Source organism: Hypanus sabinus, chromosome 5 (genome assembly GCF_030144855.1).
Source record: "Hypanus sabinus isolate sHypSab1 chromosome 5, sHypSab1.hap1, whole genome shotgun sequence".
Taxonomy (NCBI): Eukaryota; Metazoa; Chordata; class Chondrichthyes; order Myliobatiformes; family Dasyatidae; genus Hypanus; species Hypanus sabinus.
The window spans coordinates 164,035,084-164,179,262 of NC_082710.1; the positions used below are offsets into that span (position 1 = coordinate 164,035,084).

The window sequence follows — 144,179 nt, forward strand, 5'->3', positions numbered from 1 at the left end:
CCACCTCATACCCTCACTTTGCCATCCTTAATCTTTGCCTTCCTAATTCTTAAACTTTTTTTATAGACATCAAAGGTCTCACATTTCCTCAACTTCCTAAGCACAGTGTATGCTTCTTTCATTAACTTGACCATAAACTCAGTTTCTCTTGTTAGTTAGTGTTCCTTAAATTTACCTGGTTTACACCACCCTAACAGGAACATGGACTCCTAATAACACACTCTCAAAATCTCCCCACGTGCTTCCTGTCCTTCAAACAATCTCTTCCAATCAACAACTGTTGGATCCTGCCTAATTACCTCAAAATTAGCCCTGTTCCAGTTTTGGATCCTAACCTGTTCTCCTATGTTATCCTTTTCCATCACTACCTTAAAATTAAAAGAATTACGGTCATCAGAGCCAATGAGGTTTGGCAAGCCTGCCTACAATTCCCTTTCTTTTGCCTTTCTCCCTTCTTAAAGGACAGAGTGACTTTTGCAATCTTCTGGTCCTCTGGGACCATGTCTGAGTCAAGTGATTCTCAAAAGATCATGACCAATGCATCTGTTACCTCTTCAGCAACATCTCTCAGGACTCTGGGATATGGTCCATCTGGTCCAGGTGACTTATCACATTAAGACTTTTCAGTTTGCCTAGCACGCTTTTCTTTGTAATAGCAATGGTACTCACTCCTGCTCCCTGACACTCACGGACCTGACAGTGAAGACACTTGCAAAGTACCCAATAGATTCGTCTGCCAATTCATTCTCCCACATTACTACCTTCTCCTTTATCTACTGATATCTTTCATAATCCTACTGACTCCCTTGGCTATTTTGACTGCAGCTCCTCCCACCCAGTCTCCTGTAAAAATGCCACCACATCTACTCCCAGGATGAGGTTTTCCTTTCCAGGACATCAGAGAAGTCCTACTTCAAGGAACAGGGTTTTCCTTCCCCTACAATTGATGCTACCCTCACCTGCATCCTCTCCATTCCTGGACATCCACCCTCACCACATCATCTCAGCCCCTTAACAGGGGGAAAGTTCTCCTTGTCCTCACCTACCACTCACGAACATCCAGCAGATCATTCTCTGCAACCTCTGCCATCTTCAATGGGACCCAACCACCAAATGACATTTTTACCTCCCCCTCACCTTTCTACTTTCTGTGATTCCCTTGTTCATTCATCCCTCCCCATTAATCTCCCTCCTGGCACATCCCTGCAAGTGAAAGAGGTGCTAAACCTGCCCACTCACCTCATCACTCAGCTCGGTCCAAGGCACTAATGTATTGCCCCCAGGTGAGGCAACACTTCATCTCCAATCTATTGGGCTTGTCTACTGTAACTGGTGCTCCTGATGCAGCCTCCTCTACATTACTGAGACACGATGCAGATCGGGAAACATTTTGTTGAGAACCTTCCCTCCATCTGCAAACAAGCAGAGTTTTCCAGTGGCCAACCATTTAAATTCTATTCCCCAGTCTGACATGTCGGTCCAAGGCCTCCTCCACTGTAATGTGAGGCCAGTCTCAGGCTGGAGGAGCAAAACCCATTATTCCATCTGGTAGCCTCCAACCTGATGGCATGAATAACGATTTCTCCAACTTTCAGTACTTTTCCCCTCCTCTTCCCTCTTCTACTATACCCACTCTGGCACCACCCTCTGCTCCCCCCTTCTTTTCTCCTCACCTATCACCTTCCCTGGTGCCCCTCCTACTTCCCTTTTTCCCCATGGTGCACTCTCCTCTCCTGTCAGATTCCTCTCCAGCCCTTTGCCTTTTCCAACTATCACCTCCCAGTTTCTTACTTCATCCCACTCCCCCACCCAGCTGTTTTCTCATATCACATTGTAGCTTGTACTCCTTCCCCTTCCCCAGAACATTGTTCTGGCTTCCTCTCCTTCCTTTCCAGTCCTGAAGAAGTGTCTCAGCCTGAGACGTCAACTATTTATTCATTTCCGTAGATGCTGCCTGACTTGCTGAGTTCCTACAGCATTTTGTGTGTGTTGCTATGAACTTGGAATCCTCAGTCTCTCTGTTCAACATTTCTACCAGGTACTGCAGTTGTCCAAGCCCTGTTTTGATTTGACAAAATGCATGACCTTGTACTTGTCAGGATTAAGTTCCAGTTGCTAATGCTCTACCCAATTTTCCATCTGCTCCATATCCTATTGCAGACCTGGACAGTTTTCCTCCCCACCCACAACACCCCCAATTCTCATGTCATCTGCAAACTTACTAATCATAATACTACACTCACAACTAAGTCATTAATATAGAACCATAGAACACTACAGCACAGTACAGGCCCTTCACCCCTCCATGTTGTGCCAACCCGTATAATCCTTAAAAAAAGTACTAAACCCACACTACCCCATAATCCTCCATTTTTCTTTCATCCATGTGCTCTTAAATACCCCTAATGTTTTAGCCTCCACCACCATCCCTGGTAAGTCATTCCAGGCACTCACAAACCTCTGTGTAAAAAACTTACCCCTGATGTCTCCCCTAAACTTCCCTCCCTTAATTTTGTACATATGCCCTCTGGTGTTCGCTACTGGTGCCCTGGGAAACAGGTACTGACTATCCACCCTATCTATGCCTCTCATAATCTTGTAGACCTCTATCAAGTCCTCTCTCATTCTTCTACGCTCCAAAGAGAAAAGTCCCAGCTCTGCTAACCTTGCTTCATATGACTTGTTCTCCAATCCAGGCAACATCCTGGTAAATCTCCTCTGCACCCTCTCCATAGATTCCACATCCTTCCTATAATGAGGTGACCAGAATTGAACACAATACTCCAAGTGCAGTCTGACCAGAGATTTGTAGAGTTGCAACATGACCTCTCTACTCTTGAACTCAGTCCCCCTGTTAATGAAGCTGAGCAACCCATAGGCTTTCTTAACTACCCTATCAACCTGTGCAGCGACCTTGAGGGATGTATGGATTTGAACCCCAATGTCCCTTTCTTCATACACACTCTTAAGTAATTGACCATTAATCCTGTACTCAGTCTTCTGCTTAATCCTTCCAAAATGCATCACCTCACACTTGTCTGGATTGAACTCCATCTGCCATTTTTCTGCCCAACTCTGCAGCCTGTCTATATCCTCTTGTAACCTTCAACCACCTACAGTTCCATCTACAACTCCTCTAATCTTCGTGTCATCCGCAAACTTGCTCACCCACCCTTCCGCCTCTACATCCAGGTCATTTATAAAAATCACAAATAGCAGGGGTCCCAGGACAGATCCCTGCGGCACTCCACTAGTCACTGACCTCCAGGCAGAATACTTTCCTTCTGCAACTACGCTCTGCTTTCTTCCTTTAAGCCAATTTCTTATCCCAACAGCCAAGGTTCCACTTATCCCATAACTCATGACTTTCTGGATGAGTCTCTCATGAGGGACCTTGTCAAATGCTTTGCGAAATTCCATGTAGATCACATCCACTGCTCTACCCTCATCAATTTATTTTGTTACCTCTTTAAAAAACTGAATCGTGCTCGTGCGGCATGATCTTCCCTTCACAAACCCATGTTGACTATCCATGGGTAGACTGTACTTCTCCAAATGCTCGTAGATCCTATCCTTAAGAATCCTTTCCAGTAGTTTGCAGACCACCAACATAAGACTCACCGGTCTATAGTTCCCAGGTTTCTCCCTATTACCTTTTTCAAACAAGGGAACTACATTTGCCATTCTCCAGTCCTCCGGCCCTTCCCCTGCAGCCAAAGAGGATTCAAAGATCATAGCTAATGCTCCAGCGATCTCTTCTCTCAATTCCCACAACAACCTAGGGTGTATCATATTTGGCCTTGGGGATTTATTAATCTTAATGTTTTTAAGAAGATCCAACACTTCTTCTTCCTTAATCTCCACAATGTCCAGCACACAGGCCCGCTCTACCTCGACCTCATCCTGATCAAGATCCTTTTCACTTGTGAATACTGAGGCAAAGTATTAATTTAGGACCTCCCCAACCTCCTCCGCCTCCAGGCACATGTTGCCCTCTTTATCCTTTAGCGGTTCCACCTTCGTTCTTGTCATCCTCCTATTCTTCACATACGCATAGAACGCCTTGTGGTTCTCCTTAATCCTACATGCCAAGGCCTTCTCATGCCCCCTTCAAGCTCTCCTAAGTCCTTTCTTTAGCTCCTTCCTGGCTACCCTATATTTCTCATAAGCCCCTCCTACCTTGTGCTTCTTATATCTAACATATGCTTCCTTTTTCCTCTTGACGAGTTGCCTCACATGTTTCGTCAGCCACTGTTCCATTTTCCTACCATTTTTTCCTTGCCTCAGTGGGACAAACCTATCCTGAACCCAGCTCAAGTGGTCGCTAAACTTCTCCCACATTACTTCTGTGCTTCCCCCTTTGAACATCTGTTTACAATTTACTCTCGCTAGCTCCTGCCTCATCTCTTCAAAGTTAGCCCTTCCCCAGTTAAGCACTTTACCATTTTGTCTGATTTTATCCCTTTCCATAGCTATGCTGAAGCTAAGGGAGTTGTGATCACTCTCATCAAAATGCTTCCCACCAAGAGGTCTGACACCTGACCAGGTTCATTACCCAGAACTAGATCCAGTAATGTATATCACAAAGTGCAGAAGCCCTCGAACCATTCACTACTGTACACAACTAGGTGCAGACTTCAAATCAGAAATAAACTTTCTTCCAACACGACCTCTGCCTTCTGTCACCTTGGATCCTGGGTGTGTTAGGCTTCTGGATCAGTCTCTCATGTGGGACCATGTCAAATGACTTACTGAAGTCCACATGGAGAACATCTTTCACATTGCCTTCATCAATTTTCTTTGCTGTCTCCTCAGATTAGAGAGATTGGGTTTCCCTGACTCTGGGCCTTACTGACAAATCCATAATCAGATCCCGACCTTTTCAATTGTACACAACTTCAATGCCTTAGAATTGCCTCCAATAATTTCCCGGCAGGCACAGAAGGAATTCACCTGAACTCAGCCCAAAAGTTCCAGACTTCCACTCTCCAGCAGGAGACCTAAACCCCATCAGCTCACCGACTGTGAGATTCCAGCGTCTCTGAGCAGAACTTCCAACAAAAGCAGTAAAATTCGGGCCAGACCTGTTCCCGAGTGACAGCAGCCAGTTGGGACAGAGTTGATAATGTGCTGGAGATTTCCCCACAAAGGCTCCCTTTAGAAGCTGAAGTGATGGTGAGACCAGGGGAAAGTTTTCACAGTGATTGAGATCTTTAGAAAATGCTTTGATTTTGATACTTACCGCAAACTGGAAAGAATCTGGACAACGCTATCACAACTGTGACCCCGAATAGAGCGAACAGGATCCAGATTGGAATGTTGGTCGTGCAGCTTTGATCTGAAATGTACAGAAGTGAACCCACTGAGTAAATTCACACTGATTCTCCACACCAACTCCCAGTTTAAAAGTACATTTAACATAGTCATATGTCCAACGGCATTTATGAGACAAAGCAACAAGTTAATCATAGTTCAAAGTAAATTTATTACCCAAGTGTGTATACATCACTGTTTACTAATTTAAGATTCACTTTCTTGCAGGCATTCACAGTAGAACAGGGAAGTTCAATAGAATCAGTGAATAACTACACACAAACACAGACAGACGAACAGCCAGTTCAACAGAAAACAAACTGTGCAGCTAAAAGAAACACGAGTTGTGGAGTCCTTGAAAATGTGTCCATAGTTTGTGGCATCAGTTTGGTATTGAGGTGCGTGAAGTTCTGCACACTGGTTCAGGAGCCTGATAGTTGAGGGTAATAACTGTTCCTGAAGAGGGAGACACCCCGCGAGTGCAGAGGCCTCCCCGCCTGCCACTGCGAGCCACACCGTGATAGGCCGCTCACAGACTCCTTCCCGACTACGATCAAAAGGAAGGTAGTCGGCACTGAGCTCTCGCGCTCCTTCGGCATTCATCTCCATGTCTCAAACTTCCTCGCGCTTTCATCAACAATTAGTGGACGCTTTAATCGGTGAAATGGAGTCGAACATTGGCTCACATCCCATCTCAAAGGTTCTTCACCTTGAGGCCTTCCGAGTACATGCTTGCTTCCTGGAATCTTCTTGAAGAGAGTGAAGTGCCGGATCACACAAACGATCTCCAGACTAAATCACTGGCTCTAACAGGTCCAGAAACACATTAAATATGAAAAACAGACGTAAAAGACATTTTTGTGGGCTTACTGGAAGATGTTGACTGAGGGAGCATTGGACACTGTGCCAATCTGACCACTTTAAACTTTAAAATGCCATTGGATCTCTGCTTAGCCTCACAGTCACAAGTGAGTGGTGCGGACAATCCAGCGCATCTGTAGGTGTAAACTTCCCACAATTCAGGATATTTACAAGGACAGGAGTGTAGAAAAGGCCCGAAGGATCACTGGGGACCCAAGCCATCCCAACCACAATCTATTCCAGCTGCTACCATCCGGGAAGCGGTACCGCAGCATAAAAGCCAGAATCAACAGACTCCAGGACAGCTTCTTCCACCAGGCCATCAGACTGATGAACTCACATTGAATTGAGTGTACTCTATATTCCATTGACTGTTCTATTTATTATCAATTATATTAAGTTTACTATGATTGCACATTGGACATTTAGATGGAGACATAAAGATTTTTACTCCTCATGTATGTGAAGGATGTAAGAAATAAAGTCAATTCAATTCAACATGCAGACCCCTGACCTCTCTCTACAACAACCTGTCTCAGTTGTAGAAGAAGTATTAAGGCCTAGGTCTTGGAACTTAGTGATTATCTTCGAGAGGATGATAGTGATGAATGCTGAGTTGTGGTCAATGAAGAGCATCCTGATGTTTGCATCTTCACTGTCCAGATGTTCCAGGGCTGAGTGGAAAACCAATGAAACGGCATCCGCTGTTGACCGGTTGTGACTGTAGGCAAATTGAAGTCAATTCAAGTCACTTCTTAGGCAGGGGTTTATATGCTTCATAACCAACTCTCAAAGCACTCCATCACTGTGGACAGAAATGCAACTGGATGATAGTCACTGAGGCAGGTCACCACGTTCTCGTTGGGCATCGGTGTGATTGAAGTTCTGCTTGAGGCAGTATCTCAGACTGCTGAAGTAAGAGGTTAAATATGTCAGAAACACTCCTGCCAGTTGATCAGAACAGGTCTTCTCTACTTGACCTGGTACATTGTCTGGCCAGATACTAACACCGGTTTCACCCGTCTGAAGGATGCTCTGACATCAGCCACAGACACTAAAATCACAGGGTCGGCAGAGGCTGAGGGAGCTCATGAATGTGCCCACATGTCCTGTTGGTCAAAGTGAGCTTCCTCAATGTCCACATGTTCCAGGGCTGAGTGAAGAGCCAGTGAAGTGGCATCTGCTGTTGATCTGTTGTGACTGTCGGCAAGTTGAAGTGAATCCAAGTCACTTCCCAGGCAGGAGTTGATATGGTTCATAACCAACCTCTCACGGCACTTCATCACAATGGATATCTGTGCTACTGGATGTTTATCATTGAGGCAGGTCTCCATTTTCTTGTTGGGTGCCAGCGTGAACACAGAGGACATTGAACTCATCAACAACCTTGTGGTCATTTCTGTTGCTTGGTTTAGCTTTGTGGGAGGTGATGGCATTCAAGCCCAGTCACAGCTGTCGAGCATCCTGACCAGGCAGCATCTGTGGAAAAGAGTAAACGGTCAACGAGATCTGATGAAGGATCTCGGTCCAAAATGTCGACTGTTTACTTTTTTCTATAGATGCTGCCTGACCTTCTGAGCTCCTCCAGCATTTTGTCTGCATTGATTTGGATTTCCCACATCTGCAGATTTTCTCCTATTTGTCAAGCATCCTTCTACAATTCAAGTTTGGTCCGGAATTCCCACTTTCAATGTGAGAAAACACTTCAGGCTCTCAATTTATTACCAATAAAACCATGTGATTAATTGCAGAGCCAATTAACATAAACCTTAGAAGTTCAATAACCTTGTCTGGCCACATCCAACCTGACACAATATGACGATGTGACGGCAGGTGCTGGTGTTCCATATAAAGCAGTTCACAATGTACTGACTGAGATACTCATTCCACTCCTGCACTGAGTAACACAGAGACCATTTTAATGTAATTTAAGAATATTTGTGCACATACCTTTAGTCACAATCCAGCAAATGAGGGCAATGAGGATGAAGACAAGAGCCACAATGTTACAAATATTCAGGCACCTCCACCACTGCTTGTCGTCTAGAGTCCACAGGGAGAAATGAACAACAACATTAGAACTGTTTCAAACTGTTTCAAAACCGATCAACACAAACAGTTCTACATATGTTTCAGTGGACAAGTGTTCCAGATAACAGACACGGACTGGGATTGGTCAGGTCGGCTGTGATAATGAACGTCCTAAACATGAGACAATCCCACCAGGTTGGAAAAGGACCAGGTGTCAGAGCAATGCAGTGAGGGAGGGTCAGAGAGTTCACTCCACTGTCAGTGTGTGGAGATCCCCGGAGAGACTAAAGACCTTGTCGTTAGTTCTGGAAATATATTGTAAAACCTGGGTATCCATTATCCTCAGGCCGTGAAGATGGAAATGGCAGGAAGACTGCAGTCTCTCTGTGTACACACTGAGCCAATGAGACAAGACCCCTCTGTAAATAAGTTCAGTCGTATTATCCCAGTGATCCAGTGCTGCAATTGACATGGTCTTGCCAGTGGTGATAATAACCAGTCCCAGCTTCAGCAATGGAGTTACACTGTTTGACTGGGAACCCTGTCCCCATGGTGAATATTGGAACATTACGGCACCTCAATGCTCAAAGGTGTCGGTGGTGACAGGAGATGCTCTAATCCAAGGTGAAAACGTGACAATACGGGGACAGGCAGGTCAGCATGAAAGATTGGGCATTTAACGGTAAATGAAGGTCGAGGCTGATCTGAGTGCAGACCATGCAGCTGCCGGCTACCTGGAATTGGTGTTTTCGAGTTGGCGTGATGGCAGCGTGTAGTGAAACCTTGGACATTTCTTTTGTGATCGCAAGACCCTGTTGGACATTGATTGCCACAGGGCTGCTTCCCAGGCAGCGAGGCAGCAGTGTCGCCTCAGTTGTAGTGATGTCTATGCCCCCGTCCTTGGGCTTGTGTTACAGTGTGGGGTCCGGGCTAGGTGAGGGGGTGGCCTCTCCCATTGCTGCTGCCCCACCCCGGTGTTGGCTTGATGGAATTATAGGCTGGACTGCTGGGAACCGTCATTTATGGACTTGTCATGCAGGGTCTTGAAAAATGTGTTTTCCAACGTGGTTATGTACTTGTTTTTACTTTTTTGTTATTTTGAATGCACGGACATGATTTTGCACCTTGGCCCAAGGGGAACACTGTCTCATTCAGCTGTATGGTTTGAATGAAAATTAAACCTGATTTCATTTGATTTGATCCTCACCTCAAAGCGAACTTGGTGTTATATTATGATTTGACAGCACGATGTGTCAATCATTAATGAATTGACCCTCCCTCCTCACGGTCACCTCTCCCAAAACCCCCTCTGCAGTTGGGTCAGAGTTGACTCCCGAACAACTCCAGACATTCTGTCACCACTTCATATCTCAACCTGTCAATCATGCTGGACAATTACATTCTGGGTACCACAGGAATCCGGAGACTCTGTGGGGATGGGGGGGGGTGGGGGTGGGAGGAGTTCATTTTGTCAACATGAGTCACTCGGTATTTCTGCTGAAATGCAAATTAGACAATAACAGGTACCTGGAGATCCTTTCCATGACCAGCACGTGAATATAATAGCATATGCTGTAGAAAACACCAGTCCCACCATCGATGTAATGGCAACTCCTACATCCTCTGGTCTGAGGCCTGCAATTAAAAACAGTTGAATAACTGTATCTGTAACCAAATCAAGGTGATAAGAGGAGAGAATGCTGCCTCTTGAACAGAAGGCTGATGCCCACATGAACTGAAAAACTCAGCTAATTTCCTGTGAAGAGGGACAGCAGTGACCTTCTCCAATTTCACACACCTTTCATCACACTCTGTTCAAGAGCAGATCTCTGCCAATGATCCCGTGCAGTCAGTGTGGGAGGGGATGTGGAACGTGGTTTATACTGAGCAAGGCTGAACAAAAAGCAGTGTGACAGAAACCGACAAGCTGATGAGTGATGCTGGTTTCATATTTCCTCATGATACAGAGGGACGTCACTGACACTTTGTCAGTTCTCAGAGCAAATCTCATCAACCCCATTCCCAACCACCCCCCTATTTCTCTGCAACCTATTTCTTGTCCGTGCTTCACCTGCTACTTGCTGAGGATTCCCAGCAGATTCAGTTTTTAATTCCAGGAGCAGGTGATTTAGTCCCTCGAACTGTTCATGGCTGACAAATGACCCAGCTCCACACGGCCAGTGTTACGGAGGCTTTGTGGGGACGGGGATTGAGACCAGAACCCCCGGGATCCAGATACAGATCTGGGAAATCTACACCACGCTCACTCAAATGGCAAAACTAAAACAGAGAATCAGCAGAGTCATGGGAAGGAATGAAGGGAGGGGGAAAGAAAATCAGCAGCGGCAGAGTAAATGGTTGTTGTTGGGGTGTTTGGGAGCCCTGAGGGATGAAGGTCAGTAATTAATAGCTGCAGGTGTCCCAGTTCAGAGCTGCCATAGTGAATCCAATTGTTACAGGGGTGGCCAGAAACACATGATGCAGTTACCCTGCGGTTCCACTAGAGGGGAGTGTTGTACAGGGAATGCCAACACCACCGTCGTCATCAGCCCATTCCACGCACTCACCAGTCTCTGTGTAAAAAACTTACCCCTGACATCTCCTCTGTATCTACTTCCAAGCACCTTAAAACTATGTCTTCTCGTGCTAGCCATTTCAGCCCTGGGAAAAAGCCTTTGACTATCTGCACGATCAATGCCTCTCATCAGCTTATATATCTCAAATAGATCCCCCTCATCCTCTGTTGCTCCAAGGAGAAAAGGCCCAGTTCACTCAACCTATTCTCACAAGACATGCTTCCCAATCCAGGCAACATCCTTGTAAATCTCCTCTGCACCCTTTCCATAGTTTCCACATCCTTCCTGCAGTGAGGCAACCAGAACTGAGCACAGTACTCCAACTGGAGTCTGACCAGTCCTATATAGCCATAACATTAACTCTCGGCTCCTAAACTCAAGCCCATGATTGATGAAGGGCAATGTACTGTATGCCTTCTTAACCACAGAGTCAACCTGCACAGCAGCTTTGAGTGTCCTATGGACTCGGAAACCACAATCCCTCTGATCCTCCACACTGCCAAGAGTCTTAACGTTAATACTATATTCTGCCAAAATGAATCACCTCAGACAGTTCTCCACACTATCCACAACACCCCCAACCTTTGTATCATCAGCATATTTACTAACCCATCCCTCCACTTCCTCAGTCAGGTCATTGATAACAATCATGAGGAGTAAAGGTCCCAGAACAGATCCCTCAGGCACACCACATGGTCACTGACCTCCATGCAGAATATGCCCCATTTGCAACCTCGTTTTACCCTCTGTGGGCAAGCCAATTCTGGATCGACAAAGCAACATCCCCTTGGATCCCGTGCCTCCTTACTTTCTCAATAAGCCTTGCATGGGGTACTTCATCAAATGCCTTGCTGAAATCCATATACACTACATCAACTGCTCTTCCCTCATCAATGTGTTTAGTCACATCCTCGAGAAATTCAATCAGGCTCATAAGACACAACCTGCTTTTGACAAAGCCATGCTGACTATTCCTAATCATATTATGCCTCTCCAAATGTTCATAAATCCTGCCTCAGGATCTTCTCCATCAACTCACCAACCACTGAAGTAAGACTCACTGATCTATAATTTCCTGGGCTATCTCTACTCCCTTTCTTGAATAAGGGAACAATATCTGCAACCCTCCAATCCTCCGGAACCTCTCACTGATGATGCAAAGATCATTGCCAGAGGCTCAGCAATCTCCTCCCTCACCTCCCATAGTACTCTGGGGTATCTTTTCCGGTCCTGGTGACTTATCCAACTTGATCAAGTCACTGTTATTGTCATTTTGACCATAACTGCTGGTACAGTACAAAGTAAAAATGAGACAATGTTTTTGAGGACCATGGTGCTACATGAAACAGTACAAAAACTAGACTGAACTACGTAAAAACAACACAGAAAAAAAACTACACTAGTCTACAGACCTACACAGGACTGCATAAAGTGCACAAAAACAGTGCAGGCATTACAATAAATAATAAACAGGACAGTAGGGCAAGGTGTCAGTCCAGGCTCTGGGTATTGAGGAGTCTGATAGCTTGGGGGAAGAAACTGTTACATAGTCTGGTCGTGAGAGCCCGAATGCTTCGCTGCCTTTTTCCAGACAGCAGGAGGAAGAAAGGTTTGTATGAGGGGTGCGTGGGCTCTTTCATAATGCTCTTTCCTTTGCAGATGCAGCGTGTAGTGTAAATATACATAATGGTGGGAAGAGAGACCCTGATGATCTTCTCAGCTGACCTCACCATCCGCTGCAGGGTCTTGCGATCCGAGATGGTGCAATTTCCGAACCAGGCAGTGATGCAGCTGTTTAGGATGCTCTCAATACAACCTCTGTAGAACTTGATGATGTGGTTCGAGCTGTGTGTTGCAGCACAGTCGTGGGTCAGCAGAGTGAACAGCAGTGGACTGAGCATGCAACCCTGGGGGGCCCCCGTGCTCAGTGCGATGGTGTTGGAGATGCTGCTCCCGATCCGGACTGACTGAGGTCTCCCAGTCTGGAAGTCTAGGATCCAGTTGCAGAGGGAAGTGTTCAGACCCAGGAGGCTCAGCTTTCCGATCAGTTTCTGAGGGGTGTTTGTGTTGAATGCTGAACTGAAGACTATGAACAGCATTCCAACGTACATGTCTTTTTGTCCAGGTGGCGTCGTCTATTGAGCCGTTGGGACAGTACGCAAACCGCAGGGGGTCCAGTGAGGGGGGCAGCAGGGTCTTGATATGCCTCATGACGAGCCTCTCGAAACACTTCATGATGATGGATGTGAGTGCAACGGGACGGTAGTCATTTAGGCAGGACACTGAACACACGGCACGGGGACGATGGTGGCGGCCTTGAAGCACGTTGGAATGGTGGCGCTGCTCAGGGAGATGTTGAAGATGTCAGTGAGAACATCTGCTAGCTGGTCTGCACATCCTCTGAGCACTCTACCAGGGGTGTTGTCTGGTCCAGCAGCCTTCCGTGGGTTGACCCTGTACAGGGTTCTTCTCACATCGGCCACGGTGACACAGCACCTGGTCACTTGTTGGAGGGGTGGACTTCCTCGCCGCCATGTCATTTTCCGAGTAAGAGAATCTCTTACTATCTTTTCTTTCAGTTAATCCTGATGAAGGTTCTCGGCCTGAAACGTCGACAGTGCTTCTCCCTCTAGATGCTGCCTGGCCTGCTGTGTTCCACCAGCATTTTGTGTGTGTTGCTTCCAATTCCTAACTTCCACCCATAGAGACTCTGCAGACAACCCCTCCATGACTTCCTCCTTTTCTACAGCCGTGACCCTATCTCTGATCAGCAGTGCCACTCCGCCACCTCTTTTGCCTCCCTGTCTTTTCCAAAACATCTATAGCTTGGCACTCCAAGTAAGCATTCTTGCCCCTGAGTCATCCACGTCTCTGTAATGGCCACAACATTAGATCTCCAAGTACTTATCTACGCTCTAAGCTCATCTTCTTTGTTCATAATACTCCTTGCATTAAAATAGACCCATCTCAAATCATCAGTCTGAGCGCATCCCTTCTCCATCACCTGCCTATCCTCCCTCTCGCACTGTCTACAAGCTTTCTCTGTATGTGAGACAACCGGCCCTTCCTCCGTCTCTTCAGTTTGGTTCCCGCCCCCCCAGCAATTCTAGTCTAAACTCTCCACAACAGCCTTAGCAAAGCTGACCACCAGGACATTGGTGCCCCTCGGATTCAAGAGCAACCCGTCCTTTTTGTACAGGTCACACCTGCCCCAAAAGAGGTCCCAATGATCCAGAAATCTGAATCCCTGCCCCCTGTTCCAATCCCTCAGCCATGCATTCATCCTCCACCTCATTCTATTCCTATACTCACTATCACATAACACGGGCAGTAATCCCGAGATCACTACCTTCGAGGTCCTGCTTCTCAGCTTCCTTCCTAACTCCCTGTAGTCCGATTTCAGGACCTCCTCCCTTTTCCTACCTATGTCATTGTTCCCAATATGTACCAGGACCATAACAAATGGTTGTCGTCAGGGTGTTCAGGAGCCCTGAGGGATGAAGGTCTTGTTATAGGGAGGCCAAAAACACATGATGCAGCTACCCTGCGGGTCCACTAGAGGGGAGTGTTGCACAGGGAATGACATCACGTGTCCCTGACATGGAAATGATGGGGCATGAGGGTGACCGGCACCCACAGTGTCCGGTTACATTTGTACAGTGTGTGTTACTCCTTTTTCACTCCAGGAAAAGAGATTCCCAGTTGGAAAACACGAACAAACCAATAATCTGCAATTAAATTTCCTGCCATAAGTTTCCCAGTCCAGATGCCCTCAAGCAGCAGCAGGACTCCCTATCTCCCCATGACTTTTATTAAGACCATAAGATATAGGAGCAGAATTAGGCATTTGGCCCATCGAGACTGCTCTGCCATTTCATCATGGCTGATCCAATTTTCCTCTCAACCCCAATCTCTGCCTTCTCCCAGTTTCCTTCATGCTCTGACCAATCAAGAATCTATGAACCTCTTCCTTAATTACACCATACACAAAGACTTGGCCTCCACAGCTGCATGTGGCAAAGAATTCCACAGATCCTCCACTGTCTGTCTGAAGAAATTCCTCCTCATCTCCGTTCTAAAAGGACACCCCTCTATTCTGAGACTGTGTCCTCTGGACTTCAACTCTCCCACCATAGGAAACATCCTCCCCACATCCACTACATCAAGGCCTTTCACCATTCGATAGGTTTCAATGAGGTCACCCCTCATTCTTCAGAATTCCAGTGAATACAGACCTGGAGCCATCAAACACTCTTCATATGAAAAGCTATTCAATCCTGGAATCATTTTCCTGAATCTCCATTGAACCCTCTCCAGTTTCAGCACATCCTGTCTAAGATGACGGGCCAAACCTGCTCACAGTACTCACCAGTGCTTCAGAAAGTTTCAACATTACATCCTTGTTTTTCTATTCTCGTCCTCCTGAAATGAATGCTAACATTGCATTTGTCTTCCTCATCACAGACTCCACCTGCAAATTAACCTTTAGGGAATCCTGCACAAGGACTCCCAAGCCCCATTGCACCTCATTGTTTTGTATTTTCTCTCCATTTAGAAAATAGTCAACCCTTTCTCTTCTTCCAGCAAAGAGCATGACGATACAGTTCCCGACACTGTATTCCATCTGTCATTTCTTTCCCATTCTCTTAATCTCACAGTCCTTCTGTAGTCTCTCTACTTCCTTAAAACAACCTGCCAATCTATTTATCATCATTTTGTCTACAAACTTTGCAACAAAGCCATCAATTCCATCATCCAAATTATTGACATATAACGTAAAAAGAATCGGTCCCAACACAGATCCCTGGAACACCACTAGTCACCACTGTTATCTGCTTTTCCTACAATACTTTTTGCATTGTGTAACGAACCCAGTAAATGGGTGTCTTACCAGCAAAGAGAGAAGTGTCCGTTGGAGTCTGGTACTATTTTCAAAACAGTGCTTATTAGTAAAATATACAAATCAATATCAACAATGCAAATATACAGATAATACATGTTAGCAATACTAAACCTAAAAGTGTGGGTATAATAATAATCAATAACAAACAAGCTCTATCGATGTCTAGGGGATAATGAATTGTCAGATGTGAATATAAAGTTTAGTTCAGTTCATACAGGCTGAGGTAGTTGTTGGTCGATGTGTTGTAATTGTTGGGGAGAGAGAGAGAGAGAGAGCAAGCAAACAGTGACAGCCAGTCAAACTTCCCTTTACGTTCTTGATCCGTCGATGCGTTGTTGTTGTGGCCATTCAGATATGACCCCTCTGTCCTTTAGCTAGACCGTTCTTCTGTGGTGGACTCGTCACCCAGGCAAGGGTGGACACACTCACAAGCCCCCACCGGTCTCGCTGTAAACACTGTGAGTTAAAATTGACCGATCCTTCGTTCGGTCTCCGATGCCCCCACACCTTCTCGTGGGTTCCAACACTTAAGCAGTGCTCACTAGTGTGTCTCCTGGTGCATCTCTTGGTGTGTCTGAGGGGTGTCTCCCCAGACCTCACTTTTATCTCTACTCACGGGGTCTCAGGTGTCAATCAGTTTTGAATGGCTTAGTCCATCAAACCAGACCACTCCAGCTGTCCACCGAGGAATTTTAATGAACAGAATAGTACCAAGTAAACAGCCCTCTCCAGAGCCGTGAGTCTTACAGGAGTCATAATATGGTGGGTCAACAAGTCTCTCTCTCCCGGTGTTATCTCTCCCTTGTCTGAAGCAAATGTTCCAGTCCCAGTATGTTTTTGTTCCATCTCTTTCTCTCTCATTAGCAGCCTGGAACAGTAATGGTTTGTAATTCTCCCAGCTGAGGGGGGACATGGGCAACCCTGCACCCCTCTGCCCATCAGAGCTGTTCATCCTTTGTAACAATTGAAATATATGCAGCTCAGGACACAAGTCGCACCATGCACAATCTTTTGATCTTCATCTGTGGTCTTACCAACATCTGCCTCCACAACCTCTCCACTGATTGTTCTGACACTCTGGTTCCCATCTCCCTGCAACTCCAGTTTAAATCCCACCATGAAGCATCAACAAACCTTCCCTCTCCAGTTCAGGGGTAAATCATCCCTTCTGTACCAGTCTCACCAAAGTGATATACCTGTTGTTGAAGGGGATGGCCACAGGGGTTCTCTACACTGGTTCCTTAACCGCTTTCTCCTTCCTGACTGTCACCCAGTTTCCTGTGTCCTGCACCTTGGGTGTAACTACCACTTGATATGTCTGCTCTATCACCCCCTCAGCATCAAAAAAAGATCTGGAATTCATCCAGTTCCAGCTTCAGTTCCTTAACGCTGTTTGTTAGAAGCTGCAGCTGGATGCACTTCTCTCAGTTGTAGTTGTCAGAGACACTGGAGGTCTCCCTGACTTCCCACATCACACAAGGGGAGCAGTTCACTATCCTGCCTGACATCTCTACTGTTCTAACTGGGCAAATATAAAGAAGAGAAAGGAAAAAAACTTAAAATTGTCTTTCCATTGCTTTCTCTGAGTGAAGCCTCTCTTTGAAGAGCTAAGGTCTCAAGATCACCACTCTGACGATGCCCACTGAGACGATGGACACTGTGCTTGTCCCTGCCTTCCTTTAACTTGCTCTCACTAATCAATCCCAAACACCGATTGGTGACTGGTCACTAAACCGTGACCCATTCCTGCCTTTTATCCTCGAGAAATAAATCTGATTTATCCCCCCTCTTCTCCAAACTTCTGATGCCTGGATTGGCTGCTTGTCAAAGCTCTTTTTCTTGTAAAGTTTAACTACTTCACCCTTTAACTGTCTCAGATCCATTCAGCACAGCCCTAGTTTCTGCAAATTCTGCTCAGTGAATGTACACCAGAATCCTTACAGACCAATCTCTCCTTCCTGTGATTTGGGACACAAAGTTCTTGTCCGTCTCCAAGACCTATTAAGGACTTGTCAGAATTCTGATGCCCAGATGAATTTGTCTGGCTGTAGAGTGGCATTTATCCCTGGTTTTGCTCATTCCCATCTATTAATCCCTGTTGACCACAAAACTGTTCCCACTTCCTGCTTCATTGGGAAATGTGGTCAAGCATTCTGTCACCCGTCTGTCAATCTGAGACAAGTTGTAATCCAAACACAAATCCTAGCAGGACACCATTAGTCACATTCTCCTAACATGGGCCACGTAATCTGCTGCAAATTATCCCCACACTCTGCCTTGTCCCATTGAGGCAACTGTCTGCTCAGGTCAACATTTTGCCTTCAGTTCCATGAGCATCAGTGAAATGCCATTAAAGTCTAAACCTCCAGCAGATCCCTCTATGGGAAAGGACTTCAGCTGTGGGACTGAGGACTTCAGGTGCTGGTGGTCCTGGTAAAGCAGTTCACAACATCCTGACTGAGATACTCTCTTCATTCCAAACAAACTCCAGAGAACCGAGTTCATCATTTACATGGAAATACAGAATAATATTTCAGCACATACCTTTAAACGCCATCCAGGAAATAGTAGCAATGACGATGACAATGAGAAAACCAACATTATAGACCGACATCCATCTTCCAATCACGTCTTTGGATAAATGAAAACTAATCAGTTTGAAAGCCATAGTAACAGATCTGCACAAATTATTTCACATAAGCATCAATTTACAATGTGTTCTTGGTAATGAAGATGGACCCTGAGTCAGACAGGCTTCTTAAACACAGGGAAACCCAACCAGTTCAGAAATGGAGCAGAAATCTGAACACCGGACTGAAGAAAGTCCAGGGATCTCTCTCACACTGGCAGCAAGCAGAGAATCCAGGAAACAACAGAAAAACACAAACACATATTTGATAACTTCTGTAATCCCTTATCGAGTGTCTGCACATGCAGAATTGTCAGATACACTGCAGTCTCCCTGTGTACATATCCAGCAGATGAGGTAACAATCCACTGCAAATCAGCTTTGTATTATTCTAGAGATGGTGAAGGTTTCAGTTGATGTGGTGACAATACCCAGCCCCAGCTACAGCACTGAAGTTCCACTGTGAAGCCTGATCTGTTGTTGAGGACTGAACCATCACCACACCCAGATGCTCAAGGCTTTAAACAGTGTTCTGGTCCAAGAAAAAACTGAACTCATTGTGAGTGCAGACTAAACTGTCCAGATGCTGGGACATTTAACATGGATAAGGATAGTGGTTGTCCAGGAAGTCCATCCGTAACCAGTGATACACGTCTGAGGGATTGTCCACCACAAGATCAAAGGAACATTTTTCTTTCACCCAGGTTTTTTGATTCATTCACTCTGATGGGTTCAGTAATTATTGTTTAGAAGGCTACAAGACCATAAGACATAGGAACAGTATTAGGCCATTTGGCCCATCGAGTCTGCTCTGCCATTCAATCATGGCTAATCTCTTTTTATCCCTCCTCAGTCCCACTCCCTGCCCTTCTCCCCATAACATTTAATGCCTTGGCCAATCAACAACCTATCAATTTCTACCTCAAATACAACCAATGACCTGGCCTCCACAGCTGACTGTGTTAACAACTTCCACAAATTTACCATCTTCTGGCCAAAGAAATTTCTCCTCATCGTTGTTTCAAATGGATGTCCCTCTATCCTGGGGTTGTTCTCTTGTTCTACACTTCCCCAACATGGGAATCATCCTTTCCACATCTACTCTGTCTAGGCCTTTCAAAATTCAAAATCCTTCTGAATTCTAGCGAGTACAGGCTCGGAGCTATCAAAAGTTTCTCATATTATACCCCTTTCATTCCTGGAATCATCCTTGTGAACCTCCTCTGAACCCTCTCCAATGCCAGCACCTTTTCTTAGAGGAGGAGCCCAAAACTGTTCACAATACTCAAGGTGAGGCCTCACCAGTGCCTTATAAAGCCTCAGCATCACATCCCTGCTCTTGTATTCTAGACCTCTTGAAATAAATGTTAACATTGCATTTGTCTTCCTCACCACTGACTCAACCTGCAAGATAAACTTTAGGGTGTTCTGCACAAGGATTCCTAAGTGCCTTTGCATCTCAGATTTTTGGATTTCCTCCCTGTTTAGAAAATAGTCTGCATATTTATTTCTACTATCAAAGTGCTTGACCATGCATTTTCCAACATTGTATTTCATTTGCCACTCTCTTGCCCATTCTCCTCATCTGTCTAAATCCTCCTGCAGCCTTCCTTTTTCCACAACACTACCAGCCCCTCCACCAATCTTTGTATCATCTGCAAACTTGGCAGCAAAGCCATCTATTCCAGGCTTTCTCAACCGGGGTTCCCTGAGAGTTTGTGTTTGAAAATAAACTCTGATTTTTGAACTCTGTGCAACGTGTGATGCCAGCACTCACAGTGGTTGGCAGTGACCGAGCAGACCCGTTAGCAATCTCATTAGAGGTCTCTCAGCCGAGTGTGGCAGTGCAGAGTAGGGCCGTGTTTATTTGGCCATACACAGATGTTGAGAACTGTATTACATGGAGGGGAGGATAGTAGGCTGATAAATGGTGAGTGTTGTACTGTACATAGGGGTGGAACATAGGCTGATAAATGGTGAGTGTTGTACTGTACAGAGGGGTGGAACATAGGCTGATAAATGGTGAGTGTTGTACTGTACAGAGGGGTGGAACATAGGCTGATAAATGGTGAGTGTTGTACTGTACAGAGGGGTGGAACATAGGCTGATAAATGGTGAGTGTTGTACTGTACAGAGGGGTGGAACATAGGCTGATAAATGGTGAGTGTTGTACTGTACAGAGGGGTGGAACATAGGCTGATAAATGGTGAGTGTTGTACTGTACAGAGGGGTGGAACATAGGCTGATAATTGGTGAGTGCTGTATTACACAGAGGTCTTTGTGCCTCTTGTGCAGGACACGGTGATCTCTCTTTCCCTGAGAGAGTTCTCTGTAGAGTACAGCTTTCGGTAACCTGGAGTTGTCCATGTGAGACGTGTCCTGGCCAGCAGAGCTGCCTGAGCAGCAAAGTGGCTTCAATGCTTGGACGTTGAGCTTCTCCGGGACCTCATTGTTGGAGACACGATCCGGTCAGCTGATACACACGATGGAGCAGAGGCAGCACTGATGGACGTACTTGAGCAACTGGATTTGCTTGTGGTACAAGACCCAGGCTTCGGAGCCGTGTAGCAGTGTTGTGATGACGGCAGCCCTGTACACCTGGATTTTTGTGGACAGACTCAGCTGGTGTTCTTCCACATGTTTCTGGAGGCATCTGAAGGCACTGCTACCTCTGGCAAGTCGATTGTCAACGTCCCTCACTACCGTAGCGTCATTGGATCTGACACTGCTCAGGTAGGTGAACGTGGTGAGAGGGTGGTCATCAGTGATGATCCGAGATGGGTTGTAAACCCCACGAGGGGGCTTCTGACGGAGGATCATTGTCTTTGTCAGACTGACCGTTAACCCCAAAGCCCTCGCAGCCTTGGTGAACTGAGTGACTGCAGCCTGTAGCATGTCCTCTGTGTGCGTGAGACAAGCACAGTTATCCATAAATAGTAGCTCGAGAATGGGCTCCAACATGGATTTTGTTCGGGTGAGAAAGCAGCCACCCTCAAACAGTTTGATAAGTCGACGTGTTGATGACAGGTCACATGATGCTGAAGAGGTTTTGTGTGACAAAGTGTAAAACAACAGCTTCTCTATCCAGGGTGATGAGTCAACAGATTTGACTGATAAATGTCATGTTGTAGCATTTGTAAAATTTGCAAATGATGGTGAAATTCAAGAAAACTTTTTCTGTTGCAAAGAGCTGCCCGAAACAAGCAAAAGCCATGATATATTTAATGTTTTGTCGTCATATCTGGGAACAAAAGATCTGTCTTGGAGGAACCGTGTTGGCATCTGTACTGATGGTGCCCCTCGATGGCTCCATGAGAGGTTTCATTTCTCTTGTGAAAAAGAAAATCCTGACGTTGTCACAACACACTGCTTTCTTCACAGAGAGGTGCTGATGTCAAAAACTCTTGGAGATGAAATGAAAAAGTTCTGGATGATGCTTCAGAAATGGTTGACCTTATTAAACAAAGACCAGTTTACTTGAGAATGTTTAAAAAAGTGTGAAAGCCTGGACAAGGAGCACACCGATCTCCACTACATACAGAAATCCGGGGGCTGAGCAGGGGAAGAGTTCTCAACAGGGTGTCTGAGCTGGAAGGTGAATTGCAGGAGTACTTGCAAGAAAATAGTAGGCCAGGTTTTGCTGAGTGCTTTGACGATGAAGAATGTCTGCAGAAACTAGCCTACTTAGCAGACATCATATGAACCAGCTGAACAAGTCTCGGCAAGGTGCTGGAGAAAATGTTTTGACTTAAACTGAAAACAATGTTGGATTTAAAAGGAACAGAATCTTTGCAAAAATCATGTTGCAAAAGGAAATCTTGAAATGTTTCCAGTGCTGCTTGGGCTTGAGAGTGAGCAAGGATCAGAAAGTCTCGAGTCTTATTGACAATAACTGCAGAACAAAACTGAACAGTATTTTTCCTCCCTGGATGAGGGACCCTTTCTCTGAATCTCCTGCTCAGCCTGAGAACTTGACTTTGAGAGAAGAGGAGGATCTTTGTGAGATGCCGTCTGATCGGGCACTCAAGATGGGATTTACTGACCTGCCCCTGGACAAGTTCCGGATTTCTGTGAAAGAAGAGTATCCTGCCATTCATTGGAAAGCAATGAACATTTTGCTGCAGTTTTCAACTTCTTACATGTGTCAGCAAGCTTTCTTTTGTTTAACAAGCAACACAAGCAAGAATAGAGATCGTTTCATTTCTGCTGAAGGTGAAATCTGTGTGCGCTTATCTCAAATTTTTTTTGTGTATTTGTGCAGCAAAAAACAAGCACAGGTTTCACGTGCTAGGCCTATATTTGAGCCTGATCATGTCACTTAGTAAGAAAATGTTTTTTCAAAGTCTTGTATAAAATTGTGTCTTAGGCTGTATTTTTATTCATATTGCATTGGCGTACAGTTTTTAGTAACTTTACTATTCAATGTAGTCAATAAATTTTCATGTTGTAAGTAGCATTAATTAAAATCAATTTACAACCTTTATTTCAATTAAATTTACTGAGCATTAAGTCAGTTTACTAACTTAAGTCAGTTATTTAACAGAAATTTGTTATGTTTGCATTATAATTTTTAAATTCATATGAAAGGGAAAGAAAGAGATTAATTTGAAGAATGGTAAGCTAAGACTCCGGTGAGTCACGAGGCAAGATGGCAGCACAGCACTGAGCACTGACGTATAACCCTCCTTTTTCACGTTCTTTAGGGCTCATAGACGGTCCTATTACAAGGTTGAGTTGGAGAGAGATCTAACTAAAGACATGACCTCAAAAAGAGATCCAAATTCAACCAAGAAACGAGATTCCGCAGATGACAGCAAGCTAGTGATTCATCCGAGGAAATAGCTTTGCCAATTAAGCAAACAATGGCAACGGAGATGGAATTGCTGCAAGAAACGGAAGCCCACCTGCTAAAGGAGTCTATGGAAAAGGCTCTCGACCCCATACAGCAGCATATGGCAGAGAATGGCAACGTTCTCCAGTCGTTAAAGGAGCAAGTGGACATTCATGCTAAAATATTTAGCACATTTCCAACAAATTAGACAACATTCAGATTAGCTTACGCAAGAATAAGAAAGTTACTAACTCCTGTCTCGCAGAGGTGACTAAGATATGAAAGAAGCTAAACGACTTGGTGGATAGAACCAGAAGAAACAATGTGCGGCTGGTTAACTTACTGACAGGCTCTGAGGGTGACGATCCAAGAGGCTACCTCCAGAAGATGCTGCCTAATTGGATTCCAGCGCTCAAGAATTCCCATAGCACTCCATCGGAGATCGATAGAGCACAAAGTATCTTTTCCGACAACACCTCAAGACCGCGGACCATAGTCTTTAGATTCTACGGTACACCGACCGGCAGGCTATCCTGGAGGGCACGAGGAAAACCAAACCTACTCTCCCCGATGGCACCCAGCTGCAGTTCTTCACCAACTACAGCCCCGGCACGATGCAGGAATGGCAAGGATACAGGGAGATCCGCACCAGGCTTCGACAGAAGGGGATTGACTCATTCCTCATGTACCCGGCGATTTTGAGAGTGAATATCAAGGGCATGTAGATGTCATTTAACTTGGCAGAGGAAGTGAAAGAAGCTCTGAAATCATCGGTGCTGGGAGATATGGAAGACCCTGGGCAAAGTCCACAGGCCCCTCAGGAGGAGATGGAACTGCATTAAGAGCTCGGACCAGCCTGTGTGCACAATCTAACAGGCACGGGCATCCTAGGTGTGAAGTTTTCTGGTTATTCTTTTATTGGAAAGTCATTCGATGCACTTTTGTATTTCGTTAATTCGGGGACCGGTTTGTTTCTGAGTATTGCAGGTAAGAGTTTTAATGTAATGACTCAGTTAACTTGTTAGTACAAGGATAACATGGTAAGGTGATATAAATCTGCCTAGAATGTACATTTTATCTTTTACTTCCTAAGGTGATATTCAACACACCCAACTGTCATACCTCATCAAGAGTGAAGCTGAAAACAGCAGTGTGTTCTGAATAACTTCAGTTGTACAAGTTCATTTTGGGTTATGTCTCTAGTAGAGTTGTTTATGTTCCTGGACGTCACTGGCATCATCGCTAAGCGACGGTCTCCCGCAAGAGAGCCGTTGGGGTTTTGACTGTGTGTTGTACTATATTTGAGACGGGAATGGTTTTAATTATATACGTTAACGGATTTGACCAGGTATTTTTTTTGTTTCTTTTATATGATTGTCTATGAGAACCGCTTTGCCTTTCTAATGTGTTGGTGCTCGAGGGGGGCGGTTAATGTTCAGTGTCTGACATTGCTGAGTGACACTCACAGATGTTACAAAGTAAAGGGTTGCATGGGAAGGGGAAGGGGGGTGGGAAGGGGCAACTCAAGGGCTCCACCACCAACTTACAACAACAGATCCAGGGGCAGATGAGCAACACAGATAAATTAGAAAATCTTACTATTGTGTCATTTAATGTTAGGGGATTAAACTCTCCCTACAAGCCTTCAAAGGTTTTAGATTTCTTACGCAGAAAGAAAATAGATATCGTGATGTTACAGGAAACACATCTTAAACCTAATGACATTCCCAGGGTTCAAAACCGCTTTTATAAACCCGTTGTGGCATCAGCTGTTGGTACTCGTACGAAGGGAGTCATGATATTAATGAGACGTCGTGTTAATGTGTCAATTGAAAGGACTGGCGCCGACAGTGAAGGACGTCTAGCTTTTCGCTGTACATCCATTCAGGGTAAAAAAGTTTCATTCATTAGCCTATATGCCCAACTATATTCGAGGCTGAATTTTTTCCCTCAATTACCTCACAATTACTGAAGTTAAGTGACTACCAACTATATGCTGGTTCGGACATGAATGCTTTGGTCAACAATAACTTCAATAACTCTTCAACTATATCAAGCTCTCAAGAATCTGCTTCTAAAGCACTTAACCTTTTTCTAATGGATTTAAATCTAACTGATGTGTGGAGAGTGCATAATCCATCTGCTAAAGACTGTACCTTCTTCTCCACAAGACATAAAACTTTCTCTCGGATAGATTACATTCTTATATCCTCCGGTTTGCTGACTTTGGTACACTCAATAGAATTTTCACCCAGACATCAATCTGATCACAACCCAGTCATATCTACTTTAATTATGGCAGAATTAAAAATAAGCTTACAAGGTAGAAGTTTAACTCCAAGCTTCTAAAATATGACAAATTTCTAACTCAACTGAGAACAAAACTGACGGAATATATAAATTTAAATAAAAAGCGTCTCGGATATGACAGTGATTTGGGCCTCCATCAAGGGTTTCTTACGAAATAACGCAATATGGTCCAGTTCGCACCTACATAAAAGCCAGCTTCAAAAGATTTCCACCCCAGAAGAACAATGTACCGTTTTGGAGAATGATCTCAAAAGGAGATATGCCATAATGAAAGAAAACAAGCTCAAAACAAAACAAGCAGAATTAAAAGATTTATTAAGAATCAGGGCAGAATATATGAACCATATAACCAAACGTAATTATTATGCAGAAGGCAGCAGACCGAGCCATCTTCTGGCACTAACGCTCAAACAACAGGAAGCTGAAAGGTCTGTACCAGCAATTAGATGAGCTAAACGTGGAGTAGTACCTTCAACAGAGGAAATAGACGAGATATTCAAGAATTACTTTGAAAAATTGTATACAAGTGGCTCAGTTCCTTCTGAGAATGACTTCACAGATTTATTTAGTGGATTAGACCCCCTACGTTTTCATTAGAGGACACCAAAACTCTAGACTCTCCTATGACACTGGATGAGCTACTTAAAGCAGTCAAAGCTGCAAATAGAGGCCGTATGCCAGGTATAGACGGCATACCTGTGGAACTTTACCGAGCACTTTGGGATATTCTTGGACCAGTATGGTTAGAAACATTAAATTATGCTATTGGAAATGGCACTTTCCATAGAGATCTAAACACAGCCCTGATCACAGTTATAACTAAGGACCCCTTGGAGTGTGCCAGTTACCATCCAATCTCCTTGATAAATGCCGACCTCAAGATATTTCCCAAAATCTTAGCCAGTAGACTTGAGGCAGTAGTTGGGAAAATAATTAGCCCAGATCAAACAGGCTTTATCAGGGGATATCTGATAATATTCGCCGGCTCTTACACAAACTGAGTGCAACACGTAAAATCCCGCCTGCCTGGGGCCTGCTGTTTCTAGATGCTGAAAAAGCGTTCCATCGCCTTGAATGGCCGTATCTTTGGAGAGTTCTAAAAGAATTTAAGTTTGGCAATAAATTTATCAATAGATTCAAACACTGTATGCTAATCCTTCAGCCTGTGTGTATGTGGGAGGAAGTTTCTCAGAGTTATTGACATAGGATGAGGCACACGACAAGGGCACCCTCTGTCTCCTTTAATTTTTACTATATCTATTGAATCACTTGCACATTTAATTAGAAACTCTCCTGAGATCTCTCCTATTATAATAGGTACAACATCACATTCGATATCACTTTACACAGATAACACACTGGTTTATATGGCAAATGTTCAACAAACTCTCCCCTATGTCTGAAAAACACGGAGCAATTTGGATTTCTTTCAGGATACAAAGTTAATTTGTCAAAATCAGCACTGATGCTGATTAATACAGATAAAAGTAAGGTGTCCCTCCCTCCCCAGATTAAGGTTACAAAAGAGGTCCCCTACTTGGGTATTAAAGATAATACTTCCCTATCGTCTGTGGCTAAAACAAATTACTCTTTAATTTTGAAAAAATATAAGATATTAATAGATGGAGACACCTGCCAGCATCAGTCCCAGCCCGTATATCGGTCATTAAAATGAACATCTTAACCCGCATTAATTTTATCAGCTCACTGATCCCACTTGTGCCTCCAGCAGGATATTGGCAAAAACTGGACTCCTTACTACGATGCTATGTTTGGAATGGTAAATGACCCAATATAAAGTTGTCAGCTCTACAATTCAAAAAGTCCGATGGGGGATTGGCATGTCCAAATTTTAAACTGTATCACTGGGCATTTATACTAAAAAGTCTTAGCTATTGGATGGAGGAGGATTAAGTTTCGTCATGGAGAAATATAGAGCAAGAGCTAATAGCACCAATAAGGTTGAAGGACTTTCTCCTTATAGGTATGTCTACTGAAAAATGTGATTTGTATTATGGTCCAATTTTAATCCATATGCTACAAGTGTTTAGAGCAGCAGAAAAGTTACTAAAATTTAAAAGCGTATAGTGCAAATCATCTCCATTATGGAACAATAATCATTTTCTATCTGAGGGGAAACCATTCACTGACAGAACTTGGGAGGATAAAGGTATTACTACTCTTCAAGATATTAATGGGGCAAGTACTATCCTTAGCTTTCAAGAAATGGAATCTCGATATAATTTTGATAAACACTCTCTTTTCTTCTACTTCAGAGTAAGAGCAGCTTGTAAAGCCTACGGGGTTCCCTGGAGTCAGATTTAAAGGAACAACATTGTTGGATACAGAGTGCTCCAAGACAGACAGTGTCATATATCTACGATAGATTAAACTCCCAGAATTATATGTCCACATCAGGAATGAAAGCCTGGGATAGGGATATATCTGAATTGGGACAAGACTTAGACTGGGATGCAATTTGGGATAATGCTGCCAGTGCTTCGAAAAACCCAAATCATCGGTATATACACTTGAAATTTTGTCACAGAGCATATCTAACACCGAGAATTAGACATCAAATGGGACTGGTTCCTGACCCATGTTGCTCATTTTGCCCCCCACGGAACCTTTAGCTCTTTTGTACATGTTGTATGGGAATATCCAGGGGGTTTTGGTTTGTGAGGGAAGGTTATCGGTACTCTTACAGAACTAACGGGGGTACAATTACCAATGGACCCCACTATACCTCTTCTAAATGATGACTCCCATCTTTCCCTTATGGAAAAATCACGCAAAATCTGGCTGGCAGGCCTGACTGCAGCTAAGAAGATTGTAGTCCAGCGTTGGAAACCTCCTCATGATATTTCATATACTCATTGGCTTCGGAGCTTTTTGGACATTTTGTACCTGGAATTATCATCAGCGAGAGTAAATGATGCACGACCAAACACAATCTTAATGTGGACAAATTTGATAGCTAACTTAAAAGATCTTCTGTTAAAATAGGAATGCTCTGTCTGTGTATGCACAGCTATTCAGTTGGTTGGTGGAGGGCAGAGGGGTGTGGGGGACAGAGAGGCGTGGAGGGGGGTGAGAATGAAGGTTGGGGGTGGCATGGTTATACAGTCAAAACGTAATCGGCAACTGTTTGTATTGAATGTAATTTGTTGGTGTTGCAATAACTATCAGTGATAAAAAAGAATGGTAAGCTAAGCTTAACTGCCTGTTTTTTTCAAGAACATTTAGCTAAGAATTCATTCTCTACTCAAAAGAGCATTGGCAATGATTTTGGATTATTATATCTACTACTTACTGATCACAGATATAATAATTTTTATCAGGAGATCCCTGAGACCTGAAAATTAATTCAGGGATTCCTTCAGAGCAACAAGTTTGAGAAAGGCTGGTCTAGTCTGTGTGTGTTTGTAAGTTAAGCACTTGTGTGCCAAAGTGACCTCTTAGTGAAGATAAGATGTATTTATTGATATTTTTGATGTTGTGTACAAGGTACAGGTTGGTGGAATTCAAATATTGTTTGTATTGTTTTTTAGAATTGCCACTACCGTATTGGTTTTGTATATTTTATTTTATTTATTTTCACACTGCATACGTAACTAGTTGATACACAAGTGTGTGGACCGAAGTTAAGCTTTTGGTAGTTCCTTTCTGCATTAAAGTATCTCAAACAGATGAAGGAATTAAAGACTTTAAAAAGTATTTGTTGTTTTTGGTGTGTATTCTTCCCAGGCTACAAAACTTGGTAGCAGCAGTGGGGTAATTCCAAGCCAGTTTAGAGGGTTTTTGATGTTTCTATGCAGTACAATATACAATACATAACAGGGTAGTGGTGAGGGACAGGACAGTCGTTCCCGTGAGACAGTGTCACGTGGAGACCATGGTAGAGTCTTGAAGCTGGGTTGGGACATCAGGGACTGAAGCCAGGATGTAGAACTGTGACGGTGATCCAGAGCAACTGCGACCGTGAAGTCATCGTGTTTTCTGCAGGAGATGTCAGCAACCCCTTTTCCAGGCTTGTCACAGAGACTTTTTAAGGACTTGAGTTTTCACAATGTTACAGAGGATGAGCAAACTGAACCTGATTTCAATGAACAAATTAGAGTGATGCGTGGTTGGCACGAGGAAGCCATGGCAACTGTTGATAAATTAAGCGAGAGGTCCTATGTATATACTCCAAGGGAAAGACACATCGCTCCATTTATGGGGGATGCTGAGAAAGATGGGAGGTCTGTTGATGACTTTATTGAAGAAGTCGATCGTGTACTTCATGCTGGAAATTAGACTGACCGGGATCAGTATGATTTTGTTATGTCACTGCTCAGGGGTGCAGCTCTAGAAGAAGCACTGATGTGCAGTGATGACCAGGCTGATGACTTGTTCACCTGTCTCAGGGAGGCTTTCAGAGACAAGCATAGTGCACCCCAGCTGTTGCATAGCTTCTATAGTCACAAACAGTGTGAGGGTGAAGACACAGAGAGTTTTCACATTCCCCAGCCTAAGCTCTTAACTTTCAACTGAACTGTTCCCCTGATGCTCTGGCCAATGAAAGGGTGGTGCTCGGAGATCAATTTACAGAAGGGATCAGAGATCCTTCCCCTGGAAGGGAGCTCCACTGATCTGTGCGGAATAACCCTGGGTCCTCGAAGTTAGAAGTGTGAGAGGAGGCTCATCTGTGGTTTTTAAGAGTCGTCAGGAAATGCAAAGACCTTAAAGTCAAAGTGAGTCAGTAGCCAGGCACAGTGCTCACCTCCGAAAGCTCAGGAATCCAAGTCTGTCACTCTAGACAATGTCCATAAAGTAGTCACAGAGCAGGGCAAAGCCACTAGTGAGTTGACTCAAGCAGTGAAAGAACTTACTGTACAGAGAGGTGTTGCATATGCTATTAGCAGTCGACCCAAGTTGCAGCCTAGATTCACAGAGGATGGGCAACCAGTATGTTTCAAGTGTCAGGTGGGGGGATGTGGTCAAGAATTGCCCACAGAAGTGAAGTACAAGGGATGTAGAGCCAGCATCTTCCAGCCCTCAGGTTGTTGTGAGTCGGCAATTCGGGGCAACCTCATAGATAATGTACAGCCATCCCGTGACCAGTTGCTGCAATTTGCCATGGGACCATGTACTGTCATTGAGCTTAAGATATCAGGTGTCGCTGTCCGTTGTCTGTTGGACACAGGTAGTCAAGTGAGCACCGTGACTGAGCAGTTCCTTCGAGAACACTTGAATGGAGAGGATGAGGATATGTTGTCCACTGCTGGCTGGCTTAGGTTAAAAGCCACTGACAGTCTTGATATTCCTTACCTTGGGCATCTAGAGCTGGAGGTTCAAGTGATGGGTGTGAAAATATCTAATTGTGGCTATGTAGAATTCAGGGATCCTGTTAAACTGAACAACCCGTCCCGTGCATTGTAGCCATGAACATTATAAGCCAATGTAGACAACTTGTCTACTTGTCAACTTGTCAACACAGGATTTGACACGACTCTAGAAGGAAAGTTGGATTCTGGCTGGAGAGATGATTTCCAGAAAGTGCAGATGTGAACTACTGAAAAGAAAGCCGTCGTCCGAGTATCAGGAAAAGATACTGAGCACATACCTGCTGAATCTGTAGTTACCATTGTGGCTAGGAAGGCCACTGGAGATGCTGGTACTGACCATAAGATGTTACCTGAGCCACTTAATACCCCCCTACCAGGTGGTCTAGTAGTTATTCCCATGTTCGTTGACTCTCGTAGTCGTACAGTACCAGTACAGGTTTTAAACCTTTCTCAAGCGGATATATGGCTCTCACAAAGACCCGACTGGGTATACTGTCAAAGTTAGAGTGCGTAGATAGTGATCAGCAATGTGCTGTAAGATTTCAGTGGATCTCAGCTGGCATTGAACAAGTGACTGTTGGTGTAAAGGAGGAGGGTAGTAACCACAAGTTAAAGTCAATTCTAGACAAGCTCGACATTGGGTAGTGAAGAACAAGAAGCTCAGCTAACAGCTTTACTGGCTAAGTACCTGGATATCTTTGCAATTGAAGATGAAGACCTTGGGTACACTGACAAGGTCAAGCATGAAATTCAGTTAATTGATGACGACCCTGTTTCACAGCCACACAGTCACGTTCTGCCCAATCAGTACAGCGAAGTGAAAGAGCAAAGCTCAAAGAAGGGTGTGATTCAGGAGAGCAATAGTGTGTATGCCTCGCCTGTAGTGTTGCTACAGAAGGAGCAATAGTGTGTATGTCTCACCTGTAGTGTTGCTACAGAAGGAGCAATAGTGTGTATGCCTCGCCTGTAGTGTTGCTACAGAAGGAGCAATAGTGTGTATGTCTCACCTGTAGTGTTGCTACAGAAGGAGCAATAGTGCGTATCCCTCACCTGTAGTGTTGCTACAGAAGGAGCAATAGTGTGTATGCCTCACCTGTAGTGTTGGTACAGAAGGCTGATGGCAGCATAAGACTGTGTGTAGATTATCGGAGACTGAATCTCAAGACCAAATAGGACACGTTCCCGGGTCCCCTGTATTGATGAGAGTCTTGATGCTCTGTGGAGAGCGCGATTTTTCTCGACAATAGACCTCACGAGTGGTTACCACCAAGTAGTGGTAGAGGAGTGTGATAGGCATCAGACTGCTTTTCGTCCCCGTTTGCTCTATATGAATATCTTCACATGTCATTTGGGTCTGCAATGGGCCAGTGACTTTTCAAGGACTCGTGCAGGCAACCATGAATCACTAAGATTTCCAAAGTATGCTTGTGTACCTGGATGATATTCTGACACATTCACAGACTTTCCAGGGACACTTGGAGAGGCTTGACACGGAGCTTCAGCACCTCAAGGAAACTGTTCTGAAGGTGAAATTGGAAAAATGTCATTTCCTGCAGTGAGAGGTTAAGATCTTTGGACACCAGATATCAACCAAAGGAATAGGCACAGATCCCGAGAAGGTCTCAGCTGTTCCACAATGGCCAGTACCATCTACAGACAAAGACTTAAGATCATTTATCAGCGTTTGCAGTTCTTATCGACGGCTCATTCAGGGATTCTCAGATTGCAGGTCCGCTGCATGATGTAGTGAATTTGTGTTTTAATGCAGGGAGTCCAAGTAAAACAAACAGTTAAAACAGTCTTGGACAGAAGAATGTCAAACTGCCTTTGACTTGCTCAAAGAAAAACTAGCCATTTCACCCATCCTCAGCTCTGCCAATTTCACACACCCTTTCATAGTGGAGACTGATCGCTGCATTAGACTGTGTAGATTATCGGAGACTAAATCTTAAGACCAAAAATGTTGCGTTCCCGCTCCCAGGTATTGATGAGAGTTCCCACTCCTGTGTATTGATCAGGGAGCATAAGGAGTTACTGTATCGTGTATTTGAGGATGAGAAGCACGGGGAGTGTTATCAGCTTCTGCTATCTACCAGCCTGAGGAGTAAAGTGTTTGGGTATGTACATGACTCTATGGGGCATCAAGGCATAGAGCCTATTCCACACTTGTTGAGAAGCAGATGTTTCTGGGTGGACATGCACGAGGATGTGGCATGGTGGATCAAAAATTGTCCGAATTGTGTGTTAACTAAGAGCCTCACCTTAAGATCCGTCCCCCCATGAAATCATTCCTTGCTTCTCGGCTGCTCGAAGTTGTTGTAGATTTCATTGTGCCTGAACCGACAGCTGATGGACGAGAGAATGTCTGAGTAGTCACAGACATTGTTACAAAATTCACCCAAGCATTCCCAGCTCGGGATGAAAAGGCGGATACCACAGCAAAGGTGCTCTCGAGCGAATGGTTTATGAGGTACGGTGTTCCTGGGAGGTTACATTCTGACCAGGCCGTGACTTCGAAAGTGAGGTCACAGCCGAGCTCTGCAAACTGTACGGGGTAAAGAAAAGCCGTACTACACCCATCGTCCTACGCTCAGTGTGAGCGTTTCAACAGGACGATGTGTGATTTGTTGTGTACGTTATCTCCAGAAAAGAAACGCAGGTGGCCAGAGCATCTACCCGAGTTAGTGTTTGAGTATAATGTGAAGCCTCACGCCACTACCGGATATTCCCCTTATTACTGACTGTTCGGTGTTGATCCCCACTTGCCAGAGGATGCCCTGCTGGGGTGAGAACAGGCTGTGGACAGGAAATATGACTGGTTAGCCACACACCAGAAACAACTGAGTGATGCTCATGCCAGAGTGAAGGAATACTCTGAACAGAAGGCATTGCCTTGCAGGCAGATAAAATCCATTGTCATAAGATTGACGTAAATGCACTGGTTTACCTCGGGAACAGGCCATTTGGCCATAATAAGGTCCAGGATGCTTGGAAATCAATTGTCTACAGGCTGGTGTAGGTACTAGACAACACATACACTGTGGAACCTTTGGAGGGAGGGCCTATTAAGAAGGTGAACAGGGTGGACATCAGGCCCTGAGAGAACCTTCCCACCCCAGTTCCTCAAAGGAGACTATAAACTCCTGTCCCTGGGACATGAATCAGATTGAGGATTTAGAGAATGATGTGATATTGGTAGAAGATGTGTCAGAACAGGGTGTACAGAATCTTGACTCCAGCCTTGACAGCATATCTTCTGGAACTGTAAGAATGTCTGGAACTGAGACTGTAGCACCTGTCACTGATGATACAGGGTCAGATGTTGGTGGCCTTCCTGTTGTAGTACCCCGTAGGAGTAAAAGAGTAAATGCTGGACAGCACTCTAACCCACATCACGAACCAAGGTCAGTCCGAGATGTGGCCTCCATAAGTCCTGCAGCAGTGTCACAGATACTGGCCGGTCAAGGTTCAGTTCTATTCAGAGAAGCAGTTAAAGAGGTTAAAAATACCTTTGCAGTGAACGAGTAACCGAGGATGATTACCTGTTTGCAGGGGAGAATGTAACCAGGTGACTGTTGAATATTATTTTTTATTGTTAAAAGTGAACTTGTGCATTCACCCTGGTAACGCTAAAATAGCTGCCTGTGCTTTTAAGAGAAAACAGTGACATCATTATGCACACATGGAGTCGAAAGAAGAGTTACAATGTTCTGCAAAGACAAACATTGAAAGCTGGGAGCTGTTTTTCCCAGATTTTCGCAAGTAAGGTATCGGCACAGGATGGTCTGGTTGCGTGAAGTTCCGTATCGGCTGGGTACCGTGAGTGAGGAGAATTCATTTCAGGGTCCAGCCTGTACGTGTTTGGAAGTTAAGCAGGTGTGTGTCAAAGTGAGTAAGATCAGATGTATTTATTGATATTTTGGATGTTGTGTACAAGGAACAGCATTGGTGGGATGCCGATGTTGTTTGTATTGTTTTTTTTAGAATTGCCACTACCATAGGTTTTGTATATTTTGTTTAATTTATTTTCGTACTGCATATGTAACTTGCTGACTCACAAGTGTATGGACCGAAGTTAAGATGAGATTGTAACAGCAGGAACTGTGCATTTCTTTAAATTCATTTTGTTGTTTTTATTCCGATGCCTCTTTCTGCATTAAAGTATCTGAAACAGATGAAGGAATTAAAGACCCAAAAAGGTATTTGTTGTCCTGAGTGTGTATTTTTCCCAGGCTACAAAATAAATCACACTTGGGTTCCTGTTGACCTACATTCCACCTCGTTTGTTTCTGTCCGCCCTGATGCAAACCAACGTCCCCTTAGGCCCCCTTACGATGGCCCATTCTGTGTTTTGGAATGGAGGGAAAAGACTTTTATCATAGAAAAGAGGGATAAACCTGAACATATTTCAGAAGATCACCTTAAACCAGCCCACCGAGATTTGGAGTATTCCAGTGCCATGCCCCTGCCATCACCTCTGGATGAGCACAGGACCCGAGCCGGGCTGCTGATCCGAGCTTCAGACAGGCTCACAATGCTGGTTTTAGTTAATCCCAGAGGGGCCTGTGTAGGGTAACGTGATTGGCAGAAATGTACATAATTCAGAACCATCGACATTAAGTTGGGGTTTCACTTTACGAGACTGGTCTGATGAGATGACATTATTATGTAAAGAGTTTTAGCACGTTTTTGTGTGTTGGTTTGGGAGTTCAATAAAATGTGTTACGGGTTTCATTAAACATAAAATGACTCACTTCATTTTATTTGTGAAAACCTACATTAATCCCTCATCTGAGTGTCTGCTGTGGTGGAGCCTCCATCTGCACTCCCTCAAATCAGAGATGCAAGTGTGGGTGTGTCCTCAGTGAAAAATGGCTTTAAACGCCCATCGTCAGATCTGGCTGCATCCTATTCAGCATCATCAGGTCCTGCTCTCCTTCACCAACTGTTTATTCAAAGACTATGCAGAAATGCAAACAGAACCCCTAATTCACCACTGTTTCCACAATTCACCATGCTGAAATATTCTAACAATGTGCACTGAACCCATGAATGTCTGGGATTCAAACTGTGCATCTGCCCCTGTTGTTTCCCTACTTCCCTTTGCCACTGGACCAACCCTCCCAAATGTCCCTCGATACCCTGGTGTTGAAATTGCATTGAGTCTGGATTCTACCCATTTCTTTTTCATGCTCAACACTCTTTCTGTTAGATCCTGTTCATCACCAACCTCCTCTCCTGGTTCCAATGTTAATGCCATTGCTAATAGTTCCCTCTCCTCAGGTATTGTCCCTCACCCTTTCACATCTCCCATCACCAGCTCTGTGCACAAAACAAAATGCAAGACCCCACTTTTCTTACCACATGGAAGGAGGCCATTCAGCCCATTTATGCCAGTTCACTCAGCTGTCCATTCCTGATTACTTCCCCTTGAAACCATTTCTCTCCACATCCACATCAAGTCTACCACACTTATGCTACTGTGATTGACAGAAACCAGGTAACCTAGCAACCCATCTTTCTGGGATCTGTGCACGTGAACATTGAGAGTTGTCAGTTCCTCTCCATGCCTTAGTCTTCTGATTACTGTTTGTTCCTTTGCCTAGTTTGCCCTCTCCAAAATCACTGCTGTAAACATTTCCAGACTGAATACCATTTCCTCTTTCGTGTATCCAAGGAGACCGGTGATATCTTCCTGTGACCCAGACCTTTCTTCTTCACTGTCAACCAAACTGCTGATATTGTGATCAACAGGAAACTTCCTGATCCTGTTCCTCAATTCAAGTTCAAATCATTGACATGAACCTTAAACAACAAGGGACGCATTACTGAGCCCTGCTTAACTCACCACACATGGCCCTCCAGACACTGAAACCCATTGATCGTCAGTTTGCTTCCTCCCTCTGAACCAATTTTTATTCCAACACCATCTTTTCTTGTATCCCGTGGACATTTAGTTTCTTGAGTACGCCATGAGGAACTTTAACAAAACTTTGCTGAAATCCATGTCATGAGGAGGGGCTTTACCACTCTCTCACCTCCCCTTCATCAGGATTAATGAGCAACTTTCAAGTTATTGTCATTCAACCGTATACATGTATACCATCAAATGAGACCACTTTCCTCTGGATTAATGTTCACAACACAGTACATGTAACTCACATGCATAATACAAAGTAATATCACCACAAATAAATTAACCAATAACAAGGTGCAAATATAATACAACTGAAAAGTAAACAGTATAACACTACTGGTGCTCCATACACGATGAGACCTGGGTGGTGGCACTAAGTTCAATAGTTTTACAGCCCGGGGGAAAGAAATTGTTTCTCATCCTAACAGTTCTTGTCCTAATGCTACGGTACCTCCTGCCTGATGGTAGGGGATCAAAAAGATTACTGGATGGATGGGAGGAATCACGGACAATGCTAAGTGCCCTGTGTATGTAACACTCCTGATAAATATATCTACTGGGTGAGAGAGACCCCAGTGATCCTCTCAGCAACACTTGTGATCCTTTGTTGGGTTTGTGGTCAGATGCCTTGCAATTCCCGTACCAGACAGAGATGCAGCCGGTCAGGACCTTCTCGACTGGGGTCCTGTAACAACTGGTTATCATGGGGGATGGGGGTGGGGGTTAGCCACAATCTCCTCAAGGAATGGAGATGCTGCTCTGCTTTCTTATCCAAAGAGGTGGTGATGAGGGACAATGTGAGATCATCTGTTATGTGCACTCTCAGAAACTTGGTGCTCTTAACTCTCTCCCTGGAGGAGCCACGTGTGTGCAGTGAGGAGTGGTCCCTCACTCCTCACCTCTACATCACGAGTCACAGCACCTTTGACAGCATAATGTGTGGAACACAATTGAGATGAGACATTTTACCCTCAAACACCCTCTCTGACACCAGGTCAGAGGTGACTCTGCAATCGTTCCAGCAGTGGTGTCACTGTGAAACACCACTCCACAACTGGACAAAAATACAGGGTAATTTCATCCCTCCTGTCTCAGGGACCCAGACTGCGGGGGGTGATTTTTCTTTTAAAATGAACTGCAATTTCCTTGGAGAGATGCCTGAAGTTTAAACACATGTGTAAACAATAACACTTACCAAATGTTTTCCACCAAAGAATCGCAAATGAAATCAAAGCCACTACAAGCAACACCACCATTGTGATTGATGCAGCAAATGTGACAGTGTCCTTGCTGTAAAAACCTGCAATTACAAATACATTCAAATCAGCAAACGTGCAACAACACACCAGAAAAATGAGCAGGAGAGCTGCCAATTGTTGCCACAACCAGTTTGTTGCCCTTATCTCCTGCAGGGAAGAGATGTGCTCATCACTGCCCAGTCTTGTCAACCTTGACTTCTGGTCTGCACCGACTGACTCTACCTGTTGTGCTGGGTGAACAAGCCACTGATTTGTTACACTGGCCAAGAATAGACTGACTCACTCTCTCTTCCTCAGTCTGTATTTCCCGGTTACCTGCTGCCAATATTCTGCACTGGGTGCTCCTTCTGGTGTTGAGACGGCCAAATTTTGATGCGTTCACTATCAGAAGCCCCTGCCCCTCCTCCATCCCTTCCTCTCATCGACCACTCTCCTGTCCGATTGGATTCATTTGACAGCCATTTGCCTTTTGCACCTATTTCCTTCCAGCTTCTCACTTCACCCCTCCCCCACCCACCTACCTCCCCCTCCACAAGTATTCACCTTTCACCTTGTATTCCCCCTCCCCCCACATTCCTATTCTGGCTCTTTCCCCTTTCTTTCTGGTCCTGATGAAGGGTAGCACAAAACATCAACTCTATTCCTTTCCATAGATATTGTCAGACCTCCTGAGTTCCTCATGCATTTTGTGTGAGTTTCTCTGGATTTCCAGCGTCTGCAGAATCTCTTGTGTTAAGGACCACAATACATTGTTCTTTTGCAAGAAGATAATAAACACAAGAAAATAAGAGGGGAGTCGGTCACTCAGCTCCTTAAACCTGCCCCACCATTCAATACAATTGGAGCTGATCTGCCCCAGGCCCCATCTCCTCTTCTGTCCCAGTCCCATACAATCCCGAATTCCCCAATCTTTCAAATATTTATCCATCTCCTCTTCTGTCCCAGTCCCATACAATCCCGAATTCCCCAATCTTTCAAATATTTATCCATCTCCTCTTCTGTCCCAGTCCCACACAATCCTGAATTCCCCAATCTGTCAAATATTTATCCATCTCCTCTTCTGTCCCAGTCCCACACAATCCCGAATTCCCCAATCCTTCAAATATTTATCCATCTCCTCTTCTGTCCCAGTCCCACACAATCCCGAATTCCCCAATCTTTCAAATATTTATCCATCTCCTCTTCTGTCCCAGTCCCACACAATCCCGAATTCCCCAATCTTTCAAATATTTATCCATCTCCTCTTCTGTCCCAGTCCCACACAATCCCAAATTCCCCAATCTTTCAAACATTTATCCATCTCTTTAAATGCCTCCCAACAGCTTGTGTTGGGAAAAGCCACTCATCCTAGGAATGACCCTTATGGATCACTTTTGGACTGCCTGCAGTGTCGGTGCAATTGTGTTTAAACAAGGGGACCAGAACTGTGCACAGTATCAAGCAGGTCTCCCACACTCTGCACAACTGTAACAGTACTTCCTTATTTCTAAACTCCAAATCCTTACACGTCACCCCTGTTCCTAATTACTTCCTGCACCAGATCTTTTGTGATTCCTTTACAAGAACATCTTGATCCCTCTGCAACTCACTCATTTACAATACCTCTCCATTGACATTACAGTCTGATTCCTCTTACTCGAGGACCCCACCTCACACTTTCCTGTATTGAACTCCATGTGCTGAGTTATCACCCACTCATTGACAGACAGACAGACATACTTTATTGATCCCGAGGGAAATGGGGTTTCATTACAATCACATCAATCAAGAATAGTGTAGAAATATAGCAATATATAACCATAAATAATTAAATAATAATAGGTAAATTATGCCAAGTGGAAATAAGTCCAGGACCAGCCTATTGGCTCAGGGTGTCTGACACTCCAAGGGAGGAGTTGTAAAGTTTGATGGCCACAGGCAGGAATGACTTCCTATGACGCTCAGTGTTGCATCTCGGTGGAATGAGTCTCTGGCTGAATGTACTCCTACGCCTAACCAGTACATTATGGAATGGATGGGAGACATTGTCCAAGATGGCATGCAACTTGGACAGCATCCTCTTTTCAGACACCACCGTCAGAGAGTCCAGTTCCACCACCACAACATCACGAATGAGTTTGTAATGATAGGATATCTATCATTATATCTATCTATCTTTGTGGATATCTATCTTTCGATATCCTATTGTACAGTCCGAATTTCCTCATTGGAACTTGCTTTTCCTCCAGTTTTGAAGAATTTCAATATCCGTTTATTACATTATAATACTCAATAATTAGAAACTCTGCTCTCCCGTGGGTACTGGATTACTGGTGCTTTTAGATATTGTTATGTACCCCTAGGGTTCATTTTTTTGTCTCTGGTCTGTCACTTTAAAACGCCAAAAGAATTGAGACTAACTTTTGTTTTTTTTGTATTTCTACTGACTGCAGAAATGCTGGGTTGCTATGGTGAGCAGTGATTGTTCATACAAGTGGCAGCTTGTTTTGCATAAGCAGGGTCAGGTGATTCCTCTTATAGACACAGACACATACAGTTAGAGTCAAGATGGATTCAGACAATGAAAGACACCAGTGAGTCGGTCGCTGGTTTAAACTTTCAGTGGCGCAAAAGGGGTGAGTTAAGATCGATCCTGAGTATTTGATATACGACTCTCACAAGTTTTCTGCAACTAGAACAAGTTTGCAGGAAGAGAAGAGAGGAGAAGGAGGTTTGGAACAGAAGAAGCCCAGTGACAAAGACATCGCTGTTTGGACTCTCTCTCTAAGTAGCCCCGAAGGGTGAGTTTGTTTCCATTCAGCTATGGAAGTGTGATTGTCACTTAGTTAATCTACAGGAGTGGGTTCTCTGGTGAGGGGAAAACCTTTGTGAGTACCACGTGTGTGTTTACCCTTTGTCTGCATGTGGTATTTCACTGAAGAAAGGCACCCCTGTGGCAAATCACTGTTGGAGTTATTTCGTATGTCGTGGAACTGGATAAGTGGCGATCACGTTGTGTGTTTGGGGTGACCCTGTGGAATCTGCCGGTGTGTCGACCCTTGCCTGGGTGGTGGTTCCCTTGAAAATGGTCCCGTTTGCGATAAGCTACTGTTGGTGATAATCCACACGTGGATTCTGTTTGAGTATCCTGTGGCCACCACTTTGAGATGTTCCGTAGCTGAATTCAGGTGTGGTACATTTCTTTTGAAAGGATATTCGTTGAAGATAACTGCCGGTGATACTTCGTGTGTGGAGTGGAACAACTTTGTAGATAAAACCTACTGCTATTGTTATTTTGTATTGCTGTCGTGGAATCTCGACGTAATTGCCTTCTCACAACATTCACCTTTGGATTACAAATCTCTTTCTCTTCCCAACAACAGTAATCTCGTGCATTGAACTGAACTTTCTTTACACACCATCATAAAACTGTAAAACTTACCACCTAAGCTTAAAGAAGTTTGGGGTTTTATATTTCCACACTTATATATGCATAAACTTTGCTAACCTGTTTAACTTATCTGGTTTTGTAATACTATACTAGGCAGATAGTGTTGGCGTGTGGCCAAGTGGTTACGGAGTTCGTCTAGTTATCTGAAGGCCGCTAGTTCGAGCCTTGGCTGAGGCTGCGTGTGTGTCCTTGAGCAAGGCACTTAACCACACATTGCTCTGCGATGACACCGGTGCCAAGCTGCATGGGACCTAATGCGCTTCCCTTGGACAACATCGGTGGCGTGGAGAGGGGAGACTTGCAGTTTGGTCAACTGCCCGTCTTCCATGAAGAAACCTTGCCCAGGCTTGCGCCCTGGAAACTTTCCAAGCTGTAAATCCACGGTCTATCGAGACTAACGGAGGCCTACACACTACGTAGATACTAATAAATAGTGTTTTGTTTCTAGTAAAACCAGACTCCAGGTGTGTTCCATTTCTGCTGGTTCTTTTGATTCATTACGGGTACGTAACAATATTTACTACTTAGAATCTATCAGCTCCGTGTTTAATAAAAAAATGAAAATGTTGGAAACACACAGCAGTTTGTGTAGCATCTGTGGAAGGTGAAACAGAAGTCGTGGTCCATGTAGGTAGGAAGAGTGAAAAGGTTCTGCAAAGAGAGTTCAGGAGTTCGGTGCTAAGTTGAGGACAGAACTTCCAGGTTGTGATCTCAGGATTGCTACTCAGGCCACGTGTGAGTGAGGCCAGAAATAGGAAGATTATACAGTTTAACACATGGCTAGGGAGTTGGTGTAGGAGGGAGGGCGTCAGATTCTTGGACCATTGGGCTCTCTTCCAGGGAAAATGAGATCCGTACAGAAGTCACAGTTTGCACCTGAACTGGAGGGCGACTAATATCCGAGTGGGAAAGTTTTTGAGTGCTGCACGGGGTTGAGGAGGAGTTGTTAAACTGGAGTTGCATCTGGATGGGAACCAGAGTGTCAGGACAGATAGTGGAGACGTTGTGCGGACAGACGGGAATCGAAAGTTTGAACATGAAGCGACTGATGTCCTGAACTGTGTATACTTCAATGTAAGAAGTATCACAGGAAAGGCAGATGAGCTCACAGCATGGATCAACACCTGGGAATATGCTATTGCAGCCATTAGGGAGACTTGGTTGCAGGAGGGGCAGAACTGGCAGCTCAATATTCTGGGGTTCCATTGTTTTAGACACAACAGAGTGGGAGGGATTAAAGGAGGAGGGGATATTTTACTATTGAAGGATAATATCCTGGCACTGTTCAGCCAGGCCTAACTGGAGAACTCATCTAGTGAGGCATTATGGTGGAACTGAGGAATAAGTAAAGTGTGAACACGTTAATGGGGCACATTACAGATTATACGAAAGTCTGTGGGGTTTAGAGGAACAAATTTATGGAGAGATCGCAGACTGTTGCAAGAAATATAAGGTTGTTATAGTTGCTGATTTTAACTTTCAATATATTGACTTGGACTCCCATAGTGTCAAAGGACCAGACTGGATAGAGTTTGTCAGATGTGTTCAGGAAATTTTCTTAATCAGTATTAGAAGTTCCAACGAAAGAATGTGTGATACATGATCTGCTGTTAGGGAATGAGATAGAAAAGGTGACAGAAGGGTGTGTAGGAGAACACTTTGCATCTCGTAATCACAATGTCATTAGCTTTGAAGAAAATATGCAGAAAGATAGGTCTGGTCTGCAGGTTAAGTTTCTAAATTGGAAAAAGGCCAGTTTTGATGGTTAGGAGAGGATCTAGTAAGTGTGGATTCAGACAGGAATTTTTCTGGCAAATGTGCACTTGGTAAGTGGGAGGTCTTCAAAAATAAAGTTTTGAGAATACAGAGCCTGTCTGAATAAAAGGTAAAGACAAGAGGTGTGGGGAACTTTGGTTCTCAAGAGATATTGAGGCCTTGTTTAAGAAAAAGAAAGAGGAACATTGCAGGTATAGGCAGGTAAGAACAAATGAGGGGCTGATGGAGTATAAGAAATGAGAGAAGAGTTAAGAAAGAAATCAGGAGAGTGAAAAGAAGGCTTGAGGTTGCTTTAGCAGACGAGGAGAAGGAGAATCCTGAGGGACTCTACAGATATGTTCAGAGCAAAAGGATTTCAAGTGACAAAATTGGTCCTCTGGAAGATCAGAATGGTAATACATGCATGGAGCCAAAAGTGATCGAGGAGATCTTAAATGCATATTTTACATCTGTATTTACTCAGCAGACAGACACAGAGGCTAGAGAAGCAAGGCAAAATGGCATCAACTTCATGGACTCTATACAGACTACAGGTCATAGATCATTGCCTGACTGAACTATTGTGCGGCCAGTTTTTCTGAACAGAGATTTAAACTAAAATGGACATTCAGATATTTTAAACCTCCAGCAGGTTTCCCCATCCTCAGCTGTGGGGCCAAGAACTGTATGTGTTTGCGGTCCTGATGAAGCAGCTCACAATGTTCTGACAGAGACACTTCATTCTATCCCTCTGCTCAGTACCAAGTACATCATTTCATGTAAATACAGAATTATGTTTGAGCACTTACCTGGAATCAAATTGCTGACAGAAATGCCAAGTAAGAATACCAGGTTAAAGAAAGTTTGGAAGAATGTCCCACCTAAAAGAAAGAAATTAAAACCATTTGAAATTCTCAGAATCAAAATTCAGACTCAGCTTAATCATTACTGATATACATCATGAAATTTGTATTTTTGTGGCAACAGTACACAGCAATAAATAAAATAGACTATAAATTACAATGAGATATATAGTTGTGAAAGAGAGAGCAAAAATAGTGAGGTTGTCTTCATGGGTTCACGGACCGTTCAGAAATCTGATGGCAGAGGGGAAGAAGCTGTTCCTAAATCATTGAATGTGTGTCTTCAGGCTCATGTGCCTCCTCCCTGATAGTAGTAATCCCCCTGAGTTACAATCTACACAACTTATTCAAAACTTGTATCAATGAAGTGCTGCAGTGAACTGAGATGAACCCGGGCTTGGTCAGGTTCATTGTGATATTCAGTGTCCTAACATGAGACAATCAACCAGCTCAGAACTGGACCAGACATTCAAGCATTGGACTGAAGGAGGTTCAGAGAGCTCTCACACACTGGCAACAAGTGGAGAGACCAGGGAGGGACCAAAAGCATCTTCTGGTTCCCTCTGGAAACACTACATATGATAACTTACTGACCCACAGGCATCACATGTGGAAATGACAGTTACTCTGTAGTTTGTCCGTGGGTACATCCAGTGGATGGGATGTCAGGCCATTGTAAATCAGTTCTGCTGAATTATCCCAGTGACCTGGAGGACAGCAATTAAACATTTTGCCAGTGACTGAGTTCCATGTCTGACAGTACAGCCTGTTCTGATGCAGAGAATCACAACATCACTGTTTCCAGCTGTTCAATGGCATCGGACAGTGTTCTGGTTCAAATTGAAAACTGAACTCCACGAGGGTGCAGGCTGAACAGTCCACATGCTGGAACACTTTATGTAGACGTGTTGAAAGATTATCCTGAATATAAACATAATGCCTCAGTTCCATCCTTCAGCTTTTGCAGCAACTTATCAGGATGCCATGATGGTTGTGATCGAGATCATACATCTGTCTCTGCTCCTTCAATCTGCCCACAGGAACAACCCTTCGAAATGTTACACATCACTCCAGTACTGACAATTGTATCTGTCTGCAGATTCACCTGTCTCTATATTCTACCCCATCTCCTTGCCAAGTTTCACGTCCACACATCCCCCTCACCCATACTCTCCTGTCATTTCTTGGTATCTTTGTATAAAGCAATCACATTTGCTGTTGTCCAATTTAATGGAAACTTTTCAGAACAGGGAGAACATTTAAATTGCTGCATGAAGTATGTCATTAGCTGCCTCTTTTAGACCCCAGGATGAAGTCCATCTGGATATCCAACTTGTCAGATGGCAGCTCCAACAACTGACTCAGTGTTTCTTCCCTGGTGATTGTCATTTTCTCAGATTTGTTGTCCTACACTGGTTCTCACTCAGATTACAGCTCAATGCTCATCAATACTTTCAGAAACCGCTTTGACTTTCCAACTCGCTTCCCCTTCCTCTCTGCAGTCTATAAACCTTTATATTTCTGTTCTAATCCCCTCTTTCTCAGCAAGCTTGATCTTTGTGCTTTCAGCAAATTGTTATTTACCTCTGAATTTACCCCACTAAAGCTCACCACCTTTCCTTAATCCTTCAAGCTTTTCTCTGATACCCCACTGTCTGACCGAGCCTGGGGTCATCTGCCCTCATCTTGCTTTACTTGGCTTGGTGACAGACTTCATTTGGTCATTTGCCTGTGAAACAGCCGGGGGTGTTTACTGTACAAACATTGATTCTACTCTTGGACAACTTTAGCCTGTATGGTGAAGTAGATCTCAAAGTGAACTTAGCCAGGACTTGCTTGAATTCGGCCATGAGGAAGGAATGTCAATATTTTAAACCCTGGATAGTTTACAACTTGGAGAGGAAGAGGGGGAACGTGTTCCTCGTGCTGACTTACTGGAAACTGCTGTTGAATACAAAGTGTTTGCAAATATCTTTTACAAATTAGTCACAGATTACTTGGAGAGGTGATCAGAGTTCATACACAAAGTCAGTTACCTTTATCAGAATCATCAGGATCAGCCACACAGATGATGCACAACATTGTCACCACATTTATGAATGGCAACATCAGGAAGAACAAACCCAAGGCAGCAATTACAACTTGGAGAGGAAGAGGGGGAATGTGTTCCCTTGTGCTGACTGTCTGGAAGATGCTGTTGAAAACAAAACTATTGCAAATATCCAGGAAAGATCGGAGAGAGGCCTCCCAACACTGAATTCTATCGAAGATCAGAGGGATACCTATCATGCAAACACCTCACCATCACTGGGATAAAGGGGATTCTGTCCCTCATTCCTCAGCTGATTTCATTTTGAAGTTGAACAAGACCACGTGTCAAACACCAGACAGCTGAGATAGCTTCCTCTCAACCCGATGTCTTCTAAAGATCCCTCTGGAGTCAGGTAAGAGATGGTATCACTGTGACCAACACTTCACAACTGGGTGAAAAATGATGCAGTTTCATCCCACAGGTCATAGTGTGTCGGGGGTGGGGGGGGTCTGTGGGGGAAGGGGGATGATTTTTCAAGTTTTCATTTCATTAATGTCTTTGTTAAAATTAGTCAGAAATTACTTGGAGAGATAACTGGAGCTCATAGACGAAGGTAAAGTCACATACCATAAAACTTCTTCTTGTAGATCAAGTAAACCAGAATCATAACATTCACCAATGGCAACATCAGGCCAACATCCCACAAGGCATCCTTGATGGAATCACCTGCAAGTGAAAATAAATTCAAATAAGAAAACATGTAACAATTCACCAGAGAAATGACCACAACAGCTGCACAATGTTGGAAACAACCAAACTGTTCCACTTTCACCCTGCGGGGACGGGCATGTGCCAACCTCTGCCCAGTCTTATCGACTGCATGTCCTGTACGGTGGGAAACCTGGAACAGACAATTCATGACCCTGATCAGTTGTCCTCAGAGGTCTCCAGTCCAATCTTTCCAGGTCACCTCCTGCCAATATTCTGCACCAGCTGCTCCTCCTGGTGTTGCAATGGCCACTCCTCTGGGAGTGCACTACACTGACCCACATGATCCAGGGTTTGATTTTCCCAACTTCCACAACAATTGGTTATGGAGTTACCCCACAATTTCACTGGAAAGTCACTGAAACTCTCAACCTCTGGCTTGATTCCACATTTTGTCACAAAAGTTCTCCCACTCATTTATCCAGGGGAGCTCAGGCTGATATCCACAATCTGGTCAGGGGCACATTCGAGGAGAGAAAGTCTCCTTGTGAAGGGCAGGTTGATGCCCAGACAGCTGACTGACACCTGCACATCAGACTTATTGTCACCAGCGACTTTATTTCAGATATCAGGGTCTGATGTTGCATCGTGCCAGGAACAGGAGTGTGTCTGACAGCTCTTTACATTCTTCATATCGTTTCAATGACGTCACACAGGAACTGAAAAATTCAGCCAACTCCTGTGAGCAGGGGCAGAGTGAACTTCTCCACGTGAGAAACAGAACCTGTAATCTCACAGCATCTTTTACCAGTCTCTGGTCCAGACAGTGAAGTACTTTAAGTGCAGTCACTGTTGGAGGGAATGAGACTCAGTTTGTACTGAGTAAGGCTGAACAAACAGTCATGTCAAAGCTGCCTTTGTCAAGTCAAGTCAACTTTTATTGTCATTTCGACCATAACTGCTGGTACAGTGCATTGTAAAAATGAGACAACGTTTTTCAGGACCATGGTTTACATGACACAGTACAACAAACTAGACTGAACTACGTAATAAAAAAAACACAGGGAAAGCTACACTAGACTACAGACCTACACTGGACTGCATAAAGTGCACAAAAACAGTACCGGCATTACAATAAATAATAAACAGGACAGTAGGGCAAGGTGTCAGTCCAGGCTTCGGGTATTGAGGAGTCTGATAGCTTGGGGGAAGAAACAAACAGTTACATAAAAGATGGCTTTGTTATGTTGGTTAACAGAATTATTTTTCCAATACTGGGGAGAAATCCTTTGTTCATTTGGGAATGTTACGAACCCCGTAACTGGGTGTCTTACCAGCAAAGATAGAAGTGTCCGTTGGAGTCTGGTGGTACTATTTTCAACAGCGTTTATTAGTAAAAATATACAAATCAATATCAATGCAAATATACAGATAATACATGTTAGCAATACTAAACCTAAAAGTGCGGGTATAATAATAATCAATAATAAAACAAGCTCTATCGTTGCCTAGGGGATAATGAATTGTCAGATGGAAATATAAAGTTCAGTTCTGTTCATGCAGGCTGCGGTAGTTGTTGGTCGCTGTGTTGCAATTGTTGGAGAGAGAGAGACTAGAGCAAGAGAGCACGCAAACAGTAACAGCTATGGTCTTTGCCAACCTTCCTTTATGATTTTGATCCGTCGATGTGTTGTTGTGGCCATTCAAGTGTGACCCCTCCGTCCTTTAGCTAGACCGTTCTTCAGTGGTGGACTCGTCACCCAGGCAAGGGTGGACACACATACACCCCCACCAGTCTCGCTATAAACACTGAGAGTTAAAATTTACCGACCCTTCGTTCAGTCTCCGATGTCCCACACTGTCTCGTGGGTTTCTGCTGCTCACTAGCATTTCTCCTGGTGCGTCTGAGGGGTGTTACCCCAGACCTCACTTTTATCCCCACTCACGGGGTCTCAGCTGTCAATCAGGTTGGGATGATGTAACCCATTAAACCAGCCCACTCTGGTTGTCCCGAGGGGTTTCAATGAATCGAACAGGACCAAGTAAACAATCCTTCTCCAAAAGACAATAGCAGTAAATCTCCTCTTTTGTCACTAGGAGACGATCCACCCTGGGTAACTCTCAGCTGTGTCTCTCTCTCTCATTCTCTTTCATAAGCTGCTATCAGTAACAACTGCCCTGGCAGATTTCCTTTTGTCTCTCTTACTTCCTTGTTAGCAGCATCGAAATAGTAGCGATTTGCGATTCTCCAAAAAAGGGGGGCATGGGCCACTCTGCCCATTAGAGTTGTTCATCCTTCGTAACAGAAGTAACACCAAAGGATCATTTCCACCTTCCCGAAGAAGGCAGATGGGACTCTGGCTTAATATCTCATCCAAAAGTGGAGATCTCTCAATGTGCAACACTTCCTCCACACTGGTTCTGAGAATGAACAGCATCGTTACATATGTGCTCCTGTTGTCCAGATGGTCTAAAGCCGTGTGGAGAGCCATTGAGATTGCATCTGCCCTTGACCTATTGTGGCAAAAGGAAAATTCCAATGGGTCCAGGTCCTTGCTGAGGCAGGAGTTCAGTCTCGTCATGACCAACTGCTCAAAGCATTTCATCACTGTTGATGTGAATGCTACCGGGTGATCGTCATTAAGGCAGTTCACGTTATTCTTCTAAGGCTCTGGTATAATTGTTGCCTTTTTGAAGCAAGTGGGAACTTCTGCCCGTAGCAGTGAGAGATTGAAAATGTCCTTGAATGCACGCCAGTGGGTGGGAACAGGTTTACAGAGACTTACCAGGTACTCCATCGGGACCTTCCAACTTGCGAGGGTTCACTCTCTTTAAAGACAGCCTAACGTCAGCCTCTGAGACAGAGATCACAGGGTCACCAGGTGCAGCAGGGATCTTCACAGCTGTAGTTGTGTTCTCCCTTTCAAATCGGGCATAGAAGGAATTGAGATCATCGGGTAATGAAGCATCGCTGCCATTCATGCTATTGGGTTTTACTTTGCAGGAGTAATGTCTTGCAAACATCCGATGTCGCTTTCAACCTCGTTAGAAATTATCTCTTTACCCTTCAAATAACTCTGCAAATCATACCTGGTTTTCTGGTACAAGTCTGGATCACCAGTCTTGAATACCACAGATCTTCAGCAGACGACGTACCTCCTGGTTCATCCACGGCTTTTTGTTTGAGAATGTGCAGTAAGTCTTTGTAGGCACACACTCATCCACACAGGGTTTGATTAAGCAGGATTCCATGAAACAAAGGACACTCACGGTCCTAATGTCCCTCTGATTCAGCACCCTGGCTCTGAGATCATCGATTTTGTTCACCAGAGACTTAATGTTTGCCAGCAAGATAGTCGGTATTGGGAGTTTAAATCCCCGTTTCCTTAAACGCACTTTGTAACCCCGATCTACAGCCACACTTACTCCGTGGGCACTTCCATCCACAATCAGAGTTGTTTCCGTCAGTTTTAAACAGCGATAGTTAGTTTAAATGCATTAAGACATCTTTGTTGACTGTACTGACCTTGGAAGTAGTTGTGCTTTTTAGCTGTTTCAGTCTGAAACAAGAATATTTAATCAAATATCTAATTAAGATGACTAACAGCTTGAAGGAGAGGCCTTCCCACACCCAACTGTATCGAGGATGAGAAAAGCCCCCAAACACTCACTCACTCACCTCACCATCATTGGGATCCTTTACACCAACCTGATATGATGCTGAAATTTGACAACACCATGATCAAACACCAGTGAGCTGAGACACGTTCCTCTCCAGACTACTTTTTCTAAAGACCCTCTGGAGTCAGATCAGAGGTGACTCCAGAATCATTCCAGTGTGGTGACACTGTAAATCAGAATTTCATAACTGGGAAAGATGTCAGACAATTTCATCCCACAGATCACAGGAATCCAGAGGGTTCGGTGGGGTTGAGGATTATTTTTTTCTTTTCTATCTTTTTATTAAAATGAGTCTAAAGTTACTTGGAGATGTGACTGGAGTTGATACACAAGTGTGAAAATACAATGACAGATACCTGCGTCCAAATACTCTTTTATGCGCCAGCACGTCAGAATTAAAATGAACACAAGTGGCAGTATGATTGATAAGACGATAGTGACGATTCCCATGGTGGAAAGGCCTGCAATTAAAAACAGATTCAAATGAATAAACCTGTAACAATTCATCAGGTAAATGACCATAACAGCTGCCTATTGCTGCAAAGAACCAAACTATTCCACTTATCTCCACAGGACAGGAAATGTAGCAACCTCTGCCCAGACTTGCTAACTTTGTCTACATGACTGAACCAACTGACTCTGCATGGCCTCCGATGTGGGATAACAACACGCTGACCTGTTATTCCAGACCTGAATTATTCCCTGCAATCTAATCTATCCTGGTCACTTGCTGTCAATATTCTGCACTGGCTGCATCTTCTGGTGTTCCAATGGCCGCACCTTGAGGAGTGCACGACACTGCAGCCAGACATCCCACATGGTCCATGGTTTGAGTCACCTGACATCCACAATGATTGGTTATGGAGTTGTCCGAAAATTTCACTGGAAACTCACTGAATCACCCAAGTTCCATCACTCAGTCCAGTTTACCTATGTGCCCTCCAGTGATTTATCTGACCTGTAAATGTTCAACTGACCTGTGCAGTGTTTCTGGTGGTTCTGAACTGTTGATGTTTGGCTATCACTGTCTGAACCTCCAGCAGATTTCCCTGCACCCAGTTGTGGGGCTGAGGACTGCAGATGCTGGTGGTCCTGATAAAGCATCTTACAATGTACTGACTGAGATACTCAATGCATTCCAACCACCCTGCAGAGAACTGAGTTCATCACTTTCATACAGGTTCATTTGACCACATACCTAAGGTCGTAGCGCTGACGATCCAGGCAATGACGAAACAATTGATGAGAACAATATCACAGACGCCTTTCAACTTCCACCAAATTGTGGTCATCTGAGAATCTTTTCAAAAATAAAAGGAAATTTACAACATTTGATAACCACACAATATAAATGATTTAACACATGCATCAATGGACAAATGTCCCGGTAACAGAGCTTGACTCAGGTTTGTTTCGATTGGTGACGATATTGCATGTCCTAAACATCAAGCAACCCAAACAACTCTGAAATGGATCAGATGTCAGAGCTTTGGATTGAAGGAGGTTCAGGAGTTCACTCACCACTGCAGCAAATGGGGAGCTCAGAGAGTCACAAAACACAGTTTGTGGCTGCTACCAGGATTTGTTTTACATTTGATAACTTAGATAAACCCTCAGCCAGTGACTGTGCATGTGGAAACAGATAGACTGCTGCTTCCCTCTGGACATGTCCAGCAGATAAGGCAACAGCCACTGTCGATATTCTCTGCTGTATTCCCTCATGATCTCAAGGGCTGAGACTGACATCAAGTTGCCAGTGTTAACAAAAACCAACCCCAGCTGTAACACTGAGGTTCCACTGTTTGACTGTGAATCCTGTTCTGATGCCGAGGACTGGAACAGCTGCTCACAGCATCAGGCAGTGGCTTATTCCAACATTGAAACTAAACAGCTCAAGGGTACAGGCTGAACTGTCCAAATGCTGGGATATTTCATACAGATAAGGGGAGAGGTTGTCCAGGACATCCAGTGGTGAGCAGTGCACACGATCCAAGGACACCTCTCTTGTAGTGGCTTTTGTTCATTTCCAATTGCTCTCAAGAAAGGGGGGGGATGGAAGAGCTAGTTTCTTATTTTGCACCCACCACCTAAATTCCCACCCTCTTCACACACCACATTACTGAAAAAGAATTTCTCTCAATTCCCTCACAAATGCTCTTTCACATTCTCAACCTTATAGTCAACATTGCAGGAGTTACTGAGGTGTTGAATCAAACCCTCTTCATATCACCAAATCCCTTTCCCCATTATAACTATAACTCATTCACCTGAGACTCTGCCCATTGGCACAACTTCCATCACTATACACTCAAGATTAACAGGCCTGAACACCCTGTCTGATAAACTGGTTTAACTAATCACAAATAGATTCAGCTCTTCCCCACTGAACTGTTTGAAGATGAACTGGAATCCAAAGTTATCCCCCAGGTCATCACCTTGATGTTTTTCAACGATATGAACCAAACCGTGAATGTTTGTGTAAAAATAAAACAAGCTGCATCAGGTCTCAACCTGAAATGTTCGCAACCCCTTTACCTCAGACAAGAGAAAATCTGCAGATGCTGGAAATCTGAGGAATACACACAAAATGCTGGAGGAACTCGGCAGGCCAGGCAGAACAAAGCAGGGTCGATGTTTGGGGCCGAAACCCTTCAGCAGGACCAGTTTGTGTGTGAAACCCCTTTACCTTCACAGATGCTGCTGACCCACCGAGTTCCTCCAGCAACTTGTTCTCTGTTCTTGGTCCCAGTGTCATCTGTCTCCCGTCTCCATGGAGACTTGTGGGTCAGACTATTCATCAGCCTCTCCTTTCTCTTTGTCCTTGTTGCCCCATCATGGAATTTTATCTCAGTCTAGATTTTATCCCACTATCTCCCCACATTAAACTTACCCATGAAGCATACCTTCCATTCATTACCAATTTCCCTTCCAGCTCTGAATGATCAGTCCTGTCAAATTTGTTAACATTCGGAGCTGGAAGGGAAGGGAAGGTCTTCTTTGTACGTTAATTTATTCTTTTACTTTCTCCTGGACATGTTTCTTGTAATTCTCTGCACATTTGGCGTTAGAGAGACTTTTTTCAGATATATGGGGTTAGTGTTTGTGTTTCGTTGTTTGACGGCTTTCTGTTAGGAAATGAATCTCAAGGTTGTATAATGTATACATAATTTGATAATAAAATGTACTTTGAACTTTGAATTTAAACACCAGCTCAGATAGTCTGGGGGTTTCTCTCTCTGTGACGCTAAGGCTGTGAGACTGCCCCTGGTTGCTGTGCTTCATGTCTGTGCACTTTGCAGCTGTTTACTCCGTTAAAACGATGAAGTAAATACCGAGGCTTTGGGCCTACTGCAGGCTGCTCCAGGGATTTGGATCTAAAGACTCAGTTTGGTTTGGAATGCTGTTGTGGTTGCTCGCTTCTATTGTTTATATGATTTGTTTCGGTGTTTCTGTTTCTCTTGCTCTCTGGGCACTGGGGAGTTGGTCTCATTTTCTTCAAATGAGTTCTTTCGAGTTCCTTGCTTTGTGACTGCCTGTAAGCAAACAAATCTCAACCTTGTATAATTTCTACATTCTTTGATAATAAATGCACTTTGAAACTTAACCCATGACCTCTATTTGTAGATCCACCCAGCCTCAGTGGAAAAATCCTGCTTGCATTTACCCTATCTGTACCCTTCAAGATCTCTGTCAAATCTCTCCCCATGCTTCTACTTTCCAAGGAATGAAGTCCTAACTTATTCAATCTTTCTCTGTATCTCAGGTCCTCCAACATCCTTGCCAATTTTCTCTGCATTCTTTCAACCTTATTTACATCTTTCCTGTTGGTAGGTGATCAAAACTGCACACAGCACTCCAAACTGGGCCTCACCAATTTCATATCCAACTTCACCATAACATTCCACTCCTGTACTCAGTATATTGATTTAAGAGGACCAATGTGCCAAAAGGTGCCAAAAATAAATACACGAATACTGTTGAGAGATTGTTTCCAGGTTGGGGGGTTTTAGTTCCGTTCTTTCTGCCCAGTGCGCTTGCTCCCCCGCACTCACAGTGTACTTCAGTGGTCCCCAACCACCGGTCCACGAGGAAACGATGAGTCAGCTGCACCTTTCCTCATTCCCTGTCACGCCCACTGTTGAACTTGAATACATGTGAGGTCATCAGTCACCTAAACGCAGTGATACCCTTGCGCCAGGGATCACTGGTTGGCCTCGGGTAACTGGCCGCCACATGCGGCCGGCGGGAAGTGCCGTTGCTACTGGCCAGGAGAACGGACAGATGGGCGCTGCCTCTAAACCTGCTTACCACACCAAGTATTCATGAACCTGGTGCTAAAATATTTGCAGACGACCTAATTCGGGCTCAGGGTTTCGTAAGTAGCAGAGCCGCTACCTCGCTGTGATCGACTGAAAGTCATCCCTCGAGCCAAACTTTTGTCGGCCGATAGATCCTACGGGGGGGGGGGGGGGGGGGCGGACGCACATCCTGTCACACTCCCCGTTCGGTTAGTCACTGTCTCCAGACTGCGACCACCGCGGCCCCGGTACGGGAACAGCTGCACCTGGCCAAGGCACCTGGCAGCAGACGGGTGAGCGGTTGTGTAATGAGGCAATGAATCCCTCAAAACTGCTTTTGCACCTTGAGTCCAAGCTCCCTGCACTTAAAGACAAACCCTCTGAGTTTTTTCAGTGGCTAAAACATGAACAGTGGGACAGAAGCTAAGTGCTGAGAGCCACGAAAACTAAATTGTGGAGTAGACTGGACATAAGGAACCTGCTTCGAGTATCGCTGTATTCCAGCCGTGGTTTAACCACTCCCACCCTCCCCCCCCCCCCCCCCCGCGTCGGCCGGTCCGCAAGAATGTAGTCAATATTAAACCGGTCCGCGGTGCAAAAAAATGAAGTGACCGCTGGTGTTTATACATTATTTCTACTTCCAGGTTGCAGGGTTTTACTTCCGGTCTTTTCTGCCCCGGTGCGCATGCATGTAACTAATCGATCTGGGGTCGATCTTGCCTTTCACTAAGGCCGAGGTAGAGGATCTTGGGCTTAAAAATGTTGGTGACCACTACTCTTCAGCATGGTTGTTATTCTGGGTGGGGGTCTGTGACTCGTGGTGTTTTGTAGGTATCTGTGCTGGGACCTCTGTTGCTTGTAATGCGGAAGTGACTTGGATGGAAATTTAGATGGAAACTTTTCTGATGACAAAAAGAATATTGGCAGAATTGCAGACATTGTAGAGATATTGTGTGCTGTTAGTTTGAAGGATGTGGAGGCTTTGGAGAGGGTGCAGAAAAGCTTTACCAAGATGCTGCCTGGATTAGAGGGTATGAGCTACAACGAGAGATTGGGCAAATTCTGATAGTTTTATCTGGAGTGTCAGAGGCTGAGGGGTGAGGCAGAATACCTGACAGAAGTTTATAAGAGTATGAGAGGAATAGATAGGGTAGACAGTCGGTCTTTTACCCAGGGTGGAAATGTCGAAAACTAGAGGCTGTAGCTTGAAGGTCAATGGTAAAAAGTTTAAAGGAGATGTGCAGGGCAAATTATTTTACAGAGTGTCAAGTGGGCTGGAGTGGGCTGCCAGGGGTGGGGGAGGCATTTAAAAGGCATTCAGCCAGGCAGAAGAATCTGCAGGGGATGGAGGGATATGGATTGTGTTCAGACAGAAGAATCTTCAGGGGATGGAGGGATATGGATCGTGTTCAGGCAGAAGAATCTGGAGGGGATGGAGGGATATGGATCATGTTCAGGCAGAAGAATCTGCAGGGGATGGAGGGATATGGATCGTGTTCAGGCAGAAGAATCTGGAGGGGATGGAGGGATATGGATCGTGTTCAGGCAGAAGAATCTGCAGGGGATGGAGGGATATGGATCGTGTTCAGGCAGAAGAATCTGGAGGGGATGGAGGGATATGGATCGTGTTCAGGCAGAAGAATCTGCAGGGGATGGAGGGATATGGATCGTGTTCAGGCAGAAGAATCTGCAGGGGATGGAGGGATATGGATCATGTTCAGGCAGAAGAATCTGCAGGGGATGGAGGGATATGGATCGTGTTCAGGCAGAAGAAACTGCAGGGGATGGAGGGATATGGATCGTGTTCAGACAGAAGAATCTGCAGGGGATGGAGGGATATGGATCGTGTTCAGGCAGAAGAGTCTGCAGGGGATGGAGGGATATGGATCGTGTTCAGACAGAAGAATCTGCAGGGGATGGAGGGATATGGATCGTGTTCAGACAGAAGAATCTGCAGGGGATGGAGGGATATGGATCGTGTTCAGGCAGAAGAGTCTGCAGAGGATGGAGGGATATGGATCGTGTTCAGACAGAAGAATCGGTAGTGGATGGAGGGATATGGATCGTGTTCAGACAGAAGAATCTGCAGGGGATGCAGGGATAGGGATCGTGTTCAGGCAGAAGAATCTGCAGGGGATGGAGGGATATGGGTCATGTTCAGACAGAAGAATCTGCAGGGGATGGAGGGATATGGATCGTGTTCAGACAGAAGAATCTGCAGGGGATGGAGGGATATGGATCGTGTTCAGACAGAAGAGTCTGCAGGGGATGGAGGGATATGGATCGTGTTCAGACAGAAGAATCTGCAGGGGATGGAGGGATATGGATCGTGTTCAGACAGAAGAGTCTGCAGGGGATGGAGGGAAATAGATCGTGTTCAAACAGAAGGGATGAGTTTGATTTGGTATCATGTAGGGGTAGTAACTGTTCTTGAACCTGGTGGTGCGAGTCCTGAGGCTCTTCTACCTTCTACCTGATGGCCACAGTGAGAAGAGAGCATGACCTGGTTGGTGGGAATCCGTGATGATGGGTGCTGCTTTCCTACGACAGTGTTTCATGTAGATGTGCTCAGTGGTTCAGAGGGCTTCACCCGTGATGTACTGGGATGAATCCGTTATTTTGTGTCAATTTTTCCATTCAAAGTCATTAGTATTTTCATACCAGGCTATGATGCAGCCAGTCAATATAGTGTCCACTAAAAATCGATAGAAGTGTAGATGTTAGAAAGTTTGTCAAAGTTTTAGATGTCGTGCCGAATCTCTGCCAACTGCTAAGGAAATGGTGCAGGCACTGCCATGCTTTCTTCGGAATTGCATTTACAGGTAGTCCCCGAGTTACAAACGTCCGACTTACGGACAACTCGTACATACGAACCGAGGAAGGAGAACACCATCTGCCATTGTAAGTCATTGCCACAGTGATCAGTGTTTAACATTGTATTTGGGTTAAATTTTTCTATGTAAGATTCACCCTGACCCCCCCAACCTCCCCCACCCCCCCACCCCCCCCCCATCCGGTCAGCTGATCACGCAGTGAGATCAGCACGGGGCTCAAGAACCGAGGTTCGATCCAGTGACAGATCGCTCCCGTGCCGGGTCGACGTGGATCCTGTGACTCCCGTACCGTCCGTGCCGGGTCGACGTGGATCCGGTGACTCCCGTACCGTCCGTGCCGGCTTGATGTCGATCCGGTGACTCCCGTACCGTCCGTGCCGGGTCGACGTGGATCCGGTGACTCCCGTACTGTCCGTGCCGGGTTGATGTGGATCCGGTGACTCCCGTACCGTCCGTGCCGGGTTGACGTCGATCCAGTGACTCCCGTACCGTCCGTGCTGGGTTGATGTGGATCCCGTGACTCACGTACCGTCCGTGCAGGGTTGATGTGGATCCGGTGACTCCCGTACCGTCCGTGCCAGGTTGATGTGGATCCGGTGACTCCCGTACCGTCCGTGCCGGGTTGATGTCGATCCGGTGACTCCCGTACAGTCCGTGCCGGGTTGACGTGGATCCAGTGACTCCCGCACCATCCGTGCCGGGTTGATGTGAATCCGGTGACTCCCGTACCGTCCGTGCCGGGTTGATGTCGATCCAGTGACTCCCGTACCGTCCGTGCCGGGTTGACGTGGATCCAGTGACTCCCGCACCATCCGTGCCGGGTTGATGTGAATCCGGTGACTCCCGTACCGTCCGTGCCGGGTTGATGTGGATCCAGTGACTCCCGTACCGTCCGTGCCGGGTTGATGTGGATCCAGTGACTCCCGTACCGTCCGTGCCGGGTTGATGTGGATCCAGTGACTCCCGTACCATCCGTGCTGGGTTGATGTCGATCCGGTGACTCCCGTACCGTCCGTGCCGGGTTGATGTGGATCCGGTGACTCCCGTACCGTCCGTGCCGGGTTGCCAGTGACTCCCGTACCGTCCGTGCAGGGTTGATGTCGATCCAGTGACTCCCGTACCGTCCGTTCCGGGTTGATGTTGATCCGGTGACTCCCGTACCATCCGTGCCGGGTCGATGTAGATCCAGTGACTCCCGTACCGTCCGTGCCGGGTTGATGTGGATCCAGTGACTCCCGTACCGTCCGTGCCGGGTTGATGTCGATCCAGTGACTCCCGTACCGTCCGTGCCGGGTTGATGTCGATCCAGTGACTCCCGTACCATCCGTGCCGGGTTGATGTCGATCCAGTGACTCCCGTACCGTCCGTGCCAGGTTGATGTCGATCCAGTGACTCCCGTACCGTCCGCGCCGGGTTGACGTCGTTGGAGTGGATCCAAGTCACCTCTCAGGCAGGAGCTGATATGTTTGAGAATAAGGGGTAGGTCATTTAGGACAGAGTTAACGAAAAACTCCTTCTCCCAGAGAGTTGTGGGGGTCTGGAATGCACTGCCTTGGAAGGCAGTGGAGGCCAATTCTCTGGATGGTTTCAAGAAGGAGCTAGGTGGTTATCTTATGGATAGGGGAATCAAGGGATATGAGGACAAGGCAGGAACCGGGTATTTATAGTTGAGATCCGGTTGAGATCAGCCATGATCTCAGAATAGCGGTGCAGGCTCGAAGGGCCAAATGGTCTACTTCTGCACCTATTGTCAAATTGGAGTGGATCCAAGTCGCCTCTCAGTCAGGAGTTGATATGTTTCATCACAAACCTGTCAAAACATGTCATCACTGTCGATGTACCTCAGTGTAACTGGGCGATAGTCATTGAAGCAGGTCACCACGCTCTTCCTGAACACCAATATGAATGAAGCCTGCTTAATGCAGGTGGTACCACACTCTGCCGAAGGAAGAGGTTACAGATCTCAGTGAACACACCAGACAGTTGATCAGCATTTTAGTATGTGGCCGGTTACCCAGTCCGGACCAGATGCTTTCCTGGGATTCACCCTCCTGAAGACAACCGACACATTAGATCATCGGGGAATGTGGGAGTTTGCGATGGTTCCTCCATGTTCTGATAGTCAACATGAGCAGAGAAAACATTGAGCTCATCTGGAAGTGAAGCTCTGCTGTCTCCCATGTCACTTGATTTAACTTTGTAAGAGGTGATAGCATTCAAACCCTGTCACAGCTGTCGAGGATCCCATCGTTGATTCAGGTTTGGTTTGAAACTTCACGTCAGTGTCTTCAGATCTTCTAACTCCTCCTTGATCTAAGCAATGAGAAGATGGCATATCCTGGGTGATGGGGGGCCTGACGGGTCAATGCCACCTTCTTGAGGCATCGCCTTTAAAGGCTGTCCTGGATGCTGGGGAGGCTGGTGCCCATGATGGAGCTGACTGTGTTTACAACTTTCTGCAGCTTATTCCGATCCTGTACAGTGACCCTCACACCAGACGGTGATGCAACCAGTTAGAAAGCTCTTCACAGTGCATCGGCAGAAAGTTGTGAGTGTCTGTGGTGACATCCCAGTTGTCCTCAAGTTCCTCAGGAAATATAGCCGCTGTCGTGCCGCTGCCACTGTAATTGTATCAAGATGCTGGGCCAGGATAGATCCTCAGAGATGTTGACACCCAGCAACTTGATACTGCTCCCCCTCAGCAAGCTGTTTACTGTTTACCTGTGCTGCACACTACATGCACTCTGAATTATGTTTTATTAATGTATTTGTGGTGATATTTTGATTTCTGTGCTGTGAGTGATCTGTGTTTTGTGGGTGCACCGTGGTCTGGAGGAATGTTGTTTCATTTGGTTGTATTATGTACAGTCAGATGACAATAAACTTGAACGTGTCCTATTTAACTGAAGATAATTTTAACTCTTGTATAGTCAGTTCACTCTACAATAAATGTGACATTCTGATACCTTCTCTGATTACTTGCTGAAGCTGAAATTGTCCCAGTTGCTAATGATACCCAGTGAACCCAGCTCCCTCTGCATCGGCAGCCTCTCCCCATTTCAATAATACGCTCCTTCATTTTCCCCGACAAAATGAACAATTCCACATTCTGCCACCTTACACTCCATTTGTCAGATGATTTGCCCATTCTCATCACTTTGGACCCTCCATACGTCCTGATCACAATTTACTTTCCTCCTTAAGCTGGTGTCAAATTTAACCACCATATCATTGGTACCTTCATCTCCCACAGCAAAAACATAACAGAAAATTATGAAAATCTCTGTTTCCAGAACCAAACACAGCGGCATCCACTTTTACATCCTGACAACCAGAAAAGACCCATTTATGCCGACTGTCATCTTCCTGTTTTACATTCTCCACAATAACCTTTGATATGACACCATAGTAAATGTTCACTGGAAATCTACACACAGCAGATCCACCTTTTCCCACAGCACGTTATCACTGTAAAAAGAGACCAATAAATAAATCAAACATGATATCCCTCTCACAAAACCATGTTGATGTTTACTGATTCAGGGATGGTTGTTTTAGGTGTCCTGTTATTATGCCTATTGATTAAAATCTCATTGATACAGTTTAAAGTTGTGCACAGGGCTCATATGTCCATGGATATATTGGCTCGTTTTTATTCCCATATAAATCCTTTATGTGACAGATGTCATTCTGAGATAGCTTCTTTAACTCATATGTTTTGGTCATGTCCATTTTTGAAAAAATATTGGAAAGACATTTTCGATATTATTTCCATGGTATTGAACATTGATTTACAACATCATCCTATTACTGCAATCTTTGGTTTACCAATGATGGAGTCAATTCATTTATCTTCTTCTGCTTGTCCGATGATTGAATTTCTTACAATAACGGCTAGAAGATCTATTGTGTTGAATTGGAAAGGAATTAATCCCGCTACCATATTTCATTGGTTTTCTCAAACCATGTTATGTCTAAATTTGGAAAAAATTAGAAGCGTCGTATATGACACTTCTATTAAATTTGAAAAGATTTGGAGGCCATTTATTCAATATTTTCACATGATGTCATTTGATTCTGTTCCAATCCTATTTGTTTTTCCGGTTTTGATTATATATATATATATGTTGAGAGGATCGGAGTTGGGGACACTGATGATTTTTTATCTTTTTATAGATACTATAAACAGCCCTTTTTTTCTTTATTAGTTAGTGGTTAGTTTGTTAGATTAGTTTTTCTTAGGGTAATAATATTTTTTCTTTTTCTCTTTTCTGCTTTTTTTCAACATGATATACCTAGTTTTTTTTTGTGTTTCATTTATATGATATTTGTATCATTCATGATTTGGGAAGACTTAAATATATTGTACATATTGCTTGTGTATCCTTTTATGTTCATTTCAATTTTGTAAGTTTGTAATCCCAATATCTATGTATTAATCTTATCATGTTGATATTAATAAAAATATTGAAAAAATCTCATCTGTGCTCTCAGAACCTGCTGAATCTGTATACCTCACATTCCCTGACCCAGTTCTACAACAGTTTAGTCCACATGCATTTGAAATTTCTTCACTTCTCTAACTCTCTTCTCCTGTGAACTCCTGATCTTCATCTCTCCACCACTGGTGTGTGTGTTTTGATTTACCACAAAGACCAAACTCTGACTTTCCCTGTCTGAAACTCTGCACTTGTGCTCCTCCTTTCAAACCAAACTCTATGTTCAGTCCAGGGTCACCGGCATCATTATTGTTCCCTGTGACTTGCTGACATATTATTGTGCAATTTGCCTCTGAAGCTTCACAGAACTTTTCATAGAAACATAGAAAACCTACAGCACAATACAGGCCCCTCGGCCCACAAAGTTGTGTCGAACATGTCCCTACCATAGAAATTACTAGGCTTACCTATAGCCCTCTATTTTTCTAAGCTCCATGTAGCTATCCAGAAGTCTCTTGAAAGACGCTATTGTATCCGCCTCCAGCACTGTTGCCGGCAGCCCATTCCACGCACTCACCACTCTCTGCGTAAAAAACGTACCCCTGACATCTCCTCTGTACCTACTCCCCAGAACCTTAAACCTGTGCCCTCTTGTGGCAACCATTTCAGCACTGGGAAAAAGCCTCTGACTATCCACACGATCAATACTTATCATCATCTTATATACCTCTATCAGGTCACTTCTCATCCTCTGTTGCTCCAAGGAGAAAAGGCTGAGTTCAACCAACCTATTCTCACAAGGCATGCTCCTCAATCCAGGCAACATCTTTGTAAATCTCCTCTGCACCCTTTCTATGGCTTCTACATCCTTCCTGTAGTGAGGCGACTAGAACTGAGCACAGTACTTCAAGTGTGGTCTGACCAGGGTCCTATATAGCTACAACATTACTTCTCAGCTCCTAAATTCAATTCTACGATTGATGAAGGCCAATACACCGTATGGCTTCTTAACCACAGAGTCAACCTGCGCAGCTGCTTTGAGCGTCTTATGGACTCGGACCCCAAGATCCCTCTGATCCTCCACACTGCCAAGAGTCTTACCATTAATCCTATATTCTGACATCATATTTGACCTACCAAAAGGAACCACTTCACACTTACCTGGGTTAAACTTCATCTGCCACTTCTCAGCCCAGTTCTGCATTCTATCAATGTCCCGCTGTAACCTCTGACAGCCCTCCACACTATCCACAACACCTCCAACCTTTGTGTCATCAGCAAACTTACTAACCCATCCCTCCACTTCCTCATCCAGGTCATTTATAAAAAATTACAAAGAGTAAGGGTCCCAGAACAGATCCCTGAGGCACTCCACTGGTCACTGGCCTCCATGCAGACTATGACTCATCTACAACCATTCTTTGCCTTCTGTGGTATGGGCAAGCCAGTTCTGGATCCACAAAGCAGTGTCCACTTGGATCCCATGCCTCCTTACGTTCTGAATAAGCCTTGCATGGGGTACCTTATCAAATGCCTTGCTGAAGTCCATATACACTACATCTACTGCTCTTCCTTCATCAATGTGTTTAGTCACATCTTCAAAAAATTCCAATCAGACTCGTAAGGCACAACCTTACGAATTAATACAATTCATTATATTAATGCCAGGAACTGGAGGTTTTGCTACTACTCTTGAACTATAATCTGTGTTGAAAGTTTATTTGTGAAGTGGACTTGGCCAGGAAGTTCCTGAATGAGGACTTGAGGAAGGAATAACAATATTTTGAACTTTGATGTTTTATAAGCTGGAAAGGAACTTGGGGGTAAAAGCCACAGAGCTGAAAGCTGCTGTTGAATGAAAATGTTGTTGTAAGTATCCAAGAGAGACACAAGGGAGACAGTCCTACTCCTTCCCAACTTTGCCACTGTCAGGATCATGGGGGGATCCTTTTCCTTGATCCTCAGCTCCAAACTGATTTTGTGTTACATTGAAGTTCAACATAATGTGAAACACAAATGAATTGAGTCAGCCCCTCTCAGGGCCCCTTCTGTTAAAGGCCCCTCCGGAGTCAGTTCAGAGACAATTCCCAAATATTTCCAGGCATTCTCTGTCCCTGCAAAACATCAGCTCATAACTGGAATGAACAGGACAACTTCACCCAACTGTAGAGGACTGGAAGAATTGGGATAAGGTGTTGTTAATTCAGACAAGATTTAATTTGATATCCTTTTCTTTTTGAAGATATGTCACATTTTACTTGCTTGCAAATTTATATCCAAGTGTGTATTAAACAATGACAGATACCTTCCAGTAATTCCCAGATCTCGGTCACATACTGAAGTTCATTGATATAAAATGAGGAAAGCTGCAATCCTACGATCAACACACAAATCACAACAAAGTCCAACGGTGAAAGGCCTGCAATTAAAAATAAATCAAATAAGCAAACATGTAACAAAGCTCCAGAGAAATGTCAATGAAAACTTCCAGTGGTTGCAACAACTAAACTCTTACACTGATGTCCCAGTGAAGGGAAGATGCCAATTCCCATCCAGAGTGCCAACCTGTGACCCAGACCTGCACCAGCAGACCCTGTATAGATTAACAAGACACTGAACTGCAGTGTCAGGCAAGAATGAATAATTCACGGTGCCCATTCTATTTTCCACGTGGGTCTCCAGACCAGTCTTTACATGCCACCTGCTGCCAATTTCTGCGCTGGCTGCTCCTTCTGGTTCCAATGGCCAGACCTTAAGGAGCTCATTAAGGTCAATAGTTTCTTTCTCCCAACATCCACAACAACTGATTATGGAGAAAACATAAATTTCACAGAAAGTTGCTGAAATTTCCATTCTAATTCTGACCAGTTTCCACAGTGTCTGCTATTCATAACTGGAGCTTGATGCCAGTTCTTCACTGGTGGAAATTCCTCACTGGCTGCATTCAGTGTGATTGCAACCTAATTTCCCTCATTTCATGATGTGGTAACAGTCCATCGGAGAAGAGAAAGCTGTACACGGCATTCATCGATCACTCAGACATGTCAGTCACTGTCACCAGCTCCGTCACTCCAGATGTTTGTGTTGGAATGTCAGATGGTGAACAGAGGAAGGAAACAGGAGTGTTTCTGACAGCTGCTTTGACTCTGCGTATCTATTCACTGATGTACATAGATTGAAAAATTCAGACAAATTCTGTGAATGGGAGCCACAGTGAAAATCTACTTTAACTCTGCCCACCATCTTGGTGAATCTTTTCTGCACTCTTTCTATTCTAATCACATTCTGACAGGCTGCCTCACTGTCTGGTGTGGGGGGTGGGGGTCGGATACTGCACAGGACCGAAAGAAACCTCAGAGGGTTGTAAGTTTAGTCGGCTCCATCCTGGGTACTAGCCTACAAAGTACCAAGGAAATCTTTAAGAAGCAGTGTCTCAGAAAGGCAGCGTCCATTATTAAGGAACCCCAGCACCCAGGCCATGTCCTTTTCTCACCGTTACAATCAGATAGGAAGTACAGAAGCCTGAATGCACACACTCAGCGATTCAGGAAAAGCTTCTTCCTCTCTGCCACCTGATTCCTAAATGGACATTGAGCCCTTGAACACAACCTCACTGTCATATTTTTTTACATAATATTTAATCTATTCAATATACATATGCTGTAATTGATTTACTTAATTATTTACTAGTATTATTTTCTTCTATATTATCTATTGCATTGAACTACCACTGCGAAGTTAACAAATTTCACGACACACGCTGGTGCAAATAAACCTAATTCTAATTATATAATATTCATTTATGATTACATTTATGTACTATTTATCTATGTCTGCAAGATTGAAAAAGTATGCTCCAGGTGTGGCCTGACTAAAGATAGTACAGTTGTAACGTGACGTCCCAACCTTGTACTCGATGCCCTACCGATGAAGGCAAGCACACCACGCACCTTCTTTACAATCCTGTCTGTCTGTGTCACCACTTCCAGGGAACTATGTACTTGTCCTAAGTTAATTACCATCTCCATTCCTATGCCCACTGACACAGATGATCTTGGTCTTGTTGTACACTGAGACAACTTTCTTCACTGTCTACTATCACACCAATTTTGCCGTTGTCCATGGATTTACTGATCATGTCACCTACATTTTTGTCCAAATCGTTAACGTCGCATTAGGGGACAACAGGGGACCGAGCACCAATCACTGCAGTACACTATTTGTCATCCATTGCCACCTCTGCCTCTGACAACCAAGCTAAATCTGCTTTAGTGATGCTGGTTGGGAGAATTATTTTCTTGGATACTGGTGAGAACTTTGGTTCTCTTTAGGAAATAGCACCAGGTGATCCGTTACATTCTCCCAGGGAACATAAATGGTTACTTGGTTTCATGTCTCATCCGAAGGCAGAGGTGTACTGGAGTGTTAAATTATCAGAGATTACACAGACCAGGACTGCATTCCCTGCAGTTTACTCAGGTGTAATTGGAGTTTTCAAGATATTAATGGTAGATGGAAGCTATTTCCACACGTTGGGACTGTGAAATGTTACCACAGAAATTCCCTTACAAAGCACCGTTTTGATTCAGTGTTTTACAGTTGGGATTTACTTTTTCCAGAGTGGAAATGCCCTCCACAGAAATTCAATAGTGTGCTGTGTACAGTGGTCATCCTCACACCCTAATGGGGTTTCCACATCCGGAACACTGGTGATGTCATTTCCTGTGCAACATCCTCCTGTCGGGAAACTGCAGTGTCATTAGACTGGAACTTGGAGATGCTCCCGACTACCTGCCATGGTCTCCTCTCAGTGAGTAAATGTAGCCTCAGTAACACCGTCTGAAGTCCCCGTCACTTGTTTAAATGGCCAAGACCAGACTTCTGAAAATGCAACACTTCCCTCGCACTGGTTTGGGGGATGTGGGTCCTGTAGTTACTCCCCTCAGCTTGTCCTGAGAGGCTGATATTGAGCATCCCACTGGAATCTCTCATGATGGGAACTGGGTAGAGACTCCAGGAAACTAACCCAGAGACAATAAACTACTGGTCTCTGTGTGCTGACACTGTGATATCATTGTATGAACACAATTAAACCTCAATCAAATCTGGTACATCAGCAGCCCCTCAGGATTAGGGTTGATCTGTTTCCACCTCAGTACCATGGGTTCTGAAGTGAATATTATTATTATTATTTAAATATTATGATTTAGCTGCATCATTCCAGAATAATAATTATTTTGCTCTCCTTAACATTTGTGTACAAGGAAACAACATTAAAAAATTCTGAATTAAACAATAGTGAATGAGAAGAGTATTGGTCACGTACCTCCAACCACAGACCAATACACGAACACAATGTACATGGCGATAAGTGACAAAGTATTACAGATCCACAGGCTTAGAAAATAAAATCGGTATCCCAGACATCCTGTGGAGAAATAAAAAAAGCATGTGAAAGCCGTTAACAATCTATGCAGACTGATTATGACACTGGAGGCCATTCTGGACATCAATCAATGCTAGCTCCCCAGGAAGCAATCAAAATCCCACCATTGACCCCACTTTAACTGTTACTCTCTCACCCTAGTTGTTACCAATGGCAAACCCTCCATCTCATCTGCCCCAAATGTAAAAGACATAACAGTAAATGTCCTTGGTGAGAACTGTTTTAAACCATCAGATCCAGCTGCACCTGATTCAGCATCATCGGTCTTCCTCCCTATCACTAAATTATTTGTTCAAAGATTAACCTGAAGTGCAAGAATAATCCCTGATTAGCTCTTGTCTCTGTAATTTTGCTCCAACAACATGTTAGATGCCCATCGAGGGGTGTGACTGAGACTGTCCACCTGTCTCTGTGGTTCCCTCCCATCCCTTTGCCCCCTGGATCAATGTTCCCAAATGTTCCTGTTGCCCTGGTTTTGAAATTGCATCTCTCTCTCACTGGATTCTATCCCATCTCAGTTCTAATTTCAGTTTATCTACAAAGCCACCGTGTGTCTGTGTCAGGCTTCGTGTCTGTGGACTCACTTTCATCAACTTCAGTTCTGAATGTTATCTGTTTAATTTTATTGTTTGTATTTTTTTCTACACATCGGGTGTTTGATGATCTTCTTTTTAATGGGTTCTATTGTGTTTCTTTGTTTTGTGGCTACCTGTAAGGAGACGGATCTCAACGTTGTATATCGTACATATACTTTGATAATAAATGTACTTTGAACTTTGATGTACCATCCCCGTTCTAATCCTGCCCCTTCTTGTTCAATTGATCCTCTTCACTGCCAACTTCTCTCCCAGGGCAAATGTTAACTGACATTGTTAATGGTTCCTTCTCTTCAGATATTGGTCCTCCTACTTTGAAATCTCCCATCGTCACTTCTTTGTATTTAAATAAAAGCAAAATCCTGCAGCTCAGCCATGGCAACATCACTGTCTGGTCATTGAAATCCATCCAGTTGTCTGGTGACTGGAACTGAACACAATGTGTCCAAAACAATACAGTGACTGGAAAACCCCACGTGTTGAGAATCTGAAATACACTCAGTGGCCACTTTATTAGGTACACCTGTACACCTGTTCGTTAATGTGAATATCCAATCAGCCAATCATGTGGCAGCAACTCAATGCCTCATAGCATTCAAACATTGTCATGAGGTTCAATTGTTGTTCAGATCAAACACTAGAATGGGGCAGAAATGTGATCTCAGTGACTTCGACTGTGGAATGATTGTTGGTGCCAGATGTGGTGGTTTGAGGATCTCAGAAACTGCTGATCTACTGAGATTGTCATGAACAACAGTCTCTAGAGTTCACAGAGAATGGTCCAAAAAGCAAAATAAAACATCCAGTGAGTGACAGTTCTGTGGCTGAAAATGTTTTGTCAAGCTGACAGGAAGGTGACAGTAATTCAAATAACCACGTGTTACAACAGTGGTGTGCAGCAGAACATCTTTGACAGACAACATGTCGAACCTTGAAGTGGATGGGCTACAGCAGCAGAAGACCATGAACACGCACTCAGTGGCCACTTTATTAGGTACAGGCGGGAGCTGATAAAGTGGTCACTGAGTGTATCAGAGAAAATGCTGGAGGGACACTGCAGTAGAAGCAGCATTTGTGCAGAGACTTGATGTTTCTAGTCACAGAGAAGAGTGAGAGAAATCCTGAGAAATACAAGAGAAAGAAAAACAATGGTGTACAATACACTGCAGTTGCTGGAAATTTGGAATAAAAAAGAATTCCGGATTTCCATTTCTGCATCTGTGGAGAGTGAAAACAGAGTTTTGGTCACACACTCTGATCTTGTATCAGAAGTGGTCAGTTCTAACATAAACTGTAATGGCTGGTTATCTGAAATTGATGAATTCATTATTGCAGCTCTTGGGACTCAATGTGGAATAAGGGATGCTGCTCCTCAATGGGCTTTGCTGGAACTGGGGAAGAGGTTAAAGATGGGAAATCAGAGAGAAAACTAAAGTGATGGGCAACTGGAAGCTCACTGTTACCCTCGGTGTTCTGCAAAGTGGTCACACAACCTGTAATGGTTTCTCTGATGTGCAGGAAACTGCTGTGAGGACACAGAATTGGAAGTACAAGTCACTCACTGCTTTACCCGGAGGGGTTATATGTGTGCCAGGAATGGGGAAAGGGAAGAGGTAATAAAGCAGGTGTTGCATCTTCTTTGGTTCTGGGAGACAGAGGTGTCCCATGTGGAAAACTGCATTGGAAAGAGAGGTTCTTTCAAAACAAACTTTTGCAAACACCCAAGAGAAATTGCCACCAAGTCTGAAAGAAAGAGCCACATGTACTGTACGCTCACCAGCAGGTCTGAGAGACAACTGCTCAAACCTCCTGACACTAGATGGGGAGTAGAACTCCCTTCACAACTCTGCCCTCTGTGTGAATGAGGCCCCTGTTTCCAAAGGCACGGCCACCATCAGGATGAAAGGGCATCTTTCCCTCAGTCCCACCTCTAAACAGACTTGGTGACACAGTGAGACGAGACAACACAACGCAGCAAACACGAGTGAATGAAGACGGCTCCTCTCATGGCCACTTCTCCCAAATATCTTCTGCAGTTTGGTCAGAGGTGACTCCAGGACTGTTTCAGGTATTCCGTGTCACTGCAAAGCACCTCAAAACTGGGAAAAAATGGGCAATTGCATCCCACAGGTCACAGGTCAGAGGGGAAGTGGAGGAGGGGTCAAAGGTGTAATTGACTACCCACATTTTCCCTTGTTTTTGTTAAAGTTCATTCAGGTTTACTGGGTGGTGTCTGAAAGTTCATGCAGAAGCAAATTAATCAATGACAGATACCTCCGAGGGTTTTCCACCTCCACTGGTCCGGTAACACGGCTGAATGAAGAGATTGTCCTGTAATCGCCTGTCCTGCAGTCAATACAGCAATCAGTATAACATCCTTGAGGGAAAGCCCTGAAAATAAAATTAAATTCAAATCATTAAACATCTCACGGGCAGCGGATGACAAATGATGCAACAACCATAATGTTCCGTAATTTCCTGCTGAGAAGGGAATGTTCCAACCCCGGTCTAATCTCACCGATCTATGACCCAGGCCGACACCAACTGACTCTACTCTGAGAATCATTAATCACAATGCATCGTTATACCCGTCAAGAATGGATTATTCAGATTCATTTATTTATCAGATGTACATCACAACATACAATGAAATGTAAAGGCAACACGAGTGAATCTGCGGATGCTGGAAATACATTTAAAAAACACAAAATGCTGGCAGAACTCAGCAGGCCAGACAGCATCTATGGGAGGAGGTAATAATGACGTTTCCGGCCGAAACCCTTCATCAGGAGTGAAGTAACATGGGATGGTCAAGGGGGGATAAGAAGTGGGGGGAGGGATAAAGTAGAGAGCTGGGAAGTGATAGGCTGGAGGGAAATGGGCTAGGGGGAAGGTGGCGAATTATGGGAAATAAAAAAGAAAGAAAGGTAGGGCTGGGGGGAGATAATAGTGATGGGCGGGGGGAAGAGAGAGAAAGAGAACCAGACTAAAATAATAGATAAGGATGGGGGTAAGGGTGGGGGACAGGAGTATCAACGGAGGTCAGTGAGTTGGATGTTCATGCCGGCAGGAAGGAGGCTACCTAGGCGGGAGATAAGGTATTGCTCCATCAACCTGCGTGTGGCCTCATCTTGACGGTAGAGGAGGCCATGGACAGACATATTGGAGTGGGAGTGGTCTGTGGAATTGAAGTGTGTGGCCACAGGGAGATCCCGCCACTGCTGGAGGACTGAGCGCCGGTGTTCGGTGAAATGGTCTCCCAGTCTGCGGCGTGTCTCCCCAATGTATAAATGGCCACATCGGGAGCACCGGATACAGTACATCACCCCAGTTGACTCGCAGGTGAAGTGGTGCCTAAAAGGGCTGTCGGGGGCCTGGGATGGTGGTGAGGGAAGAAGTGTGGGGGCAGGTGTAGCACTTCTTCCGGTTGCAGGGATGAGTGCCCGGAGGGAGGTCCGTGGGGAGGGATGGGGGGGATGAATGGACAAGGGAGTCACGTAGGGAGCGAACCCTGCAGAAAGCCGAGAGTGGGGGGGGGGGGTTGGGGAGGATAAGATGTGTCTGGTGGTGGGATCACGTAGGAGGTGGCGGAAGTCACGGAGGATTATATGTTGGATCTGTAGGCTGGTAGGGTGATAGATGCGGACCAGGGGGACTCTATCCCTGGTGGGCTGGCGGGGGATGGGTGAGGGCAGAGGTGCATGAAATACGGAAGACACGATGGAGAGCAGAGTTGATAATGGATGAAGGGAAGCCCCTTTCTTTAAAAAAGGAAGACATCTCCTTTGTCCTAGAATGAAAGGCCTCATCCTGAGAGCAGATGCAGCGGAGGCTGAGGAATTGAGAGAAAGGGATAGCATTTTTGCAGGAGACATTTTGGAGGAGGAATAATCTAGGATCGCTCCCTACTCGACTCCCTTGTCCATTCATCCCCCCCATCCCTCCCCACAAACCTCCCTCCGGGCACTCATCCCTGCAACCGGAAGAAGTGCTACACCTGCCCCCACACTTCTTCCCTCACCACCATCCCAGGCCCCCGACAGTCCTTTCAGGTGAGGCACCACTTCACCTGCGAGTCAACTGGGGTGATGTACTGTATCCGGTGCTCCCGATGTGGCCATTTATACATTGGGGAGACCTGCCGCAGACTGGGAGACCATTTCGCCGAACACTGGCGCTCAGTCCTCCAGCAGTAGCGGGATCTCCCTATGGCCACACACTTCAATTCCACAGACCACTCCCACTCCGACATGTCTGTCCATGGCCTCCTCTACCGTCAAGAGGAGGCCACACGCAGGTCGATGGAGCAATACCTCATCTCCCTCCTAGGTAGCCTCCGTCCTGCTGGCATGAACATCCAACTCACTGATCTCCATTGATATCCCTGCCCCCCACCCTTACCCCCATCCCTATCTATTATTTTAGTCTGGTTCTCTTTCTCTCTCTTCCCCCCGCCCATCACTATAATCTCTCCCCCCAGCCCTACCTTTCTTTCTCTTTTATTTCCCATAACTCTCCACCTTCCCCCCAGCCCATTTCCCTCCAGCCTATCACTTCCCAGCTCTCTACTTTATCCCTCCCCCCACTTCTTATCCCCCCTCGACCATCCCATGTTACTTCACTCCTGATGAAGGGTTTCGGCCCGAAATGTCGTTATTACCTCCTCCCATAGATGCTGTCTGGCCTGCTGAGTTCTGCCAGCATTTCGTATTTTTTTTTACACAATGAAATATATTGTTTGCATTAACAACCAACACAACCTGAGGATGTGCTGAGGGCAGGGCAGCCTGCAAGTGTCACCACACACTCTGGTGCTACTTTCTACCTGATGTTAGGGGCTGCTACACAAATGCACATGTGGGCAGTTTGTTCTCATTGATCGGTGAAGTGCATTATCTGCCAATTGATCCATCCCAAGAGTAGGAAGAATGAGAAGAGCAGACAAACTCAAGGAGCCAATTCTAAAAGGGTTACACCAACAAGACATTTGTTGAAAGGGTTAAGAAAGTAGCTTAACAAAGTTAGGATCTTTGCCTTCATGAATAGAGGCATAAAGTGGAAGAAGATCATAGTGAAACTTTCTAAAACCAGTCATGAGTGGGAATGAAGGTGATTGGGAGAAGAACAGAAAATATCTTGGGGATTCTCGTTATACACAGTAGTGGACAGGGTCTAGGATTTATCATCAGGAATAGTGAAGGGATATTCAACTGTAATTTCATATGAGGGCTGGATAATTATCTGAAAAAAAGAAATTACAGAGCTGTGGGGAGAGGACAGAACAATAGGATTCAGTTGTTTGTTCAGTGATAGAACCAATCTATTCTTAAAGGGCTGAATGGTTTCCTTCTCTGCGATAACTGTTCTGGGATTCTGTGAACCCAATTAATTCAGTTTTTGCCTCTCTCTGCTGCAGCACTGATTTGCATCAACTGCATTCAATAGCCCACCAATATGGTCTAAATGTTAACTGCAAAATGTCATTCATAAATGAAGCTCACCTTGCAACATTAAGGTGTAGTTTGTCTGGATGGAGCTGACAGGATTGGTTGTGATGCAGGTGTACACTCCACAGTCTTCAGATGAAGCGCTTGGGATAACAAGTGTTCTGTTTTCATCTGTTAGTTGGTGATGCTGGGAGATTTCCCCTCCATTCTTTTGCCACTGATACACATTCGGATCTCCAGAGACATCACAGGTGAGCTCAACCGTGAAACCAAGTGATTCGGTGTTGGTAAATATGGAAGCTTCTGACAGCTCATCTAAAGAGAGAATATGAAACCATGATATTTCTATCTTGATGTAGAATGCAATCTTACCATGTGACATTGCACCAGATATGTACAAAGGAACGAAAGCACAGTCGGTTCTGCACACCAAATATATACACAACAATGGAAATAAAAGCCATTTCACCCCGCAACACTGCTCTGTCATTGCACAAGATCACAGCTAACCTGATGGTAGATATTCCCATCTCCCATGATAACAGTTCACCTCTCTGCTTATCCAGGATCTATCTACCTCTGCCTCAAAAATATTCAGATTCCAAACTATCTTCTTCAGAGCTGTGGAAGCAAAAACTCAAAACTGTTTCATCTCTGTTTTAGACGGTCATTTGCAAGTTCATGGAAGTGCCAGTCAGAGCAGGAATAGGATGATGGTACAGATGAATGAGTGGCTCAGGAAGTGATGTTTGAACCTTTTCCTCGTTCAGATAATAGTCCGCACTATTGTTCCTTTTACCAAAATGCATTATCTTATATTTCCCAACACTATTCCATCTGCCACTTTTTTGCCCATTCTTCCAATTTGTCAAAGTCCTGCTGCAATCACATTGCTTCTTCAGCACTACCTACCCCTTCAACTAACTTCATATCATCTGCAGACTTTGTCACAAAGCCATCAATTCCATTATCTAAATCACTGACAAACAATATGAAAAGTAGCAGTCCCAATACCAACCTCCCCCCCCCCCAAGAACACCACTCACCACCGGCAACCAACCAGAAAAGGCCCCTTTTTCCCCCACTCACTGCCTCCTGCCTGCCGGCCGTTCTGCTATCCATTGCTGAATCTTTCCTGTAGCACCATAGGATTTTATTGTGTTAAACAGCCTCATTTCTGGTATCTTATCAAATACCTTCTGAGAATCCAAGCAAATGACATCCACTGCCTCTCATTTGCCCACGTTGCTTGTTACTTCCTTGAAGAAGTCTAACAAAATTGTCAGGGAAAATTTCCCTTCACAGAAACCATGCTGACTTTGACTTATTTTACTATTAGTCTCCAAATACCTTGAAACCTCATCCTTAATAATAGACTCCAACACGTCCCCAACCACTGGGGTTAGGCAAACTGGACTACAATATCCTTTCTTTTGCCTTCTTCCTCCCTTCTTAGGGGGAACTGGCCAAAGTTGACTGGAAAGGGACACCAGCACGAAGGACAGCAGAGCAGCAATGGCTGGAGTTTCTGTGAAAAATGAGGGAAGTTCAAGGCAGAGACATTCCAAATCAGAATGGATGACAAGAATCCACTGGAGGCACATGACAAGATGGGCAAAAGCCAGCATGGTTTTCTGAAAGGAAAATCCTGTCTGACAAACCTACTTCAATTTTTTGAGGAAATTACAAGCAGGGTAGACAAAAGAGATGAAGTGGACGTGGTGTACTTGCATTTTCCGAAAGCCTTTGACAAGGTGCTGCACAAAAGGCTGCTTAGCAAGATAAGAGCCCATGGAATTACTGGGAAGTTACTAGCATGGGTGGAGCATTGGCTATCAGCAGAAAACAGAGAGTGGGAATAAAGGGATCCTATTCTGATTGGCTGCCAGTTACCAGTGGAGTTTCACAGGGGTCGGTGTTGGGACCGCTGATTTTTACGATGGATTTGTGGTTAAATTTGCCGATGATACAAAGATAGGTGGAGGAGCGGGTAGTGTTGAGGAAACAGAGAGCCTGCAGAGAAACTTAGATAGTTTAGGGGAATGGGCAAATGAAATACAATGTTGGAAAGTGTATGATCATCAATTTTGGTGGAAGAAATAAACGGGCAGACTATTATTTAGATGGGGAGAGAACTCAAAATGCAGAGATACAAAGAGACTTGGGAGTTCTTGTGCAGGATACCCTAAAGGTTAACCTCCAGGTTGAGTCGGTGGTGAAGAAAACAATTGCAATATTGGCATTGATTTCTGGAGGTAGAGAATATTACAGCAGGGATTTGATGTTGAGGCTCTATAAGGCATTCAGGATTTGACACTTGGGAGCATCCAGTGCAGTTTTGGGCTCCTTATTTTAGAAAGGATATACTGACATTGGAGAAGGTTCAGAGAAGATTCACACGAATGATTCCAGGAATGAAAGGTTTACCATATGAGAAATGTCTGGCAGCTCTTGAGCTGTATTCCCTGGAGTTCAGGAGAATGAAGGGGGATCTCATAGAAACATTCCAAACGTTAAAAGGCCTGAACAGATTAGATATGGCATAGTTATTTCCCATGGTAGGGGAGTCTAGGACGAAGGGCAGGAATTCAGGTTTGAAGGACATCCATTTATAAGAGAGATGTGGAGAAATTACTTGAGTCAGAGGGTGGTAAACCTATGGAATTTTGTGCCACGAGCAACTGTGGAGGCCAAGTCACTGGGTGTATTTAAGGCAGAGATAGATAGGTTCTTTATTAGTCAGGGCATCAAAGGGATGGGGAGAAGATGGGGAATGGGGATGACTGGACAAATTGTATCAGCACATAATTGAATGTTAGAGCAGACTCAAGGGGCCAAATGGCCTACTTCTGCTCCTATATCTTATGGTCTTAGAGAGTGGAGTGACATTTGAAATCTTCTAGGCCTCCAGGACCATGCCAGAATCAAGTGATTCTTGAACGATCATGACCAAAGCATCCGTTATCTCTTCAGCAACCTCTCTCAGGGCGCTGGGATGTAGTCCATCTGTTCCAGGTGACTTATCCACCTTAAGACCTTTCACATTGCTGCGCACTTTTTCCTTTGTAATAGCAGTGACACTCACAGACCTCTGGCACACTGCTAGTGTCTTTCACACTGAAGACACATGCAAAGTACCGATTAAGTTCATCTGCCATTTCTTTGTCTCAAATGACTACTTCATCGGCATCACTTTCCAGTGGACCAATATCAACACTCACCTCCCTCTTACTCCTTATATAACAGAAAAAGCTTTTGGTATCCTGCTTTATATTATTGGCCAGTCTGTGCTCATATTTTATCTTTTTCCTTCATATAGGTTTTCAGTTGCCTTTTGCTGGATTTTAAAAGCTTCCCAATCATCCATCTTCCCACTCACTCCGCTTTGATTCAAGTGTCTGATGGTTGAGGGTGAAAACTTGTTTCTGAATGAGTGGTGGGGTCCCTGATGATGGAGGCTGCTTTCCTGCAACAACTCTCCATGTAGATGTGCTCAATGGTGGGGAGGGCTTTACCCGTGATGGACTGGGCCGTATCCACTACTCCTTGTAGGATTTTCTGTTGAAGGGCATTGGTGGTTCCAATGATGCAGCCAGTCAATATACTCTCCACCACACATCTACAGAAGTCTGTCAGATTTTCAGGTGTCACGCCGAATCTCCACAAATTTCGAAGGGAGTAGAGGCACTGCTGCGCCTTCTTCATTTTGCTCTTCACTTGCTGCGCCCAGCACAAGTCCTCTGTAATGAAAACACCAAGGAATTTAAAGTTGCCGACCCTCTCCGACTCTGATCCTCTGGTGGGAATGGCTCATGGACCTCTGGTTTCCTCCTGAACTCAGTAATCAGGTCCTTGGTCTTGCTGACATTGGGGAAGAGGTTATTGCTGTGGCACCACTCAGACAGATATTCAGTCCCCCTCCTGCATGTTGATTCATCACCACCTTTCATCCCAGAATTACCACCAGCTCCAAGAACACTTGCTGTTTTCCCAGTGGGACAGAGCAGCCTCACACATGGAAATGCTTTCCTGACTTTTGTCATGAGGAACAGACATTGAAATCAATGAAACGGGCACTGCCGTGGAAACCATCAGACACGACACCTCAGGAGGAAGGGGAAGGTGTACATTTAATAGGCTCTGGAATTACCCCCTCCCTCACACTCCATTAGTGCATTTTGACCCACCGGTGACCCATCTGCACAGGGAACATCGATACCCTGACACCTCAGCATTTTCAATAAGATTCTGGTCTTGTTATCTCAGAGAACATCCTCAGGTTTGTTGCCTTTTTGTCTGCCAGGCTCGAAATATTTCTCATTGATCACCTGAATGTTTATGTCAGAAGCAGGGGTTAAACAACAAGATTAATGTGATCATTGTGAGCATTGTATGGATTTCAAAAACATAAACAGAGACACCAATCTTAATTCATTTTATATCCTCCATCTTCCTTCCTGGTCAGTTTCCCAAAATTCTGGTCCCTATCTCAGTACCTGGAATTACCAAACAGAATCAAAAAGTTTATTACAATACATTGCTGACTTCACAGTGCAGAGAATGGCTTTATCCCACATAAATACTCCAATAAAAATTTGGTGGGATGAAATTTGGCAGCTCTAGGAGCTTTCTGTATCTTTTAAAATTAATATTAAACTTGACTTCCCTGTTTTTAAAACTCTTAATGGTTTGTGACCAGAGTACATCACAGAATCACTTTCCTTTCATAATCCTGCTCAGGCTCTCACGTTTTCTGCCACCGGTCTCTTAAATTAAAAAAAAATCTCCCTCAGAGAAAATAGGCAGGTCAGCTTTTCTGAACTTCGCTCCTCAATTGTTGAATTCAATACTAAAACCATAGGGGATGCAGACTCAGTTAACACCTTTAAACGAGAGCTTAAAATCTATTTATTTAATCTTGCTTTTTAATGAGCATCGTTTTGTCTTTTATTTACATTTATTTTTATTTTATTTTATTTTTCATATTTGTACTTTTATCCCATTGCAAACAACTTTGAACTATATCATCTGTTTGAAAAGTGCTCGATAAATAAATCTCATCTTTTATTTATTATCATTGTTATTGATGTTTCTTTCACCATCATGTCACACCCCTTTCCCCATTTCCCACACTAATCTAATGCATTTTGTACCTCCCTCCCCTCCCATCCCTTCTCTTGCTACTTTTTCCATTTGTCCACCTTTTCCATCCATCCACAATTTCACTTCACAACCATTTCCTTCAGTTCTCTCCAACAAAAAACCCAAGCCTCAGGTTTGACAAACAGTTCTTCTTCTCTCATCCCACCAGTGCAGCAATGAGTGTTGGATCAAATCCCGAACGGGCTCCTCCTTGGGATGGCAGGTACATCACAGAGATGAGGGTTGAATGACGGCTGCATTCAATATCTGACACCTCAGTGTTTATTCTATCAGGTGAGTCACCCAAATTAGCCTTGACTGGAAAATACAACCACAAAAACTATGGCGAGTTCTGTACCCAATCACATCCTGTATAAACACAGGGATGAAAGAAAAATTGTTGTCTATGAGGGAAGGAAGGATTAGATTTATCTTGGAATAGGTTAAAAAGTCAGCATAACATTGTGGGCCAAATGGCCTGAACTATGTTGTACTGTTCTATGTTCTATGAAAAATAAAGCTACTTACCAACAAGGCGTAGTTGTATTATTCTCAGCTCTTGTCCATCCACAATGAAGGTGTAATCTCCTTGGTCGCCATGTTCTGCTTCATTCACAGTCAGAGCACCATTAGAAATATCAAAGCGCAGGCGAAACTTGAACTGGTCACTCTGTTCCACTAAGCTGTGACCTGGGACATGATGCAAAATGCTCCTGCCGATGAAGGTCCAAACTATTTCACTCTTGCTGGGATCAACTTTGAGTTCAGGATCCAGTAAAACTGATGAGCCAAGGACAGCAACCTCTTCTTTATCTTTATCTGTAAATAAAAATATTTGTACTCATTTAAAATGTGATGGCTGTGAAACACTTAAACAGAGAACTTTGTGAAACTACAGCAAATGAGAACATACTACTGAATAGATATTGTGCCACTCTTTACTGGGGTTACAGGAACTTGTCTTTCAGACAAGAATGTTGTGGAAATTCTTTCTGGCCCAGCCTCCCACCCCGAGCCCCTCATCAACTTTGGCTGATCCGACACTCTCACACTATACCTGTTCAAGCCAGTCCCCAGTGCTTCTGATCTACACTGGCTCCAAAACTGACAATTCACTGGCTTCAGATTTCTCCATCTCTCAGAAAGTTGAATTGCCTCACCTTCAGATTTCTCTGGGGTTCATTCATCCCCTTTTCAGGAACATCCCTCAGTTTCAACACCTTGGCAACACAGGGGACAGGCAGAACCTCAGCACATGGTGGTACCTGGTGCCCATGTATTTAGGTTCCACACACAGTCTGATGCAGCCACACATGAAGCTGGTCATCAGGGTGAGGGACACATTGGGTAAATTGTTGTGCCCGTTATACAGGGATTTGTGCGTTGTGATCTGAGCGTCACTCACTCCATCTCAGACCCCCAGGTGAACCTGAAAACAGCTCGGGTGATTCTCAAGCTGGAGGAGCGGGGCATGGGCAACACTTGCACCAAGTACAGCAGCCTGAGAGAACCTCACACTTGTTGACCAGGTTCTTCCCAGATATCGATAGGGAGCGCCCTCCCCACAGTCCCAATTTCAGTTTTATCCTCTCAGTGCAGTCCAGGCAATTATTCAAAGTTCAAAATACAAAGTAAATTTATTATCGAAGTACATATATGTAACCATATACAATAAGATTTATTCTCTTGCGGGCATTCACAGTAACTACAAGAAACACAAATGACCCACCCCATCCAATGTGCAAAAGACAACAAACTATGCAAATACAAATAATAGTAATAATAAATGAACAACAAATATCAAGAACATGAGATGAACAGTCTTTGAAAGCAAGTCCACTGGTTGTGGGAACATTTCAGTGATGGGGCAAGTGAAGTTGAGTGAAGTTATCCCCTTTGGTTCCAGAGCTTGACGATGGTTGAGAGGTAATAACTGTTCCTGAACCTGGTGGTGTGAGCCCTGAGGCTCCTGTAATTCTTCCTGATGGCAGCAGTGCGAAGAGGGCACAACCTGGGTGGTGGGAGTCCCTGATGATGAATGCTACTTTGCTGCTACATTGCTCTGTGTAGATGTGCTCAGTGGTTGGGAGGGCTTTCCTCGATGATGGACTGGACCATATCCGATACTTTTTGGAGGATTTACCATTCAAAGGCATTGGTGTTTCCAGACCAGGCTGTGACACAACCAGTCAATACACCCTCTACCACACACCTATAGAGGTTTGTCAGAGTTTTCGATGTCATGCTGAATCTTTGCAAACTCCACACTTCCAGTCCCACGTAGCCGAGTACAACTCAGTCAGTGACCCATCACCATCCTTCTGAAGGGGAGCTGAAGGCATGGTGCAGCTTGTCTGTTTTAACTGTTTCCATCAGGAATCTGGAGGTGCTGTCCAGCCTGTTGTCGGCACTACCGGCTGCATCGATGATGTCACCAACCAGAATGACCAGCTGTGACGTCACCGGCAGTGGTGGGAGCGGCTCGAGGATGGCCAGCCGCTCGCTCCGCACGGGTGAGGTGTACGTGTTCATTAACCAGAGCAGAGTGTTTCAGTACATTATGTATGCCACAAGGAGCCACCCCCCAACCACCTCTCTGACTTGGGTGATTGAGAAGTTGTCACCCTGTAACAGAATTCCCAGGCCAGAAGGATGACAATTGTTGCCCCCAACCACATAGACAGACCATGGGGCCACCATCACTACCAACTCTGGTAGTTGCAGAGTGTGTTAGCCCACACTCCTGTAAAAAACTCACATCAGCCTTAACCTTGGCCAGTTAATGTAAGGTGTTGACACATCACACTGTTCTCTTTACATTGATCACATTCAAAGATGCTAATATTGCGTCTATGATTAGTTCTTGTATTACATTTCTTGTCCAGGTCACTCAGCCTCAGCCAACACGGACATCCCTCTCTTTTGAGGCTGTGCCCTCTGGTCCTCGATTTGCCCACGAAAGTAAACATCCTCATCACATCCACTCCATCTTGGCCTTTCAACTTCCAAAAGGTTTCAATGAGATCGCCCTCATTCTTCTAAATTCCTCTGAGTTCAGGCCCAGAAACTTCAATCACTACTCATATGATAACTCTTTCATTCCAGCAATCATCCCTGTGAACCTCCTCTGAACCCTCTCCAATGTCAGCACATCCTTTCTTAAATAAGGGGCCCAAAACTAATCACAATACTCCGAGTGAGGCCTCACCAGTAATTTATACAGCATCAGCATTACATCCTTGTGTTTATGTTCCAGTCCCCTTGAAATGAATGTGAACATCTCATTCACTTTCCTCACCACCAATTCAACCTACAAATTAACCTTTCAGGAATCCTTGAAGACTCCCAAATCCCTCTGAACTTCAGATTTTAGATTTTTTTCCCCCGTTTAGAACATAATCTATGTTTTTAATCCTTCTACCAAAGTGCATGGCCATACAATTCCTGACACTGTATTCCATCTGACACCTCTCCAAATCTGTCAAAGTCCTTCCGCAGCCTCTCTGCCTCCTCAACACGATCGGCCCCTCCACCTTCAACTGACAGTTTAAGGCGACTGAAACTAATCATTGAATCAGAATCAGAATCAGGTTTAATATCACCGACAAAGGTCATGAAATTTGTTCTTTTACAGCAGCAGTACATTGTAACACATAATAATAAAAAGCAATAAATTACAATAAGTGTATATTAAAAAATAAATTAAATAAATAATGCAATAAGAGAGCCAAAAAAAAGTGAGGTAGTGTTGATGGGTTTATTGTCCATTGAGGAATGTAATGGCAGATGGGAAGAAACAGTTCCTGAAATGCTGAGTGTGTGTCTTCAGCCTCCTGTACCTCCTCCTTGATGGTGACATTGAGAAGAGGGCACGTCCTGGGTGATGGGTCTCCTTAATGATGGATACTATCTTTTTGAAGCATCACCTTTTGAAGGTGTCCTTGATACTAGGTTAGTGCCCATGACGGTGCTGGCTGAGTTTCCAACTTTCTGCTGCTTTTTCTGATCCTGTGCTCTCCACGTACATTTGTAGAAACTTGCACGAGTCTTTGATGACATACCAAGACTCCGTAAACTCGTAATGAAACATAGCCGATGTTGTGCCTTCTTTGTAATTGCATCAATACGTTCGGCCCAGGACAGATCTTCAGTGGTGTTGACGTCGAGGAACTTGAAACTGCTCACCCTTTTCACAGCTGATCCATTGATGAGGACTGGGGAGTATTCTCTATTGACTTCACCTTCCTGAAGTCCACAATCAATTCCTTGGCCTTACTTACATTGAGTGTAAGGTTGTCGTTGTCACACCACTCAACCAGCTGATCTACCTCACTCTTGTACGCCTCCTTGTCGCCAACAGTGGGCTAAGCATTCATCCTAGACGTGTTCCAGTGTTGATTGTCAGGAAGGTGGAGATGTTATTTCTGATCCGCCCTGACTGGTCTCCCAGTGAGGAAGTCAAGAAGGGAGGGACAGACCCCAGGTTTTGAAGCTTTTTGAACATTCTGATTCGGTCCCAGGGGAAGACAATACATGAATGTTCATGTTGATTGGTGGTCATTGAAATCCTCAGGGTGTGATCAGGGAAGTCGTTAAGTGGCCATTGTCTGCATTAGTACAATGTCAACGTGTATCTCTGTCACAATGCATCATTCAGGACGGGTCTGTTTTGTCAGAATCTGAATCAGGTTTATTATCATCGGCATGGGATGTGAAATTTGTTAACTTAGCAGCAGCAGTTCATTGCAATACATAGTTAATATTCTGGCCAGTTCTGTATTCAGAGAGCCATCCTTTAGCACTTTCACAAAAGAGATGAATTTGGGTGTTTGGAGTTTGTGCTCTGAAGCTTTCAAAAGGATTCTACTAGCTGGGATGTACGACTATTGTAAATATGTAATTCTACAAATATTCAAAATGTTAGAGGGCGGTAGGAAATCATAGCTATTGAAATTGTGGTGACTCACTTTTCACTTTATGTTTAAAAATGTATGTTAGGCTGTGTGTGATGAGAGGAGAATCAGATTCTCTGCAGAAATTCTGCTGTTTTTATATCACCAGTTTCAATGTCTCTCCGATGACTCAGTTGATGAGACACAGCAGAGGTTATCCTGCTTAGACTTTGATGGAAATAAAAATCACAGATCATAGTTTCTACGGCAGATTCTGCCATTAATAAATCACACACTACATCACAAATATCTGTAACTTCTTACCAATGACAAGCAACTCCATTGTTTTCAACTCTTTCCCATCGACAGTGATGGTGTAATCTCCTTGATCACCGGCATTTAATCTGCTTATCGTCAGTGCACCACTCGAAGCGTTGAATTGCAAACGGTCCTTGAACTGTTCACTTGGTTCAAATGTGGCATCACCTGGGATGTGATCCAAAATAACATCATGGCTTTTGTTGCTGGCTTTGAAAGTCCAAAGGATATCATTCTTGCTGGAATCAACGGTGATTTCAGGATCCAGTAAAACTGATGAACCAAGGACACCAACCACTTCTTCCCTTTCAGCTGATTAGAATAGAAAGAAAATATAATCATTTAAACTGTAGAGCAGGTGAAAGTGAGACAACTACAGCACAGGAGTGATATTACATGAACAGATGTTATTGGACATTTTACTGCAGTTTCAGGACCAGGCTGTGTAGGGCGACTTGATCTGTAGCCTTGGTCACCTGGACAATACTAATACTTACGTAAGGATGTTGTTTATTGGTCTCAGCCCAGGGTTTAATACAATCATTCCCATGGTTCTGACTGGAAACATTACAACCTTGCTTTTATATTCTAGTCCTCTCAAAATGAATGCTAACATCACATTTGCCTTCCTCACTACAGACTCAACCTGCAAATTAAACTTCGGGGAATCTTGCACAAGGTCTCTCAAATCCCTGTGTGTCTCAGAAATCTGTATTTTCTCTCCATTTAGAAAATCGTCAACCCTTTCATTTCTTCCACTGAAGTGCATGACCATACACTTCCCGACACCACATTCCATCTGCCATTTCTTTCCCCATTTTCCTAACCTACCCAAGAGGGAGGAAGCAGCTCAGAAATTGAGAAAGCTTGTAGTCAGTGTGAGAGGGAGGATAGGCAGGTGATAGAGAAGGGATGCGCTCAGACTGATGGTTTGAGACGTGTCTATTTTAATGCAAGGAGTATCACGAACAAAGCGGCTGAGTTTAGAGCGTGGATCACTGCTATGATGTTGTGGCCATTACAGAGACTATATGACTCAGGGGCAGGAATGGCTACTTAGAATGCCAGGCTTCAGATGTTTCAGAAAGAACAGAGAAGGAGGCTACAGAGGTGTGAGTGTGGCACAGTTGATCAGAGATAGTGTTACAGCTGCAGAAAAGGAGGAAGTCACGGGTGGAATTTACAATCAGGAAGGGGTCAATAAATCTACTGGGTGTTTTTTTATAAACCACCCAATAGTAACAGGGACATCGAAGAGCTGACAGGGAGCCAGATTGTGGAATGATCCAGTAATAACAGTTTTGTATGTTAAAAGGCCGCCTGACAGATTAGATATGGCAAAGTGATTTCCCATGGTAGGGGAGTCTCGGACAAGAGGTCACGACTTCAGAATTGAAAGACGTCTATTTAGAACAGAGATGTTCTAGTCAGATGATGGTAAATTTGTTGAATTTGTTGCCACGAGTGGCTGTGGAGGCCAAGTCATTGGGTGCATTTAAGGCAGAGACAGATAGGTTCTTAATTAGCCAGGGCATCAAGGGGTATGGGGAGAAGGCAGTGGAGTGGGGATGACTGGAAGAATTGGATCAGCCGATGAATGAATGGCAGAACAGACTCGATGGGATGAATGGCCTACTTCTGCTCCTATATCTTATGGTCTTATGGTCTAACAGGCTTGTTGGGATGTTTTAATTTCCCAGATATTGATTGGAATCTCCCTAGAGCAAGGAGTTTGGATGGGGTGGAGTTTTTTTTAGGCGAGTTCAGGAAAATTTCCTGACACAGTATGTACATCAGCCTACAAGAGGAGAGGCTGTACGTGTTCTGGTATTGGGAAACGAACCTGGTCAGGTGTCAGGTCTCTCAGTGGGAGAGCATTTTGGAGATAGTGATCACAAATCTCTCTCCTTTACCATAGTGTTGGACAAGGATAGGAACAGACAAGTTAGGAAAGCGTTTAATTGGAGTAAGGGGAAATATGAAGCTGCCAGGCAGAAACTTAGAAGCATAAATTGGGTACAGATGTTCTCAGACAAATATATGGCAGAAATGTGGCAAATGTTCAGGGGATATTTGTGTGGTGTTCTGCATAGGTACATTCCAATGAGACAGGGAAAGGATAGTAGGGTACAGAAACAATGGGGTACAAAGGCTGTGAAAATCTTGTCAAGAAGAAAAACTTACGAAAAGTTCAAAAAAGTAGGTAATGATAGAGATCTAGAAATTCATAAGGCTAGCAGGAAGGAGCTTAAGAATGAAATTAGGAGAGCTAGAAGGGGCCATGAGAAGGCTTTGGTGAGTAGGATTGAGGAAAATACCAAGATATTCTACAGGTATGTGAAGAGCAAGAGGATAAGACGTGAGAGAATAGGACCAATCAAGTCTAACAGTGAAAAAGTGTGTATGGAACTGGAGGAGGTAGTGGAGGTAGTGGAGGCAATCTATACCTTGCTTCAGTATTTGCTACGGAAAAGAACTTTGGCATTGTAGGGATGACTTACAGTGGATTGAAAAATTTGAGCATATAGATACTAAGAAAGAAAATGTGCTGAGCTTTTGGAAAGCATCAAGTTAGTTAAGTCACAGGCACCGGACAACTTACATCCCAGGCTACTGTGGGAGGTGGGGGGAGGAGATTGCTGAGCCTCTGGCGATGATCTTTGCATCATCAATGCGGGCGGGAGAGGTTCCAGAGGATTGGAGGGTTGCAGATGTTGTTCTCTTATTCAAGTAAGGAAGTAGAGATAGTCCAGGAAATTATAGACCAATGGGTCTTATCACAGTGGTTGTTAAGTTGATGCAGAAGATCCTGAGAGGCAGGATTTATGAATATTTGGAGAGGCATAATATGATTTGGAATAGTTAGCATTGCTTTGTAAAAGGCAGGTCGTGCTTTATGAGCCTGATTGAATTTTTTGAGGATGTGACTAAACACATTGATGAAGGTAGAGCAGTAGATGTAGTGTATATGGATTTCAGCAAGGCATTTGATAAGTTACCCCATGCAAGGCTTATTGAGAAAGTAAGGAGGCAAGGGATGCAAGCAGACCTCACTTTGTGGATCCAAAATTGGCTTGCACACAAAAGGCAAAGAGTGGTTGTAGATGGGTCATATTTTGCATGGGGGTCAGTGACCAGTGGAGTGCCCCAGGGATCTGTTCTGGGACCCCTTCTCTTTGTGGTTTATATAAATTACCTGGATGAGGAAGTGGAGGGATGGGTTAGTAAATTTGCTGATGACACGAAGATTGAGGTGTTGTGGATAGTGTGGAGGACTGGAGAGGCTACAGTGGTACATCGATAGGATGCAAAACTGGGCTGAGAAGAGGCGGATGGAGTTCAACCCAGTTAAGTGTGAAGTGGTTCTTCTGGTAGGTCAAATATGATGGCAGAATATAGTATTAATGGTGAGACTCTTGGCAGTGTGGAGGATCAGAGGGATCTTGGGGACTGAGCCCAAAGGACACTCAAAGCTGCTGCACAGGTTAACTCTGTGGTTAAGAAGGCATATGGTGCACTGGCCTCCATCAACAGTGGGATTGAGTTCAAGAGCCGAGTGGTAATGTTACAGCTACATAGGACCCTTGTCAGACCCCACTTGGAGTACTGTGCTCAGTTATGGTCAGCTCACTACAGCAAGGATGTGGAAACTATAGAAAGGGTGCAGAGGAGATTTACAAGGATCGTGTGGATATTCACCGAGTCTTTTTCCTGAGGCTGAAATGGCTAACACGAGAGGGCACAGATTTAATGTATTTGGAAGTGGGTACAGAGGAGATGTCAGCGGTACGTTTTTTGACGCAGAGAGTGGTGAGTGCGTGGAATGTGCTGCCGGTGATGGTGTTGGAGGTGGATACAACAGGGTCTTTTAAGAGACTCCTGTATTTTTCTAAGCCCCATGCACCTATAGAGGGCAATGGGTAACTCTAGGTAATTTATAAAGTAAGGACATGTTAGGTACAGAATTGTGAGCTGAAGGGCTTGTATGGTGCTGTAGGTTTTCTATGTTTCTATGCTTCTAGGAAGCTGTGAAGGCCAAGTATTTATGTACGGTATACTTGAAGAAGAGTTTGATAGAGTCTTGATTGATCAAAGTATGAAGGGATATGGGGAGAGGACAGAGATTGGGGCTGAGAGCAAAATTGGATCAGCCATGATGAAATGGCAGAGCAGACTTGATGGACCAAATTCTGCTCCTATATCTTATGGGAATGACCACAACTGGACACAATACTCCAAATTATGACCACCAATGGTTTATACAATTTGAATATAGAATCTCAATTCCTGTGCTCAAAATGTACCAAAAGCTTTCTATACAACCATATCTACATGTCATGCCACATTCACGGAATTATGCACCTGCATTCCCAGATCTCTTTGTTCTACAAACACTCCTCTGTGCCCGACCCCTCATCTTGCAAGCCCTGGCCTGGATGATCCTGCTAAATGCAACACATCACACTTGTCTACACTAAACTCCATCTGCCATTTTTGAGCCCATTTTTCCAGCTGCTCCAGATCCTGCTGCAAGCTTTGAAGGTCTTCCTCACTATCACCAGACCCTCAATCTTAGTGTTATCCACAAATCTGCTCATCCAGAATACGACATTATCATCCAGATCATTGATATGGATGACAAACAACTAATGGACCCAGCAGTGATCCCTGTGACACACCATTAGTCACGGCTCTCCGGTCAGACAGGTAACTATCTACTTCCACTCTTTGGCTTCTCTCTTCTCCTGTGAAGCCAATGACCAATCCAAATTACTACCTCATTTTGAATACCAAGCAACTGAACCTTCTTGAGCAGCCTCCCATGTGGGACCATTTTAAAGGCATTGCTAAAGTCTATGTAAACAACATCCATGCCTTGTCTTCAACGTTCCTGGTGCAACAACAGCCACGTGACTCAGCGGTGAGAAGCCACCTTTCATAAACAATACACATCTGGGGTCGGCATGATTTTGGGTTCAAACCAAACAGGAATGTCACGATGTTCTGATTAAAGAAACCTCAATTTGAGCGAATGCTTTGTAAGTTCTGCCTAAACCCAATTATCAATTGGCAAGAAATAACAGATTATACACCACATAATATTATATAGAAAGTATATTTACCAATTTCAGATTCATCAAATAGTTATTAAAGAAAAGAAAGTTCAAAAGGGCTTATTACAGTTAAACCTCTCTAAATATTGGAGCTCATCTTTTCCAAAGCTGGGTATAACCGTTACTCACGGTGCTGAACCCCCGCTCCCCCTGAAAGCACCCACCACAGTCCTAACTTCCCTTGAAGGCCACCTTCAGCAAACTGGCTTTCTCTCATGAGTATTGACACTCGTCCTTGGAGATATCCACCTGCACAAAGCACCTCTTGCAATGGGGACTCTCATTCCCATGGTATTCTGTGCAGGACACGGGTAAATAAACCATATAAACCATATAACCGTAACAATTACAGCAGGGAATCAGGCCGTCTCTGCCCTTCTAGTCCATTCTGAACGCTTACTCTCACCTAGTCCCACTGGCCCGCATTCAGACCATAATCCTCCATTCCTTTCCTGTCCATATACCTACTTAATTTTACTTTAAATGACAATACCAAACCTGCCTCTACCACTTCTACTGGAAGCTCGTTCCACACGGCTACCACTCTCTGAGTAAAGAAATTTCACCTGGTGTTACCTTTAAACTTTTGCCCCCTAACTCTCAACTCATGTCCTCTTATTTGAATCTCCCCTACTCTCAATTGTAAAAGCATATCCACATCAACTCTATCTATCCTCCTCATAATTTTAAATACCTCTATCAAGTCCCAACTCAACCTTCTACACTAGAAAGAATAAAAACCTAACTTGTTCAATCTTTCCTTGTAACTTAGGTGCTGAAACCCAGGTAACATTCTAGTAAATGTTCCCTGTACTCTCTCTATTTTGTTGACATCTTTCCTATAATTCACTGACCAGAACTGTACACAATACTCCAAATTTGGCCTCACCAATGCCTTGTACAATTTGAACATTACATCCCAACTCCTATACACAATGCTCTGATTTATATAGGCCAGCATACCAAAAGCTTTCTTCACCACCCTATCCACATGAGATTCCACCTTCAGGGAACTATGCACCATTATTCCTAGATCACTCTGTTCCACTGCATTCTTCAATGCCCTACCATTTACCATGTACATCCTATTTCGATTATTCCTACCAAAATGTAGCACCTCACACTTATCAGCATTAAACTCCATCTGCCATCACTCAGCCCACTCTTCTAACTGGCCTAAATCTCTCTGCAAACTTTGAAAACCTACTTCATTATCCACAACACCACCTACCTTAGTATCATCTGCATACTTACTAATCCAATTTACCACCCCATCATCCAGATCATTAATGTATATGACAAACAACATTGGACCCAATACAGATCCCTGAGGCACACCACTAGTCACCGGCCTCCAACCTGACGAACAGTTATCCACCACTATTCTCTGGCATTTCCCATCCAGACACTGTTGAATCAATTTTACTACTTCAATATCAACACCTAACGATTGAACCTTCCTAACTAACCTTCCACACGGAACCTTGTCAAAGGCCTTACTGAAGTCCACATAGACAACATTCACTGCTTTACCCTCCTCAACTTTCCTCGCAACCTCTTCTAAAAATTCAGTAAGATTTGTCAAACATGATCTTCCATGCACGTCAATGTTGACTGTTCCTAATCAGACCCTGTCTATCCAGATAATTATATTTTCCATCTCTAAGAATACTTTCCATTAATTTATCCACCACTGATGTCAAACTGACAGGCCTATAATTGCTAGGTTTACTCTTAGAATCCTTTTTAAACAATGGAACCACATGAGCAATATGCCAATCCTCCGGCACCATCCCCATTTCCTATGACATTTGAAATATTTCTGTCAGAGCCCCTGCTATTTCTACACTAACCTCCCTCAAGGTCCTAGGGAATATCCTGTCAGGACCTGGAGATTTATCTACTTTTATATTCCTTAAAAGCACCAGTACTTCCTCCTCTTTAATCGTCATAATTCCCATAACTTCCCTACTTGTTTCCCTTACCTTACACAATTCAATATCCATCTCTTAGTGAATACCGAAGAAAAGAAATTGTTCAAAATCTCCGTCATCTCTTTTGGCTCCACACATAGCTGTCCACTCTTGATTCTCTAAGGGACCAATTTTATCCCTCACTATACTTTTGCTATTAATATAACTGTAGAAACCCTTTAGATTTATTTTCACCTTACTTGCCAAAGCAACCTCGTATCTTCTTTTAGCTTTTCTAATTTCTTTCTTAAGATTCTTCTTACATTCTTTACATTCTTTATATTGTTCCCTTCTATTCCTTGTACTGCTCAAGTATCTCATTTGTTTTACCCTGCCTATACTGTTATGCATCTCCTTCTACCTAACCAGGGCATCAATATCTCTCAAAAATCAAGATTACCAAAATCTATTATCCTTGTTTTAAATTCTGACGAGAATATACAAATCCTGTATTCTCAAAATTTCGCTTTTGAAGGCCTCCCACTTCCCAAGTATACCTTTCCCAATCCACATTTGCCATATCCTTTCTGATACCATCAAATTTAGTCTTTCTGCAATTTAGCATCTTAACCTGACCACATCAATCCATTTCCATAATTACCATAAAACGACCACATCAATCCATTTCCATAATTACCATAAAGTGACCACATCAATCCATTTCCATAATTACCATAAAACTAATGGCTTTATGATCACATACTTTTGTCTCCTGCCCTGTCTCATTTCCTAATAGGCGATGTAGTATCACATTCTCTCTCATTGAGATTTCCATGCAATGATTAAGGAAACTTCACTAAACACATTTGACAAACTCTTTCCCATCCACCTCTTTTACAGCATGGGAGCCCTTGTCAATATGTGGTAAGATAAAATCGACTATTATCACAAACTTGAGTTCTTTTTGTTACAGTCTGCAACCTCTGCAAATTTGTTCCTCCAAATCCCGTGGACTGCTGATGGTTGATGATATTATCCCATTAACTTGGCCACACCTTTCTCATTCCTCAGTTCTACCCAAAAAGCCTCACGAGGTGAGCTCTCCCATCTGTCCTGACTGAGCACGGCCATGACATTTTCCTTACTGGTAATGCCACCCCTCCTGCTCCATCATGTCTAAAGCAACAGAACACAGAACATTGAGCTGCCAGTCCTCCCTCCGGCAAACAAATCTCAGTAATGGGTGCAAATTCATATTCCACAGGCTGATCCATGCCCTAAGCTCACCCACCTCTCCTACAATACTCCTTACATTGAAATATACACAGCGCAGGACATTTGCCCCACTATGCACAATGTTTCATTTATCTGGTTTTGTACATGGGCTGAACAACACCTTTCTCTACAACCACTCCATGATCTGTTTGGGCACTCTGGTTCACATCCCCCTGTGACTCGAGTTTAAACTCCACCACCACTCAACACCCTCCCCCTCCCCACCTGTGCAACACTAGTAACCATTCCCACTAGGATATTAGTCCCCCAGTTCGGGTATAAACCATACCTTCTGTACAAGTCTCAATTTCCAGAAAGAAAGCACAATGATCAAAAAATCTGAAACCCTCCATCCTGCACCATCTCCTCAGCCACATGTTAAACTGTGTGATCTTCCTATTTCTGGCCTCACTAGCACATGGTCTGGGTAGCAATCCTGAGATCACAGCCCTGGAGATCCTGCCCTTTAACTGGGCACCTAATTCCCTGAACTCACTTTGCTAGATCTCGTCACCCTCCTACCCATGTCATTGGTACTGACGTAGGCCACGACCTCCGGCCACTCACCCACCCACTTAACAATACTGTGGACTTCATCTGAGATGTCCCTGATCCTGGCACCCAGGAGGCAACATATCATCTGGGATCTCACTCTCAGCCACAGAAGCTCCTTTCTGTTACCCTCATCAATATGAATCCCCTGTCACTGTCGCTTGCCTTTTCTCCCTCTTCCCTCCTGAGGCACAGAGCCAGACTCAGTACCAGATACCCGACTGCTGTGGCTTCCCTCTGCTAGGTGATACCCCACCTCAACAGTATCGAACACATCCTACCTGCTGTTGAGGGGAAAGGCCACAGGGGTACTCTGCACTGGCTGCCTCTCACCTTCTCCACATGAGAGTCACCCATTTACCCGTGTCCTGCACAGTGTGTGGAACTACCTGACTGTGTGTGCTGTCTATCAAATGGTCTCAGCCTCCTGAATGATCCAGAGTTCATCCAGTTCCAGCTCCAACTCCTTCACACAGTCTATTAGAAGCTGCAGCTGGATGCACTTCTTGTAGGTTTTGTCGTCAGGGACACTGAAGGTCTCCCTGCCTTCCCACATCCTGCAAGAAGAGCATTCCACTGCCCTGTCTGGCACCCCCACTGCTCCAAATCTTCAAAAAGACAGAATGAAAGAATAAATGGCAAAGAAAAATCTCCCTACGGACTAATCCTCCCCTAAGCCTCGATGAGCCAAAGCCTCAAATTCCACTCTAACACTGGCCCACTCACACAATGGCCACTCTGCTGAAACCTAACTTCCAATCAGATTTTCCCAAACTCCCTGGATATTTAAATCCCCCATGATTATCAAAATATTGCCCTTTTTACATGCATTTTCTATATCCCTCTGTAATTTGCAGCCCCCATTCTGGCTACTGTTTGGAGGCCTGTATATAATTCCCATCAGGATCTTTTTAACCCTTGTAGTTCCTTAACTCTACCCACAAGGTTTCTACATCTTCTGATGTCGATCTCTTTCCAAGGATTTAATTGAATATTTACCAATAGAGCCACCCCAACCCCTCTGCCTACCTGCCTATCTTTTCCACACAATGTCTACACTTGGATATTAAGCTCCCAACTCTAATCTTCTTTCAGCCACAACTCAGATGCCCACAACATCATACCTGCCAATCTCCAACTGAGCCACAGGATCAACTCCCTTAATCCATCTACTGTGTACATTGAAATCTAACACCTTCATCTCCCTTTCCGTTTCTGGCCCCCTGTTACAATTTAACTCATCCCACTGACTGCAATTTTGCCCTATCGTGTGTCTGTCTGTCCTCACAGCCTCACTGCACACTGCAACTAGTTGTATACCAACAGCCCATCCTCAGCCCTATCACTGCGGTTCCCGTCCCGCTGCCAAATTACTTTAAACCCTCCCCAACTCTAGCAAACATGCCTGCAAGAATATTGGACCCTCAGGTTCAGGTGTAACCTGTCCTTTTGTACAGGTGGTTCCTTCCCCAGAAGAGATCCCAGTGATCCAGAAATCTGAAACCCTGCCCCCTGCACCAATTCCTCAGCCAGATCATCCTATTCTTACCCTGACTGGCACGTGGTACAGGGGATAATCCAGTGATTACTACCCTGATGGTCCAGCTTTTCAGCTGACTGTCTAACTCCCTAGATTCTCTCTTCAGGAGCTCCTCCCTTTTCCTACCTATGTCGTTGGTACCAATATGTGCCACATCTTACAGCTCCCCTTTAGAATGCCGTGGACTCGATCCAAGACAACTCTAACCCTGGGATCTGGGAGGCAACAGACCATCTGGGTTTCTCTTTCACGTCCACAGAATCTGCTTTCTGATCCTCTAATCATGGAATCCCCTGTCATTACGGACTCCTCTTCTCCTCATTCCCTTCAAAGCTGCAGAGCCAGACTCAGTGCCAGAGACCCAGCCGCTGCTCAACAGTATCCAAAGTGTTATACTTATTATTGTGGGAAATGGCCACAGGGGTACTCTGCACTGGCTGCCTATTTCCTTTCCCTCTCCTGACAGTCACCCAGGTACCTGCATCCTACACCTGAGGGGTGACTATCTCCCTGCATCTCCTGTCTGTCACCTCCTCATTCTCCCCTATGAGCTGAAGGTCATCCAGCTGCAGCTCCAGTTCTTTAACACAGTCTCTGAGGAGATGTAACTCGGTGCACAGTGAGACTGCAGGTCTCCCAGAGTTCCCACATCTCGACAAGTAACACACACCAACTCCGGACCCACTCTCAGCACTTTCTTGCTTACTTACTTAGAACTTCCAAATATGCTTGCCCAGGGCTGTTGAGCCAAATCTGGACCACTAACGCTGGTCCACTCCGACAATGGCCACTGTGCTTACACCTCCTTTCTTTTTACTGATCCAGAGCTGATTTCAGCCAGCAGAAAGAAAACTGACTCCCCTGAGCTCTTTTGGAACTTTGTGCTTCATCACAAACAGATGCAACAGAGGTGAAGAAATGGAGAAAAGGGAATAACATTTTTACAAGAGACAGGGAAGAGGCTAGTCAACATAATCATAGAAATCAGGGGTTTATAAAAGATGCTGGTTGACAGAGATGGAGACAGGGAGATCGAGAAAGGGGAGGGAGATGTCAGAGATGGAACAACTGAATTTAAGGAAGTTAGAGACAAAGTTGATAAAATTGACGAGCTCAGCATGGATGCATGAAGTAGCCTATCAATGAGGTGATAGGCAGATGGAAGAGGAGGCAGAGTGAAACTGGGATGGGGAAAGGGGGAGGGAGGGAATTACCGGGAGTTGGAGAATTCGATGTTCATACCAAGGGGCTGGAGACTACCCAGACGGTATCCTCCTCCAGCTGCCTATCACCTCCCTCATGGTTCTGCCGTCTTCTACTACCTACAGTGCTTTCCTCTTACATTCCTTCTTCACCTTTCCAGCCTATCCACTCCCTGCTTCCCCTCCCCCCACCCTTTGACCTTTGCCCTTACTGGTTTTTCACCTGGCATCTACCAGCCTTCTCCTTCCCACCCTCCCCCCACCTTCTCTAGAGGGCCCCTGCCCCCTCCCTCTTCAGTCCTGACGAAGGGTCTCGGCCCGAAACGTTGACTGTTTGTTTCCACGGATGCTGCCCGACCTGCTGAGTTCCTCCAGCGTGTTGTACGTGTTGCTTTGACCCCAGAATCTGCAGAGTATTTTGTGATCACAGAGGAGAAGCAGTGAGAGAGGGTTTCACTGAACTCCCACTGAAGAGCAGATTTAACACCGGAGCAATTCATCACAGTAACAATGCCGAATAATTTGTTATGTGACAAACAAAGTGAAGAGCAGGTTTAATATCACTGGCGTTTGTCATGAAATTTTTGTTACACAGCAGCAGTACATTGCAATATATAATAATAAAATAACTACATGACAGTAACTATATACAGTCATTACAGTATATATAATTAAATTAAACAAATAGTACTACAAAGAGCAAAAAATGTAGTGACATCGTGTTCATGGGATTAATGTCCATTCAGAAATCTGATGACAGAGGGGAAGAAGCTGTTCCTGAATCATTGAGTGTGTGCCTTCAGTTTCCTGTACCTTCTCCCTGATGGTAGCAATGAGAAGTGGACATGTCCTGGGTGATGCAGACAATAAGGAACAAGGTCATAGGTTAAGGGTGAAAGGTGAAATATTGAAATGGAACCTGAAAGGGAACTTCTTCACTCAGTGGGTGGTGTGAGCATGGGACGAGCTGCCAGCAGAAGTGGTGGATGAGGGTTTGACTGGAACGTTTAAGACAGGTTTGGATACGTACATGGATTGGAGGGGTATGGAGGGCAGTGTTCTAGGTGCAGGTCAATGGGACTGGACAGAATACCAGTTCAGCACAGACTAGATGTGCTGGAGATCCTGGTTCTGTGGTGTAGTGCTCAATGATTCTATGACTCCCCAATTATCCTGAATCACTAACTGCCCATGTCACTGTCACTAATTCAGTGTGTTGTGCACTCGTCGTTTTTGATGGTTTAAGAGCTGCTGTCATCCTGAACAGGGGCCAGCAGGTGGCGCAATGGCATCAGCACCGGACTCTGGAGCGAAGGCTCCCGAGTTCGAATCCAAGTTGGGCCATCCCCCGAGCACGCTTTCCATCCGTGACGGTGAGCGTCGAGCCAGCCACTCGACCTCGGGAAAAAAAAGGGTCGAGTCAGGAACGTTCATATCGTGACCTGGTTAATCCGAAAGGAGACCAATCCTGACACCACACACCAGACAAGAACAGCTGACCGTCTGGTGCAACACGCTAATGAAAATCCTCAACAGAAACACTGAACCCCATTTTCCTCTCAACTTCCACCGTGGATGATACATAGAACATGGAACAGTACAGTACAGGAACAGGCCCTTCGGCCCACAATGTTGAGCTAAACCAATACAATTGTAATCAAATGACAAACTAAACTCATCTCCATACACTGTCCATATCCTTCCATTTTCCTCACATTCATGAGCCTATCGAAATGTCCCTTCAAAGTCTTTAATGTTTCTGCCTCTACCACCACCCCAGGCAGCCACCATTCTGTGTAAAAACCTGCCCTTTCATCTCCTTTGAAATGATCCCCTTGCACCATAAATGCATGCCTTCTGATATTAGACATTCCTACCCTGGGGAACATATGCTCTCTGTTTACGCTAGCTATGCCTCTGATATTCTTATAAACTCTAACAGATTTCCCCTCGGCCTCCATTGCTCCAGAGAAAACAACCCAAGTTTAACCAGCCGCTCATTACAGCAGATGCCCTCTAATCCAGACAGCGTCCTGGTAAACCTCCTCTGTACCGTCTCCAAAGCCTGGACTTCCTTCCTATAGAACTATTTGCATTACTCCAGATGCGACCCAACTAGAGTTTTATAAAGCTGCAACATAACTTCCTGACCTTTGAACTCAATGCCTCGACTAATAAAGGCAAGCATGCCGAACACCTTCTTAACCACCCACCAACCTGTCGAGCCGTTTTCAATGAGCTATGAACTTGGACTCCAAGATCCCTCTGCTCATCAAAAATGTCAAGGATCTTGTCCTTAACAGTATACTGTCTCTTTACATTTGATCTACCAAGGTACAACACTTCACGTTTGGCTGGGTTTGATCTATGTCCTATTGTAATCTCTGACAGTCTTCTATGCTACCTACAGCAGTACTAGTCTTCGTATCATCAGCAAACTTATTAACCCACCCACCTACACTTTCATCCCGGTCACTTATCCACTTCGCAGATGTGTGGAACATATTAAAACGGGAATGTTTACCTGACTCTGAACATCTACCGTGTAGTTTTGGTACAAACAATAACTTTGAAACATTTGTTACTTATATTATGGCATTTGTGTATTTCTACACTTTGTTTACCAACCAGTACATCCTGTGCCACCCTCAGGGGAATTCCTACCACGCCCCAGGTAGGAATGTTTTGGAGAAAGTGAAATCAGACAAGGGAGATGATTCAATCCCTTTCCATTCTGGTGAAAGCAGTGGATCAACAGGTTTTCTTTCCCACAGGTAGGACTGGTTAGATAAACTCCTGATTTTGTAAACATTTCTGTAGCATGCATCTAGTTTCACAAAGTTTTGGTTGAGTGTACTTTCAGCTGCTGTTTCTCTATCTCTGCCTCCCTTCAGGGTTTTCTGCTTTCTACTGTTCATGCATATTTTTTCAAAAGCTCAGCTTGTTGGACTGATTATGTTAAATATTTTATTTCTATCGTTCTTTTATCATTTTATTTTAACTCCAACTTTTCATCCCTGTTATCTGTCGTCCCTGACCAAGTACAGTAATGAGGATACTTCTGAAGAATGAATTGTGAAGGATATCTTTCCGATATTTCACTGATTACTGAATGCCATCTTGTCTAATACACTCAGTGGCCATTTATCAGATAGACACGAAACCCGATCATTCATACAAATTGTTGGTGCCAGATGGGATGGTTTGATTATCTCAGAAACTGCTGATCTCCCGTTTTCTCATGCACAACAGTCTCTGGAGTTTACAGAGAATGGTGTGAAAAACAAAAATACCCAGTGAGTGGCATTTCTGTGGGTTAATGAGAGAGGTCAGAGGAGAATGGCCAGACTGGTTTACACTGACGAGAATGCGACAGTAACTCAAATAACCACTTGTGACAACAGCAGTATGCAGAAGAGCATCTCAGAAAGCACAACACATCAAACCTAGCGGTGGATTGGCGATATCAGCAGCAGAACACAAACACACACTCAATGAGGTACCTTCAGAAGTAGCCACTGAGTGTCTGCATCCGTCGAGTTCCCTCATTAGTGTGTTCACTCATTTTTAATCACCCAACTACTTTTTTTTTTACAAGCCCACCCACAGACACTGGTTGTTGCCCACTCCACACTGTATCGCTGAATAAATAAAACAGCTTGAAAGTTAATATAAACTGAGCAAAGTAAAAATGATCTTTGAATTTTATCAGAATATTGACAATTCCATGTTCCCAGTCAGTTTATCCTCACCATGGATGTGCAATCCATCTGCACTGGTGTCTCAGATCAGGAGGGTCTGATGATCAGATTCATCCTAACATTGAACACTTTCTCCTTCAGCTGCATTCCCCATATCAAAGGCCTCGTTATAGACACTCACTTGGGCCAAAACATTCATCATCCTTCTGTGTAATGTTTGGAACATCAGTGTCTCACTCCCACAACACCTTCTCTGGTACATTGACAAATCTGTTTCCTGCACTTAGTCAACGCAGAAGTTCCACAGTTGCCAATTTCCACCTTCCCTTCATCTTCCCTTGGTGCATCTGTCTCTTCTCTTCCCTTCCTGGATCTCTCCATCATAGTTCAGGGGATACACTGATCACCACTATCCATTACAAGCCAAGATTCTTACACCCATCTTATCTGTACTTCCCTCCCCACTTCTTGTTGTGAGTGACTCCATTCCATTCTCCCAGTTTCTCCAAGTGTTACGGTCCATCTCCGGCAACAATGAATATAGAACTGAAGACAGGTTTTTTACAAACAGGTAAAAAATTTAGTAAACTCTGCACAATAAAAATGAGAGGTAAACAAACGGCTAACTTAACCAGAAGTCAACTGCTATATAGCAACTCCAACAGTTCTTACAGTGATAAATGCGAACACAGTTGTTAAAGTGGTAAATGTGGAAGTCGAAATGATTTATACAGTCAATTAGGAGAGACTTCCCTGAAGTAACGAATTCCTCGACGACGTGACGTTACTGCTGATCCCAGCCGAAATATGCCTTGCCCAAAAGACTCACGATGAAGGAAATTAGATTGGCTTAAAGTAACTGACCTTTTCCTTGGCAAATAACACTGCCCCAACCCTTTCTGCTCTTACAAGGCACGGGTTATCTCGGATGCAGGTTACTATTTCCTTCAACAAAGATCCAATAAGGTTGATCCTGTATTAAAACATCGACGACACCAACTTTACTCGATCCTTCAGGTTCCCGTACTTTGATAAATTCTTCACTCTCCAACTGAATTGCAAAGGTAGATCAAACCACAAAACTGGCAGCATTTGGTGAAACTGCTGGCAATAACCTTTGAGACTTAAGTTAGAAAGTAAAACTCTACTTTAAAACAAAACTGCGTCATGAAACCTAATATGCAGCCTAACAGGGTAACCGACGACTTAAACGAAGTCTCAACACAAAAACTCCTGTGTCACAGCAGGCTTTCTAGTTTTATACCCGTTGAGAACATGTCATCACGTGACTTCACACTGGCTGGAAAATTACATCATGTGACCTCACACTGGCGTGAAATTACATCACCCCACCATTTCAAGACCATTACATCATGCTCACCAGATGCTCAATTACAAATATTGATCTGTCAAGAGCAAAATTTTAACATTTACAAAAAAAATACAAATGTATAAAATCTATAATCTACAAAATATACATAGTATTATCATACAGCACCTTACTAATTAATATATAGGAGTATTACAAATGTTGACATACTATATAACCATATAACAATCACAGCACGGAAACAGGCCATCTCGGCCCTCCTAGTCCGTGCCGAACTCTTAATCTCACCTAGTCCCACCTACCCGCACTCAGCCCATAACCCTCCACTCCTTTCCTGTCCATATACCTATCCAATTTTACCTTAAATGACACAACTGAACTGGCCTCTACTACTTCTACAGGAAGCTCATTCCACACAGCTATCACTCTTTGAGTAAAGAAATACCCCCTCGTGTTTCCCTTAAACTTCTGCCCCCTAACTCTCAAATCATGTCCTCTCGTTTGAATCTCCCCTACTCTCAATGGAAACAGCCTATTCACGTCAACTCTATCTATCCCTCTCAAAATTTTAAGTACCTCGATCAAGTCCCCCCTCAACCTTCTACGCTCCAATGAATAGAGAACTAACTTGTTCAACCTTTCTCTGTAACTTAAGTGCTGAAACCCAGGTAACATCCTAGTAAATCGTCTCTGCACTCTCTCTAATTTATTGATATCTTTCCTATAATTCTGTGACCAGAACTGCACACAATATTCTATATTTGGCCTTACCAATGCCTTGTACAATTTTAACATTACATCCCAACTTCTGTACTCGATGCTTTGATTTATAAAGGCCAGCATTCCAAAAGCCTTCTTCACCACCCTATCTACATGAGACTCCACCTTCAGGGAACTATGCACTGTTATTCTTAGATCTCTCTGTTCCTCTGCATTCCTCAATGCCCTACCATTTACCCTGTATGTTCTAATTGGATTATTCCTGCCAAAATGTAGAACCTCACACTTCTCAGCATTAAACTCAATCTGCTATCTTTCAGCCCACTGTTCTAACTGGCCTAAATCTCCCTGCAAGCTTTGAAAATCCACCTCATTATCCACAACACCTCCTACCTTAGTATTATCGGCATACTTACTAATCCAATTTACCACCCCATCAACCAGATCATTTATGTATATTACAAACAACATTGGGCCCAAAACAGATCCCTGAGGCACCCCGCTAGTCTCCGGCCTCCATCCCAATAAACAATTATCCACCACTACTCTCTGGCATCTCCCATCTAGCCACTGTTGAATCCATTTTATTACTCCAGCATTAATACCTAACGACTGAACCTTCTTAACTAACCTTCCATGTGGAACTTTGTCAAAGGCTTTGCTGAAGTCCATATAGACTACATCCACTGTCTTACCCTAGTCAACATTCCTCGTAACTTCTTCAAAAAATTCAATAAGGTTTGTCAAACATGACCTTCCACGCACAAATCCATGCTGGCTACTCCTAATCAGATCCTGTCTATCCAGATAATTATTAATTCCATCTCTAAGAATACTTTCCATTAATTTACCCACCACTGATGTCAAACTGACAGGTCTATAATTGCTAGGCTTACTTCTGGAACCCTTTTTAAACAATGGAACCACATGAGCAATACACCAATACTCCGGCACAATCCCCATTTCTAATGACATCTTAAAGATCTCCGTCAGAGCTCCTGCTATTTCTACACAAACTTCTCTCAAGGTCCTGGGGAATATCCCTGTCAGGACCCGGAGATTTATCCACTTTTAAATTTCTTAAAAGCGCCAGTACTTCCACCTCTTTAATTGTCATAGGTTCCATAACTTCCATACTTGTTTCCCACACCTTAACATACTCCATAAAAAAATTATATTGTACATTCAACATCTAGATAAACAGTCAGCAATCACATTATCTTTGCCTTTAATAAGAGTTATCAAATATTACACTCCTGTAACATCAAACCTTTGTTGCTAAATTGGCGTTTGATTTATTTCCTTAACCATTTTTCTTAACCAAGCCCGGACCTACAACATAACCAAGGTAAGTCACAGTGGCATGACCAAATTATCAGACTATCAGCTAAGTTAATAGTTAAGTTAGCTTTTGAAAGCCTTTCAAATAGCTTCTCTACTGCATTAACATGTGCTTCCCAAGTATCATTTCCTGTAACTAAATCGTCAATATAGGTATCTGCATCTTTAAACCCATGAATCACAGAATTAATCATCTGCTGGAAAGTACCTGGGGCATTCTTCATCCCAAATGGAAGAACATTATATTCATATAACCCAGATGGGATTACAAATGCAGAAATCTCTCTACCTCTATCCGTCAATAGAACACACCAATACCCTTTCAATAAATCAATCTTTGTCCGAAAATGATTTTCTGACTTTATCCACACAATCATCCACTCTGGAGATTGGACACGCATCTGTTTTCGTTACAGCGTTCACCTTCCTGTAGTCAGTACAAAACCGAATACTACCGTCTGACTTAGGCACCATAACACAAGGTCAACTCCAATTCCAATTAGAAGGTCTAATAATATTATTTTCTAACATATACTTAATTTCTTTCAAGGATACAAATCCTTCAGTTATAAAATGATCATATCTCTCCTTAACTTGGTCAGACTCTGACAAAGCTTCATTTGTATTTATCGAACCCTGTGGCTTCACAAGTGTTTCAAAGTGTTGCACACAAGCATCTGGGACTGCTTCCTTCTCCTTCAATTGGAAACAGTTAGCTATTACGTGACCAAGTTTCTCACGATAATTACAAATGGGACCAAACTGTCTTTCCTTCACGTTTTCTTTCCTCCTTACCTTTCTCACTAACTTCTGATTTAATTTCTAGCTTACCTTGACTCTGTGCTATTTTTCCTTTTAAAAGTTCTACCCTGAGGAAATTTACTCTTATGGATTATGGCATACTCATCAGCTAATTTAGCAGACTCCTGCAATGTAGCAGTGTCCCTCTCATTTACATATGCTCTTACTTCAATAGGGATGCTCCTTTTAAATCCCTCCATTAAAATCAACTCTTTCAATTTATTATACTCCCCATTCACATTTTTAGAGGAAACCCATCTCTCAAAACACACAGCTTTATCATAGGCAAATTCCACGTAAGCTTTTTTCCATAGATTTCTTCAAATTTCTGAATCTTTCTCTATAATCTTCTGGAACTAGTTCATACGCTTTCAGTATATGCTGCTTCACAATATCATAATCAAGTGCTTGCTCAGCAGTTAAAGCTGTATAAACTTGTTGTGCCTTGCCTTTAATTACACTCTGTAACATCACTGGCCATTTCTCTGTCGGCCACTCTGAAATCAGAGCAAGTTTCGAAATGTTGGAAATAATATCCTCTTCTGTTTCATTAAATGGAGGAGTTAATACAACTTATTGGCTAGCAACAAACTGTTTCCTAGAAGCAGGGGACTGATTCTCGGACCTTAATTTCTCCATCGCTAGCTCGAACTCCCTCTTTCTCTCAGCTTCTTTGGCTTCAAGTTCCCTCTGATTATTTGCAGCTTCTAACCAACTTAGTTCCAAGTCAGCTTTACATTGTTCTAACTTCATTTGTTCGATTTGTAACTGAATCTCTAGTTTACTTATTGGAAACATATCTAATATCGCTTCATCAAAAACACCCGAATATACAATCGGGTGACGCGATTTTTCTCTGAATTACAGGCTTTGTTGTAGCCTTCGAAATACCTTTAAAGTCCAACCTACTAGCAATCTCAGATACATCATTCTTTTTCACCTTTGCTAATAACTCCAGGTTTGGCGATGCCAGAAAGTCGTCAATATTCATTGAGAAAGTCGCCTGTGATGGTTGAGTCTTACAGTAAAGTGGTAGGTTACAGGTTTATTTATTTAGAGCTAACAGCAGCATTAGAGGTATGCATTTAGGATTAGTGCTGTGCCTGGGGTGCCAGATGTGGGGACCTTGGGAGACTCCCAGCCTCCCCCAGGAATACATCTGCTCCAGATGCAATGAGATGAAGCTCCTTAGGGATCGTGTGAGGGATCTGGAGCAACAACTTGTTGACTTTCAGCTTATTAGAGAAAGTGAGGAGGTGATCGATAGTACCTATAGAGAGATAGTGGACAGCACCTCCGTGACAGCCCCCTCAGGAATCGATATATAGTTTTAGATACTGATGGAGAGGTTGACCTGACAGAGGAAGACCACAATGAACAGGACTCTGGCACTCTGCCCAGTGCCGTGATTAAGAGAGCAAGGAGAAATGCCGTTGTAATAAGGGATTCCATCGTGAGGGGAACAGACAAGAGATTCTGCGAGCCGGACAAGGATACCCGGATGGTGTGTTGCCTCCCTGGTGCCAGGGTACGAGATATCTCAGATCAGGTCCAGAGTATTCTCAGGAGAGAGGGCGAGCAACCAGAAATCTTGATACATGTTGGTACCAATGACATAGACAGAACAGAGAGGAGGTCCTGAAGGAAGATTACTGGGAGCTAGGAAGAAAATTAAAAAGCCGGACCTCCAGAGTAATAATCTCAGGATTACTGCCTGAGCCACACGCTGATGATTGTAAGAATAGCAGAATTAAGCAGATGAATGTGTGGCTAAGTAACTGGTTCAGGGGGCATGGCTTCAAATACTTAGATCACTGGGATCTATTTTGGGGAAGGCATGACTTATACAGAAATGATGGGTTACACCTGAACTTAAGGGGTACTAATATTCTGGCGGGATTGTTTAATATTGCTGTTAGGGAGGGTTTAAACTAAGTTGGCAAGGGGAAGGAAACCAAAGAGTTATGGTCGAGGAAGAGGAAAATAGAAATAAGTCAAGGAAGTTCTGATGTTCAGGAGGATTTAAACTAATGTGGCAGGGGGATGGGAACAAGTGCAGAGAGATAGAGAGGTGTAAAATGAGGGTAGAAGCAAAAAGATGTAAGGTGTAAAGTAAAAGTGGCAGGCAGGCAAATCCTGGGCAAAAATCAAAAAGGGCCACTTTTCAACATAATTGTATAAGGGCTAAGAGTGTTGTAAAAACAAGCCTGAAGGCTTTGTGTGTCAATGCGAGGAGCATTCGTAACAAGGTGGATGAATTGAATGTGCAGATAGTTATTAATGAATATGATATAGTTGGGATCACAGAGACATGGCTCCAGGGTGACCAAGGATGGGAGCTCAACATCCAGGGATATTCAATATTCAGGAGCGATAGACAGGAAAGAAAAGGAGGTGGGATAGCCTTGCTGGTTAGAGAGGAGATTAACGCAATAGAAAGGAAGGACATTAGCCTGGAGGATGTGGAATCGATATGGATAGAGCTGCATAACACTAAGGGGCAGAAAACGCTGGTTGGAGTTGTGTACCTAACAGTAGTAGTGAGGTTGGGGATGGCATTAAACAGGAAATTAGAAATGTGTGCAATAAAGGAACAGAAGTTATAATGGGTGACTTCAATCTACATATAGATTGGGTGAACCAAATTGGTAAGGGTGCTGAGGAAGAGGATTTCTTGGAATGTATACGGGATGGTTTTCTGAACCAACTAGAGAGCAGGCCATTCTAGATTGGGTATTGAGCAATGATATGGTGGAATTCTTCATTAAGATGGAGAGTGACATAGTTAATTCTGAAACAAAGGTTCTGAACTTAAAGAAGAGTAACTTTGAAGGTATGAGACGTGAATTAGCTAAGATAGACTGGCAAGTGATACTTAAAGGGTTGACGGTGGATGTGCAATGGCAAGCATTTAAAGATCGCATGGATGAACTACAACAATGCATGTTCATCTCAGTTTGGCAAAAGAATAAACCAGGGAGGGTACTGCACCAATGGCTGACAAGGGAAATTAGGGATAGTATCAACTCCAATGAAGAAACATACAGATTAGCCAGAAAAAGCGGCACTCCTGAGGACTGGGAGAAATTCAGAGTCCAGCAGAAGAGGACAAAAGGCTTAATTAGGAAAGGGAAAAACGATTATGAGAGAAAGCTGGCAGGGAACATAAAAACTGGCTGTAAAAGCTTTTATAGATATGTGAAAAGAAAAAGATTGGCCAAGACAAATGTATGTCCCTTACAGTCAGAAACAGGTGAGTTGATCATGGGGAACAAGGACATGGCAAACCAATTGAATAACTACTTTGGTTCTATCTTCACTAAGGAGGGCATACATAATCTTCCGGAAATAATAGGGGACCGAGGGTCTCGTGAGATGGAGGAACTGAGGGAAATACATGTTAGCAGGGAAGTGGTGTTAGGTAAATTGAAGGGATTAAAGACAGATAAATCCCCAGGGCCAGATGGTCTGCATCCCAGAGTGCTTAAGGAAGGAGCCCAAGAAATAGTGGATGCATTAGTGATAATTTTTCAAAACTCTTTAGATTCTGGATTAGTTCCTGAGGATTGCAGGGTGGCTAATATAACCCCACTTTTTAAAAAAGGAGGGAGAGCGAAACCAGGGAATTATAGACTGGTTAGCCTGACATCGGTGGTGGGGAAAATGCTAGAGTCAGTTATCAAATGTGATAACAGCACATTTGGAAAGAGGTGAAATCATTGGGCAAAGTCAGCATGGATTTGTGAAAGGAAAATCATGTCTGACGAATCTTAAAGAAATTTTTGAGGATGTAACTAGTAGAGTGGATAGGGGAGAACCAGTGGATGTGGTATATTTGGATTTTCAAAAGGATTTTGACAAGGTTCCACGCAGGAGATTAGTGTGCAAACTTAAAGCACATGGTATTGGGGTTATGGTATTGATGTGGATAGAGAATTGGTTGGCAGACAGGAAGCAAAGAGTGGGAATAAACGGGACCTTTTCAGAATGGCAGGCAGTGACTAGTGGGGAACCGCAAGGCTCAGTGCTGGGACACCAGTTGTTTACAATATATATTAATGATTTAGACAAGGGAATTAAATACAGCATCTCCAAGTTTGCAGATGACACAAAGCTGGGCGGCAGTGTTCACTGTGAGGAGGATGCTAAGAGGATGCAGGGTGACTTGGATAGGTTAGGTGAGTGGGCAAATTCATGCCAGATGCAATTTAATGTGGATAAATGTGAAGTTATCCACTTTGGTTGCAAGAACAGGAAAACAGAATATTATCTGAATGGTGGCCGATTAGGTAAAGGGGAGGTGCAACGAGACCTGGGTGTCATTGTACACCAGTCATTGAAAGTGGGCATGCAGGTATAGCAGGCAGTGAAAAAGTCAAATGGTATGTTGGCATTCATAGCAAAAGGATTTGAGTACAGGAACAGGGAGGTTCTGCTGAAGTTGTACAAAGCCTTGGTGAGATCACACCTAGAGTATTGTGTGCAGATCTGGTCCCCTAATCTGAGGAAAGACATTCTTACCATAGAGGGAGTACAAAGAAGGTTCACCAGATTGATTCCTGGGATGGTAGGACTTTCATATGATGAAAGACTGGATTGACTGGGCTTATACTCACTGAAATTTAGAAGATTAAGGGGGATATTATTGAAACGTATAAAATTCTAAAGGGATTGGACAGGCTAGATGCAGGAAGATTGTTCCCGATGTTGGGGGAGTCCAGAACGAGGGGTCACAGTTTAAGGATAAAGGGGAAGCCTTTTAGGACTGAGATGAGGAGAAACTTCTTCACACAGAGAGTGGTGAATCTGTGGAATTCTCTGCCACATGAAACAGTTAAGGCCAGTTCATTGGCTATACTTAAGAGGAAGTTAGATCTGGCCCTTGTGGCTAAAGGGATCAGGGAGTATGGAGAGAAAGCAGGTACAGGATCCTGAGTTGGATGATCAGCCATGATCATACTGAATGGCAGTGCAGGCTCAAAGGGCCGAATGGCCTACTCCTGCACCTATTTTCTATGTTTCATTGCTGCCGAATACCACCCACAAACCAATCAAACAAAAAAAAATTGGGTATCCAAATCAGATCAATAATTAAACAAGCACTGAATCTCAAAAATGGAACATATCCCAGACGAGCGCCCAGTTGTCACAGTACATCTCTGGCAACAATGAATATAGAATTGAGACAGATTTTTTATAAACAGGTAAACAATTTATTAAACTCAGCTCAACAAAAATGAAAAGTAAACAAACGACTAACTTAACCAGAATTTAACTGCTATACGGCAACTCCAATAGTTCTTAAAGCAATAAATGTGAACACAGTTCTTAAAGTGGTAAATGTGAAAGTCCAAATGATTTATACAGTCAATTAGGAGAGACTTTCCTGAAGTAACAAATTCCTCGACGACGTCATGTTACTGCTGATCCCAGCCGAAACATGCCTTGCCCAAAAGACTCACGATGAAGGAAATTAAATCGGCTTAAAGTAACTGACCTTTTCCTTGGCCAGTAACACTGCCCAAACCCCTTCTGTTCTTACAAGGCAGGGGTTATCTCGGATGCAGGTTACTGCTTCGTAGAACGAAGATCCAGTAAGGTTGATCCTGTACTAAACCATCAACGACACCAACTTTACTCGATCCTTTAGGTTCCCATACTTCAATAAATTCTTCACTCTCCAACTGAATTGCAAAGGTAGATCAAACCAAAACTGGCAACATTTGTTGAAGCTGCCATCAATAACCTTTAAGACTTAAGATAGAAAGTAAAACCCCACTTTAAAACAAAACTGTGGAATGAAACCAAATACGCAGCATAACAGGGTAGCTGACAACTTAAACAAGGTCTCAATACAAAAACTCCTGTGTCACAGTAGGCTTTCAAGTTTTATAGCTATTGATAACATGTCATCACGTGACCTCACACTGGCTGGAAAATTACATCATATGACCTCACACTGGCAGGAAATTACATCACCCCACCATCACAAGACCATTACATCATGCTCACCAGATACTCAATTACATCATGGTCATAAGACAGTCACAAGATACCCATGGGGGATGTAACACAAGTCACTGCATTTGCTGTAGTGATGATCATTCTGCAGTTGCCTCAGAAAGGTCTTCCTTCCTCCCAATCAGTGGCTTCACCTCAAAAGGTAAGGCCCTTGACTGAATCGCACACATCTGTTTTCACCCTGTTCTCCTCTTGGACAGAGCATTAGCAAAGGTGTCCTGGTCCTCACCTTCTCCTCCATCAGCCTTTACGAGTTTATCCCTCACAATTGATGCCAGGATTTCAGCAGAACCATACTCCCATCCAATCTCCTTTCAGCTTTTCAAAGGGATCACTCACAAAGGGATTCTCTAGTCCACTCTTCCACCCCAATCAACACTTCTGTATCCTGGGGTGCTTCCCCATACAACCACAGGAGATGCAATGCCCAAAATGGAACACAGAAAATGCTGGAAACACTGAACAGTTACTGATGATGGTTTGCAGACAGAAAACAATGACTGTTTCTCTTTCCTCAGATACTGCCTGAACTGTTGGAGCTTTTCTGGAATTTCCTGTTTATCTTTCAGATTTTCAGCATCTGCAGTTTTCAAATGTAACACCTGTCCTTTAACCTCTCGCCTTCCCACCACCCACGTAACCAAACTGTCTTTCCAGGTGAAGCAGTGACTAACTTGCACTTCCTGCAAATTCATGTCCTGCATTCGGAGTCCACAATGTGATCACAGTTAGTCATTGTCAGAGAGAGACACAGCATCGACCTTCAGACACCAAGTCTCCACCAACAACCCACCACCCATTTACACCAATTCCACATTCATCTCATTGATTGTTCATCTCAACTCTCCCAAATCCCAGCACTCAACTACACACTGGGGGCAATTCACAGGAGTCAAGAGTATTTGTACCATCCCTCTCACCATTCCTTTCGTTCACCATCATTACCAGGGAGATGTTTGTATCTTCATTGTAATGGCAGAACCGAAAATAAATCTAATTGGACCATTTCTTTGATCTTCACTTTTCATTTCCCTCTTTCTGCCCACAAGGATGTACATTGACCTTCTCTCATCCTTTTCTCATCACACGTTTATAGCAGCTTTTACACTCAGTTTACGTTACCCGCAAGCTCGATCTTGTGCTATTTCTCCCTTGCCATTGTATTTTTCCCCTCAGTTGCTAAAACCACTCCCAATCCTCAGGTTTGCTATTTTTTCTGCCTTTTTATGTTTCTCACCATTGGATCGACCATAGAAGATGGCGTTAGCAAGCAACGTGCCCAATGGCAATGTCCTTCAAATGGTTCACAGAACTAATTCCTTTACTCCTTCTTCTTTCAAATATAATTCTACTAAACTGCATGGGATTGGAACCTGTGATTTACATTTTGACGGTGAGTTTTTGGGCCGATTGTGTGATCTGGCACTTTGCAGTCTCTGAGGGAGTTTGATGAGGTTTGGAGTGGAGTGTGCAGCTTGAGGCCAAGATGAAAGCATCTAGTAAGATTGAAATCAACGAAGACGAGAGCAAAAGGCGAGCAGGTGTTCAGAACGTTTGACCGGCTTTCCTCTCCCTCTCGCTCACTGCTGCTGGAGGAAGGTGCCGGAGTCTTTGACCCTGGACAAGGTTTGATCTGCACAGTTTGTGGGCTGGACTTGTTTAGAATCTGCAGTTCATGTTGTGTGGGTTTCGGTTTCTGGTTGCTCTCATTTCATTGCTATTTTTTCCCATTTTGATCGGATCAGCTCTGCTGCCTGCAGTCAATGAACAACACTGCACAGAATTGAACTGAACTGAACTAACCGGAACATTCCTGGACTGTTTCTAGGCTCTGTGGTTGGATGTTTAATGTTCTGTGTGTTGTTCGCTCGTTTTTTGCCGTTTGGGTGTTTGATGTTTTCTCTGAATGGGTTCCATGGTGTTTCTTTGTTCCCTGGTTGGCTGTGGGAAGATGAATCTCAGGATTGTATTCTGCATAAGTACTTTGATAATAAACGTACTTCGAGCATTAAACTTTATTCTCTAAATTCTTTTGAAATCCATTAATTCTTTGTCTCAATTCCTTACCTTGTGCATTGAACACAGAGGTGGGAATGGCAGCTGGAAAAGGCCAGTGACAGACAACATCCAGTCACTGAACAGGAGGTGAAGCCTCCTACTGACCCAAGGGCAAAGTTTCCAGGGTCTGGAGGTTCCATGGACCAAGACCTGAGAACTGAACCCATTCCCCACTGCATGTCAGGACGAATCAGAAGAGGACACACATACTGTTATGCAGTCTCTGTCCTAATGGGCACTAAAGGTAAAATAAAAATCCAATCATTCACAATCAACCATTCAGATATTCCAGCGGTTTGGGATCGGTTTGCCTGGTAACGATTCCCACACTATCCCCGAGGCTCTCCAGGTTTCACTCTCCCCGACACTCAACAGATTCTGTGGAGAATTTATAATACTGTGAAACACCTCAACCAAAAAGTCTGTTGGGGCATTAACACTGAACCACACCCGATTGTCCTGAAGGTCTGGTAGTCTTCCCCTCCACCGTCAGATTTATCGCTCTGTACTGCAATGAACTGCTGCCACAAAACAACAAATTTCACCACATATACTGGTGATATTAAACCTGATTCTGATTCTGACAGTCCAGCACCAATGACCCGAGTGTGTCTGATTGTCAGAGTTTGACTGGACATCTTTGTACAAAATTGAATAGAATAGAATTGAACACACACACACACACACACACTGACAGTACTGTGTAAAAGTCTCAGACACATATCTATTCTAGGGTGCCTCAGAGTTTTGCACAGTACTGCATTTGTCAACGAGGAGCAAAGAGTGAGTTTAAAATCTGGTGGCATTAAAGGATGTTGGGAATGGCGAGGGTAGAGCACCACAGGAAGGGTATGGAACAGGTGGCAGAGAAAGCCTGCCAGGGGCAGGGATGGCACAGTTACATATGTACCCAGCCCTCAGACACCAGGCAAGGGCATTTCATTCCAAACAACTGGTTCACTGATCATTACAGAATATCTCTCAGGGGCTTCCACTCCCTTCCCTCTCCCTGCCCCCATCCCACTCTCAGTCAGCTAAAGAGACCCATATCAGAATCAGGTTCATCATCACTCACAAACGCCACAAAATTAGTTTTTGTTTTTGTCAGTAGTACAACGCAATCCATATCACTCCAGGACTGTCCAAAAGTCAAAGGCATTCTAGTGATATAAATATGCCTGAGGTTTCTGCACAGTACGGTACATAAAAATCAAAATGAAACTTCTGGGAATTCCATCATCAAGGACACCGACAATCCCAGACAAGCCCTCATCAGGGAGGAGGTACAGGAGCCCAGAGAACGACACCTCAATGTTCAACAACAGTTTCTGAACTTTGTTTATACTCCTCACTGCCTCTGGAAAGCAGCCAGCAAAACCAAAGACTCATCTACCCCGGATACTCTCTCCTCTCCCCTCTCCCATTGGGCAGTAGATACAAAAGCCTGAAAGCACATCCCACCAGGCTCAAGAAAAACTTCTGACCTCATTAATTACCTAGTTTTAGGAAGATTTATAAAGTGTACTTTGTAAACGTACATGGTGTGCGGTCTGATACTGTGAGTGCGAGTTTGTATCAGTGTGCATTTCACAGCATCCACACAAACCGGAGAGCTGGTTTGGCGGGTGGACGGATTTTCCCCGAGACATACACAAGCGATAGCCTGGGTGTTACACGTGAGAACACTGTTCTTAGACTACAGTTCAGCATTCAACACCATAAATCCCTCCAGGCTCAACCAGAAGCTCAGAGACCTCGGCCTTCACCCTGCCTCGTGCAGCTGGATCCTGGATTTCCTGTCAGATCACCAGCAGGTGGTAAGAGTGGGCTCCCTCACCTCGGCCCCTCTGACACTCAACATAGCAGCCCTCAGGGCTGTGTACTAAGCCCCCTCCTTTACTCTCTGTATACCCATAACTGTGTCCCCACCCACAGCTCCAATCTGCTAATTAAATTTGCTGACATTACCACACATTGGCCGAATCTCAAATAATAATGAGGCGGCCTACAGAGAAGTCATCACCCTGACACAGAGGTGTCAAGAAAATAACCTCTCCCTCCATGTCTATATTTTTGTACATAAATGTCTAAATTTATGTACAAAATATTTACATCAATGTACAATATCCCTCAATGTCTAAATTTCTATAGGGGCACAACTGAGAGCATCCTGACTGGCTGCATCACTGCCTGGTTTGGAAACTGTACTTCCCTCAATCACAGGACTCTGCAGAGAGTGGTGTGGAGAGCCCAGTGCATTTGTAGATGTGAACATCCCACTATTCAGGACACTTACAGTGAAAGGTGCGTAAAAAGGGCCTGAGGGATCATTGGAGACCCGAATCACCCCAAACACAAACTGTTCCAGCTGCTACCATCCAGGAAACGGCACTGCAGCATTAAAGCCAGGAGCAACAAGCTCTGGGACAGCTTCTTCCTCCGGGATATCAGTCTGATTAATCCATGCTGATACAGTTGTATTTCTATGTTATATTGACTGTCCTGTTGTACGTACTGTTTATTATAAATGACTATAAATTGCACACTCAGATGGAGGTGCAACGTAAAGAATTTAACTCCTCATGTATATGAAGGATGTAAGTAATAAAATCAATTCAATTTACCCACTGATTTGAGATGATTGGAACAAAAACTTCACACCAATTTAAGTTTCTTCCCCAGGTAGTTAATCAGATTAATCATTTGATTTAGCTGCACATCCATCCATTACCTCAATACTGCATTGTAAATACTTTGAACTACGTTTTTGAATGCTGTTTACAATATAGACAATAGGTGTAGGAGGAGGCCATTTGGCCCTTTGAGCCAGCACCACCATTCAATGTGATCATGGCTGAGCATCCACAATCAGTACCCCATTCCTGCCTTCCCCCCATTTCCCTTGACTCAGCTATCTTTAAGAGCTCTACCTAAATCTTTCTTGAAAGCATCTTGAAAGCATCCAGAGAACTGGCCTCAACTGCCTTCTGAGGCAGAGCATTCCACAGATCCACAACTCTCTGGGTGAAAAAGTTTTTCCTGAACTCCGTTTTAAATGGCCTACCCCTTATTCTTGAACTGTGGCCTCTGGTTCTGGACTCCCCCAACATCGGGAACATGTTTCCTGCCTCGAGCGTGTCCAATCCCTTAATAATCTTGTATGTTTCAATCAGATCCCCTCTCATCCTTCTAAATTCCAGTGTATAATATATTGTGAATAGATGTTGGTATTTGTGTATTTATACACATTTCCTTCCGTATTTATCTTAAATTCTAAATTTATTTTATATAATTCTTTATCGTTATTAAATATTTAAATGCATGTCATGCCATCTCACCAACAGCAAATTCCTAGCAACACACACAAAACACTGGAGGAACTCAGCAAGTCAGGCAGTCTCTGTGGAAATGAATAAACGGTCAACGTTTCGGGCCGACACCCTTCATTAGGACGCGTTTGTGTTTACAGCAAATTCCCAACACGTGTCAATATTTATGGCGATTAGATTTCCTCCGAGATCCTGGAATGATTCCCTAGTGATAACATGGAGACTTGACCTGACAATTGACCTCATCATGCCCTTTCACCTCACAGTCTGCTTACACTGAGCTTTCTGGGGAACTAACACTTCATACCTCATTCCGTTGTTGTACATATTCCTTTGTACCACCTCAATGTACTGATGTCGCGGGAGTTCAGTATGACGTGCAAAAGGAAAGTTTTACATGTCCCTCCAATTTACCATTACAGTCAGGGTCTGGAATTGAACTGAAAACCCCGAACACTACCTCCTTCTCTCTCTCAGCTGGCACCAGTGTGTTGTGTTTATTTGTTCATGTAAATTGTGTCTAATTCCAGTCACGTGAACAAATGATCTTTGTCATGTTTGTAATGTACTGTGCTGTTAAAAAAAGCGAATGGCCGTGTCATTTATTTATACTCTGTATACTTATGCCTCGGACAACAGACTTCAGCTTGCAAAGCTGCAGTTTCCCGAAAGAAAAAGCTTGTTCAGTCAGCAATCTGTTGTGGGGACACCACAGTCTCCGAGCGCGGAATGGAGACTGTGGCTCTCGGATTCACATCTGAAGTCATTCCCTTACCTTCGGCACCGACCACACCAAGCTGGAGCAGAAGCGAGAAAAGGCGAACGAGTGAAAATATCCGGAGACTGAGAAGCGACATAAACTTCTCAACCCGGGGTTGACGATTCTTGTGCCCGACGCTCATCCGATCCACGCCTCTTCCCGACCGGTCGCTGCCGGACCTGCTCCGGGATACTGACCCCGTTCGCTGGCGGACAGGGAGCAGAGGAGGGTCCGCACACGAACTCATAACAATTGATTTAAAAAAAGCTGAACTCGACAACTGTTAAACTGTTTGTTAATGATTTTAAGTTCCTGCTTCGCTCGTTTCAGTTTCAATTTCCTGCTTTGTGATCGAGAAGGAGGAGGAGCCAGAGTTTGCACGGACGAATAAAACTTGTTTTAGGAATGTTTTTAATTTCATAAATGATCTTTGTTCACAATAAAATAGACACAAAAAGATTTTTTTAAAATTACATCCTATTCATCATATGGTTAAGATATTCTGCAGTGTTAACTCTGTTGAAAAAACTGCCGTCCGTGTTTCCCTCAGATGACACACTATGACCCGAGTCGATTCAGGCCCTCCCCGTCCGGGAGCAGAAAGATCCCAGACTGTGGTCCTTCCCCACCGAGTCTTTACACTGGCTGCACTGAGCTTCAGTGTGTCCCCGGCACATCCTCATACAGCCTGAGTGTGCCGGCACATCCCTTACAGGCGCTTCACTGTGAACCATAGAACATTACAGCACAGAAAAAGGCCTTTCGGCCCTTCTTGGCTGTGCCGAACCATTTTTCAGCCTAGTCCCACTGACCTGAACCCGGCCCGTATCCCTCCAAACCCCTCACATCCATGTATCTGTCCAAGTTTTTCTTAAATGTTAAAAGTGAGCCCACATTTACCACTTCATCTGGCAGCTCATTCCACACTCCCACTACTCTCTGTGTGAAGAAGCCCCACCCCCCAATGTTCTCTTTAAACTTTTCCCCCTTCGCCCCTAACCCATGTCCTCTGGTTTTTTTCTCCCCTGGCCTCAGTGGAAAAAGTCTGCTTGCATTCACTCTATACCCATCATAATTTTATGTACCTCTATCAAAACTCCTCTCATTCTTCTACACTCCAGAGAATAAAGTCCTAACCTATTCAACCTTTCTCTGTAGCTCAGTTTCTCAAGTCCCAGCAACATCCTTGTAAACCTTCTCTGCACTCTTTCAACCTTATTAGTATCCTTCCCGTAATTCAGTGACCAAGACTGCACACAATAATCCAAATTCAGTCTCACCAACGTTTTATACAACCTCACCATTAGATTCCAACTCCTATACTCAACACTTTGATTTATAAAGGCCAATGTACCAAAAGCTCTCTTTACTACCCTATCTACACGTGATGCCTCTTTTACGGAATTTTGTATCTATTCCCAGATCCCTCTGTTCTACTGCACTCCTCAGTGTCCTACCATTTACATTGTATGTTCTACCTTGGTTTTTCCTTCCAAAGTGCAATACCTCACACTTGTCTGTATTAAACTCCATCTGCCATTTTTCAGCCCATTTTTTCAGCTGATCCAAATCCCTCTGCAGGCTTTGAAAACCTTCCTCACTGTCCACTACACCTCCAATCTTTGTACCATCAGCAAATTTGCTGATCCAATTCACCACATTAACATCCAGATCACTGATATAGATGAAAAGTAACAATGGACCCAGCACTGATCCCTGTGGCACACCAAGAGTCACAGGCCTCCACTCAGAGAAGCAATCCTCCACTACCACTCTTTGACTTCTTGTATTGAGCCAATGTCTAATCCAATTTGCTACCTCACCATGTATACCTAGCAACTGAATCTTCCTAACCAACCTCCCATGCGGGACCTTGTCAAAGGCCTTACTGAAGTCCATGTAGACAACATCCACTGCCTTCCCTTCATCCACTTTCCTGGTAACTTCCTCGAAAAACTAATAGATTGGTTAAACATGACCTACCACACACAAAGCCATGTTAACTCTCCCTACTAAGTCCCTGTCTATCTAAATACTTGTAGATCCTTTCTCTTAGTACTCCTTCCAATAATTTCCCTACTACCGATGTCAAACTTACCAGCCTATAATTTCCCGGATTACTTTTAGAGCCTTTTTCAAACAACAGAACATGAGCTATCCTGCAATCCTCACCCATAGACACCGACATTTTAAATATATCTGCCAGGGCACCTACAATTTCAACACTAGTCTCTTTCAAGGTCTGAGAGAATACCCTGTCAGGTCCTGGGGATTTTCCTCAAGATAGCAAGCACCTCCTCCTCTTCAATCTGTATAGGTTCCATGACCTCACTACCTGTTTGCCTTATTTCCATTGACTCCATGCCAGTTCCCTTAGTAAATACAGATGAAAAAAAAACCATTTAAGATCGCCCCCATTTCCTTTGGTTCCATACATAGCCAAGCACTCTGATCTTCAAGAGTACCAATTTTATCCCTGACTATCCTTTTGCTCTTAATATACCTGTAGAAGCTCTTTGGATTATCCTTTACTTTGACTGCCAAAGCTACCTCATGTCTTCTTTTAGCTCTCCAGATTTCTTTGTTAACTATTTTTTTGCACTTTTTATACTCCTCAAATACCTTATTTGCTCCTTGTTTCCTAGACATGTCATACATCTCTCTCGTCTTCTTTATCAGAGTTCCAATATCCTGAGAGAACCAAGGTTCCTTATCCTTATTCACTTTGCTTTTAATCCTGACAGGAACATACAAACTCTGCACTCTCAAAATTTCTCTTTTGAAGGCCTCCCACTTATCAACAACATCCTTGCCAGAGAACAACCTGTCCCAATCCACGCTTTTCAGTTCCTCCCTCGTTTCTTTAAAATTGTCCTTTTTCCAGTTTAGAACCTCAACCCAAGGACCAGGTCTATCTTTATCCATGATCAAGTTGAAACTAATGGAATTATGATCACTGGAACCAAAGTGTTCCCCTACACACACTTCCGTCACCTGTCCTAACTTGTTTCCTAATAGATCTAATATTGCATCCTCTCTAGTCGGTACCTCTATATATTGATTTAGAAAACTTTCCTGAACACATTTTACAAACTTTAACCCATCTAGACCTTTAACAGCAACACACACAAAATGCTGGTGGAACACAGCAGGCCAGGCAGCATCTATTCGTCAGGTCTCGGCCCGAAACGTCGACAGCGCTTCTCCCTATAGATGCTGCCTGGCCTGCTGTGTTCCACCAGCATTTTGTGTGTGTTGTTGTTTGAATTTCCAGCATCTGCAGATTTCCTCATGCTAGACCTTTAACAGTATGGGAGTCCCAATCAATACATGGAATATTAAAATCCCCTACTATCACAACTTTACGTTTCCTGCAGTTGTCTGCTATCTCTCTGCAGATTTGCTCCTCCAATTCTCACTGACTATTGGGTGGTCTATAGTACAACCCCATTAATGTGGTCATACCTTTTCTGTTTCTCAACTCCACCCATATGGCCTCGGTAGACAAGCCCTCTAATCTGTCCTGCCTGAGCGCTGCTGTAACATTTTCCCTGACTAGCAATGCCACCCAACCCCCCACCCTTCATCCCTCTGCCTCTATCATGTCTGAAACATCGGAACCCCGGAATATTAAGCTGCCAATCCTGCCCCTCCTGTAGCCAAGTTTCACTAATGGCTACAATGTCATCATTCCACATGTCAATCCATATCCTCAGCTCATCAGCCTTCCTCACAATACTCCTCGCATTGAAATACACCTCAGAAGATTATTACCACCTCACACAACCCTTCTATTTGTGACTTTGCATGAAACTTTAACTTCATTTATTTTCAGCCCCACTCCACTGTCTGCTCTGGAACTCTGGTTCCCAACCCCCTGCAAATCGAGTTTAACCTTCCCCCCCCCCCACCCACCAACAGCACTAGCAAACCTCCCTGCATGGTTATTGGTCCCCCTGTAGGTCAGGTGTAACCCATCTCTCTTGTACTGGTCCCACCTGCCCCAGAAGAGGTCCCAATGATCCTGAAATCTGAAACCCTGCCCCTCAGCCACGTGTTCATCCTCCAGAGCATCCTACTCTTACCCTCACTGACACATGGCACAGGTAGCAATCCTGAGATTACCACTCTCGAGGTCCTGCTATTTAACTTCCTACCAAGCTCTCTATACTCACTCTTCAGGACCTCCTCACTCTTTCTTCCTACAGTATTGGTACCGATGTGTACCGTGACATCTGGCTGCTCACCCTCCCACTTCAGAATACCGTGCACGCGATCAGAGACATTCCTGACCCTGGCACCCGGGAGACAACAAACCATCCGGGAGTCCCTGTCACGACCACAGAATCTCCTGTGTGTACCTCTAACTATCGAGTCCCCTATCACTACCACTCTCCTCTTCTTCCCCCCTCCCTTCTGCACTGCAGAACCAGACTCAGTGCCAGAGATCCGGCTGCCGCAGCTTGTCCCAGGTAAACCACCCCCCCCAGCAGTATCCAAATCGGTATACTTGTTGTTGAGGGGAATGGCCACAGGGGAGCCCTGCTCTGCCTGCCCCTTCCCCTTCCCTCACCTGACGAAGGAGAAGGGGGAATTATCTGTGTGCTGCTCCTTTGGCGTAACTGCCTCCCTGTAGCTACTATCTATAAACTCCTCATTCTCCCGAATGATCCGGAGGTCATCCAGCTCCTGCTCCAGTTCCCTAACGGGGTTTGTTAGGAGCTGCAGCTGGATGCACTTCTTGCAGGTGTCATTGTCAGGGAGACCTCCGGTCTCCCTGACTTCCCACATCCTGCAAGAGGAGCATTCCAACATCCTGCCTGGCATTCTCTCTACTCTAAACAAACAAAACAAAACTTACCGGAACCCACCCTCGCCTCTGCCTATTCACGCTGAAGCCTGTTGAGCCAAAGCCGTCCCACTCTGACTCAGTCCACTCCGACAATGGCTGCTACGACGATGGCCGCTGTATATGGCGGTCTTTTTTTAAACCTTTGGTGTGCTACATTACACGCCTGCGCAGTCTAGCCTCTTCTCCCTGATCAGTTAAAAAAATTGGCTTCTCTCTGAGATGCCTTTACTTCTTCACTCTCCACCTCTTGCTGTTGCTGGAAGATCAACAGTTTTCAGACACGTCTAAGGGAGTCTTTCACCAAATTGATCTCCGAGCAGCACCGGATGTCTGTCTCGCGTGGGTATGTGTCCGGAGAACAGGGCAAACCCATCGGCCACAACACCAATGATGGGTCGAACCTCGGCACATTGTCACTCGGTGTCCACGTGCTTCAGATCCACGCACAACTAGATGTAGCCACGCACAAAGGCGGTCATCGGAATGAAGGGAACATTTGGTGCAATTTTCTCTGGGGAATTGTGCACGGCGACCTGTCGGATTCGTTCCATGCTGCATATCCAGATGAACTGGAGGATAGCCCGGGTGTTTACAATGGAAGGGGAGAAATCCTGATCAAAAACTCTGAATGCCCATCACTCAGGACTTCACCACGCAGGGTGGATCATAATAGAAATGCTCCCCAAAACGGGTTTGGCGTGGTCAGGATTTGCTTCAGACTGCTCCACACAGACATCTGTAGTTCAGTCCAGATCAATCGGTGGGAAACAGAGAGCTTCCCGATCAATTCTGGTCTCAGGCACGGGTGCTCACTCTCCCCTGCTTGTGTGCTGTTTAGAAACCTTTGGCAAGAATCAGGAAGAAAGAAGGGAAAAGAGAGGTGGTGTTGTCAGGAGATGGATGTACCCAGGTCTAAACCTCATTCAACATGCATGTTGTCACTGTATTGTGCTCAGATCCATGGTCAGTTCACAAACTCATCGGCATCTATGACCATCTGAATCACCATCATTGGTCAGAGCAAGGTCACTGGACCGATCTAATGTCACAATCATTATCAGGTCCGACGACCTGAAGGAGCCGGACATCTTGTTTGGAGTTGCTGAAGTATGTAACAGAAATGGCTGGAGCAGACTGGGACGGTAAAACAAAAACTGTTTTTGTGGGAATGGCGTTCTCTGTCAGTAACTTCAAAGAAATTAGCCTTCAGCGTCGGATGTTACCCAGTCGGGCAGTCCTACTCCTGATGCTTTTGCACCTCCTTCCTGACAGTAGTGGGTCAAAGAGTTTGTGGGATGGGTGGTAGGGATTCTCAGCAATGCTTCCGTGTGGGAATGCTCCTGACTGACACATTCCAGGCTGTGGGAGTTTGTGCTGAGGCTCAGTGCAAACAATGCAAAGGCTCTGTGGGGAAAGATCACAGTCTAAGCTCCTTCTGCCACCACATGTGGAGGGGCAGAGTTGGGTGGGGAAGCCCCTCAAACATTGACTATCACCTTAGAGGGCCACATCAGTTGTGATGTGTTTAAGAGTAGTTAAAACTACTGAATATGATGAATAGATGATACTAAGAATTTAAAAATAAATTACAATACTCTTTTTGCAACAAATCTTTTTCTATATATGTTATATTATGAAAAATTATTTTTAAGTTTTAAAAATCAGTTGTGGAGCTATGACAGTTGGCTTGAGTTTTGGAGTGCATTCTTTCGAAAGCTCTTTCAAGCTTGTTGAACGGGGAGAGGTTAACCAGAATGGGTCTGTACTTGCCAGAGTTTTAAACAACAAAATATAATCCAAATAAGATTTACTAAATTTGCTAAAAATAGGATTACATTTTCAAGGGAGTCCACAACCTCAAAATAAGGGGTTGGCTACTCAGTACAGAAACGACAAGCTTCTTCACACAAGGGCTTCATCATTGAGTATAATCCATTCAAAAAAGAAAGAGAAAGATTTTAAATATGAAGAGAATCATGGGATTAGTGCAGGAGAGTTGTATGAAGGTAAAATGCCAGCCATGAACTTATAAATGTGAGGGAAGGCATGGGAAGAGTGAGTGGGAATGAGGGGAAAGAGAATGCAGAGAGTTGTAGACTCAATCAGAATCATCACGGACACAGACCTCCCCACCATCGAGGACAACTTCCAATGGCAGTGTCTCAAGACAGTGACACCCATCATTAAGGATCCTCACCAGCTGGAACATGCCCTCTTCTCATTATCTCCAGAGGGATGGAGACCCCATTAAGGAAAAATCACACACCATAAGCTCATCCAATTGAGAAAAATGTATTAGCATAGACAGAAGATTTGTTACTGTGCAAAAACAGGGAAACAATATAATTCATCATTTTATAGTTTTGCTGGATGAAGAACGAGTAAAGGGGCACAATTACTCCTGAAGAATGATTTCACCCCAGCATTGACTGCTTATGTCTGCAGATGCTGCCTGACCTGCTGAGTTCCTCCAGTATTTTCTATGTGTGCTCTGGATTTCCAGCAACGGCTGAATCTCTTGGGTTTCCATTTAGTCTTGGTTAGAGTTGCATGAATGACCACAATGAAAGGAATTAGGTTGGAAAATAAACTGCAAGAAGACAAAAGAATCCTAAGGCAGGATAAAGAATGGTTACAGAGTGAGGACCATATAGTAATTGGAATATGATCGAAGAACAGCCACACTGGAATTTAAAATGGAGTGAGGCTAATGAATGTTCAGGATTAGTGAGATCAGGCCCCTTCAGAAGCAAAACACAAAGTGAATTTTCAAATACAACAACTAGAAAAGCAAAAATAATGCTACCTTTAACATAAGAAGGAAGGAGTACAAAAGTAGGGTGGTCTTGTTACAACTGTGCAATGTTTTGATTGGATCTGTGTGAAACACTGCATTTATTTTATCAAAAAGAAAAATCAATTCCAATGAAATCTTCATGTCTGACAGTGAAACAGGAAATAAATAGAATGACAAAATATCTCATTGATTTACAAATAGCATGTAATATCCACATTGAGGAGCAGACAATAATGAACGATTGTATGATTACACATCCCAGCACTTATCCTTGCAAGCGGAACCAGTGCCATAGCTTCCCCTAAATTTCTTAATTGTTAAAAGTGAGCCCCCATTTACAAATTCATCTGGCAGCTCATTCCACACTCCCATCACACCTGATACAGTACCTTGTATTTCTTCCTCCCCTCCCCTCACCTTCTTACTCTGACTTCTCATCTCTTTTTTCAGTCCTGAAGTAGGGTCTCTGCCCGAAACATCGACTGTACTCTTTCCCATAGATGCTGCCTGACCTGCTGAGTTCCTCCAGCATTTTGTGTGTGTTGCTTTGATTTCTGGCGTCTGCAAATGTTCTCTTGTTTGTAGAATTGCTTCCCAAATATTCCAGTCTTTCCAAGATGTTAAATTCTAGTTCCAGATTTAACTGTCCACTCGTAAACAGTTTTCCTGAATGCCCATTTCCCTCTGAAATATGGGCATCTCATATCCAGAATCCATGTTTGTACTGTTCATCCCTGCGAATCTTTGCCAGTAACTGCAAATCAGCAGTTAATTCTCTCCATGAAAAGTTTTCACACATTTTTCAAAGGACCAAAGAGGAAAGGGGGAAAAACTGCTGGCTGGGTGCCCCTGTCACATACCACATTGATACCAACTCTTAGAGGCACAGTCTCTTCAAAAACAGCCTTTGCATTCTCTCTCTATTTCACACACACACACACACACACACTTTCTCTCACTCTTCCTCCCTCACAAGTGAATTCACAAGTGGCCACACTACACGTAATTAAAACATGCAAATCATTCCCAGATTAAAACATTTCTGAAAATCTTCTTTCTGTGAGGATTAAATCATTACCAAATATATTGAGTTACAATCCAACAATATTGAGGAACTGTGTTACTCTAAGACTGTAAACAAAGAAATGTTTAAAGTTATTCATCATGCTCAGGTAAACAACATTGAACAAGTCTAAAGCATGAAATCCCCACATTAACCAAAATTCCAACATATTCTGACCCTTCAGTAACACCAATCACTGATTATTGTTGGGATTCTGATCATATGAACTGTCCGCTGTGGGGTTCCGGGCATAATGGCCCAAGTTACCTCTGCTAAACAGCAGATTTCAGCATTATCCTGCCCCCAACAACAGCTTCCCCAATTGGGTACGGGGGAAATCCAGCACTGTGTTACTTCCCTTTTACAGTCTCTCTGCTGGCTTCTACCCTGACCTGCGTTTCCCCACACGATACCCTGTGTATTTTCTTGAAGTGAAAACACTTTAGCTGCCTCTGAATTATTCCCAAAGTTAACATCGAACTCCTGTACTTCCTTCTCCCATGCTCCATTCATTTTCCTCAGTACTTGTGCCTCAATATGTGTAGGGTCACTGGGATCAAACAGTTCAAACATCTTTCCAGATTTGTTGGTGATATGAGACACTAATGTACTTATCCATCTGTTTGTGGTTCTGGTTCGAAATGATCTCGATCTAATGTTGATCCGTACACCCCTCGGGACACCATCCACAGAGAGGACGCAAATGCAGTGTATGTTCTCCTTTCCTCTGGGAACATTTACACAACTCATCGATTGGGTTCCCGTTGTTATTACCCTGAACAGTCAGTACCACATTATTTAACTCATTATTTGTTCCCCCAGCATGTCGCAGTGTTTCTGGCAAAGTGAAGTGTATGTTCAGATGCAAGCACGTTATAATCAATCACCTTTCCTTGGCAATACTGAGACCAGGAATTGCTTTCTGGTAAGTAAATTCATGGAACAGTTCCCTAGGATCATCCCCAGAGATCCGTAGAGTCTGTGCGGATTGGTGTTAGCATATCCTCTTCACTGATGATCAACACTGGTGCACCTCAAGGGTGTGTGCTTAGCCCACTGCTCTACTCTCTGTGTACACATGACTATTTTGCTTGGCACAGCTCAAATAACATCTATAAATTTGCTGACGATATATCCATTGTTGGTAGAATCTCAGATGCTGACAAGAGGGCGTACAGGAGTGAGATATGCCAACTAGTAGAGTGGTGCCACAGCAACAACCTGGCACTCAACATCAGTAAGACGAAAGGGTTGTGGACTTCAGGAAGGGTAAGACAAGGGAACACATACCAATCCTCATAGAGGGATCAGAAGTGGAGAGAGTGAGCAGCTTTAAGTTCCTGGGTGTCAAGATCTCTGAGGATCTAACCCGGTCCCAATACATCAATGTAGGCATGAAGAAGGCAAGACAGCGGCTATACTTTATTAGGAGTTGAAGAGATTTGTCATGTCAACAGATACACTCAAAACCTTCTATAGTTGTACTGTGGAGAGCATTATGACAGCTGCATCACGGTCTGGTATGGAGGGGTTAATGCACAGGACCAAAAGAAGCTGCAGAAGGTTGTAAATCTAGTGAACTCCATCTTCAGTACTGGCCTACAAACTACACAGGGCATCTTTAGGGAGCGGTGTCTCAGAAAGGCAGCGTCCGTTATTAAAGACCTCCAGCACCCAGGCCATGCCCTTTTATCACTGTTACCATCAGGTAGGAGATACAGAAAACTGAAGGCACACACTCAGCGATTCAGGAACAGCTTCTTCCCCACTGTCATCTCATTCCTAAATGGACATTGCAGCTTTGGACACTACCTCACTTTTTTTAATGTACAGTATTTCTGATTTTGCACATTTTTAAATAATCTATTCAAGATACATAAATGATTTACATAACTTTTTATTATAATGTATTATTTTTTTCTCTCTGTGCTGGATTATGTATTGCATTCAACTATTGCTGCTAACTTTACAAATTTCACATCACATGCTAGTAATCATAAACCTGATTCTCATTCTGATTCTGATATATGTCCTGAAATCTTTCCTAATATCCCTCAGCTGCTGTACCCCGAGCGGTGTAGTGTGTTATATCCTCAGCAATATCCCTCAGCTGCTGTACCCTCAGCGGTGTAGTGTATGTTATATCCTCAGCAATATCCCTCAGCTGCTGTACCCCGAGCGGTGTAGTGTATGTTATATCCTCAGCAATATCCCTCAGCTGCTGTACCCCGAGCAGTGTAGTGTATGTTATATCCTCAGTAATATCCCTCAGCTGCTGTACCCCGAGCGGGGTAGTGTATGTTATATCCTCAGCAATATCCCTCAGCTGCTGTACCCCGAGCGGTGTAGTGTATGTTATATCTTCAGCAAAATCCCTCAGCTGCTGTACCCCGAGCGGTGTAGTGTATGTTATATCCTCAGCAATATCCCTCAGCTGCTGTACCCTGAGCGGTGTAGTGTATGTAATATCCTCAGCAATATCCCTCAGCTGCTGTACCCCGAGCGGTGTAGTGTATGTTATATCCTCAGTAATATCCCTCAGCTGCTGTACCCCGAGCGGTGTAGTGTATGTTATATCCTCAGCAATATCCCTCAGCTGCTGTACCCCGAGCGGTGTAGTGTATGTTATATCCTCAGCAATATCCCTCAGCTGCTGTACCCTGAGCGGTGTAGTGTATGTTATATCCTCAGCAATATCCCTCAGCTGCTGTACCCCGAGCGGTGTAGTGTATGCTATATCCTCAGTAATATCCCTCAGCTGCTGTACCCCGAGCGGTGTAGTGTATGTTATATCCTCAGTAATATCCCTCAGCTGCTGTACCCCGAGCGGTGTAGTGTATGTTATATCCTCAGCAATATCCCTCAGCTGCTGTACCCTGAGCGGTGTAGTGTATGTTATATCCTCAGCAATATCCCTCAGCTGCTGTACCCCGAGCGGTGTAGTGTATGTTATATCCTCAGCAATATCCCTCAGCTGCTGTACCCTGAGCGGTGTAGTGTATGTTATATCCTCAGCAATATCCCTCAGCTGCTGTACCCCAAGTGTGTAGTGTATGTTATATCCCTCAGCTGCTGTACCCCGAGCGGTGTAGTGTATGTTATATCACTCAGCTGCTGTACCCCGAGCGGTGTAGTGTATGTTATATCCTCAGCAATATCCCTCAGCTGCTGTACCCCGAGCGGTGTAGTGTATGTTATATCCTCAGCAATATCCCTCAGCTGCTGTACCCCGAGCGGTGTAGTGTATGTTATATCCCTCAGCAATATCCCTCAGCTGCTGTATCCCGAGCGGTGTAGTGTATGTTATATCCTCAGCAATATCCCTCAGCTGCTGTACCCCGAGCGGTGTAGTGTATGTTATATCCTCAGCAATATCCCTCAGCTGCTGTACCCCGAGCGGTGTAGTGTATGTTATATCCCTCAGCAATATCCCTCAGCTGCTGTACCCTGAGCGGTGTAGTGTATGTTATATCCTCAGCAATATCCCTCAGCTGCTGTACCCCGAGCGGTGTAGTGTATGTTATATCCTCAGCAATATCTCTCAGCTGCTGTACCCCGAGCGGTGTAGTGTATGTTATATCCTCAGCAATATCCCTCAGCTGCTGTACCCCGAGCGGTGTAGTGTATGTTATATCCTCAGCAATATCTCTCAGCTGCTGTACCCCGAGCGGTGTAGTGTATGTTATATCCTCAGCAATATCCCTCAGCTGCTGTACCCCGAGCGGTGTAGTGTATGTTATATCCCTCAGCAATATCCCTCAGCTGCTGTACCCTGAGCGGTGTAGTGTATGTTATATCCTCAGCAATATCCCTCAGCTGCTGTACCTCGAGCGGTGTAGTGTATGTTATATCCTCAGCAATATCCCTCAGCTGCTGTATCCCGAGCGGTGTAGTGTATGCTATATCCTCAGCAATATCCCTCAGCTGCTGTACCCCGAGCGGTGTAGTGTATGTTATATCCTCAGCAATATCCCTCAGCTGCTGTACCCCGAGCGGTGTAGTGTATGTTATATCCTCAGCAATATCGCTCAGCTGCTGTACCCCGAGCGGTGTAGTGTATGCTATATCCTCAGTAATATCCCTCAGCTGCTGTACCCCGAGCGGTGTAGTGTATTTTATATCCTCAGCAATATCCCTCAGCTGCTGTACCCCGAGCGGTGTAGTGTATGTTATATCCTCAGCAATATCCCTCAGCTGCTGTACCCCGAGTGGTGTAGTGTATGTTATATCCTCAGCAATATCCCTCAGCTGCTGTACCCCGAGCGGTGTAGTGTATGTTATATCCTCAGCAATATCCCTCAGCTGCTGTACCCCGAGTGGTGTAGTGTATGTTATATCCTCAGCAATATCACTCAGCTGCTGTACCCCGAGTGGTGTAGTGTATGTTATATCCTCAGCAATATCCCTCAGCTGCTGTACCCCGAGCGGTGTAGTGTATGTTATATCCTCAGCTGCTGTACCCCGAGCGGTGTAGCGTAATCATCCAGCTCCCCGCTTTCAGATCGAAACGGACATACTATTCCTCTCTGGGCAGCAAGTTGGCCCTGCAGCTTTTGTACTTGCTTTGAACACTTTGCATGGTCCCTGCTGTTGCTTTTCTTTTCATCTACTGATTTCTCAATCACATTTTTAGCTGCTTTTAAATCACTCGACTGTTTGTTTAATTCCTCCACCTGGCTCTCAGCTCCCTGTTCGGCTTCCTCCCGTTTACTCTTTTCTTTAACCAGTTTCTCACACTTCATCTGAAACTGGTTCGTATTCACCATCCATGCATCTCTGCATCTCTGCGTCAGCTTTTCTTTAATGTTTACCACCTCCTCACAATGCCTTTAGATTTCCTGTTCTGATATATCTCACTCCGTTTCACATTTGTGCCGACTGTCTATCAAATCCTCAGTCAGACAGGCAACTGCTACAGGCTCTTGTGATCAGTTAAATTCCTGTCCGAAACTTTACCCTGAGCGACGTTGAAAAGTGCTTCACCAGTGGTTTTCCCTCAGCGCCAGTGTGCCGAGCTTCCTCCCTGGGTCTCTGGGGAGAGTTATCTCTGCCAGTGCACTTGAAGCATCTGCATTTCTATTCATTCCTGAACAATTCTAATGTTGCATTACAGTGTTATTGGCTACGGGTCATCTGACTGACCGTCACCACCTTCTTATTGGCTCTGGTCCAAGCTGGCATCCATTTCTTGCCCTTCTCTGTTCAGACCAAAGGGTCCTGCTGAAGAGTTTCGGCCCGAAACGTCGACTGTACACTTTTCCGAGATGCTGCCTGGCCTGCTGAGTTGCTCCAGTATTTTGTGTGTGTTGCTCTGATTTTCTCGTTAGTGAAATGTATTCGGCTGCAATCACAACCAACACAACCTCAGGAAGTTCTTGGCAGCCCACAAGCGTCGCCACACATTCCGGAGCCAACACGGCAGGTCCACGATGTCCAGCAGAACAACACAAGCAACAACAAAACTTCCCCTTTCCGTCTTCCCACTCACTCACACACTTAGCACAGGCTGTGTCTGGGTTTCCTAGCCCCAGTCCCTGTTCTGGACTCACAGACAATGAGGAATCAGGCCTTTAACTTACCAACGCACTGATACAGGAGTTCCGACCATTTGAGTCATGTTGAAACTGTCAGGGCTTAGTTTCAACAGTTTCAGGTAACACACTGTCTGTGTTTAGAGTCATAGAGAAGTACAACTCAGAAACAGGCTCTTCAGCCCATCTAGTCCATGTTAAAACAATTTAAACTGCCTGCTCCCATCGACCTGCACCAGGACCATGACAATTGATGTCCTTACTGTCAACGTACCTATCCAAACTTCTCTTAAACTAGCCAGTTCCGTTATAAAGTTAAAGTTCAAAGTAAATTTATTATTAAATTACATATGTGTCACCATGTACAACCCTGGGATTTATTTTCTTGTGAGCATACCCAATAAATCCAGAGAATAATAACCACAACAGAATCAATGACAGACTTGAGTGTTCAATTGGTGTCAAAAGACACAGATGAGGAGCTGAGGCCTGGGGCAGATCGTATCGAATGGAGGGGTAGACTTGTGAGACCGAGTGGCCTACTCCTGCTCCCACTGTCCCTCCCGATGCTCTTACAGTTACCTCAGCTCCAGTACTCAGAGATTGAGCTGCTCCAGGGGATGGCAGGGTGAGGGGAATGTGAGGAGGGAGGTGGTGGGAGACAGGGAGTGATGGAGGGGACACAGATCGATTAAGAGAGAGAGAGAGAGAGAGAGGTGCACAGAGAGGAACAGCAGAAGTGCAGATAGATTGTGAGAGAGCGAGAGAGAGAGGGATAGAGGGAACAGATTACGGGGCAGAAAGAAATGGGAAAGAGGAAGGCTGAAAGAATAAGGGGGTGGGAGATGGGAAGAGGCAGAGACAGAGTGGGGAGATGAAGAGAGAGGGATGTAATGGAAAATATTGGAAATGCCCAAGAGATCAGGCAATGTCTGTACATGGATTGATAACTTTATAACAGAATGGCAAGCTACAGCATGTAACTTCCCTCTAAGCAATGTCAATTTAAATCAACTTAATGACCTACAGATTTGAATTTGAATTTGAATTTATTTAAAATCTTATATCCATCCCACAACGCAAGGGAGTAAATCTTTAACAAAGATCTTTGTAACACAAAGATCTCTTTGTGTTATGACTCCATCACAATATACAGACATGAATTCATATGTCTACTGATTAATAGAACAAAGCTGTCCCATCGCCTGCTAGTCCTGCGTTAACACTGTGGTACCGTCTGCCAGATGGAAGCAGCTGAAACAGTTTATGGTTGGGGTGACTGGTGACCCCGATGATCTTCCAGGCCTTCTTCACACACCTGCCACTGTAAGTGTTCTCAATGGAGGGAAGTTCACATCCACAGATGTGCTGGGCTGTCCGTACCGACCACTCTCTGAAGTGCCCGGCGATTGAGGTTGGTGCAGGTGCTGTACCAGGTGGTGATACAGCCAGTCAGGATGCTCTCAATGGTGCCCCTGTAGAAGATCATGAGGATTGGGGGGCTCACGCTGAACGTCTTCAGTCACCTGAGGTGGAAGAGATGCTGTTGTGCTTTTTTGCCACAAAGCCGGTGTGTACAGTCCATGTGAGATCTTCAGTGATGTGTACACTGAGGAATTTGAAACTACTCACCCTGTCAACTGCAGTCCCATTGATGTTGATCAGGGCGAGCCTGTCTCCATTCCTCCTGTAATCCACAATCAGCTCTTTTGTGTTTTGGACATTGAGGGAGGGGTTGTATTCTTGGCACCACTGTGTCAGGGTGTTCACCTCTCCTCTGTAGGCTGTCTTGTCACCCTAGTAATAAGGCCGATCAATGTCTTGTCATTTGATCAGCAGATTGGAGCTGTGTGTGTCAGCACAGACATGGGTGTAAAGTCGTGGGTGCAATTTGAAGGTCTTGGCAGACCAGGCAGGTCGGGCACCTTTAAGCGTATGAGGGTTCAGCAGTACAGCCAGAAATGAGGCAGGTTGGTGGGGGGGGGGGGTCTCCAAGCAAGGCTGAAAAACAAAGGGGTGGGGTCTCCTCTACCCAGCATCTTGTTTGCAAACGTGCAGTCACTGGAGACCAAAACTGAGAACCTGACCACAAGATTGCTGTCTCGGAGGGAAATGAGGGACTGTTGTGTTCTATGTCTGAGTGAGACTTGGCTTTCTCCCAGCATGCCAGATACAATGATCAAACAGAAAGGCTTCTTGATTTTCCATAAGGACTGAACCGTTGATTTGGAAAAGCCAAAGGTGAAGGTGAGCGACTTTTGCTCACCAACTCAAAGGTGAAGGTGACTTTTGCTCACAACCAGCAACTGTTGCTGGTGCTCCGATGTGGCGGTTTTGTCAAACTCGTGTTCCCCCAACCCTGAACACCTAATGGGCAAGTGCCATCTGTTCAATTTACCACTGAAGCAGCATCCAGTACCAGGGTCCTCCACCTCCCAGGACAGGCTCTCTTCTTGCTGATGCCATCAGAAAGGCGGCACAGGAGCCTCAGGACTCACACCTCCAGTTTCAGAAACAGTTACTATCCCTCAGCCATCAGGCTCTTGAACCAAGGGGATAACTTCACTCAACTTTACTTGCTGATGCACCATCAATAACTCACATTGAGACGTAGGCGAGATATCGGCTTTTATTGACTGAAGAAGGAACCAGCAGTGAGTGACCATCATATTACATCCTGGAGAATGAGGCAGAGGATTAGACCTGAATCGCCTTTATACAGGGGCCTGTGGGAGGAGCCACAGGAGCAGTCAGAAGGGGGCATGTCCAGACAGGCACATAGTTCACCACACTTGCCCCGTCTTTTGAGATGCTCTCATAACCAATAGACTCACTTTCAAGGACTCTTCATCTCAGGTTCTCGATGGTTATTGCTTATTTATTATTATTATTATTATTATTTATTTTGCTTGTATTTGCACAGTTTACTCTATTTCACACACTCATCGACTGTGTGTCTGTGAGTACAGAACAGGGACTGGAGACTGGAAACCCAGACGCAACCTGTCCGGTGTGCGTGAGAGACTGGGAAGGGGGAAGGGGCTTGTTTTGTTGTTGTAGTTTTGATTTGATGTTGTTGCTGTTGCTTGTGTTGTTCTGCTGGACATCGTGGACATGCCGTGTTGGCTCCGGAATGTGTGGCGACACTTGTGGGCCGCCCCAGCACATCCTGAGGATGTGGAGACATGGATTGGAATGATTTAGCAGATAAGATGACTCGATATGGTTAGGATGAGGAACTTCCCTCAGAAGATTTCCCACTGACATAACACCAAGAAGAGCCTGTACTACCAACAGCACGATTTCCCCACCCCACACTTCCAATCACTATCAGAGAGGGAGGAGTGTGCAGAATATAGCATTAATGGTGAGACTCTTGGCAGTGTAGAGGATCAGAGGGATCTTTGGGTCCGAGTCCATAGGACGCTCAAAGCAGCTGCTCAGCTTGACTCTGTGGTTAAGAAGGCGTACGATGTATTGGCCTTCATCAATCGTGGAATTCGATTTAGGAGCAGAGAGGTAATGTTGCAGCTATATAGGATCCTGGTCAGACCCCACTTGGAGTACTGTGCTCAGTTCTGCTCAACTCACGACAGGAAGGATGTGGAAGCCGTAGAAAAGGTGCAGAGGAGATCTACAGGGATGTTGCCTGGATTGGGGAGCATGCCTTATGAGAATAGGTTGAGTGAACTTGGCCTTTTCTCCTTGGAGCGACGGAGGATGAGAGGTGACCTGATAGAGGTGTATAAGATGATAAGAGGCATTGATTGTGTGGATAGTCAGAGGCTTTTTCCCAGGGCTGAAATGGTTGCCACAAGAGGGCACAGGTTTAAGGTGCTGGGGAGTAGGTACAGAGAAGATGACAGGGGTAAGTTTTTCACGCAGAGAGTGGGTGAGTGCATGGAATGGGCTGCCAGCAACGGTGGTGGAGGTGGATACGATAGGGTCTTTTAAGAGGCTTTTGGATAGGTACATGGAGCTTCGAAAAATAGAGGGCTATGGGTAGGCCTAGTAATTTCTAAGATAGGGACATGTTGTGCACAACTTTGTGGGCCGAAGGGTCTGTATTGTGCTGTAGGTTTTCTATGTTTCTATTACTACTCCCCTTTATCAGGACTGGCAGCAGTAAAGGATAATCCCACACTAACTTAAAAATCTGCAAGCACTTCCCTATTCATATCCCTCTGCCATCACACATGGAGTAACTAACTATAATCACCTCTGGCCTGAAAACAATTGGGTCTTTGTGTAATATTACTTCACCCATGAAAACAGCAGCTACTGAAACTGTCCTGCTCCTCAGCTTCTGCCCCACTGGTCTCCACATCCTTCACAATTCCCACCAGCTCCAGCAAAATTCCATCAGGCACATCTTCCCTTCCTCCTTTCAGCAGTTCAGAAATATTGGTCTCTTTCTGACTCCTTGGCTTATCTCTCTCCACACTAACCATTTCAAGAATAAAGTACTGCGGATACTGGAAATCTTTAAAAAAGTGCTTGAAATAGTCAGTCTTCAAGTTGTAACTTTCTCTTCCTGGAGATACTGCCTGACTTGCTGAGTATTTCAAGCATTTTCTGCTTTTTTTATCTCACCAACCACTTGCCATCTTGTGGCATTTTCTTCTGCACCCTCCGGGTATGCAGTTTATATTTCCTCCACTTCCATCCCCATCATTCAGAGGCACAAGCAGTTTTTCAGGTGATCAGTGATTCACTTGCACCTCCCCCAATCGAGTGACTGCATTCAGTGCTCGACACTGGGAAAATCAAAAGCACATTGTGTGATCCCTTTAGGATCCCCGGTGTTCAATCCACAGAGAGCAGCCATTCTCTATTGCTTGCCACTTCAGTACTTTGACCTCAATGTCTACAGCCTCCTGCCCTGTTACAACGAGTGCATAGTGTTACACAGTGCAACCTTCCAGACTCAATATTGAATTCCCCAACGTTTGGTAACTTGTTCCTGGCTGTATCAGAACTGGCCATTTCTACCAGTCATCCATCTATGATTTGGCTCTGATTTTCTCTCCGTTGGAACAGCCTGGTCAGGTGGTCACGATATGCCTTAGACCTGTGATTAGTGACACATAACACAGACAGAGAGGCAGAATCTGCTTTGACCTACTTGGTCTCATATGTTACCAATGTTCTCTGTTTTTGTTCTTTCCCAAATGGTTCACATCCTTTGTCACTAATTCCAACATTTTCTTTCTACTGATGCCAACAACTCTATCGTTTCCTGCTTTCTGTCTCCTTTCTTTCTTTCTTTGTGTGTTCGCATTTGCCACCCTCCAATCCACAGGAGCCATCCAGAATTCATGGAAGTCTGGAAAACCAGAAACACAATCCACCTTTTTCATAATTACCTTTCTCAAACTATTGAATTTAGGTCATCGAGTCTTAGGATTTGTCACCTTCAATCCCATTAGTTTTGTCAGTACCAGTTCTTTACAGCGATTGCTATTTCTACATTTCCAGTCTGTTTTTATTTATTAATACAAATTCCATTCAGTGATTCACTCCCTTAGCTTCTTGTAATCTCTGTGAAGATTGACAGAAATGCATTTAGTTCATAAACAATCTTGTCTACCTAACAAAAATCCATCCTCCATATTGGCCCATCTTCAGACGTTGCTGATCTAAAGCTAATACTACTTGCCTGTGTTTGTCCCATAAACCTTAAACTTCCAACATTCTGAACCAAAAAGGTGATCCAGGCTTCCTCTGACATGAACTACAAAACTTTCAAGGCTTCTGTCCTGCAGGATTCTATATAATTAATACATGTTACCAATACCCGAAAGGTTTATTTACTTATTTAGTGATCTATAGTGTGGAATTGGCCCTTCGAGTCACACTCCCCTGATTTAATCCTAGTCCAATCACGGGACAATTTACAATGACCAATTAATCTACCAACCAGCACATCCGTGGACTGTGGGCGGAAACCAGAGGACCCAGAGGAACCCCATGTAGTCACCGGTAGAACGTATAGACTCCTTACAGGCAGTGGCAGGAACTGAACCTGTGTCGCCTGTACGGTAAAACATTGTGCTAGCCACTGCTCTGTCGTGCCTCCCCAAGGTATATTGCTCCTGCAACCGGAGAGTGACCTCATCATGGCAGTACAGGAGGCCTCGGACTGACATGTCAGAATGGGAATGGGGAGTGGAATTTAAATGGCTGGCCACCCAGAATTCCTACCGGTTGTGGACAGAGCATATATATTCTTTGCAGGTAGAAGAACTGGGCATGTCAAGGAAGATGTTAAGATATTTCCCGCAGTGACAGAATCTCAAACAGAGTGACACTGTTAAAATCACAAAAAGAGGAAATCTGCAGATGCTGGAAATCCGAGCAACACACACAAAATGCTGGAGGAACTCAGCAGGCCAGGCAGGTTAGGGGCAACTGATTTAAAACTGACGCACACAGGAATTTCCTCTCAGAGAAGGCAGAGACTCACTGGAATACTCAACCCCAAAGGGTAATGGAGACTCTGCCTTTTAAAGAGGAAATAGATGATTTTCTGGATGATTAGGGAATTAAAGAATATACAAAATGTCAGATGAAGCCTGGGGCCTATCAGCCATGGTCTGATTAAATGATGGTAAGTTTCATGGGCTGGATGGCCAACTACAGTTCCTATTATTTTTTTTCTGTCCTTAACAGCTCCTGTTTTCTCATGTCCTTATCAATGCTTTCTGCCATTTGCTGTTTCATATCTTCACCCACACTCTGAGCTCCCACCCATTCGACCGTCACTGTGCATGTACATCTGTGCACGGCCGCAATGAAAAACTTACTTGCAGCGTCAACACTGATACATAATATAAGCAGTGTTCACAAGGAGAAAATATATTAAACATAAACATAACTTTTACAAGAACCAACATGAAAATTATAAGAAATAAACCAAAGTCAGCCCAGAAACTAGTTTGTGCCCTAAGATTCATTTTCTTGCAGGCATTCACAGTAGAACAATGAATTAACAATAGAATCAATGAAAAATGCACAAAAACCAACACTGACAAGCAACCAATGTGCAAAAGTAAACTAAAGGTGCAAATTCAATCAATTGATGAATTGATCAATGGTTAAATCAACCAACCAATCAATCAATCTGAGCCGAATCCTTTGGGAAACTGCCATGGATGGTCCCAAGCTTGGGCTGAGAAAGGAGGGGTTTGGCATCGGGCCAGCAGCCCCATCCCATTAAAAACCCAGAGCTACAGACACCGCAACAAAAGCTCTAAAGACCTTATCCCTGGGAGAGAAAAACATCTTTGCCACAAAGACATATGATGGGCTACACCTGGGGAATACTTGAATCACTGGCCCAGGACAGAGGACTTTGGTGAGCTACGCCCCAGTAGGGGGATGGACTGAAGCTAAGCGACTAAGAATCCTTCAGGAGATCGTAAAATTACCAGTTTGTTTAGACAGTTCAAAAGCATGTTTCTTAAAGAAAAATCATAGGTGGCAGATACCAGCAATGGTAGTTCATAAAAAGCAATATCTATTGGTTTTGTAAGCTGCCAGGAAGACATCGCCGTAAGGATAAAGGATGGAGCGTGTACCAAGGAGAAGGATGAGGAGGACAGCAAGATCAGTGTGGACTGGGCTAATACACCAGGGCATTTTCAGATAAAGAAAAAATTGGGTCTCTTGAAGAACATTAAGGTTGATAAGTCCCCATGGTTTGATGTGATGTACCCATCACCTGGAGTCAGGCAACATCTATGGAGGGAAATAGACAGTTGACATTTCCGGTTGAGACCCTTCATTAGGAGTGGAAAGAAAGTGCGGAGAGTGAGCTATAAGATGTGGGGTGGGAGGGGTGGAACAAAATCTGGTAGGTGAGAGTAGATCCAGGTATGGGGGGAGTGAATAGCAGGTGAAGGAGGATGAAAAGTGGGAATGGTGTAAGAAGCAGGGAGCTGATAGGTTGAACAGAGGAAAGGATGAATAATCTGATTGGACAGGACAGAATCAATGGAAGGAGGTGAGGAGGGAAACCAAATGGAGGAATGTGTGGGTGATAGACAGATGGAGAGGGTGGGAAGGAAAATGAGATAGTATTTTGGGGCTGGTGGCTGGTGGGTGAGGTAGAGGGGCAGTGGGGCGGTGGCTGGGAAAATCAGTATTCATGCCATCAGGCTGGAGACTGCCAAGACATAATAACATTCAGAACGTAACAACATGATAACATTCAGGCAGCAGGATCAGTACAGTTGGATCTAAACAAAATCCAGATGTGGGCAGATAAACAGCAGATGAAATTTAGTTTAAATAAATGTAAAATATATATAGGGAGTGGAAATGATAGATATAAACATACAATGGGGTTCTTGAGTCAGAAAGTGCACTGTATGAGCGGGTTTGGGCACCCTGGTAGACTCATCACTATCCACATCTAGACAATGCACAGAAGTGATTAGGAAGGCTTACAGAACGTTGGCCTATAAAATGCGCTCAGTGGATTTCAAGTCTAGAGACGTTCTCCTTTAGCTGTAAAATGTGCTTATGAGGCGACACCTTGAGAATGGAGAACAATTTTGGTCTCCATATACTGTGAGGGATGTAAAGGCACAGGAGAGAGGTTAGAGATGGGCAACAAGACTCATTCCAGGTCTGCAGAAAATGAACTATGAAGAAAGATTGAAGGAACTGAATTGTTTTAGCCCAAGTAGATGTAGAACAAGAGGAGACATGATAGAAGTGTTCAAGGTCATTAAGGGTGTAAGTAAGGTGGATGCCAGCTGCTACTTTAAAATTAATCCATCAGTGAGGACGAGGTGGAGACTGGTTAAAGGGAGATTTCAGACTAACATCAGGAAGCATTTTTTTATACAGTGAGTTGCAGACACATTGAACAAACTACCTAGTTACGTAGTTGATAGTAGTTCAACACACCGTGTGAATAGGAATTTGGTAAGCTGGTAGAATGGCCTGTTCTTGTCAAAAACTTTCCAATGTTCTAATAATAAGAGGTGCTGTACCTCTGATCTGTGTCTAGCCTCCACATGACAGTACAGGAGGAGGCTGCCTGGATAGTCCGTTGAGGAGATGACAGGCGGGTGCCATCTTGTCCCTGGGTGGGGCTGTGATATTGAGTGCTGGAGTGGGGATGTCCCATCTGGATATCTGTCTAAACCATTCCCGTGTCCTGACTGAGTGTAAACTATCTCCTTACCTTCTGTGTTAAACACTCCCAGCGTGAAGAGAAGAGCAAGCAACAACATGTCCGGGCACCGACCGGGAGCCGAAGTTTCCAGACAATTCAGGGAAGTTTCCAGAGTCTCAGATTCCTGGACTTTGGACTCTGAGCACTGAGACTGGATGATGTGTGGAGAGTAAAATCAACAACAGCTTCCAATCATAAACGTTGAACATTGAACCAGGGAGTGGTTCAGCTACCTGTGAAAATGAAAGGAAGGTAGACTCAGTCTGATTATGGGACTGAACAATGTATTGAGGAATAAGGGTAGTTTATGACATTGGAACCTGCTGTGTCAGTCCACAAGGTCATGGTTGAAGTTCCGATCATCCTCGCATGAAACTGGTAAATTAGTTTATTATTGTCACAAATAAAGTAAAGGACTTGTCTCATATACTCTTCGTACAGATCAATTCATTACACTGTGCACTGAGGTGTTACAATAACAGTGTCAGAATAAAGCTTTACAGAGAAAGTGCAATGTAGATAGCAAGGTGAAAGGTCACAGCAAGGTAGATTATGAGTTCAAGATTCCACCTTTTCATAAAACATCATATGTTTCAGTTTTAACAATTTCTAATGCAATAAATTACCAAGACAGAGAACTACAAATGTTTACAGTCCTCTGAGTGCAGAAAATTTCCATTCTCCTGTTGAATAGTTTGTTCATTTTTACTGGACTGAGAGGTGTTTGAGAAACAAAAGAAACAACATTCATCTCTGAATCTTCACTGGTATATGCCATCCCACAATTCCAAGTGGGGGAATCTTGTTCACTCACCTATTGTGGGACTTTTTACACCACAGCATGATTTCCCCTTCAGGAATCCCATGTTAATGCTGACTGTTTTCTAAACAACATAATATTGTATAATATCCCAGGATTTTCCCCAAATATTGATTTCAGGTTAACAGATTTAGAACTTCCATATTTTCTATCTTGCTCCTTTTTGAAATGGGCCACGTTTACCTGCATCCATCTACAGAAGACATATGTTTATTTAAGATGATCCCCAGAGGATCCACTATCTCAGTTACCCAGCACTTTCAAACCTTTGATTGTAGGTCATGTATCCAATGGGTTTTGACGAGTTTTACTCTCATTAACTTCTTCAGTATTGATACCTATTACTCCATCAGACGATCCTCAGTTCGCTGTTTCTGAGAATTTTCTCTTTCATGCAGATAGACATAAAGTCTTTGTTTGAATCAATGTGCCTTTTCTGCTTCCTCATGATACACTCAGTGGCCACAACATTACACACACCTCTACACCTGCTCATTAATGCTAATATCTAATCATCCAGTCTTGTGCCAGCAACTCAATTCATAACAGACATGGTCAATCAGTTCAGTTCGAACATCAGAAAGGGGAAGAAAATATGATCAAAATGACTTCCATCATAGAGTGATCATTGGTGCCAGATGGGGTGGTTTGAGTATCTCAGGAACTGCTGATCTCCTGGGATTTTCACTCACAACAGTCTCTGGAGTTTACTGAGAATGGTGGGAAGAAAATAAAACATCCAGTGAGCAGATATTCTGGGTGAAATGCCTTGTTAATGAGAGAGGTCAAAGGAGAATGTGTGCGTGCGTGTGTTTATGTGAGAGAGGTATTTTTGCCATCCACTCTTTTCCTTTTCACGTATCGAGTCAGCCTGTTCTGCCTCAAGCTGATTTACACTCACTTAATTTTCTCTTTATCAATTTTTGGCTGATCCTTTAAGGAATTGACCCTTTTGGAAAATTGGGCTCTCTTCTGGGGAAGGTTGGACCTGTACGGGAGGAATGGTTTGCCCCTACACTGGAGGAGGATTAATATCCTCACAGGAAGATTTGATAGTGCTGCACAGGAGGAGTTAAACTCGAGTTGCAGGGGGGATGGGAACCACAGCACCAGAACAGATAATGGAGTAGTTGTGGAGAAGGAAGTTGTTAAGTCTAGAGGACCATGGAGTGACTAATATCCTGAGCTGCGTATATTTCAATGCCAGGAGTATTGTAAGAAAGGTAGATGAGCTTAGGACATGGATCAGCACGTGGAATTATGACATTGTAATCTTTAGTGAGACTTGTTTGCAGAAGGGACAAGCTCAATGTTCCGGGGTTCCATTGTTTTAGATGTGAAAGAGCAGGAGGGAATAAAGTGGGAGGGGTGGCTTTACTCGTGAGGGAAAATGTCACAACAGTGCTCAGTCAGGATAGACAGGAGAGCTCGTCCAGTGAGGCTCTGAGGATAGAATTGGGAATAAAAATGTATGACCACGATAATAGGATTATATTATAGACCAACCATCAGTTTGCGGGATTTACAGGAGCAAATTTGTAGAGAATTCGCAGACTTTTGCAAGAAACATAAGGTTGTGATAGTAGGTGATTTTAACTTGCCGCATTGTAACTGGGACTCCTATGCTGTGAAAGAACTCGATGGGAAAGAGCTTATCAAATATGTTTAGGGAAGTTTCCTTAATGAATACATAGAAGTCCCAAATAGAGAGAATGTGATACGAGATCTACTATTATGGAATGAGACAAAGCTGGTGGCAGAAGCTCATTACATCTAGTGATCATAATGACATTAATTTCAAGGTAACTATAGAAAAGGATAGGTCTGGTCCTTGGGTTGAGATTCTAAATTAGAGAAAGGCCAGTTTTGATGGTGTTAGAAAGGATCTGGCCAACGTGAATTGGGATAGGTTGCTTTCTAGCAAAAGTGTACTTGGTAAGAGAGAGGCCTTCAAAAGTGAAATTTTGAGAGTACAATGTTTGTATGTTCCTATAAGAATAAAAGGCAAGGACAACAAGTTTATGAACCTTGGTAATATCAAGAGATATTGAAGCCCTAGTTAAGAAAAAGGAGGAGGTGCAGAGCAAGTATAGGACCAGGAATAGATGAGGTACTTGAGCAGCATAGGAAATGCAAGAGAACACTGAAGAAGATAATCAGCAGGGGTAAAAGAAGACATGAGGTTGCTCTAGTAGACATGATGAATGAGAATCCTAAGGGATTCTACAGATATGTTAAGAGAAAATGGATAGAAAGACACAAAATTGGTCCTCTGGGACATCAGAGTGGTCACTTATTTGAGGAGCCAAAAGAGATAGAGGAGATCTTGAATGGATTTTTTTCCATCTGTTTTGGGGGATGGACGCGAGGCACAGAGTCTACACATGTGAGGCAATGCAGCAGTGAGTTAATGGACCCTACACAGATTACAGAGGTGGAAGTGTTTGCTGTCTTTAGGCAAACTAAGGTGGATAAATTCCCAGGGTTAATAATCTGTCCCCTTGGACCCTGTGAGAGGCTAGTACAGAAACTGCAAGGGCCTTAGCAGAGATATTTAAAACATCCTTAGGTGCTGGAGGATTGGGCGATAGGTAACTTTGTTCTGTTGTTTAAGAAAAGCTCTATGAAAAAGCCAGGAAACTATAGGCTGGTGAGTCTGACATCAATATTAGGAAAATTATTGGAAGATATTGGGACCAGATATATTTGGATAGACAGGGACTGATTATGCCCAGTCAACATGACTTTGTGTGTGATAATTTGTGCCTAACCAATCTATAGAGTTTTTGAGTAAGTTACCAGGAAAGCTGATGACAGCAAGGCAGTGGGTGTTGTTTTCATGGATGTTAGCAAGGCCTTTGGCAAGCTGCCACATGGGAGGTTGGTCAAGAAGTTTCAGTTGCTCGACATTCAAGATAAGGTAGTAAATAGGATTAGACGGCTTTGTGGGAGAAGCAAGAGTGTGGTAGTAGATGGTTGCCTCTCTGACTGGAAGCCTGTGAACAGGGGAATGTCACAGGGATCAGTGCTTTGTCCATTGTTGTTTGTTATCTATGTCAATGATCTGGATGTTAATGTGGTAAACTGGATCAGCAAATTTAGGGCTTACACTGAGTTTGGGGGTGTAGTGGACAGCGAGGAAGACTATCAAAGTTTGCAGTGGGATCTGGAAAATGGCAAATGGAGTTTAATGCAGACAAGTACAAGTTGTTGCAGTTTGGGAGGACCAACCAGGGTAGGTCTTACACAGTGAGCAGTAGTGCACTGTGATAGAACAGAGGGGTCTCAGTCTACAGATCCATAATTCCTTGGAAGTGACATCACAGGTAGTTAGGGTTTTAGGTTTGTTTAAAAACCCTTTGACACATTGTCCTTCATAAATCAATAGAGGAGTTGGGATGTTATGTTGAAATTGTATTAGACACTGGTGAGGTCTAATTTGGAGTATTGTGTGCAGTTTTTGTCACCTATCTTCAGTAAAGATGTAAAGAAGATTGAAAGAGTGCCGAGGAGATTTACAAGGATGTTGCTGGATCTTACGGACCTGAGTTATAGGGAAAGGTTGAATAGGTTAGTACTTTATTCCCTAGAATGTAGAAGATTGAGATAGATATACAATATTATGAAGAATGTACATAGACAGGGTGAATACAAGGTTGGGTGAGATGACAACTAAGGTCATGGGTTAAGAGTGAAAGGTGAAATGTCTAACCGGATCATGATGGGAAACTTCTTCACTCAGAGGGTGATGAGAGTGTGGAATGAACTGCCAGTGGTGGATGCAGGGTCAATTTCCACATCTAAGAGTCATTTGGATAGGTACATGGATGAGAGGGGTAAGGGGGGCTGTGGTCTGGTGCAGGTCAATGGACTCGGCAGATTAATAGTTTGGCATAGACGAGATGGGCTGAAGGGCCTGTTTCTGTGCTGTAGTGCTCTATGACTCCAAAAAATTCTAATGTTCCCAATCACCAGATTTACTACCTTTCCTTTGTTCCAGATCCATCTTTAATGTCTCCTGTAATTCAAATTGAACCAATATTTCTGCCCTGACGCAGGTATATTTGTGTCAAATTATGTATAATTTCTTTGAGTTTGAGCCATTTTCTGTCTAAATTGACATTCATTTGAAGTACTTTCCCAACCTGTCACAGCCAATCTACCCCTCATGTCTTCCTATGGTTCCCTTTATTAAAATAAAAACTGTGAAAATAGACACATCTTGCTAAGTGAAGAATGGCTGCAGAAGCTAGCCTACTTAGCAAACATTTTCCTTCATATGAACTCGTTGACCAAGTCTCTGCAAGGCTCTGGAGAAAATGTTTTGACTTCAAGTAATAAGATTCTTAGAATTAAAAGGAAACTGAATCTTTGGAAAAATTATTTTGCAAAAGGAAATCTTGAAATGTTTCCAATGCTGTTGGGCCTGAG

At 44.2% G+C, this 144,179-nt stretch overlaps 1 protein-coding gene across 1 annotated transcript; it reads right to left on the reverse strand.

The window, feature by feature from the left end:
• Positions 1-43,952: 43,952 nt before the first annotated feature.
• On the reverse strand, positions 43,953-115,865 carry LOC132394529 (contactin-6-like). The gene is made up of 10 exons (XM_059970810.1): positions 115,514-115,865; positions 83,848-84,153; positions 79,160-79,450; positions 73,544-73,804; positions 70,317-70,433; positions 67,327-67,428; positions 64,306-64,419; positions 51,628-51,729; positions 46,668-50,890; positions 43,953-44,026 (listed from the first exon to the last, which is right to left on the reverse strand). The coding sequence occupies exons 1-9, from the start codon at positions 115,743-115,745 to the stop codon at positions 50,712-50,714; spliced, it is 1,704 nt and encodes a 567-aa protein (XP_059826793.1). The 5' UTR covers positions 115,746-115,865; the 3' UTR covers positions 43,953-44,026; positions 46,668-50,711.
• Between the last annotated feature and the right edge of the window lie 28,314 nt (positions 115,866-144,179).

Coding starts and splice junctions, on each gene's coding strand:
- LOC132394529 (XM_059970810.1), bottom strand. CDS start 115,745: ATGAGTTCGTGTGCGGACCCTCCTCTGCTCCCTGTCCGCCAGCGAACG. Junction 73,805..79,159: donor AATACAACTACGCCTTGTTG/GTAAGTAGCTTT, acceptor TTCTCTCTTTAG/ATGAGCTGTCAGAAGCTTCC. Junction 64,420..67,326: donor GTATTGGTCTGTGGTTGGAG/GTACGTGACCAA, acceptor TTTTAATTGCAG/GCCTTTCACCGTTGGACTTT.